This window comes from Eulemur rufifrons, chromosome 7, assembly GCF_041146395.1.
Source record: "Eulemur rufifrons isolate Redbay chromosome 7, OSU_ERuf_1, whole genome shotgun sequence".
Classification (NCBI taxonomy): domain Eukaryota; kingdom Metazoa; phylum Chordata; class Mammalia; order Primates; family Lemuridae; genus Eulemur; species Eulemur rufifrons.
In genome coordinates this window covers 221241457-221385635 of record NC_090989.1, presented here as the reverse complement: position 1 = coordinate 221385635, position 144179 = coordinate 221241457, and the positions used below count along the sequence as shown (strand labels likewise).

Here is a 144179-nt window from a genome sequence, read left to right as displayed (position 1 = left end):
AAGACCCACCTCCAAAAGCCTGGGAGTGCCCTGCCCCAGTGATAGGCAATGTGCTACGGACGCAATGTTCATCTACTATATGTAGCAGGAAAGACAGAGGCTTCCAAAAGTGGAGATTCTACAATAAGTGGCTCTTTAGCAAATGAGTTATTTTATAGCAGTAATTGGGGCTGCTTTTTTTTTCCAAATAAGGACGCTATGCTAAATATCAATAATTGTCCTTTGGGTTGGATTATTTAATCTGAAATCCTTTTTCCACTTTGAATTTACTTCCAAAAATGGATCCCATATTTTGAAACAGTGTGGTTAATAAATCTTCAAAAACATCCCAAGAAGAGCACTATAGTCATTTACTTAACTGGCATTTAGAGTGTAGTAATTAACGGTTTTAGAAATTCTCCTAGCCTCTTTAATTATCCAGTGAGGCCTAAATGTTTCATCACTCCTGCATGATTAACATGCCAGCACAGATGAAAAGGAAAGGCCTCTGTAGAACAGGTGCTGAATGCCTTCCTTGCAATAAACATCCCCAGCCACCACAAGTTTGGACATCTGGTAGAGATTTTGTAGTGATGAACATCTGGAATTTAATTTGCTACATGTAGTAGAAACTCCCTCCATTAAAAAAAAATCTCTACTTTATTCAAAGCAATTTGCAGTCTTATAATCCACTCACACCCCCCACCTAGCCCCTTGGGGGTGGGGGGGAAATTCCACAATGCCTATTGTGACAACCCTTGGAATTTCTTGGCTTTGCAAGACAGTAACTTAGTGCATTTCGAGCAAGGTTATTCTATTCCCTTCCTCCGTGTTTCGATCCATTGATAAGCCCTGGCTTTATAATTAAAATGACCTCGTATGATACTTTTTCAGCTTAATTAGTCAATGCTGTCATCTACTTCATGGCCTGTGGGTTCAATAGCCTGTATGAAGGCACAGTAAGAGATGGGGGAAGAGAGTAAGCAGGGAGTTTGTTTGTGTTTATTGAGTTCATTTGTGTTTATTGCCACAGTGTTCTTTTCCTGTGGAAATGGGGTTTTGTGACTGCTCTTTGCATAGTTCAGTAGATTGCTTGCTCCACTGCAAATGTCTGCTATCAAAAAACACCCTTACTGTCATTTGTGAGACCCAGCCACCATTTCCTGGAGATAAAGATGGCTTAGATTTCAGCACAATGTAAAAGACATTCCAGAGCATTTCTTGGATGGAAAGTCAGGATATTTAAAGAAACCCTGATAGACGGGCCTTAGATAAGGTGGCTCTATTTCTTGTATTTTTTTTTTTTTTTTTTTTGCCATCCTCAGATACAGGGTCAACCGGCCTCCAGAAAGCAAAAGGGGGCCACTAGACAATATCAACCCCTTCCAACTTGGGTTTCAGGGGCGGTAGAACTCCCTCTCCAAGAAAGCAGATTCTGGGTTGAAAGTCACATACTGAAAGAAAAAAGAAAAAAAAAAAAACCAGGTTGCCCACAAGGGTGAAAGGCTAGAAGCTGACATGCAGACCCTGGGCGTGCCTTGCGCAGGCCTTGCTAAACTTGGCCCATGGGCAGTTTCACAGGCAGCATGCAGCCAGTAAGTACTTCTCGGAATGATTTCCTCCTCCTTCGACACAGATCCTAAAAGGAAACGTTGACTCTGGCTCTTCCCTGAGTTACTCATATTCAGCATTTCCTACCATCACTAACGCACATCCCCTAAATGAAAACTGTCCTCAAGCAGTTATGACTGTTACAAAGATTTCATGTTCCTTCCTTTCATCTATTTCTCTTCGTAACAAATTTTCCCGTTGGATCTAATGTACTAGATGCAGCCTGCTAAAGCACTTACTATTTTACTGATAATTGAAACATGAATTTATTGCCTGTGAAAAACATGTTCAGCCCAGAAAAACACATCCTCGTAGATGGGACCTTTTGAAATGTAAAAGTTACGTATGGGAAACATACAATATGGGAACAGTTTAAGTGGGTTTCTCTAAGTGGTTACCAGATGATCTTTGGTAGGCTTTAGCCTCAAGACAAATGAAACCTAAAGTTGCCTGAGTCAAAGAGGATTTGTGGTGGTCAGCTTTGGCTATATTAGATTGGGAACATATGTTTTTTAAGCAAAGGAAGCTTGATACAGCAAAACCTTGTGACATGACAAAGGAAGGAAATTAATCTGAGTGGCTGTCCTTAACGTGCCATTTGCCATGATCAGAGTGTCTCTCATCCAACCCTGATCTCTGGTGTCCCTGTTTGTACCGGAGCCATTTCCTGCATGATAGTACGTTCCTGTTTGACACACCATGCCTGGGAAAAGGCAGTATCACTTACCCCCACCCAGGCAGGCACAAGCTGTAAGACGTCATCAGAACCCTCTCTGTTTCCGTTGCTGGGCGTTGGTCATTCTGCAGGGTTTGCATCTTTCTCTATTTACTTCCTGCCCAGTTAAGGGAAATCTATAGAAGTGTACAAAAATTTGGTTTCAAGATGAATTGACAAAGCTCAGAGAAATGAAGATGAGAAAGAGGAGAAAATATATTTCAAGGCCAAGATTTATAATCAAAATTCTGAAGCCTATAGAATTTATTTGTTTCTTTCAAAGTATGGTCCATGGACTAGCAGCATTGGAATCACGTGGGAGCTTATTACAAATGCAAAACCCCAGACCCTACCCAAGACCTAATGAATCAAAATCTGCATTTTAACAAGATATTGAAGCAATTCATGTTCATGCTAAAGCTTAAGATACACTAATCTAGTAAAAGCCTTTTATTTACAGATAAGGATACTGAGTCCCAAGTAAAAGGCTTGTGCCAAACCACAAAGCTACACATTTCAGGAACTAAGACTAGAACCTTAACATGAATGTTCCAGCTAGTTTTCTTTTTCTGTACAGGAATGAGAGACATACAGCTCAAATGCCTTAGGGACAATATTCCCTCAAACTTGTCATCATCTTCAACCCACAGGTTGCATGAGTTTCTCCTTATTCATCAGAGCCTCTTCACTCCTTTACAATCCTCCTCCTGCAAATTCCTGAAATCTCCTTCGACCCCTTTCTCCTTATGTCATGCACGTTGAGCAAAGACCCCACCATGAGTGAACTCAACCACTCACTTTCTCCATACCTGCACCCAAACAGCAGAGCAATCTTCAGAAAAATCACTCAAGCTCATAGGGTGCTATCAATTTACATTTATAATCAGCAACTTCAACTGAGCCCTCACCAGTGCCCACTAATCTTACTACATTTTTCTAGTAATAGCTTTTGCACCCTTTAATATCTTTTCCAATTTCCTCAAAATTCCCATCACCCATTCTCAAGTATGATTTGTCTCCAACTTCACTGAGATAATAAAATTTATTAGCTATTAAACCCCTCAACTTCCCACCATGGGTTCTAAATCTGCATACCCTCTTCCATCTGCTTGTACCCATCTTATTTTTCCCCTCTTCTTATAATAGATAAATCCTGCAACCTCCTAACAAGCTAGTTTGCAATGGGTCCTGTGAAATCACCCACTCTCCCCTTCTCAGGAAGGGTTCTTGCTCCATAGATCATCTCCTTTCTCGCCTGGATATGCCATATGCACACATCCTCACTTCTGAATCCATTTCATCAGCATTCAGTTATATTCTAGTGCTTCTCTTCTTAAACAAGAACAAAGTAAGCAAAACTTTGGAGAGAACCGCTTTAGTTTGAGTCTCTCTCAATTCTCTCCTTCACAGTAGCTTCTTGGACGATTCTGTTCTTTGCACATGTAGTCTTTATTTTTTCATCTTTCATTGATTATTTTTTTTTACTTTATTGATTTTATAAAAGTGGTACATGCTCCCTTTTTTTTAGTTTAAGCAGTAGAAAAACGATTAAAGAACTGTGGGGGAAAAGTTACCAGAACTCCCACAAGCCAGAAATAATCATCTCTTTTCTCTTTATAACATCTCTTTTCTATTATGTATACCAACAAAAAGATGGATAGGTGGGGGAGAAATGTAAAATGGGACATTAATACACATGCTGTGTTTTAAGACATAAAATTTACTTGTACTTGAATTTAACAGAAGAAGTTTAGAAAGTGAAATTAAAAGACTGACTCCTTAGAAAGTGAAATTAAGACTGATTCCTTACTTTGAACAATAAGAAAAACAGTCTTTTGTAATTGCTTTCACATTCTTAGTTTTATAGGTTATATTTCTATTTTAACTATGTCAAAATTTTTAATACTTATAATCTGTTCTGTAAGTATCATCCTTCAAGAGTTCAATCCTAGTTCTCTATTTAAATGTATCTAATCCTCAACACTGATCATTTTTACCATAGGTTTTCCATTCCTGAGTATATTCAACAAATATATTTGGAGCATCTAAACACTGGAGATGAGAGTGGAAAAATGGGTAAGATCTTTGCTCTCATGGAACTTAACACTCAAGAGAGGGAGAGAGAAATTAAATAGGACAGACCAAAAATCAATTCAATTTTCAGATTGTGTATGATAAGTACTGTGTACTGTATAAAAGGATGCAGGGTGAATAGGTAGGGAATAGGTTATTTTAGTTAAGAAAGACTTCTCTTAGGATGTGATACTTGAGCTGAGTCCTGAATGACTCAAAAGAGCCAGTCAAGAAAAGGGTTTGGAGGGAGAGGAAGGACATTCTACGTAGAAGGAACAGAAAATGCTTACAGCAGAAATAAGCCTGGCATATTTGAGTAACAGAAAGAAGGCCCATGTGGCTAAAGCTTGGTGGGAAAACAGGAGAGAAGAATGCACAGTTGGAGAGGGTAGACAGGAGTTACTTTGCACAGGGAATTTTAGGCCAAGACATGAAGTTGCAACTTTTTTCAAAATGCAATGCAATGCGGCCGGGCGCGGTGGCTCACGCCTGTAATCCTAGCACTCTGGGAGGCCGAGGCGGGTGGATCGCTCGAGGTCAGGAGTTCGAGACCAGCCTGAGCAAGAGTGAGACCCCGTCTCTACTAAAAATAGAAAGAAATTATCTGGCCAACTAAAATATATATATACAAAAAATTAGCCGGGCATGGTGGCGCATGCCTGTAGTCCCAGCTACTCGGGAGGCTGAGGCAGTAGGATCGCTTAAGCCCAGGAGTCTGAGGTTGCTGTGAGCTAGACTGATGCCACGGCACTCACTCTAGCCCGGGCAACAGAGCGAGACTCTGTCTCAAAAAAAAAAAAAAAATGCAATGCAATGCAAAGCCTTTAGAAGGTGTAAGCAAGAGGGGGAGGGAGGGTTATGAAGTAATCTATGTTTTTAGAAGACCAGTATGACTCCTGAATAGAGAATAAATTGAAAGAGGAGATGGAGTGAAAAAGTAGAAGCAGGAAGTCCAGTTGCAGGTTTATTGTAGTAATCCAGGCAAAAGATGATAATAGCTGGAACTAATGGGATAACAGCAAGGATATAGAAGAACAGCAAATTTAGGATACACATTATGAGTAGAGAGGATGGGACTTGCTAATAGATTGGCGGTGGAGGAATGAGAAAAATGGAACCAAGGACAAATTCTAGTGATTGTTTGGTTAGTTGTTCTGTTGGCTGGTTGCTTTAGTTTCATTTGATCAACTGGATTAAAATTGGTGCCACTTACAGAGGAGGGAAGCCTGGAGAAATTATAGGTTAGATTGGGAAAGATGTCCAGTAATGTCACATGTAAGACATCTATTAGAAATCCAGCAGACAGAGGTGTCTATGGCTAGCCAAGAGTTCAATGGAGGGAGAATTTAGAGTGGGGAACATACAGATGGAATTAACATCAAGGGAAAGACTGAAATCACCTAGAGTGTATAAATGGCCCTCAGTCCTCACTGTGCAATGAAAGCCCCCTAGAAACTTTAAGAAATACTTGTGCCCAGTTCCCAACCCCCAAATAAATCAGCATGTGTGAGGATGCGATGTGGCATCAGTGTAGACAGAGAAGTAGACCAAGGACTGAGCCTTTGAGTACACCAACATTTAGAGGCTGGAAAGAGGAGAGTGCGCTAAAGGAGACCGAGGAGTAGCCAGGGAGAAAGGAGGGAAACTGGGAGAGTGTGCTATCCTAGAAGCCAAGAAAAGAAAAGATTTCATGAAGGATGGAGAAGCCACTCTTCTGCTGAGACACTGAGAAAGATGAGAACCAGGTAAGGGCAGCATGGAAGAGGACGTTAAGCAAGTTACCATCTACTTTTTTTTTTTCTGCAAAAGAAACTTTTAATAAGACTTTATTTAATTGCACATTTTATTTCTTTTTTTTTTTATTTCATCTTATTACTATGGGGGATACAGAATTGCAGGTTACATACGTTGCCCATGTACCGCCTTTCCCCCCAAGTCAAAGCTCCAGGCATGTCCGTTCCCCAGACAGTGCGTGTTGCACCCATCATGTAGGTATATATCCCTCCCTTCCCCACCCCCCTCTTCCCGAGTCAGCACCTTCAAGCGTGACCATTCCCCAAATGGTACGCAATGCACTCATTATGTAGGCATACACCCATCCCCTCCCCCCACCCCCCACCTCAGTCTGATATCCGATTGGCGTCGTTTCCAGATGTGTATTTAGGTGATGATCAGGGAAACCAATTTTCTGGTGAGTACATGTGATGCTTGTTTTTCCATTCTTGGGATACTTCACTTAATATAATGGGCTCCAACTCTCTCCAGGAGAACCATAGAGATGTCGTATCTTCATCATTTCTTATAGCTGAGTAATATTCCATGGTATACATATACCACAGCTTACTAATCCAATCATGTATTGATGGGCATTTGGGTTGTTTCCACATCTTTGCTATTGTGAATTGTGCTGCTATAAACATTCGGGTACATGTGTCTTTGTTACAGAATGACCTTTTTTCCTTTGGGTATATGCCCAATAATGAGATTGCTGGATCAAATGGCAGGTCTACTTGAATCTGTTTAAGATACCTCCATAATGCTTTCCACAGGGGTTGCACTAGTTTGCAGTCCCACCAGCAGTGTATGAGTGTTCCTGTCTCTCCACATCCACGCCAACATGTGTTGTTTTGGGATTTTTTGATAAAGGCCATTCTCATTGGGGTTAAGTGATATCTCATTGTGGTTTTGATTTGCATTTCTCTGATGATTAGGAATGTTGAGCATTTTTTCATATGTTTGTTAGCCATTCTTATATCTTCTTTTGAGAAATTTCTATTCATGTCATTTGCCCACTTTTTGATAGGGTTGTTTGATTTTTTCTTGATTTTTTTCTTTGATTCTGATGTGTAGTATGCAAAAATTTTTTGCATACTGTAGGTGGACAAACCCACAGCCAACATCATTCTGAATGGGGAAAAATTGAAAGCACTCCCACTTAGAACTGGAACCAGACAGGGCTGCCCACTGTCCCCATTACTTTTCAACATAGTATTGGAAGTCCTTGCGAGAGCTATCAGGCAAGAGAGCAAAATCAAGGGAGTCCAAATAGGGAAGGAAGAGATCAAACTCTCACTTTTTGCTGATGATATGATGTTATATCTGGAAAACCCCCAGGATTCAACCATGAGACTCCTGGAATTGATTAACGAATATAGCAAAGTCTCAGGCTACAAAATTAATATACACAAATCAGAGGCATTTATATATGCCAATAACAGTCAATCGGAAAACCAAATTAAAGACTCAATACCCTTCAAAATAGCAACAAAGAAAATAAAATATCTAGGTATATACCTAACTAAAGAGGTAAAGGACCTCTATAAGTAAAACTATGAAACACTGAGAAAAGAAATAGCAGAACTTGCAAATAGATGGAAAAATATACCATGCTCGTGGATCGGAAGAATCAACATTGTTAAAATGTCTATACTACCCAAAGTGATTTACAGGTTCAATGCAATCCCTATTAAACTACCAATATCATTCTTCACAGACGTAGAGAAAATAATTATACACTTTGTATGGAATCAGAGAAGACCCCGTATAGCAAAAGCAATTTTAAGCAACAAAAACAAAATGGGAGGCATTAATTTGCCAGACCTCAAACTATGCTACAAGGCTGTGGTTCTTAAAACAGCCTGGTACTGGCACAAGTACAGGGACACAGACCAGTGGAACACAACAGAAAATCCAAATATAGAACCATCCTCATATAGTCACCTAATTTTTGACAAAGCAGGAAAGAATATACTCTGGGGACAAGAATCCCTATTCAATAAATGGTGCTGGGAGAATTGGTTAGCCACACGTAGAAGACTGAAACAGGACCCACAGCTTTCACCTCTCACAAAAATCAAATCACAGTGGATAGCAGACTTAAACCTTAGGCGTGATACAATTAGAATTCTAGAAGAAAATGTAGGAAAGACTCTTACAGACATTGGCCTAGGCAAAGAATTTATGAAGAAGACCCCTAAGGCAATCACAGCAGCAACAAAAATAAACGAATGGGACATGATTAAATTAAAAAGCTTCTGCACAGCCAAAGAAACAGTCACAAGAATAAACCATCTACTTTTGTTTTATCATCGCGTAAAGGGAAATCATCAGCCCAGAGAGGGTAGCAACAGAGGGATGCTAAAGGTCGGAGAAGAGAAAGGAAATTGTGTAAATGTTATTTTGAAGAATCAGAGAGTAAAGAGAACACAGAACAGACTAGTCGGTCCATTTGTACTATATTATTAATAGTTACCCCAACCCCATTCAGGTGCTCAAAGTAATCAGATAAGCTAGATTTAATCATGGTAGGGTTTTTCTTTGGGGTTTTGTTTTATTTTTTTGTACGTTTGTTTTGCCAAGTGAATATAATAAAGGGAGAAAGGAGGCAAGGGAGTTAACTCAAACTCCTAATTTCCCAGGGGTTGATTACAGTGACACATCACAGAATCAAAGCCTTCAACATGGGGTACCCCTTGCTCTAAACCAAGCACCAGCCATAACAGAAAGGCTATTATTGTTTCGGGGGAATATGCCAAAAACAAAATGAAATAAAATTAAAGATATTATTCAGATTTTCAAGGAGTGTGTTTTTAAGTAAATTTAAACTGGATAAAGAGAGAGTGGGGCTCAGAAGCTTAATGAATAATGAAAGGTGATAGACCCAGTAGACTGAGAATCCCAATAAAGAAGAAGGGTTGGTCGGGTGTGGACCTAAAACTGAGCCAGGGGGTCAATGGTGGTGAGACCCTTTGTTCCAACTATGTTCAACTCTTGCCTTTTCTCTCTGTGTCCGCTATGATTTTCTTTGGCATTTCCTCCATATGAAAAATTTGATTTTCAGCTATGTGTACTCTGTTCTCTGCCCTTTCTAATTTACATGTGTTTTGTGATAGCCTTGTTTTGTTTCCTAAGTTGTTCCCTGAGTTCTGAAATGTCCTTTTTCATTTTTTTGTGCTGTTATTTGGCATTCTCTCCCTAAATTCTTATTTCACAGATTCTTGTTCTTAATAAGGAATTCTGTCCATAATTCTTTTCTGACCCAAGGCACCCATGGAAATAGGGACTGAACTAGTCATCTGTTTTCTACTCTGTATTCCTGCTCTCCCCCTCCTTTGTTCCCTCCTTCCCATCGCTCTCTTCCTTCCTTTCCTTCCTCCATTCCTTCTAGTCTGCCTTGTGTTCCTCCTTCTCCTGTCCCTTGCTCATTCCCTCCCTCTGTCCCTTCCTCCCTTCCTCTTTCCCCTTATTTCCCTCTACCCTCTCCTTCCTTCCAGCCTCCTTTGCATACTTTCTTCTTCCCTCTCTCCACCCCTCCTTTCTTTTCTTTCTTCCTTCTTTCCTTCCTTATTCTCAATATATCTAGCACCATGGCTTTTTCTTTTTTCCCACAAGCTTGAGGTAGACAGCTCTATCCAGAACTTTTCTTTACTCTGGTAGAACAGTGAGTCAGGTTTCATTAACACCCTTTGTAGCTCATCTGAGACCATGTTGTTTTCACCTCTGGGGTGCAAATTAAAGAGTAAATGTGTTAGGTTCATCTTCCTAGGGTCTGTGGTGCAAGGGGACAGTAGAGCATTCTGCTGGGGCTCTGGGTAGCCTCAACTTGCAGACAGGAGCCCTTCTATTTCTTCAGAGATTCTTGTAACTGTATAAGAGAACATCACCTAGTTGTGGGTGTTAGCCCCTCAAAACTATTCCCATGGGGCAAGGGTGCCCAGAGACTTAAGATCAATGCCCAATTTCCTGGAAAGCCCTGGAAGTTGTGAAGCTCTGAAAGCCCTTCTTTTCTCTACTTGAGACCCTGTGATGCCAGTTAAGGTTTTCCTTCAATCTTTCCCTAGACTGCTTACTCACTTCCTCAGTCTGTTTCTCAACGAACTTGGGAATATTGATAAGAATTTTTGGATTTTGTAGATGCCCCATCTCTCCTTGCACTGTCTCTGGAAGGTGGGAGTGGGCCAGAAGCCATGCTAAACCCAGCCACCAAACAGTCTTCTAATTCTTTCTTCAGCTACCAGGTTTTCACAGTCAGTGCAACTGTAGCCATTCCCTCATTGGATTGTGACTGGCGAGCTATAGCTGGTTTTTATTATATTTGTTGTTGAGGGACAGAGATCGTGTGATCCTCTTTCACACTACTGTCTAGCTGAGGAGCACTAAACACGGAGTCTGTGCCCATGTGGCACTCACGATCTTGTGGAAGGAGACAGACTGGAAATGTACAAATAAACAGAAAAGTTTCAAAGAATTGCAACAAATAAAATGCAGGGAAAGTAACGCTTCAGTTTTGTTTTACTAATTTTATTTTTGTTACTCTATGGAACTACCATTTATAGGGATCTAGCCCTACAAAAAAGCACATTACGAGCAGTTTCTTTGGTTGGATGCATTGAAGCTTTAAATGAGGCTGCTCTTAAGTGGGTTGTGATGTATCATTTACTAGAAACTGTGTTTTATGGCGTAATCATGGAAGCAATAGCAGGCTAGACACACTAAACCAGTCTTGCAAACTGGCCCTCATAGGAGCCCTGATTTGTAGTGTTTACAAATTTTTGTGGTATACAAACTTACACCATGCTGATTTCAAGCTACTAGTGATTTAATAACCACCTTGAAAACCCCTGAATATTTAACAATGGGCTCTTGTGAGTCAATACAAGACAGCAAAAGCCATCTTTCAGCCTGTGACCATTAGGATTGCTGCTCCAGAACCCAAGGGCCAGTCCTCATTTTCAGAGTGGCCTTGAACTAGTTATTTAACCTCTCTTAGTCTCCATATTTTCATCTTTATAAAAGGATCAATAATATCTAATGATAGAAATTTGTGATGGTTTGATCAGATCATGTTTAGTTCATAAGATCCTCCAAATTCATCAAGAACATACATACTGTGGGAGTCTATTGTGAGCTCAGCTCTGAACGTGAGGTTTTAAGGAACCTCAAAATAAATGAAGACAAGTTCCTACACTCGAGGAGGGAAGACTGGTGCTATGGTTTCAATGTATGTATTCCTCCAAAATTTGTATGTTGGAACTTATACCCCAGGGTGATAGTATTAAGACGTAGGGATAGCCGGGCACAGTGACTCATGCCTGTAATCCTAGCACTCTGCAAGGCTGAGGTGGGAGGATTGTTTGGGCTCCAGAGTTCAAGACCAGCCTGAGCAAGAGGGAGACCCCCATCTCTACAAAAAATACAAAAATTAGCCGGGTATGTTGTTACACACCTGTAGTCCCAACTACTCAGGAGGCTGATGAAGAATTGCTTGACCCCGGGAGTTGGAGGTTGCAGTGAGCTATGACGACTCTACTGTACTCCAGCCCAGCCAACAAAACAAGACTCTGTCTCAAAAAAAAAAAAAAAAAAAAAAGAGGTGAGGCCATTGGGAAGTGATTAGGCCATGAGGGTTCTGCCTTCATGGATGGGATTAGTGACCTTATTAAAGGAGTTGGAGGAGTGAGTTTATCCCTTCCACCCTTCTTCCCTTCTGCTCCTTCTACCATGTGAGGACACGGTGTTCATTGCTTCTGCCAGGTGAGGAAGCAGCAAGAGATGCCATCTTGGAAGCAGAGAGCAGCCCTCACCAAACACCAGATTTGCTGGCGCCTTGATCTTGGACTTCTCAGCCTCCAGAACTTTTGTGAGAGTTTACAAATGACCTAGTCTAAGAATTTTGTTATAGCAATACAAACAGGCTAAGACAAATGAGGACCATAAGTATCAAAAATAAGAGAAATGAAAAGGAAAAGACAAAGAGATAGAAAGAAAATATGAAGAATTGGAAACCATATTAATGCTTAAGATTTAAGTCTCAGGTAAGGTACCACTTTTTCCAGAAAAGCTTTTTCTAGGTTTCTCCCCACCCCATCACTAACTGCCTTTATTTTTTGCTCTTAAACATAATTATAGCCCAACACCCATGACATTATATTGAAGCAGCATTTACCTGTCTTCTCCTGACCCCAACCCCTGACCTATAAAAACCACCAGGGCAGGGTCCAGCTTTTATGCATCTCCACAACTCTAGCACTTAGGATGGTTTCTGACACATTGTATCTGATCCATCAGTAAATATTTTTAAACAAAATTGAAATCAAGGGAAGAAAGATATTTAAATAAGAGGAAATGATTTGCCCTATGAAATTCTTCCAAGAAGCCAAGTCAAAATATTGTACTTAAAAACAAGACAGTCAATTGGCAATGTTCTTGGCAAGAGAACTTAGTAAATTAAGAGAGGCAGAAACCACACAACCGTGGAGGTAGATTGAGACAGTGGGGAAATCAAAAGTATATTTCTCTTTTGGGAAGTTTATCAGTGAAGAGTTGGGTTACCACATACAATAGCAGGTCAGAAAAGGATTTTCACCATAATAGCTCTTGAGATAGTATACCACTTTTGAGGCAATTCTTTCTGTTTTATTATAATAACTTTTTCACCTAAAACATACCAGACAAATACTCTACAAGAAGTGATATTTTGGTATTCTAGCTCCGGGCAAAATCACACTGAGCAATTTACTTGACACAACAGTTTCTTGTCAGAGAATATTATACAAAATAAGTTTGAATTGCACTCATGTTTGTATAAACCCAAATAATTTGCCTTGCATATGCCAAGTGCAAAGCTAAGGAGATGGCACCATCTAGGATTCCTCAGTCTTTTTTCACATGCATCAGTTCCACATTTCTAAGCACTCTCTTGTCTAGCCTTTATTTTGTGCTGAGGGTGTGTTTCTCTGCTATAACTTTACCTTAACTGCACTTTGAGTGAAAATACCACAAGCCCCAAAAAGGTTGAAAATTTGTTGAAGAAAATAATGCAAAGAGAAATACTCAGGTTAAGAAATTTTCATGATATCACATTTAATGCACAAATTATTGACCTCCAAAATGTTTTTTGCTACTTATAAAAATTTGTTTTTATCATTCAATATATATTTACTACCTATGAAAATTATTTGGGTATCATGGGTTCTGATAAAATTCATCATAATTTTTCCACTAAAATTAATGGAAATATTTTCTTGATTTAATGACTTTTCATTTAGCAATAGAATTTTCAGGAATGAATTAAAGTCATTAAGGGAGGGATGGGGTAGCGAAAATGAGAGGGTGATTGATAGTTAAGAGGGATTTCTCTTTTAAAAATGGAAGATAGTTTAGGACAATTGTATATGAAAATGAAATAACATAAAGAAAAGAATGAAGATAAAGAAGTCAGAGATCATTGATAAAGTGATTTTTCTGAGAAAGTAAAAGGAAAAAGGACCCAGAATACAGATGGATGGATTCACGCAGAATGAGGGCAGTTGTTCTCACAGAAACTGAGGGCAATGAAGGAAATAAAGACGGCAGATTCAGATCAGCGGGTCAGGAAGAAGAGAGTGTGATGTCTCCATCTACGTGTCAGATTGGCTAGGCTGTGTGCCCAGATATCTGGCAATCACCAATCTAAATACTGCTGTAAATATATTTTTTAGGTGTGATAACCATTTAAATCAGTAGACTCCGAGTAAAGCAGATTACCCTCCATATGTGGGTGGGCCTCACCCAGTCAGCTGAAGACCTTAAGAGAAAAGACTGAGGTCCTCTGAGGAGGAAAGGATCCTGCCTCCAGACTGCCTGCGGGCTCCAGGCTGCCACTTCTGCTCCTACTGCAATTTCCAGACTGCCACCCTGCCAAGCTCATTTTGGACTTGCCAGCCCCATAACTAATTGTGTGTCCATTCCTTAAAATAAATCAATAGAGAGAGAGAGAGAGAGAGAGAGAGAGAGAAGCATCGTATAATATGCATATACATTTTATTGGTTCTGTTTTTCTGGAGAAGAGGGAGGAGTTCAGGAAAGTTCAGGGAGAAATGCCTCCCAACCTCTGTTTCCCTGATGAAATCCTGGATGGCATCATCTGCTGAGAGTTTGGGGCATTGCTGAGGGTGCATTAGGAAACTGGTGAAGTTTTGTGTAGTTATCATCGGGGAGCAAGAGGTTGCTAACTGGAAGTGTGTAGAAAATTACTAGAGCAATGAGGAGACACTGCCGGCTCAATACTATAACAGCAGAAGACGACCTCTGTGGGGTCCATGTCCCTGGAGTTATATATGGTGGCATAGCATCTGTATGAATATACAAGACCTGATTTTTGGTAGCACGTTCTACTGTGTAGAATTGGTTAGTAAGAATTTTTATATATAAAAATATATAGGCCGGGCGCGGTGGCTCACGCCTGTAATCCTAGCACTCTGGGAGGCCGAGGCGGGTGGATCGCTCGAGGTCAGGAGTTCGAGACCAGCCTGAGCAAGAGCGAGACCCCGTCTCTACTAAAAATAGAAAGACATTATATGGACAACTAAAAATCTATATAGAAAAAATTAGCCGGGCATGGTGGCGCATGCCTGTAGTCCCAGCTACTCGGGAGGCTGAGGCAGTAGGATCGCTTAAGCCCAGGAGTTTGAGGTTGCTGTGAGCTAGACTGACGCCACGGCACTCACTCTAGCCCGGGCAACAGAGCGAGACTCTGTCTCAAAAAAAAAAAAAATATATATATATACATATATATATATACAAGAAAAGAATACATTTTTCACAAATTTATCTATGCTTTATAATCCAAATAAGAATGCCTGTAAAGACTTATCCTTTTAAAATTCAAGTATTCAAATATTCAGCGAGACCTCATCTCTACTAAAAATAGAAAGAAATTATATGGACAGCTAAAAATATATATAGAAAAAAAATTAGCCAGGCATGGTGGTGCATGCCTGTAGTCCCAGCTACTCAGGAGGCTGAGACAGGAGGATCACTTGAGCTCAGGAGTTTGAGGTTGCTGTGAGCTAGGCTGACGCCACGGCACTCACTCTAGCCTGGGCAACAGAGTGAGACTCTGTCTCAAAAAAAAAAAAAAAAAAAACAAATATTCAAATACCTACCTTTATAGTCAACAAATGTTATTTTTGCCATATTTTCATCAGAGTATTTGTTTTCAGAAGCATGACAAATAACACTGAAGCCTCAGTATTGCTCCCTCTGTCTCTCCTCAGAAACCACCAGCATCCTTGACCACCCTCCATGTTTTCATAATTTATCACCAAGGTATATTACGTATAAGCAATATTTATATAAACTTGACATTGTGATTTCTCGTGAAAGAATGTTATATGGAATATATAGGGTATTCTTTTGAATGATTTCATTGTTTATATAAATGTCATCTTACTGTACGTAGTCAATAGTTTGCTTTTTTCACTCTCCTTTTTGTGTTTGAGTTTTACCACGGTAATATATGTAACGAGAAAATTAAATTTTCTATCATAGTTTTTAAGTTAAAGTTAGAATCACTAATTTATTTTACTTGAAAAAAATCTTTTTGCAGGGAGGAAAATCTTAAATTTCATATTTCTAATTGAAACGAACAGTTTTTATGTACTGGTTGTATTAATTGAAGCATGAACAAAATGACTAACATAGTTATTTTCTTAAGTAAACACACACACACACACAATTCTCTATTACAAATACTTTAACAAATGTAGTTTCCTAAGACAAACATACATTGTCTCAAGTTTGTAAGTCAACAGTCTTGGGACAATAACTGTTAAATGAACTTTTGCATTTGATAGGAAAGCGTTTTGCTCTTTTGAGTAAACAGTCTTAGAAATAATTTCATGATAACAAAGACAAAAGAGGTATAGATAAATTTTAAAATCATGGTAACTGGAATGTAAATATTCTCTAACCTCCTGCACTATGTTTCTAATCTAAACAAAGAATAATGGCTAACCCAGTGTATGGAATTCTCAAAAGCACTATGCTAATAAATTCACGGAAGTTTCTTATTAAGTATAAGTAAAACATGTGGCATATATAATAATTTCAACCATATTTTAACGGAGGCTGATTCTAAGTATTTGGGATAAATAATGTTGTATAATATAGAACATTAAAGATTCTATAGTAGAATCTATATCCACATAGCACTGGTTCATTTTAATTCTTTGAAGTATTCCATTCTATGAAGATCCTGCATTTTTATCTACTTCCTGGTGATAAGATTAGTTTATTTTCAGTTTTTCATTAACTCAAGGAAAACCACAAGAACATTTGTGCACATGCTGTAACAGAAGCAATGGCCTGAAAATATGACAAAAAGATTTTCAGTCTCTTTAAAACTTCCCCCACTCTTTTTGGGAACTGCATCCTGGCCTGCACCCTTGGAGCAGGGAGAAGGTCTTTTGTTCTTTGTGTTACAGGAGATATCTCAGCCATCCCAGGGCAGTGCCAGCCCCTCTGGTGGGCCCAGGTGGGCTGAGATCACAGGCTTTGTCTTTGGCAGAAATGGGAGATTAGAATCATTAACATGATAGCCTAAACTTGAGAACTCACCCTTTAAAGGCTCTGTATTTCTGCTTATTATTAGGACAATGACTTTTTTGAAAAGAGAGTCTACCATTTTCCTCCTTTGCTGGCAAAGTAATAAACTTCTCTTTCTTTCCCCTCAATCCATTTGTTCTTTTGATGGGGCCTCGAGGACAAGAGCCCAGCTTTCAGTAACAACGCCTCTGCACATACAGGCAAGAGTCTCTCTAGGTTCCTTGTAAGTGCATCTGCTGAGGTCCCTGGGTGAAGAGAATATGCTTCTTTGACACAATACAAAGATCATATCTTTACTAGAGATTGTCAAAGTGTTCTTGAAGGAGTTGTGTCAGTGTATTCTCTCACCACTCCTGTGGGAGATTTCTGTCTTGTTTCTCCACATCCCAACTCACACTTGGAATTATCCAGCTTTTAAGTTTTGACTAAATCCATGTCTTAATTGTATTTCCCTGGTTAATAGTGAGACTAAACACTTTCATATGCTTTCTGGCCATGCTGGTTTTCTTTTTTGTGAACTACTTGATCACATCCTTCGCAAATTTTCTCAGGATTGTGTCTCTTCTTTAAAGGTTTGTAGGAATTCTTGATGTAGTCTGGATACAAATACTTTTTCACTTTTTATGTGTTGCAAAGACCATCTTCCAGTGTGTGGATTTAATTCTACCATCTTAATTCATGTTTACCATTCTCCTTCTTCTCCTTACTCTCTTATATTTCCTCTTTTCTTGCCTTCTGTTGTACTTAAAACGTGTTTATATATCTTCTTTTTTATCCTCTGGTGTTTTAAAACTATACATAGTTTCTGTTACTTTAATGGTCACCCTTTTTTGACCTACATAATTAGTTCTATTTTTCTAATAAAGTCTGGAGAAGTGGTTCTCAAAGCATAGACCCAGAGAAGCATTAACAGCATAACCTGGAAATTGTTAGAAATGCAGATCCTCGGGCCCCACCCCAGACCTAATGAATCAGAAACTCTGAGGGTGGGTTGCACAACCTGTATGTTCCAAGTGATTCTGAAGCGTGCCAGAGTTTGAGAAACACGGGTCTAGAGCTAACATCTCTATTCACTTCCTAAACCAAAGCCTTCTTTTCCTACCCAATGCAAAGACCTCCATCCCCACTCCACCTTCTTCCTTGGTATTCTTATCTAGAATTTTGAATTGTGTGTGTGTGTGTGTGTGTGTGTGTGTGTGTGATATCAATGGTTAATCAAATATAAAAAACATTTTAAGAACATTTGTTTTTCTTGGGTTTTTTTTTTTTTTTTTGTATCTTCATCCTTGGATATCTCTTAATAGTTCTTTCATCAAGGATCTAAGTGGTAAATTTTCCTAATGCATGTTTGAAACTGTCTTTATATTGTCCTTATATTTGAAACCTAGTTTATTTGGGTTTAGAATTCAAAGTTTGCTGCTATTTTCTATCAGCACCTTGAAAATATTACTCTGTTGTGATCTGGTATCTGTTGCAGATGAGAAGTCTGTTGTTCATCTAATAAGTGTTAGCAGGAATTCTTTCTCTCCTGTGGCTTTTAGAACTTCTCTTTTTATGCTTGTGGTTCTGCAATATTACCATCTGTGTCCACATGTGCATTTATTTCTTTTTATCCCTTTCATTATTCTTTGTGTTCTTTTAATTGTAAGGATTTGTGAATTTTGTTAACTAAAAAATCTTCAGTTGCTTTTTATTTTAATATTATTTCTCACTATCCATTTTTTCTTTCTTCTGAACTTCCTGTAGGATCTATGCTGAAGCCTCTTAATTTATCTTCCATGCTTCTATACTGTTCTTCCATATTTTTTCTTTTTCTCTCTGTGCCACATTCTTACTGAATTTCTAATACGATTGTTTGGAGCAATATTCTCTTCTTTAACTGTATTAGCCTAGAGTTAATCCAATGTATTATGTGTTTTATTTCACTGTCTAGATTTTTCATGTACAAGATATCTAGATCATTCTATTTCATACATATTCATTATTTCTTTTCTGCCTATTTTTGTTTGGTTGTTTTGTTCTTTTTATGAAAGTTTTTCCTTCATTGACCATTCTGAGGATCCTAAACTTATGTATTTAAAACCTTTTACATCTTATTCTATTATTTTAATTGTACCTAAAATGAATTTATCTCAAATTGTTGCACTGGGAACAGTGGCTTATGCCTATAATCCCAGCTTTCTGGGAGATTGAGGTGGGAGGATACCATGAGGCTGAGAGTTCAAGACCAGCCTAGGCAACATAGCAAGACTTCTTCTCCACAGAAAAATAAGAAAAATTAGCAGGATGTGGTGGCACATGCCTGTAGTCCTAGCTACTTGGGAGGCTGAGGCAAGAGGATCACTTGAGCACAGGAGTTGGAGATTACAGCGAGCTATGATAACATGACTGCACTCCAGCCTGAAAAACAGAGTGAGACCTTGTCCCCAAAAAGAGAAAAAAAAATTGTTGGCTGTCCCTCTTAGACTAGATTTCTTCACATGTTTTGCAGTGTGTACTTCAAGCTCATCTTAGGTAAACTCTCTCTCTCTTTTTTTTCCTTCCTTTTCAGCCAGTCTTCCATGTTTGAGGTTGTGTCTATCTAGACAACCACAGTTCCCAACTTCTAGTAGTGACTCACAACTACCTGTATCCCCCCAATACCCTGTGTGGTATTGCAGAATTGATGATCCACCACTGTGCAGTGCTTGCCTAAATTTTCTTTTTTTTTTTTATTTCAAAATATTAATTAAGGGGTACAAATGTTTCTGTTACATGGATACCTTGTATAATGCTTAAGTCAGGGCTCCTGGTGTGCCTGTCACCAGAATAGTGTTCATTATACCCAATCGGTAGGTTTTTAATCCCACACCTCCCTGCTACCCTGCACCTTTTTTGGTTTCTCGTGTCCTTTATGTCTTTTTGTACCTGTGTGTACCCATTGTTTAGCTCCCACTTATTAGTGAGAACATATGGTGTTTGGTTTTCCATTCCTGAGATACTTCACTTAGGATAATGTTCTTCAGTTCCATCCAGGTTGCTGCAAATGACATTATTTCGTTCCCTTTTATCACTGAATAGTTCTCTGTGGTATATACACATCACATTTTCTTTATACATTTATGAATTGATGGGCACTTAGGTTGATTACACATCTTTGCAATTTTGAATTGTGCTGCAATAAACATTTGAGTGCAGGTGTCTTTTTAATAAAATGACTTCTTTTCCTATGGGTAGATACCCAGCAGTGGGATTGCTGGATTGAATGGTAAGTCTACATTTATTTCTTTGAAGAATCTCCACACTGTTTTCCATAGAGATTGTACTAATTTGCAGTCCTACCAACAGTGTATAAGCATTCCTTTCTCTCTGCATCCACACCAGCATCTATTGTTGACTTTTTAATAATTTACATTTTGATAGGGGTAAGGTGGTATCTCACTGCAATTTTAATTTGCAGTTCCCTGATGATTAGTGATATTGACTATTTTTTCATATGTTTGTTGGCCATTTGACTATCTTCTTTCAAAAAACTTCTGTTCATGTCTTTTGTCCACTCTTTGATGGGGTGGTTTGTTTTTTTCTTGCAGATTTACATGAGTTCTTTGTAGATTTTGGATGTTAGTCCTTTGTTGGATGTATAGTTTGCAAATATTTTCTCCCATTCTGTAGGTTGTTTATTCACTCTGGTGATTATTTCTTTTGCTGTGCAGAACCTTTTAAATTTAATTAAGTATGATTTATTTATTTTTGTTGTTGCTGTATTTACCTTTGGGGGGTCTTATTCAGAAATTCTTTGCCTAGGCTGATATCTCAAAGAGTTTTCCTACATTTTCTTCTAAGATGTTTATGGTTTCATGCCTTACATTAAATGCATTTTGAATAAATTTCTTGTATACGGTGAGAGATGGGGTTGCTCTGCCTAGGACTTCCAGTACTATATTGAATAGAAGTGGTGACAGTGGGCACCCTTGTCTTGATCCAGTTCTTAGGGGAAATGTAATAGTTTCAAATTTTCCCCATTCAGTATGATGCTGGCTGTAGATTTGTCATACATGGCTTTTAGAATTTTAAGGAATGTTCCTTCTATGCCTAGTTTGTTGAGGGTTTTTACCATGAAAAGGTGCTGGATTTTATCAAGTGCTTTTTCTGCATCTATTGAGATGATAATATGGTCTTTGTTGCTTTTATTTTATTTTTTTTCTATTTATGTGGTGAATCATGTTCATTGATTTGCATTTGTTGAACTATCCTTGCATCCCTGGGTTGAAACCCGCTTGATTATCTTTTTGATGTACTACTGAATTCAGTTTGTTAGTATTAATATTTTGTTGAGGATTTTTGCATCTATGTTCATAAGGGATATTGGTATGTAGTTTTCTTTTTTTGTTGTGTTGTTTCCTGGCTTTAATATCAGGTGACACTGACTTCATAGAATGAGTTAGGGAGAATTCCCTCCTTCTTGATGTTATGGAATAATTTCTGTAGGATAGGTACCAGTTCTTCTTTGTAGGTCTGGTAGAATGGGGCTGTGAGTCCATCTGGTCTGGGACTTGTTGTTGTTGTTGGGGTATTTTTTATTACTGCTTTAATCTCACTGCTCATTACTTGTCTGTTCAGGATTTCTATTTCTTCCTGATTCAGGCTTGGGAGGTTGTGTGTTTCCAAGAATTTATCCATTTTCTCTAGGTTTTTGTTTGCATAAAATTTTTTGTAGTATTCACTAACATTTTGATTTCTGCAGTATCATCAGTTATAATATCTCCTTTTTCATTTTTGATTGAGGTTATTTGAGTCCTTTCAGTTCTATTTCTGGTTAATCTGGTTAATGGTTTATTGATTTTGTTTATCTTTTCAAAGAACCAACTTTTTGTTTTATTGATCCTTTGTGGGTTTTTTGTTTATTTGTTTGTTGTTTCCATTTCATTTAGTTCTGCTCTGAGCTTTGCTATTTCTTTTCTTCTGCTGGCTTTGAATTTGGTTTGTTCTTTTTCTAGTTTCTCAAGATGTGACATTAGGTTGTTAATTTGTGATCTTTCTGTCTTGTTGATGTAGGCATATATCTACAAACATTCCCCTTAACACTGCATTTTCTGTATCTCATAAATTTTGAAAGCTTGTGTCCCTTTGTCATTCAGTTCAAGGAATCTTTTGATTTCCATCTTAATTTCATCATTGACCCAAGGATCATTCAGTAGCAAGTTGTTTAATTTCCATTGCTTTGTGTAGAATTGGGTATTTCTCTTGGAATTGATTTCTAATTTTATTCCACCATGGTCTGAAAAAATACATGGTATGATTTTGATTTTTTTAACTTGCTGAGACTTGTTTTGTTGCCTAAGATATGATCAATCTTGGAGAATGGCCCACGTACTGATGATAAAAGTATATATTCAGTGGTTTTGTTTTTTTATTTGTTTGTTTTTCCAAATCCTTATTTTATTCTTTCTTTTTTTTTAATTTCATCTTATTATGGGGGATACAGAATTTCAGGTTACATACATTTCCCATGTACTGCCTGTCCCCCCAAGTCAAAGCTCCATCATGTAGGCATATACCCATCCCCTCCCCCCAGCCCCCACCTCAGTCTGATATCCGATTGGTATCGTTCCCAGATGATATTCAGTAGTTTTTGAATGTCTGTTAGGTCCATTTGCTCTAGAGTCCTGTTTAAGTCCAGTGTTTCTTTATTCATTTTCTGCTTCAATGATCTATCCAGTTTTGTCAGTGGAGTGTTGAATTCCCTGGAAATGAAGATGCTACTGTTTACGTCTTTGCTTAGATCTAGAAGAATTTGCTTTATGAAATTGGGAGCTCCTGTATTATGTGCATATATGTTTAGGATTGTTATGTCTTATTCTTGCCCCTTTACCATTATATAATGACCATGTTTGTCTTTTTTTTCCATTGTTGATTTAAAGTCTATTTTATCTGATATGAAAATGGCTACACCTGCTTGATTCTGGTTTCCATTGACATGGAATATTTTTTTCCATCCCTTAACCATGAGTCTGTGTGAGTCCTTGTGGTATAGATGTATTTCTTGGAGACAGCAAATACTTTGGTTGTGTTTTTTCATCCATTCAGCCAGTCTATGTATTTCAAGTGGGCATTCAGACTGTTCATATTGAGTGTTACTATTGATATGTGTGATACTGTTCTATTCATCATGTTGGATGATACCTTATTATTTTATTTTCCCCTTTGTGCTATTTTTTTAAAAGAGCTGTGAGCTATAACTTTTGGGTGTTTTTACACTGGTGTGTATCAATTGTGCTGTTGCATTTATAACACACTTTTGAGCATTTCCTGTTTAGATCTAGTAGTGACAAATTCCCTTAATGTTTGCTTGTCTAGAAAAATCTTTATTTCTTTGTCATTTGTGAAACTTAGTTTTTTAGGATAGAAAATTCTTGGCTTGCAATTGTTCTGTTTAAGAAGATTAAAAATGAGGCCCCAGTGCCTTCTGGCTTGTAAGGTCTCTGCTGAGAAGTCTGTTGTTCACCATATGGGTTTTCTTTTTTACGTTAGTTGTTGCTTTTGTCTTGCAGCTTGTAGAATTTTCTCCTTCATTTTGAACTTGGCCATGTTGATGACTATATGTCTTGGAGATGTCCTATTTGCTATGAATCTTCCCAGTGTTCAATGACAATCTTGTATCTGGATATCTGAATCTCTGGAGATACCAGGAAAGTTTTCCTCAATAATCCCCTCAAATAGCTCTACCTGCTCCCCCTGGAATTGGTTTTCCATGCTTTTTGCTTCTTCTTCTCCCTCTGGGAGATCTATAATTTGCATATTGGCTCCTTTCACACAGTCCCATATTTCTCCAAGTGATTGCTCATTCTTCTTTATTCTTTTTTCTGCATCTTTGACTGACTGGGTTAGTTTGAAAGCCTTGTCTTCAAGCTCCAATATTATTTATTCTTCTACGTCTAGCCTGTTGTTGAAAATCTCTGCTGTATTCTTTAATTCCCTAAATGACTCTTTCATTTCTTTAAGTTATGTTATATCCTTTCTTACGTTGTCTATCTCTTTAGCAATTTTTCATTTTTTTTATTCAAGTCCTGAACATTTTTTTGGATTCTTTGTATTGGTTTTCAACTTTCTCTTCACTGCTGTTCATCTTGTTTGCCATCCATATTCTGAATTACATTTCTGACATTTCGATAATTTCCTTTTGGTTGGGATACATTGCTGTGGATCTATTGTGATTCTTTGGAGTGTTAAATTAGCTTGTTTTTTCATGTTTCCAGAAGTTTTTTGCTGTTTTTTTTTTGTTTGTTTGTTTTTTAATTTGAAACCTCTTCTCTCAGCTCAGCACTGACAGATTTGCAGCTCGCTTGTCCTCCTTTTCTGGGAGCACTCCTACTTAGTGAGAAGGGGGAGAGGTCCCTAGATAACACTTTTGTGTCTCATTCCAGAGGATTGGCCTGGAAGGAAAGTGGCAGGTTCACTGAGAGCCCATAACACAGCAGCTCTTCTCCTTCATGGTTTCAGTCGCCTCTGGTTGTCATAGTCCAAGCTGATGCTGGGGGATATTTATCTGGATTGGTGGATTGGTCCCCAGACTGCTGTTGGAAGCTCAGGCAGGGGGCTACACAAGTCCCTATCCAGGGAGTCAGGTGGCATGACCTTGGCCAGCATCTGGGTCTGCAGTGGCATGAGCCTTGATGCAGCAGTACATGCGGCTGGGGGGCTTGTTCCACTGGTCAGCACATGGGCCATGGGACCTGGGCTGCTGGATGGCTGGGGCTCTCTCCTCACACAGGTCCTGCTGGAGCTGCTACTGTGGGACCTCTCAAGCTCCATTTGAGTTCCCTGGTGGGGAGACACTTGGCTCCCAGTCACAAGCATGTGAGTGTGTCTGCTCTCCCTGCTCCCTCCTTAGCCTGGCAAGAAGTGATGCTGGGGCACCTGCAGTAAAGCTAATCCCTGTGCAGACCCAGAGCTCCAGACATGGGAGCTCAGAGTGGCATCAGCTGTGGCAACTGGGGAACAGAGGCCAGCAGGTCCCTGTTGAGCCCGCTCTCCAGTGCAACTTCACTACACAGTCTCCAAACAGTTCCATGATCAGCATGGAGTCCTATGGTGGTGGAGGGGGGGGCCTCTCACAGCTCACGTTGCAGTGTCCACATGGGGAGCATGGGGCCCTGAGGCTCTCTCCTTTATCAATTCCCCATGCATAGGGCACTCCCCCAGGTATCTTCCAGTCTTGGCAAATGGAACTCCCTGTCCAAATCTCCTTCATTCTGAATGTCTCCCATCAGTTCTCTGATTATTTACAATGCAGTCTCCAAGAGGGTCCATCTGTAGGTGAGTATCTACTTGCAGTTTTCGATCCTCTCCTAGACAGCAGCATGTGCAGGCTGCTTCTAGTCCATCATCTTGGTGAAGAACTCCTGCCTAAGTTTTTGATTGTGAGCTTGTGCAGTTTCTTTCTTCCCTGGGTACAAAACTTCATAGAAGTGATAGCCCTAAGGAACTTTCCAGACTCTTCTTTTAACCAAAGGAACCTCACTCAATCCCCTAGTTTCAAGGAGCTCCTGCCTTTCAGACCAACAAGGCCCAGAATCAACCCCCAATCATAGCTTTGTGATGTGTTCCTGATAGATAGAAATGTTATTTTTTTATTGATACACCTAGTACTTTTATCTTCTCTTTTTATGCTGCTATGTTTGGACCAAAGGTGGCACCTCAAAGAATAAATTTATAATGTCTCCCCAATGCACAGGTCTGACAAGAAATCTGCTTTGTTTTTAGGGCTCAGAAAGGTATACAGAATGATGAAGACTTCCAGTTTCCAGTCTGACATGTAAGGAGCTTGGAAGACATCACTCCATTCTAACAACAAATAAAAAGCTGAACAAATCGAAAATCAACAACACTTCTTCTTAGATCCATCCTAGAATTGAGATCACAGGACAAACTGTTGCCTCGAAAATTGAAGAGACAGACAAGTAGTTACAGAGAATAACAACAACAAAGCAAAATGCCATGAGCAGAAACCTCTGCAGAAAAGGGTAGAAAAACCTAAACTGAGGTGCTGAATTCTTGGTGTGGATGAGTCTGAGAGTTAAAAGCTCAAAGGGGTCTATTCATGGGGGGACCTCACACTTTTGTGAGTTTTACTTCCAAGATCTCGACCAGATTCTCACAATGAAGACTGAAGAAAAATCCATGAGACTTCCTGCATGGGGAGGGAAAAGGGAGCCGTTTGGAAATATGCCAGAGCATTCTGTTCTTAACAATGTCTGCTCTCGAGAGAAACTATTTTGCCAGATTTGGAAGTTTCTATTGACATATCCTCAAACTCAGAAATTCTTTCATTAGCCATGCCCAGTCTAGTAATGAGCCCATCATAGGCATTCTTCATTTCTGTTACAATGCTCTCCATCTTTAGCATTTTTTTGATTCTTAGAATAACCATCTCTCTGCTTACGTTACCCATCTGTCTTTGCATGATTTCTACTTTTTTAATTAAAGCCCTTACAATATTAGAATATGTCAATGGAAACTTCCAAATCTGAAGAGTAAAGAAAAAAAAGACTGAACAAAAGGAAAAGAATATCCAAGAACTATGAGACAACTACAAAAGATGTAATATACATGTAATGAGAATACCAGAAGCAAAATGATGTATAGAATCAAGTTTGCATTGCATAACCAATTAATTCTCATCTTCTAAGTAGTTGTCTTGGAAGATAAGACAATTACCTTCACTGTAATTCTTTGTGAAGTTTCTTTATAAGCCACCAAGGAAAGTATCCTGGAAGTCACCCTTCCTATTCAGCAATGTAGAGCCCATATAGACTATCATTCTAAAGTGCTTTGAGTAAGGTCTAAACGAGTGGTTGGCAAATTCTTGGCACATATGCCATGGTTGATCTAGGTAATTAATTTCTGTATCCTTTTCCACTGTACCTGGCAGTATCTCATGACTTTTCTCAACACTATGCACTAGGTAGTCACTTTTAATTTTCTGGAGTTAGAGTACAAAATAAATCCTGTTTACCAACATTTCCTAAGGTGTTTTCTGTGGCAACTTCCTTCTATAAAACATGAGAAGGAAAAAAAAAAGAATAATAGGGTCAAATGAATTTGAAAACACTAATTCAAAATTATACAATTATTTTTAACTGTCAGACTTCATAATATACATTATAAATCTCTATTTTCTAAACTTCCTAAACTAGCTTATACAGCAAGCATTCCCTGGAATATACTTTAACAAATATTATTTTAGAAATATTCATGGATACCTTGCTTACAGGAAAGTAGAGAAGTTTGGCAGAGTGCACATAATGTTTTTAGGTTAATGCTATAGAACAGGGGTCTGCAAATTTTCTCCATCAAAGCCAGATGATAAATATTTTGGGCTTTGCAAGCCATAAATCCTCTCTCACAACTACTCATCTCTGTTGTTGTTGCACAAAAGTAGCCATCATAAATACTGGGTGTGGCTGTGTTCCAATAAAACTTTATTTACAAAAAGAGGCCTATGGGCTGTAGTTTGCCAACCCCTGCTATAAAGAGTAATGATAATGCTTTGCCCATAAAACACATTTTCATTCACCAAACACTAATGGAGTAGCTACAATGTATTTTTTGGTTCCATAAATATTATTGAATGCATGAATTCAGTAATACTCGTTTACCCTTGGGGGATACATTCCAAGGCCCCCAATGGATGCCTGAAACTGGAGATAGTATTGAGCCCTAAATATACTATGTGTTTTCCATCTGATAACCAAGAGGGCTACTAAATGACTAATGGGCAGGTAGCATATATAGCATGGACATACTGCACAAAGGGATGATTCACAGCTCCTGCAGGATGGAGGACGTCCTCTACAGGATGGAGTGGGTTGATGTGAGATTTCATCATGCTAAAATGACATGCAATTTAAAACTTATGAATTGTTTATTTCTGGAATTTTCCATTTAATATTTTTAAACCAAGGGTGATCACGGGTAGTTGAAACCACAGTGAAACCAAAGATAAAGGAGGACTACTGTAGATAAATCCATATGTGGGGGAAGCCACGGTGTTTAAGGCACAGACACTGTGCAAAGTCCTAGAACCTTTACAGTTTACATTTACTCATAGTTTTTCCCTTGATTTTTGTAAAATTGGTATATTTTGTATCACCATTCCACAGGGGAGGAAACGGAGACTCGAATTTGCTTTGGTGGCCGTGCCAGAGATGGCATCCAAGAATGGAGGATGCACAGGCACACTTCCAGTACGTCATTGCTAAGTCACTATTGCTCTGTGTATCAACGTGACATTGCCCCAATGTATGGTGCGAGTCCTACAAATATTAAACCACAATGAAAACATCAGGCAAAATTAACTAATTAGCTGTAGCTAATGCAATTCTGCAGTGCTTATGTGTTCCACGATGGGATAGATCCTTGAGTTGTTCCAAGAGACTGATTGCATCTTTTTCCACATCCAGCTCACTAGTCCTTTCACTGAACTTAAAACCTGGCCAGTAGCAAGGAAAGATAGAGACACCCTCTGGGTTTTCTTGTTTTTGGTTTTTTTTTTTTGTTTGTTTGTTTTTTTTCAGTGTTTTGTTTTGAAATCCTAATGGAAAAGCTTTATTTAGATCTGGCTAGCCTTTATCCTGTGAAACTTTCCAAACAAAAGCTTCACGCCTTGGGGTTTTTCCAGGTCCTGTTGATTCCTGTAAATCGAGTTGACCCCAGGCATGTTTGGGCTTTGTTCAAATCCCCACCAGCCTCCACTTGGTGCCTATTTCCCATGTCAGCTGTTTACACTACAGCATTCTGATATCTGCTACCCAGGGATAGGCTATGCTCTTTCCTAGGAGAAGAGAACCCCAAGAAGATGACAAGCATTTAGCGTAGGACAATCGCAGAAGCAGGGCAGAGAAAGCTATTTAGAATGAAAGGGAGATTGGTGCCTGTGTTTACTTTCTCAAGGTCTGTTCCATCATCCTTTCTAACTGTAACCTTTTTGAATAAGCACTAGGAGTTAGCCTCTTTCTGACAAAAGCCCCCCATAGCACAATACACCAAGCTGCTGATGTGAAACAATTAGCATTGTAGCCAGACATGAGGCTCTGATTCACAAAAAGGGCTGTGTTCCTTGGAATTCCTTGGGCTTGGCTGCCCTGCTGGCTACAGACCCAACCACCGGAATGTTTAATAGAGCAAATGTTGCTCTCTGCCTAAACCATTTGTTTCTCTTCCTAGAATTCCTATGGAAATTTTCCTATGAAACACATCTGAGAGCCAGTATGAACAAAGAGCCTCCTTTTAAACAATTGTCTTCCACTCCCTGACTCTTAGCCATCTCAGATGAAAGCAAAATAGTTCTGGGATTGCACTGACAAAAGTTGGGCCTCATAAGGGCTTAAAAGTGGGGGCCATTCTCCCCTTGGTTCAAATGTCTGATCTAAATGAAAGCAAATTGCTGGGCTTCCCCTTCGGCTGGCATTACTCAGTGAAGCCAGTTCTCCTGCAAAAGTAGTGCTACAACACCCCCCACCAGGGCTCGTCACCACTCATAAACGTGTGTAGATTAAACTCACCCCAGAGCTCTGAAGAATGAGAAGTCCAGACATTCGTTACTTCTACAAAACACACCAACCTTGACCCCACAAGGGACAAAAACAAAACAAAGCAAAATGAGATAAAAGAGATAGGTGTGACTGACAGAAGGCAGAAGGCAGAGACAAGGAGAGGGTTTGTTCTTGGGAACGTGTAACATCTAATAAAGAGCACCTGACTGGCATTTAAAACCATGTCTTCTAAGCATGATTTTTTACCTCATAAAAACTCCAGTTTGTGGCTTAACCTGGGTTTGTTTTTTCCTACCACATCAAAGAATGATACACTGAAGCATAGCTCATTTGCCACCTGTGACTTGCATGAACTAGTTGTTCAATCTGTGAACGCAGCATTCTGGAACGAGACATTTTCTGAGATCCTCTGGCATTACAGTTTTATGAATGACTTTGAACTTCAGAATCTCAGAAAGTGATATCTTTTCCCTTTCCTAAGAATTAAGGAAAAGAACTCATAGAAATTAAAGCAGACCCAGGTCCACCTATAAACAAAACATACCTACCATTGTCTGATGACGATACATACACCAGTTTGAGTTATTTGCAGGCAAAATACACAAGCCTTTATTTTTCCCCCTTCACAGAGCACTGGTGTCTTGGGCATTCCACACTTCCTTCAGGGCATAGCAAAGAATATAAGGAACGTTAAAACTCACATCAATACTAATACAGTATCTGTTAACAACACTAATTAGAAGTTAGGTAGCAAATAGTTTGGTTATAATTAAGGTGGAAGTTTATCTGTGAATCTCTGTTACTACATTTCTGTAAAATTTCATTTCCATATTTCAACAACAGCAAGACATTTTTTTTTCACATTTAACATCTCTGAAATTGGAATGCCAATTTTATGAGCCAGTGGGTTGCATTTTCAATGCCTATCATGGAGGCAGCATCGTGATAGAGTTGCCATTGCTGATGTATGCACTGCATTGGTCGTGGCTGTTCAAAGGAATGTCACCATCTCTGTTGGATTATGTATGACCCAGTTGCTATGGTTTGAATGTCCCTCCAAAACTCAAGTTGAAACTTAAGCCCCAATGTAGCAGTATTGACAGGTGGGGCCTTTAAGAGGTGACTGGACCCTGAGGGCCCTGCCCCCAGGAATGGATTAATCCAGGGGTGGGGAACCTGCAGTCTTAAGGTCACACGTGGCCTTCTGGGTCCTTAAGTGTGGCCTATTGACTGAATCGAAATTTTACGGAACAAATCCTTTTATTTTTATTAATACATTTTTGTTCATCTTTTATATTTTTATCTAATTTTTAAAAATGAAATTATTTAAAATACCAAAGAATAGTGAATACTGTTTGTTTTTCCATTCTTGAGATATAGAGGGAAGTAGAACTCAGTGGAAATCAACGGGGGGGGGGGGGGGGGACGGGGGGGGGCAGCAAAAACCTACCTAATGGGTACAATGAACAACTATGGGCACACCTATAGCCGGGACTTAAGCATTACAAAAGTGACCATGTAACCTAAAACATTTGAACCCCCTTAATATTTTAAAATAAAAAAAACAACAAAGAATAAAATAAGTTTCAAGGAAATAATCCTCCCAGATTAACTGGCACAATTAGAACATTAGTAACCCATAAGGGCTAAATTGTCGGCTGCTATGCTCGTGGTTTAGTTCTAACTTCCCCGGCCTGACTGGCACCACTACTGCACTAGGCTGATTGTCGAGAGTTTGTGGGGGTCAAGTACGCCAGTCTATTATCAGCTTTTGACAACAGTGCACTGTGTTTCTGTTTGAAGTGGCACAGCTCCACGGTATTTTTTAATTCTGTCTGCTTAACAGCTCATCATGTGAAAGAAGACCAAGAGAATGCTGAAGGAAGAAAACATTTTTTAATGAGGTTGGGAATTGCAATATTACCTTGTTTCTGCTAAAGATAAGATGATTTGCTTGCTTTGTGATACTGCAGTATCAACATTAAAGAAATTCAATGCTCATCAACATTATAACACTCATAAGGACCACAAATATTTTAAATTCGAGGGAGACGTACAAATGGTTGTATTGCAGAAATTAAGATACGAAAAGCAAAAGCAAAGACAATTCTTTTAAGCAACAATAAGACCTGGAAAATGCCACTGAAGCAACTTATAAAGTAGCTTATATACTTAGGAAAAAAGGGAAGCCATTCAGTGATGTAGAAATTGTGGAAGAATGTGTTGTCGAAGTTGTAGGATGTTTAGACCCCAACAACGTTTCAAAGTTCAAACAACTGCCTCTTTCAGATAGAACCATAGCTAAATGGCAGCGTGAATTAGCCTTCAACTTAACAGAACAGCTTCATGCACTACTTCAAAACGAAAATATATATTATTCAATCACTTTGAATGAATCAACTGATACTACTGACTCAGCACAGGGTTTATACTTCATTCAAGTCATTACAGAAGATTTTCTTTGCCACGAAGAGTTACTTTCTTTGAGCATTCTTGTGAATAGAACATGGGGAATAGATATCTTAAACAACTTTCAAGATAAATGTCATGAAGTTCCACTGAATTTTCTGAGTATATGTATAGACAGTGCACCTTCCATGTCAGGAAAACATGATGGGTTTATTGCACAGATAAAAAATAGTATTAACAGATCCAGATGCTGTCATTTATTTTCATTTTTTCTTATATCAGCAAAATCTCTGTGCTAAAGCTACTATTTTAAGTGACACTTTGCAATATGTTTTAAGTATTGTTAACTACATTCATGCAAATGCAACATGGCATCGTCAGTTTTGTAATGTGCTAAAAGTTAACTATGAGGTATTCAGTCTGGATTTGCTGTATCATTCAAAAGTGCTTTGGCTATTGTAGGAACAGTGGTTAGTCAAAATTTTCTCTCTGTGAGAACAGATCATTAAATTTTATGGAGAACAGAATCAGCAATGTGAATTATTGAAAGATTTCAATAGAAATGCAGCATTTCTGTGTGATATTATGTCAAATCAAAACGACTTGAATATTTCTTTGCAAGATAAAATTAAGTCTATGTATGATATGTGGCAAAACATCCAGGCATTTCAGAAAAGCTATCTTTTTTCAAAACACTTCTTCAAAAGGAAATTTCAGATGAACATTTTCCCCAGTTAGCAAAGGTCATTGATGAGCAGGATGATATATGTGAATTATCTGAAGAATGCACAACTGTTATAGACTTATTAATTGGAGAATACAATGAAAGATTCACTGACTTTGAGAATCATAACGTCGCATTCAAATTAGCATTCCAGCCTCACCTAGTTGATATCACCAAGGCACCTAAAGAACTACAGATGAAATTGATTGAGCTCTCCGTAGATGGCATTTTAAAGTCATTGTTTGATGCTAAAAAAGATCCAACTGAAACATGGGAAAATGCAGTAGAATAGCCACACCTTCAGCAACATGCCTGAAAAATGCTTTCTTGCTTTTCAATCACTTATTTCTGCAAATCTACATTCTCCTACCTAACCCAAATCAAGATGCCCTTAAGGTCACAAATGACTGATACCCATCTAGAGGACCAACTGAAACTGCAGACCTCCATGCTGCAACCAAATATTCAAATGCTTTCCAACAAAAAGCAGACATAACAAAGTCATTAAAAGTTTAGTTAACTATAAAATTAAAAAATGATTTTCATTTTCTGAAATTATTAAGTACATAGTAGTTAAATTTCTACAAAATAATGTACATTTTTACGTATATCCATTTGAACTTTCTTGAATGCAGCCTTATTTGATTACAGGTAAATTAATGTGGCCTTTCAACATGAAAAGTTTCCCTAACCCTGGATTAATCCATTCATGGGTTCATGGATTAATGGATTTCATGGGAGTAGAACTGGTGGCTTTATAAGAAGAGGAAGAGAGACCTGAGATAGCATGTTAGCACACTCGGCACCCCGACCATGCGATACCCTGCACCAACACAAGACTCTTCAGACAGCCCCCACCAGATGTAGCCCATCCACCTTGGACTTCTCAGCCTTCATAGCTGAAAGAAATAAATTCCTTTTCTTTATAAGTTACCCAGTTTCAGGCATTCTGTTAGAAGCAAAAGAAAACAGATTAGTACACTGGTACTACAGAGTTGAATTTAACTGCTATTTAAATGTTTTCAAAAATATTTCAGTATGATTTGACATTTACATAAAAAGCTTTGAGAATGTAGAAAGGTGCAGAACAAAGCAGAGGAGTATAAATTTGATATGCGTGAAACAGTCTATTGTGTATGTAGAAAGACACAGAACCTGAGCAGAAAATACTTATTGTATGAGGGGAAGAATGACTATGATTCCATATTTTCTTATAAAAAAAGAGCCTCTACTTTATAGGAACTAAGAAATAAGATGTTCACAAGTAGATGATGTCATACTTTGTTACTGAGGTGTGTGCACAATGATTGCCCACGATAAGCCAAGGAATGCAACTGAAGGTGGGACAAATTTCCAAACCACTTGCAATAGCTGAGAGACATTTCAAAGCAGTAAGAGGCTGCTGTGACCAACTCATATGGAGTTGGCTTTTTTTTTTTCCTTCTCTTTCTTAGTAGTACATAAAATAATGGTGAGTCTTGAAATTGATGGAATCTTAAGGTTGATGAACTATATCTTCTTCATCATGATTAACTGAATATCAAGTAGACCTTGAAAAGAATTTGAAGCAGGCTCACGCCTATAATACAAGCTCTCTAGGGGGCCAAGTTGGGAAGATCACTTGAGCTCAGGAGTTCAAGACCAGCCTGAGCAAGAGTGAGACCTGGTCTTTACAAAAAATAGAAAAATTAGCCAGGCATGGTGGCACACGCCTGTAGTCCCAGCTACTCAGGAGGCTGAGGCAAGAGGATTGCTTGAGTCCAGGAGTTCAAGGTTGCAGTGAGCTGTGATGACACCACTGCATTCTACCCAGGGCAACAGAGTGAGACCCTGTCTCAAAAAAATAAAAAAATAAAAAAGAGTTTGAAGCAATATGTGGTGTTATACTCAAGACTCATACACAGAAACTCACTCTCTTCATGACTTCTAGTCCTTCAAACCTTCCAGGTCAGAAAGACCACCTACTGCTCCTCCCAGCTAACTTCACATCCATCCCTGCTCAGCCTAGGCTCCCAAAGTTAGTCATTTCACCGTGTTCTTACCAATACTTTAAAAACCAGTTCTTTTGCCATGACTTCCTGTCTTGGTAAATGGCTTCTGCATGTACCTAGTTACTCAAACTCAAAAAGAAAACTTTCTGGTTCATATTAGATGCTCAATAAATGCCTGTTTTTTTTTTTAAATCATATTCTTCCTCCCTGATTCCCAAGTTTCCTCCTCTGCATCTACCCACCCTCAGTTTTTCCACAGAGCTCAAATATTCAGCTCTCTCCAGCATCAATTACATTCCCAAAGTTCCCTGTTTTCAAAATCTTTGCTTCCACCCTGACTTCCTCTCTGGCAATTTGGTAACAACTTCTAGAAGATATAATTTATATACTGCTTCTGTTCTCAACCGTTTACTCAAGCTGCCTTTTCTGTGAATAAATCACAGAGGGGAAAATCCATACTAAAATCCGAGTACCTCTCTTTAGTCCTAATTCTGCTGAATGTCTCAGCAACATTCAATACCAGTTAAAACTTCCTCCTTCCTGAAATTCTCTCCTTTCTGTCTTCTGAAATATCATATTCTCTTGGCTTTCTTCTAATAGGTCTGAAAATTTTCTTAATTGGCCTTTCTGGAATCTTTGCCTCTATTCAGTCCTTTAAAGTAAAGTGTTCCACTCCGTATTCATTTCTGTATTATTTCATCCCAAATCTATAATTCCAACTCTAGCCCGGGCTTCAAACAACATTTTGAATAGTCTCCTAGAAATCCCCATCTAGACAACTTACAAAGACCTCAGTCTACTATATTGCAAACTAAAATAAACTCCTCTCTATTCTGACTGTCCTTCCACTCTGATACTTAGTTAGGAGCACAATTATCTACATTCCAATACAAGTGAGAAATCTCAGCATCATCTTCCACTCTTCCCTCTTCTTCAACTCCAACAGTAACCATCACCCAGTCCTATCACATCTAACCTTATAGAGTCTCTTAATCTGAATCCTTCTTATTCTTTTTTATTTTCATCCATTTCTACAAATGTTTAATGAACCCATTCTCTTGGGGATGGTTCTCTAAGGGGCCAATTGTACCCCTTCCCTCCTTCTAAATTTAAAACTGAAAGGTATACCCATTCTTTGGATATATAGAAATAAGAGAATGTCACTTAGGTCTGCAACCCAAATGAGGCTCCCTACCACTATACACACAAATACACACAGGCCTGTGCACATGCACACCCACACTCATACACACACAGCCCACCTCTGTCAATGATAAATCGGAAAGTGTCTCAAAGTTTCTGGCCAGACATGGTGCACATCACTTTCACTTATTAGCACTGGTTAAAGTCAGTCATGTGTAACAGGTACAATGCACATTATCTGGGTGATGGACACACTTATAACTTTGACTCAAACTGTACGGAAGTAATTTATGTAACCAAAATGTTTGTACCCCCGTAATATTCTGAAATTTAAAAAAAGTCACGTGGCCATACTTAATCTCAAAGGCAGACAGAGAAGTACAATCCAAATATAGGCGTAGATGTGTGAAGAACAGGAGATATTCAGTGGATAGCTTGAATAACTACCACCATCATTCTAGTGTTTCAATGTCTCTAGTGGGTATACCTTGCTCACAGATTAAAGCATACACTTCTCAGCGTAGCATTCCGGGCTCTATATGGTGATCCCAGTGTCTATTTTCAGCTTAATTTTTCCTTCTTTGTGGTCACCAATGCTCCGGCTACACTAAATTTGACTGCTTAAAATTCTCTGCCCTGCCGTTCCCTCTCTAGCCTCCAGGTGTTTGTTCACACTCTTCCCTCCACTAGAAACAACCTTTGCCCTTACTCATTTTCCATCTTTTTTCTTAAAAGTCATTTCCTCCCTGAAGCCTTTTTCTTAGGCAGGATTAATCCCTCCATCCGTGATCACATTTTGTTTTTACGCGACTCCTTCCTTCGCTAATTTATTTTCTCAAGAAGCAAACCCTGTGCCAGGAACTGTGCTGCAGTAAAGAAAAGGGCATAGCTGCAGTCCTTGGAGGTTTATTGCCTAGTGGGGGAGAAAGAAACATAACAGGCAATTATAGTACAGAAGTTCATATGCCACTGGGAGAGAAGTGCGGGGTGCTATTGGAGCCCAGCAGCCAAGAAGAGATGTGGGGAGGAGAAAGATCCAGGCGGAGAAAAGCATGTATGAAGGTGCAGAGGAGAGAACTTGTAATGAGTTTAGGGAACTGAAAATACGTACTTAAATGCAGGGGAAATATGTGGCATATGCTAGAAAGCAAATTGAAGACTGAACCACATATCTTGAATTGGAGAACAAGATGATCCTACTTCCTACTTCCATGATTCATCAGAATAACTGGTTCCTTAATTTGGCCTCCTTGATCTATCAGTTTCTGAGAGGGGTATTCCTCTTAGTCTTGGAAGGCTGCCTCCTATTACTGTGTTGTCCTTTTTTCCCTATGTATTTTGTTGCTTAATATTCTATTAGCATTCTACTAATATTAGTATTTTTTAACATTGTCATATTAACTTCTTTGATTATAAATATTCCATTTTGTCTGCTTTTATTTTTAATCATTCCATCATTTTAAGGTATGCTTATAAACAGCACATAATTATATTTTACTTTCTAATCCAAACAGAAATTATGAGAGTCAATATTAGAAAAATGGGTTTAACCTGTATCTACTTTTTGTAATTAATGATATATTTGCACTGATTTCGACCATCTTACTTTATATTTTATTTTTGGCTATTCTTTCTTATTGTTTCTCTTGTTTTCTTTTTGCTGTCTTTCATTAAATAAATCAATTTCTTAAACTTCTTTCTTTTCACTTCCCACTTTAGAAGTTATGCATTTTGTGTTTAATTTTAGCATACATTCTTACATTTATAATATGCTGACAAAGTAAAAGTTAATCAGTATTTCTTTTCTCTGCTGAAAAAGACAAGGACCTTAGCACACAGTAATTTCCTCCAAACTTCCTCTGCCTCATGACTTCCAAGTTATTGTGGAGTATTTTATTTCCAGCTTCATTTGAAATGCAAAACACAAAGACAGTTATCCTTGTCATTTTATAGGAATTACGTTTTTGAATTTTGTTCTGTATTTTACTGCTTCCTTTGTTTGTCATTGCTTCTTCTTTCTTTTTTTATTTTTATTTTTATTTATTTATTTATTTATTTTTTTTTTGAGACAGAGTCTCACTCTGTTGCCCGGGCTAGAGTGAGTGCCATGGCGTCAGTCTAGCTCACAGCAACCTCAAACTCCTGGGCTTAAGCGATCCTACTGCCTCAGCCTCCCGAGTAGCTGGGACTACAGGCATGCGCCACCATGCCCGGCTAATTTTTTGTATATATATATTTTAGTTGTCCATATAATTTCTTTCTATTTTTAGTAGAGACGGGGTCTCACTCTTGCTCAGGCTGGTCTCGAACTCCTGACCTTGAGCGATCCACCCGCCTCGGCCTCCCAGAGTGCTAGGATTACAGGCGTGAGCCACCGCGCCCGGCCTGTCATTGCTTCTTGTACTTTATACCTTCACTCTGCAATCATTTTTCTTCTTAATGAAGTGTAGTCTCCATGGCTGTTTAGCATACCATCCTCAGACTTGGGTATCTGGGGTCCCTGACTTGTAACCCAGGACTTTAGGCAGAGGGTCCCTCTGGCTCTCCATCCACAATGCCCATTGCCAAGAGCCAAGAAATCCACACATCCACCATCCCCAAGAGCCAAGAAGACATGCCCACCTGGGCATGCACCTCTTGTCCTCTTCTGGACCATGTTCCAAAGATCCAGGGCCCTGGGACTTCCTGCCCAAATGACAAATCTACACTGCAGTCTTTCAATGTAGATTTCTGGTCCACATGGAACTTGATTTCCTGCCCACTGATACTAGTTCCTTTCTAGTTTGCAACATGTACACATTTTCTTTTATTCATTTTGAGATCAGTTGTGTGTGTGAATATAAAAATATGGTATCTAAGAATACTTTATGTTTTGATCAGAAGTGTTGGTAGGAAGAGAGGGAAGTAGATTTTGTATGTGCAAAATTGACTGCCTTAATCTTAATTTTACATGTATATTAAAATTTAAGTGAAATAAAATTAATGAATTACATTAATTTTAAATTTTAAATTAAATTAGAATTATTTAATTATAAATTAAATAAATCCTCTAACTGTGGCTTAATCACACTGTGGACTAGGTATGATTAGCTCTATGATCTGGGTCAAATTACTTTATTTTTTTGTGCTCCAATTTCTTCTTTTAAAAAGGCACTTGGCGTGGGTTGCACATAGCGACTTCCTTCCAAAGGATATAGCACGGAAAAGTGGAGAGAGGGCAAGAGAGCAACTTTACAGTTGAGAAACCTCACAAATACTATCTCAAATAGGTGATCAAGTTTAACAACAAAAGTGACAAGTCATGTTACTAACATGTGCATTTGATACAATGTGATGAGAATGGTACTTTTTGCAATCTTCCTCACCAGAACCCAGTCTAAACATGAGAAAAGTATCAGACAGACTCCAAGAAGGAACGTTCTATGAGATACCTAACCAGTCTCTTCAACATTGTCAACGTCATCAAAAACACAGGAAAGTCTGAGAAACTGCTGCCACTTAGAAGAGCCTGAGAACACATGACTTATAAATTCAACATGATATTCCAGATAAGATCATAGAACAAATAAAGGACGTTTCTTTAAAAACAGAAAATCTGAATAATATATAAAGTTTAATTATTATATCAGCATTAGTTCATTAATTATTACAAGTGAACCATACTAATGTAAGATGCTAATAATACAAACTAGGTATGGGGTATTTGGGAACTCTCGGTAGTATCTTCACAATTTTTCTATGAATATAAAACTATTCTAAATAAAAGTCCATTAAAAGTTTTGTTTAAAGGAAGCAATTGGAGGAGATAATTTCTAGAAGCATTTTTAGTCTTAATGTTCTGAGATTTAAATATAATGAATCTATAAGTATAGTAAGTATAGAAACAAAATCTCTTCTTAGAAATAGGAAATTGGATCATGCAACCTCAACAGTGTGTATCCATAAATTTTGTGTCATCATTTCATATATATTAATAGTATTCATTTATGACTTGTCTACACAGCATTATATTTTCTAAATGTATTCATATTGATACAGACATAATTCATTCATTGTAGCTGGATTATAATAGTATAATGTATGAGTATACTATGATGTATTTATGCAGTCCTGCAATGATAGACATTCATGTTGTTTCCAATTGTTCACCAATATAAACATAGCAATGAATATCGTTGAACATGTTTACTGTACACATAAGAATTTCAAAGATGTATGTATAATTATTGTAGCACATATACAAAGCTTTTAGATACTGCCAATTTCACCAACTTGCTTTCCACCCAACAATGTTTCCCACAGTTTCATTTTTCCTACATATTCACTAACCCTTTGAATGATATCTCATTTTTTAAATGCATTTCCCTTGACTGCTAACAAAGCTGAACATCTTTTCATATGTGTATTTGCCATTCAGATTTCCTATCCTGTAAATTGAATATGATTATCATTTGCCCATTTTTCCCTTAGTTTACTTTTATTTTCCTTAATGATTTACAGAACTTCTTTATATATTCTTGATACTAATCCTTTATTGGTTATACTTGTTACAAATATCTTATCCAAGTTTGTGGTGTGATTCTTGGCTTTGCCTATTGTATCTTTTATCATACAAAAGTATTCAACTGTGCTATGGTCTAAATGTTTGTGTTGCCCCAAAATTCACAGGGTGAAATCTAATCATCAATGTGATGGTGTTAGGAGGCAAGACCTTTGGGAGTTGAGGATGCAGCAAGAAGTCTCCATCTCTGAATCAGGAAACAGGCCCTCACCTGACAACAAATCTACAGCACCTTGGACTTCCCAGTCTCCAGAACTATGAGAAATAAAATTTTGTTTACAAGCTACCCAGTCAATGGTAATTTTTTATAACAGCCTATACATACTAAGACAAAAATTGGTACCAAGAAGTGAGGGTGTTGCTGTAACAAATAACCTAAAATTGGGGAAATGGTTTTGGAACTGAGTAATGGGTAGAGGCTGGAAGGGTTTTGAGGTGCATGCTAGAACAAAAATCTACATTGCCATGAATGGACCATAACAGGTAATTCTGATGGTGGCTCAGAAAACAAGGAGAGCTGTAGAGAAAGCCTGAAACTTCTTAGAGAATACCTATAGACAGAATGTTGGTAGAAATATGGATAGTAAAGGCTATTCAGATGAGGTATCAGATGGAAATGAGGAACATGTTATTGGAAACTGGAGGAAAGGTGACCCTTGTCATGAAGTGGCAAAGAACTGGGCTGAATTGTGTTTATGGCCTAGTGTTTTTGTGGAAGGTAGAATTTGTGAATGATGAAATGGTATATTTGGCAGAAGAAATTTCTAAGCAAATTGTTAAAGATGCAGCTTGAATTGTCTTGCATGCTTACAGCAAAATGTGAGAAGAGAGAAGTGATTTAAAGACCAAATTTTTAATCAATAGGAAAGGAAAACTTAAAAATTCTCAGCCTGTGCATATTATAAAAACTGAGAAAGTATGTTTGAGAGACAACACCAAGGGTGTGGCCAAGTGACCCTTTGATAAGGAAATTGGTATAGATTGGCCAGGTACTATTCATCAAAACTACAGAAGGAATGACCCTGAAGGCACTTTGGGGATCAAAGCTGGCACTCCCATCACAGGCCCAAAGTGCAAGGGCCTGGACGACATAGCAGTTTCAAAGGAGGAGTCACCGGTACCCAGGGGCCCTTGGTACTCTCTGCCTGGCACTGCTGCAAGGTTCTGTTTCCTGTACTCTGTCACCACACTCCCTGGCTACTCCAGGTGTGGCTCTGGTGGCCCTGGTTCAATGTGCACAGCACCCAGCAGAGCTGTAAGGGTGTGGCTCCCTCTACCTAAATTTCAAAAGATGCCCTGGAGAACCTGCAGCCCAGGCAGAAAACAGCCATGGAGCAAGGTCACTACAGAGAGCCTGCACAATGCCTAGTAGGGCCGTGGGGGCGTGGCCACACCAGGACCAACAGTTAGGGCCACTGGCATGCAATCCCAGCTGGGGAGAGCTGCAGGCTCAAGACGTAGGCACAGAGCCACCATGTAGGTAGGGCCACCAGAGTAATGCCATGGGGGTGGGGCTGCTCAAAGCCATGAGAACAGGGCCACCACCCAGTGGGTCTAGAAAGTAGAAAGTCCACCACACTGGGCCCGGAAAGCAGAGCTTTGAGTCAAAGAAGATTATTCTCAAGCCTTAAGGTTTTGCTCAGGATCCATTACCCCTTTCTTCTTTCCTATTTCTCCCCGTTAGAATGGGAATGTCTATCCTATTCCTGTCCCACCATTGTATTTTGGAAGCACATAACATGTTTGCTATCACAGGCTCCCAGCTGGAGTGTCTTTTGTCCTAGAATGAGTCATAATTTCAGCCTCACCCATATCTGATTGAGACTTTGGATTTAACTCTAAAGTTCATGCTGGAACACGTTAAGACTTTGGAGGCTATTGAAATGAAATGAATGTATTTTTTAAGTGAGGACGTGAATTTTGGTGGGCCAGGGGAGGCATGATATGGTCTGGATGTTTGTGTCCCCCAAAATTCATATATTGAAACCCAATGTGATGGTGTTAGGAGGTGGGGCCTTTGGCAGGTGATTAGGTTATGACGGTGGAGTCCTCATGAGTGGGATTAGTGCCCTTATAAAAGAGGTCCCAGAGAGCTGCTTTGTCCCTTCCATAATGTGAAGACACAGTGAGAAGGACCCATCTATGAACCAGAAAACAGGACCCCATCAGACACTGAATCTTCTAGAGCCTTTATTTTAGGGTTCCCAATCTCTCTTTTTTTTTTAATGGAATCCTTGTTGCTAGGACTTCCCAATCTCTAAAACTGTGAGAAACAAATTTCTATTGTTTATAAACTACCCAATCTATTGTATTTTGTTATGACAGCCAGAATGGACTAAGACAAATTGTAATCTAGTAGAATTTTTCTATTTTCTTTATGATTTGTGTTTTTTAATGTATTGGTGATAACCTCTATTTCAATGTCAAAATGATATTTTCCTATATTTTTTCCTGATAGTTTTATAGTTCTACTTTTGACACTTAAATATTTAATTAATATAAATTTTATTCTTCTTAATGATGTGGAGGTAGGGATCTAGTCATATTTTTTTTCCACGTGGAAAACCAATTATTCTCAAATTATTTATTGAATAGTTTATCCTTCACTCACTGATTTGTAATGCCATCTTTGTTACAAGTCTATTTCCGGGTTTTGTGATTCATTCTACAGATTAGGTTGCTTATTTAAATGCAGATTTATGGGTTTCAACCTGAGATTTTAATGTAATCCATCTAGAATGGAGTCCATGAAACTGCAATTTCAACAGTAAACCCACGAAACTGATAGAAATGGCCCATAAACCTCACTTTAAGAAACACAGTCCTGGGCTTTGGTAAACAAGAGAGAATGCCAGAGTCCACAAGATAATAGTCTTTAACACAGGGATTCCTCCCCTTTATAACCTGTTCTCTTTCCATGTGGTATCTGAGACTTTCACACCTGCTATTCAACAGCCCATTTTACCCCAGTTAGACTGGCAGAAGTCTAACCAAAGAGGCTAAACCCTCACTCCCTTTAAACTTAGAAACCCACACTAAGCAGATGGGTATATCTAAGTAGCCAACTTCCCCCTGGTAATTAATAGTAGACTTTACCCTTGAAGCAGGACTCTTTCTACCACACACACCAGTGTAACATTATTTTTGTAGCCCTCAACAAGATAGTATTAGTACGACAAATAAACTCTCACACACATACACACACAAAATAACAAGGAGGGTAGAATTTGTTTAGAAAAGTATTCTCTCACTAAAGCAAACTCAGAAATTCAATGATTAGATAGACTCCACTGGCTCTGACGTGCTAATTTAAGGGTAGAAATAGTTAATAGCAAAAGTAAAAGAAAACAAGGGTAAAGCCATTCTTCTTTCTCCTCATTACTTCCCATGTCATTATTCTGTAAGTCTCTAATTGGCTACCTTTAGGCTTCTTATTAATCATTTGTCTTCTGTAAGCAGATAAAGTTAAAGACCAAACAAAATTAAGAGCTTCTTGTGTTATTTCAATCAACTAAGTAGCCATAATATAGGTGCTGAATTGATAATTTAGAAGTTGACTATCCAAAATATCCAACAATTATACTTGCTAATGGACTTTAAATCCAATTATTTTAGATAATATTACAGTAAAAAAAAACTGAAATCAATAAATTAACTCATTTCAAGGAATTTGAAACAAAAGTCAGAAAATATAGACCATCAATATGACAAAATCACCCCTTCCCCCACCAAAATAATTTTGTGCTTGTAATTGACCTTCTTCCTGTGACTAAACCTGCACAGGAAGCCCCTAATCCTTATGATTCCTAATCTTGTTTATGTATCATCTATCCACTTGGGTCCTTGCTTAACCCTGCTGGCATGTGTTTTCAATATAGGGCTACAACAAAGAAAAGCTGTAATTACCAAATCTCTTTCTTTCAGCTATTGAAATAGGTGATTTACAGAAAAGCAAGACACTACAAACAAAGAATTTTCCAGCGCTTACAGAGCACAGGTTCCAGGAAGATATGCTGGATAAATATGCTTTCTTGTGGCCAAGACCCTGGGCCTGGAATCTTAATGGATTATGTTTCAGAGCCAGGTATTGTTACTCATTCAGTCTCTGTGTTTTGTGAACACTGTTTAAGTGAGATGAAAATCACAGTATTATCCATAACCTTCCTGAAGATGATCAGAAGAGATTCCATTCAAATATCAGTACTCATATCCTGTAGATGGTATTGACTCCATTATCCAGGGACTGGTTCTCCAGCATGTGAATTTTCCAGATTTGTAACTTCCTCTACACCTAAATGACATCAGCCATATAGGTCAGTGTGCTGGAGGGCAAAAGTGCTTTAAAAACCAACCAGATCTGATAAATAAACAGAAATTCCAGGTACACATTACTTTGAGCACTACAGGTACCATGGGCAGACCTTAAAGTGGTGTTGCTGCCCAAGAGTAAATTTGCTTTAGACATAAGGACTGACCAATTTTGAATTAGTTTAGCAAGAGCTAAGGATCCTGAGGGTTGGACAGAGAACATGCGAGCAGAGGTGGTGAGTTACAAAAGAGATCTGGAATGTGGTCTTCCCAGTATGACAAGGGCCCCAACAGTGGATCTGAGGGGCGGGTGGCGGGGGTAGGTGTCACTAGGAAGAAACGGGACAGAGAAACACGGGAAGCCTTGTTGCCAAAGGCGCTCATTTTCTAAGTCCTTTAACTCAGCTTCAGCTTGTTATATAAACCTTAGCTTTGAAACATTTCACTCCATGTTAGCATTTTTTTCCTACTTGATAGGAAGGAAGAGAGACAACGTGGGTGGTTAAAAAACTGAGAGATAGTTAGAAATGAGCTGTTTCTATTCCCTGTTAGTTTATGGTTAAAAGGGATTGGAAGAGACACACTATCCGCTGAACTGAAGTTTCCCCTTACAAGAATGAAGAGCAGAAAACTACACAGAACAGCTGCAGAACAGGGTGCAGCCACATGTTTTCATTCCGGAGGGTTTTTTTCACGTTTCGTAGCTCTAGTCCACACACAGCTGGTTTGCTGCGTTACAGTGCTGGTGCAATGAGGGCATAAATGCAAACCTCCTGTGGATGCTCCAACCAATTCACAAAGCAACTATTGCCCGGCCTGAGGTCCTGTTTTCCAGATACAAAAAAACTGAGTACCAGAGTTGTGTTAAAACTAAGGCAGGGGATTTGCATAGGGTATTCTTAATGGTTACCAAACCTGGAATTATCTCAGAATCTTATTTGAAAATATATAGATTCCCTAATCCTTAGCCCTCAAAAAACTCCTAAATTTGAATTCACATGCCTGGAAACATAGGGTTTTTTTTGTTTTTTTAAATAAACCATCAGGTGTTTCTGATAACCAGCTGTGTTTGGGAGTCATGGCTGTTCTCATTTAATGCCGCCTATAATTTCACAAAAGTATTAACAGTCCCATTTTATAGATGAGAAAGCTGAGGATCAAAAGGAGTAGGAAGCTGCTCAAGCAAGCCCACTAGTACAGAGCCTAAGCTGGCATCAAACCTAGGTGGGTCACCAAAACATCTACTGTACCTACAACAAATGACTGTGTCGGGTGCTTCTCCCAGACTCCAATCCACTAACTGCTCCGTAAGAACTGTGTTCCTTAGAAAGCTGACAACAAGCATATTTTTGAAGGAGGCAACAAGTTTTGTCGTGACCCTTCCCGTCAGAACTCTCTTCTCCTCCCACCCATATTGGGAGTCAGTGAGGCTCTGGCTCCTTGCCTCCTGAAACTTGCAAATCCTTCATTCTCCCACGTTAGAAACCTACCTTCCCTCAGAAACCGGGTGTTAGTGATCAATGTGGGCTGGTGGAAGAACGTGAACCTCCTTTGCTCAACTTCTCTAGCAAGGCTCAATTTCATTATCCCCCAAGTCCACTCAACCACCTCCAACTCTCTATGAAGTTCATGTATTAAAAGGCTTTTGCTTACAAAGCAAACTACTTGTATGAAATAATTCATTCTACCTTTTAAAAAATATGCATCTACAATTACCAGAGCTTGAATGAATGTGAAATAACTACAGTGGATATAGTTTCATCAAAAAGCAAAGAAACCTACGTTTTTGTTAGACTGTGCAGCCTGTGGCCAAATGCAATTTTTTCCTTAAAGTCCTTAAAATAATACCAATAAAGAACTTGTAGAAAACAAAGGATGGCTGGGATTTCAGAGTAGGAATGATTGTAGCCAAAAGAATGACTGTAACAGTGAGAATTTTAAATATAATACAGAGAGAACTTAATCATGGGCTCAAACCTCTGTGCCAGTAACAGCCACACCTTCTGCTGTGTATTAAATCTGCCTTCCATTAGTTTTTTAAAGTTCTGGGGAAGACAACGTAGCTGGAATCATCAGGGTAAAAAAAAAAACAAAAAAAAAACCACACAACACTTTGAATTTGTTCAGATGTGTTCTCTATTGAAGGGAGAGGGAGAGAAAGGGCTCGCTGCATGTTATGGGGTTTTCAAACTTTAGCGTTCATAAGAAACACCTGGAGAGCTTGTTCTACAATTATATTCCCAGCTCCAACTCCCAGAGATGCCAATTCTCTGGTCTGAGCTGGAGCTTGGGATTATGCATTTTCACCAAGCACCTTAGGTGATTCTGATGCAGATTTTTTTCCTTAACTTGCTATTTTAAAAATTCTCAAAATGCAAAGAAGTTCCAAGAACAGGACAATGAACACTTGTATTTCCATCACCGCCATCAAGGGTTGGTAAACTTTTTCAGTCAAGGGCCTAACAGTAAATAGTTTCGGCTTTGCAGGCCTTGTGGTCCCAGTGGTAGCTACCCAACTGCCACTGCAGCACGCGGACACCCACAGTTAATGCATGTGAGCAGGTGAGCTTCGCTGTGTTCCAACGAGATTTTTTTTTATGGACACTGAAATTTAAATTTCATAGACTTTTCACCTCATAAAATTATTCTTCTTTTAGCTTTTTCCAACATGTTAGATTAAAAAACATAAAAACCATTGTTAGCTCCAAATTGTAGGCAGAGAGCCTACAGGTCATAGGTTGTTAACCTAGATTAATCAGTTGTGACCATGAAGCCAAAGCTTTTGTGAGGATGAACTTTAAACTTACCGCTTTTCACATGTTGACTCATCATTTTGTGCATCTTAGAAAAATTACAAAAACACATCTACGGGCCGGGCGCGGTGGCTCACGCCTGTAATCCTAGCACTCTGGGAGGCCGAGGTGGGTGGATTGCTCGAGGTCAGGAGTTCGAGACCAGCCTGAGCAAGAGCGAGACCCCCCGTCTCTACTAAAAATAGAAAGAAATTATATGGCCAACTAAAAATATATAGAGGAAAAAATTAGCCGGGCATGGTGGTGCATGTCTGTAGTCCCAGCCACTCGGGAGGCAGTAGGATCGCTTAAGCCCAGGAGTTTGAGGTTGCTGTGAGCTAGGCTGACGCCACGGCACTCACTCTAGCCCGGGCGACAGAGTGAGACTCTGTCTCAAAAAAAAAAAAAAAAAAAAACACATCTACGAAGATGTTTTCTGACCTACCCTTTGTTGTATTTTCAGATAAAACATTTTCATGGCTCACCATGGCTGGTATTTTTGGATGCCTATGGGGCACAGTTGCTCATTTAGAAATCACAGTTCAGCCAGTCATTCTCTAATTATACTACATGAAAAGCGTGTGTGCCCTCATCCCCATCACCAGGACCTAATTAAACATCCTTTTATCAGCTTCTCCTACTGAGGATAAATAAGGGTAAAAAAACCCTCTCTCTTCCAAATGACTCAAGTAGTGCAGCAAGAATTGAACAGCATCTTGTCATTTGTGAGCGGGGAAGCAGGAATGGCTTCGCTTACATTTTTTTTTTTCTCCCTGACCTTTTGTTGAAAATTAGCTCCAACCCAGAGTGGCTGTTCACATTTCCAGAAGATTGGGTTAGAACCAAGAAAGACTAACAACAGTAATAATACAAATCTGTTACCCTATTAAAGGTCTTCACCTCCAGGGGAATTTCTCAAGTTATTAAACATTGTTTAATAAGTACCTGAAAGCCAAACAAGAATTCTGGAGGTCAATGCCAACTCTGCATCACAAAAATCAACAAACATTGTCATGATGGAATCTATGTACTGTACTCACCTACTAGGAGCAGCAGGAAAAAAAAAAAAAATTTGAATTAACTAAGTGCATTCCTTCCTATTGAAATGCCTTTCCACTGGACTCATCCAAACATTATCTCATCTCTGAAGGAATGAAAACCTACAGTCCTTATCTGAAGCGTTCACCCTCTATCCATCTCCTCATTGCCCCCCCTTCCTCAAAACGAAAGGAGCCCACTTAATGGCAGGAGGATGCGTTCTCTCCTGTTGAAATTAGACAACAGGAGTCGTAAATCCCCCCTTCCCAACCTCCCAGTCTAAACATCAGCTTAGTGGCTGCTTTGCAGTCACAGTCCATGAGACAGTGTGTCTGCCTTTCATCTTCCCGCAAGCACTCTCTTCCAGCTTCTGGACATAACATATGGCATGCTGACTCAGGTGCGGACGCGGGGGTCCCGCAGCAAAGACCTAAACCCCAGTCTGCCGACATAGGAGAGCTCTCTGGGTTTCTCATCAGCTGACTGATTTGTGGACGGCCACGTTTCTGGAGCTCAACCAATCGCCTCACCTGATGGAAAATGCTTATGAACTTATAAATCACCTTTGAATATATTTTCTTGGTAGAAACAGAACAGATTGCTAGCTCCCAATTGCCTGAACTATGTATACCGGCTTATGGGACCAGTTGAATGATTTGAGAGGATTAAAGACTAAGAACTTTAAAAAGTTCTACTAAAAAGAGACAGTATTGACACGCTTTGTTTAGAGCTGGGAGTTCTGTGAGTAATCTAGGGATCTCAAATAAAAATAAATGCAATTTTGTTTTAGTCACAAAAAATTATAGACTGAAGTTGAACAGTAGGCCTATTATACTAGCACAGTGGTTCTGAAACCTGGCGGCATGTTAGAATCACCCAGGGAGCTTTAAAAAAAATTCCAATGCCCAGGCTGCACCCCACACCAATTAAATTGGAATCTGGGGGGAAGGGGGTGGAGTCCAGGCCTCCATATTTTTTAAAGCTCCCAGGTGATTCCAATGTGCAGCCAAGGTTGAGAACCTCTGCATTAGAGAATATGGTCCCTACCCTTTTGAAGCTTAGTCTTACAAAATTTACTTGGTGGACAGTTTCTCTTCCTCATTTCTGCCAATAACTTCTTTACAGCTGGAACCTGCAATTTAAAAATTTATACATAGAGCTATAAATTCACGTACACACATATATAAAATCCATGCACACATATTTTTATTTATTTAACTTAGGCCCTGATTATTAGTATATAAAACAGAAAAACCAAGCGCCTTGGTAACTTACATATCCTCTCCAAATCTTTAAAGAATCAAACTCTAAAAAACACACATAAAAGATATTTAAGTCATAAAACACACACACAAACAAACTTTAATCACCTTCAGGAACCATGATCCAATAATATATTTCATAGGTCAGATCTCATTCGTCAATATACAAAAAAAAAACAAAAAAAACCCAAACTTTGATTAAGACACGTGCCCTGAGCAAGAGCACTTACAGTTAGAAAGGTTTATCGGTAGCACTTTGAGGTAGCATATTTGTAAAGTAAAAGTCACAGAGCTGCTCTGCAGTTTCTCCCAGATGCAAAGGTACAGGCCATCATCAGCCTTTGCCCTTAGCAGAGCAAAGTGGATTTATACTCACTGCCAATGCCAGCCCAAACACACCCTACCACCTCCCCCAGGCTATCCCTCCACTATACTTCATGCACTGTGGGTTTAGAAAAACGTAAAGATAGTTTGATGTTTCTTTCCTCTTGGTGTGGCAGCATTCCAGGATATGGAGGCCAATCTCCTTTTGCCACCTGCGATTCTCACCGGCAGGAGACACACGTGCCCAGAGGAGAGGGAAATTGGGCATCATGGCACCCTTTTCAATTAGCTTTAACAATTTAATTAAGAGTGATTCACTCCTTTAAGGCTACAAAGAGGTTCATGTTTGAACCTCAATGATTCTGGCCCTTAGAAGGCTCTCCTTTCTTCCTTCTCTGGGTACAATCCTTTTGGAGTATCATTAAGCTTTCTGGGATTTTCCTGGCAGGATGGTGAACAGAAGAGCTTAAAAAATATCCACACACACAAAAACAATAACAAAAACCCAGGGGCAAGAGCAACACCAAGAACAGACTTCCTTTGTGCAAGTTAAAACAACACAAGTTTACAGTTCAGGAAAATGGCCTGCTTCTTTTTTTTAAAAAAAAAAAAGTCAATTTTCAGCTCAGCTCTGCATTTGAAACACAAATATACAGTCAAAACAGGCTAAGGATTAAAGCTGCAAAAATGGTCCCAACAGCCCCAGACCTTTGGTGCAGGTCAATTTTTTGCCCAATGATCACGGATTAAAGGAATTTCTAATCCCTATGAGCACTTTTGTCCCAGTATACTTCCTGTCTGTAAGTTGAACCCTTAGAAGTCATCAATATACAAATGAATAAAAATAGCACATGTCCAGGCAAAAAAGGGCATGAGCTGGGCCTGAGTTGCCACTTAAAACTCTTGTCATTCAGCATCATAAAAAATCCTCAAAGGCTGCCCAGAAACAGGGCCCCAGGCGTTGCTGAGCATGCCAGCCACCAAGTCAACTGCTGCACAACACAACTGCGCGTGAGACTTCAAGTATCCAAGGTGCTACAATAGCTGGTTCTCTAAAGGCTTCAGGCTGACTGTCAGAAACCCCCACCCCACCAGGTCGCATTGTACAAACAGTAAAACACCGCTTGTGGTCATTACAAAACACTGGGGTGGAGGGGGAGGAATTTGGAGGCCAGCCTTACAAATACAAATAATTTCTCTAACATTTTGTACAACTAGAAGGTGCATGAGCTGGTATTCAAGCAATGACTTTATACTCTTTCTTTTCTCCCCTTTCTGTATCAAACAGGAAAATGGTTCCATTGGGTTAACAGTGTCATCTTAAAATGCCATAAATTAAATAAGTTAGTTCACATTTTTTTTTCTTCCCAGCACTTAAGTTACAGTTAGTCTCTAATGTGCTTTTGAAGCTAGCTTTAACAGTTCCAAGTCTCTTCTGCGAACGGTGCCTGCTCTGGGACAACCATATTCGTCCAGCTGCAAAGGTAGGAATTGTTCAAGCACCCCAAGGCCCTGTCCAGCAGGACTGGTAAATAGCTTAGTCCATGACAGCTTCAAGGTTCCGCTGAATCCCACAAATATGGTACTCCCTGAAAAAATAATGCAGAGGTGAGCAAAACAAAGGCAGCTATTTAAAAAACCCTACACTTCCTTACCTCAGCAAATGAACTCTTACCCACCCACCTCTTGCCCCAAATAACAAACCACATCCCAACACACTTCCTCTAACACTGTCTCCTTATTTAGAAATTGTCTTAATGATACCCGCTCCAGAAACACAAGGCCATGAAAATGGTCTGGTAGCCAAATTCCACCAGAAAAAGTCATATGTTGTTGGCCCCCTAAGAACCTCATAGAATAATAATATAAATACAAACCTTTGTTATAAAGATGAGCTGGTTTGGCTAATCCCAGAGGTACTAAAGAATCTGAAATGTTCAACTGTTTTATTTCTCCTCTTGTGCTCAACAGAACAATTGACCTGTACATTAAAGTTAGAAAATCAGTGCCAATTTCAATCATTCAGTACATTTTTACTGAGTACCTTTCTGAACAGAATACAGAATAGAAACACTAGAGAAAAGCAGAACTCAGAAAAAAGCCCAGATGCTTTTTCATCTCTGCTATTACAAGGTCCCACTCTTCTGCCCCACATGGAACTTCTCATGTTGTTATTACAAGGGAAACCAAAAGTAGGGAAACCAAGTCATTTGGGTAAGTTCACCTAGTGGACAGCTTGGGACACTGCTCTTTTGGGGAACAATCTATTATAACATTGGAAGACAGTTTAACATTGGACGATATAATATTGGAAGATAGTTTTATTTTGTTTCAGATGCTCTATTTATGTTCTATTTATTAAATGAATGGATAAACACAACTCTAAGACAAAATAAAATCTGTTCTCCATGGTTTGGTTTAAATTGCCATCTTTACCACACAGTCCATGAACACACATACTCAGATCTGTTTGTGGATTCTCTATTCTCTTCTTCTGATCCCTCTCCTCTGCCAATACTAGGCTGCCTTAATTATTATGACTTTGTGGTTTATTTTAATATCTGATAAAACAAGCCTCTTGTGTTATTGTGATTTGTTTAAAAATGTTTTACTACTCTCTAACATTTGTTCTTCCAGATAAACTTCAGTGTCCACTGTCAAGTACAACAGAAAAGCAACCTATTGGTTCTGTTAATGGAAATGCGTTAAATTTACAGTTTAGGAAGAGTGACATCTTTACAATATCAATTTTTCCATCCAGAAACAGAGAGAATCTCTCCTTTTATTCCACTCTTGTTGCATATCCTTTAGTAATGTATTTGTTTTATTAATGTGGGTCTTGACATTTCTTATAGTTAAGAGGCTTAAGTTTTATATCGGTATGGGTTCTTTGTCCTGGTCTTTCGAAAGCAGTGGTGACTTAATTCAGAATCAGTGCAGAGGACTGATGACAGCCACCCTGCAGACCGGACCTTCTTCAACAGGTCACAAGTAGCCATGAGATCACTTACAGCTCACCCGCCCCAACCCACCCAGCCCCTCCATACACACATGTGCTCAGTCTCCCTAGAAGTCACTGCCAGTTGCCCCATAACTTCTTAACACTTTATTAAAACACCACACACACAGTTGAATTTTTACAAACTAAACATATTTGTGTAACCAGCATTCAGATCACAAAACAGCATTATCAGTATCTCAAAAGCCTTTGCGTCCCCTTTCTAGAAACTACCTCATGACTTTTTAATGTATTGGTTTTAACTCTTAAATCTCTAAGGTACTTTGCAGGACTACGACGTTGTCCTAAATACTTGTGGTGAGATTTATGTCCCGGATGGTTTTAGGGGAAGTGAGTAAGTGCATATGTTTTCAACATTAAGGAAAAAATCTTTAAATCCTTAAAGAATATGGAAGCCCCACAAGTGTTCTATCTTAAACCAGAAGATAGGACTAGACATACATATTAAATATTACACCCAAATAATCTAATGATTTCCTGGGACTTATGAGGATCTGGTTCTGTAATCTACAAAGAGCATAAGTGATCAGAAAATGATTCTAAAGCTAGACAGGCTTTTAATTTCTGGGAAGCTTATGTTCTTCCCTAATGGCTTCACTAAATGAAAGCCTGTGTATAAATCAACATCTGGGGCAAAGCCAAGGGGCAGAAAGGACCCTGAATTCATCTCCTTGCCTCCAGGCAGGGTCTGGCCAGCCCAGAAAAAGGAAGGTTTCTCTCCTGTGCACCTTTCTTCAGAGACCAACAAAGAAAAGCAATCAGACTAGCATGCTTAAAAGAGAGACCAGACACTCAACCACTTAAAAATCAATTTATTCTTTTCTAGCCATTTCCAAATGACCCAGGTGATGACTTGGGTCATCATTGTACCCAGTCATGGTATAATGCTGTCCGAGAGTCCACCAGTGGGACAGTTGGCTGCAAAGGTAAACTGCCTGGAAAATTATTTCAAAACGGAAAATAAGCCTCTGAGCAAGTTGGGTGCAAAGTAGATTAATTTAATACTAAAAAGTGGGATAGAAATTTTCCAAACAATGAGATTTTCTCCTTCTAGGAACCCTCCCTATCATTTGCAAAATCTTCGAATATCCAAGTTCTGCCATTGATAAAGCAATAGCTTGTCAATGACAAGCACCTTAGGCCACACGGGCATCAATCTGAGGTAGGAAAGGAATGAAATACCTGTCACAGAGCCCTGAGTGCCCACAGAGTAAAAGATCTGGTAAACAAAATATAAACCAAAGCTCAGAGTTAACCAAATGTTATCTGTTTGGCGCACTCCACGTCCTTAAGGTGGCTTGTTCCCATTACAGAACATGTTTGACCTACCTTGGAGGGATGCCTGTTTTTAAATACTCTTCCAAGCGACTGACATCAACAAGAGGGAAAAACTTTTTTTCTGTCAACCGGAATGGAACGCTGCATGCATCAACAACGAGCAGGAGAGCACCTGCACTTCGGAAGGCAAAGTCGGTGCCGTTGACCTGAGAATACAAAAATGACTTCTGCTGTCATCACCATTTCAAGAACATTTCCGGGATGACTCATCTTTCCGGCTCCTTGTCTCTATTTTCTGAACCCATAATTCATTTTATATTTCCAGGATTCAAACTGCGTATTTCACTCACTCTTTCCCCACCAATGTTTGAAATTGTGCCTGTGTTCTATAGACTCTGCCTTAACTGATCTTTGCTGCCTGGAGAAGATGCTCTGAGCAAGGCATGGTGGCCCCCACCCAGCAAAGCTGGCCGACTCGCTCTGCAGAACTCAAGGCCTTCATTCTTACACATACTCTCTCATCGGGGTCAAAGCTTTGGAAGTCAGTGATCAAGTGGTAGCCTCTGTACTGCAGCTCAGATAGCTCACTTATTGTCACCTTAGTTCAGGGGGAAAAAAAAATATATATATATATATACATATATATATGTATGTATTTCATGCCTTGACTCACAGAAATTCCTCATTAGAGTTTAGGTTTAGAATATCATAGAAGTCCAGTTGCTTTATCTCCTTCACTATAAATATAGCTCTCCCCTGAAATCAAAATGGCAAAGTGGTCATTTCACTGGGATTTAAGTACAAGGTCCTACTATATTTGGTCTCACAATTATTGTGAGCTGAATTTCCATAGTCATCCTCTTTAAAAAATGAATAGTTTGTGACCTTTTCAAGAAAAAGGAATTCCAGACATTTCCAAATATCATGAATTCCTCAGCCAAAAGGGAAAAAAACAAAGAGTAGAACTAAACACTAATTAAACCCATAGGCACTGTTTCTGTTTATAAGGTATAGAATTATAAACTATGCTAAAGGCTAACAAAGAATAAATGTTCTCACCACTGCACCTGTCCTTGCTTGGGGAAATTAAGATATTTAAATTTTACTTCTAATCACTACTGATCTCACTGGAATTCAAAATTGCCTTTTAGCTATGTTTAAATTGTGCTAATCCAGTGAATCATTCTGGAAGTGCTTGAGGTAAGCTTTATATGCAGAAAGACTAGATGGTATTCTTTTGATTTTTTAAAGTCTCAATACTTAAGAATTGAGATCCATTTAAGAAAAAATTATGTGACAATCCTCAACACACTCAAACTGTCCCCAGGAAAAGTACCCCCCAAAATTGTGGCTTAAAAGAAACAGAAAACTTTCCATAAAAAGTAGAGCAAAGCCTGGTACGGTGGCATGGACCTGTAGTCCCAGCTACCTGGGAGGATCACTTGGGCCCAGGAGCTCAAGGACAGCTTGGGCAACATAGCAAGACCCCATCTCAAAAAAACAAAAACAAAAACCACAAAAATACCCACTAAAGCAATGCCAGGTCCTAGGAAAGAATTTTCAGATAACACATGTGAAAAATATTAGAGCTATGTATGACAAAACACAGTACTCTATGATTTTCTAGAGTCCCAGGGACACGATGTGCAGCAGTGGAGTCAAGCAATGTCTTCAGACCCTGGGGAGTAGCCTGCTTGAAATTTTGTTTTTTTTTTTTTTTTGGCAAAACAATCTATGCATCAATCTATCTATCTACCCATCTATTACCTGGTGATCTATCTATCTATCTAGTATCTGGTGAGCTACCAGAGCAGCAAGATCCAGTACCCACCTGCTTCTCCCATGCAACCCCCTCCAAACACCAGCCTAGCAGGGTGAGATCAGGTTCCTCATGTAGCCGACTACATTCACATGCTGAGCTAACAAATTTCATGCCAATAAAATTACATCATAAGCTTATTACGAAATGCAGGACTGCTGACAGAGGGGAATAGGTATAAATACAGACTTCAGGAATCTTTGAGCAACATTTAAGTAGAGATAGTCTTAACTCAAGGGTAAAACATTCTGGAGCTGGGTGGTGGTGATGGTTACAAAACCACACGAATGTACTTCATACCACTGAACTGCTCACTTAAGAATGGTTAAAATGGCAAATTTTATGTTGTATTTTACTACAATAAAAAAACTGATAAAGTAAAATTTAATTTTGTCCACATATATTTGGATTTAAGATTTATGTTGCCCACCACTCAAAAAAACTAAGTTCTAACGAGACCACGTGAGACTAGGCACGGGCCCTGGCTGGGTCCTAGTCAGAAGGCTAGACACCTGTCACTCAAAGAGCTCTTCATATGATGGCACCCAGATCAACTGGATTTTGGACAGGCCATGTATGATGAGACTTGTTCCCAGTGGCTAACTTGGCTCTAAATTCCAGTGTTGACACCAAGACTCACATCTATTCTTTCATTAACCCAGTAAAAGACAACTAACACTTTGCATCTTCACTTTCCTCATCTGAAACATTGGGGCAAACTTAAAATAAAAGGCAGAGATTTTAAAATCGTTATTTCCCATATCTCAAACAAATTACGGTTTTCTATGTCTCGATTGCCTATGGCAACTATTTTTAAACCAAAGACGCCTTTCCTCTTATAGAAATGAAATCTGAGTCACTTGTAATGCTCTTACTGAATAAAAGTACTGTGAACAAATTTTAATATCAGCTTCAAAGTAATCAGTAAACACAATGTACTCAGAAAAAAAAAACTTTAATAAAAACATTTATTTGAAAACACAAATGTTTGGGAAGTATTTATAGCTCTATTGTATTGCTTGTCACCAATAATCAAAATGTGATTACAAACCAGTGATTATTGCCAGAGACCTACTATGGTCTGAAGGTTTGTGTCCCCCCCCAAATGCATATGTTGAAATCCTAATCCCCAAGGTGACAGTATTAGGAGGTGGGGTCCTTGGGAGGTGATTAGGACATGAGCGTGAAGCCCTCATGAACAGGATTAGAACCCTATAAAAGAGACCTCTCGACCCTTCCGCCATGAGAGGATGCAGCAAGAAGGCGCCATCCACCCAGGGGGCGGGCCCTCACCAGCCACTGCACCTGCTGGAATCTGGGCCTTGTACTGTCCGGTCTCCAGAACTGTGAGAAATAAATTTCTGTTGTTTATAAGCTACCTAATTTATAGTGTTTTGTTATAGCAGCCAGAACAGACTAAGACCAAATGGTACTTACAGAAATAACAGACGGGTCTCCACGCTGAGTTTCTGCTTTACTGGGTGACTGGAATTGCACAGGGAGGTAGCTTTTATGAGGATCACTAGTAAACACCACCTAGACAGGGAAGAAGTTCCATATTTATGTCAACTGTAGTTTCCCCCAAAGGTTCCCTCAATATAAACTCAATTATAATCAAAGCCGGTGACTGTATTTCTTTTTCTGAACTTTTTGTACATATCTCATGACCTAGAATTCCATCTTGATATGCTTAACACAGTAGATACGTGTTCCTCATTTGCTGGAACAATCCCAGTTTCAAATAAGTGTAATCTTGTTAATCGAATCAATTCAATAAATGACTAAATAGGCTGGGCATGGTGGCTCATGTCTATAATCCTAGCATTTTGGGAGGCCAGTGTGGGAGGATTGCTTGAGGCCAGGAGTTTTCAGATCTGCTTGAGCAAGAGCAAGACCTTTTCTCTACAAAAAATACAAAAAATTAGCTGGGCGTGGTGGTACACACCTATAGTCCCAGCTATTTGGGAGGCTGAGGCGGGAGGATCGCTTGAGCCCAGGAGTTTGAGCTTGCAGTGAGCTATGATGATGCCACTGCACTCTAGCTGGGTGGAGGGAGACCTTTTCTTAAAAATAAATAAGTAAACAGATAGACAGATAAATGTGCTTTCCATTTAAATCTTTGTAAAACTTTCATGCAAAAACAGGCACAAATCTTTTTAAGAGTCCTTTTCAGAGCATTTATCCCACAATGGAGCTCAGTCACTCTAGAACTGAGAAAAGAAGTGTAGATAACAAAGACTACCCTGTTTAGAAACTTTTAGTGGCTTTGTACATGCCCAGGTCTCAACTCCTCTCCGTGACCCTCAAAGCGTTGCATGAATGGAGCCACGCCTTGCACACAGGCCCCGTGTCTCTCTATTCCATTACACTCTGCAAGGCCATCTCCTCGCTTGCCCACAAGCACTGCACCTTCTTTGCTGCCACTCTGCCTTTGCCCATGCTGTTCCCTCCCCAAGAATGCCCTTCCCTTTTCCCTCTATTCCTCCAAATTACTTCTGGTCTCTAAAACTTACCTCCTCCTCCCTCCCTCCAGGCTCTCTTCTCATTCAAACATGTTTTAACTCTCACACAATTTAGCACTTAAAAGTACACTGTCCTTATAACTCAATGATAGCAACTTCACTGCAAGAACAAATCATCATAATGATACTAAGCAGCATTCAGAAGCTGGACGTTTCTTTGGTATCTCAAGTTTGGGGTCAAAAATTCATGGAATTTTCTTACTAACTCCTCATAGACGTGTGTTTGGTTTTGAAATTCAAAATATAAATTCCCCCTTGAATTTCCAAGGCATCCAGCATAAATTGATGTTATCATGCGGGAAAGTAGCTTTGTTATAAATTTGAACTAGTTTGCTTCTTGTGGGCATTACATTCTAGCATGGGCCAAAATTCAGGAGACACCATGGAGTGTTTCTAAATCGGCAAAACAGATGTGTCAAAGAAAAGTGCTCCTATTGCAAAGAAACTCTTTGACTTTTTCTCCCAGGCCACACAACCCACTTTTCTTCCTTGTTTACCTGCCGGGTCCCACAGCCTTTACAGAGGCCAGTGAGCATGGACGGCATCCGCTTGACGGCTGCGGGCTTTCTGTAATACTGAGGGTACGCTTTGGCCATGCAGTTACTGATGTCTTTTGAGTCTGTTGCTGCCTGGATCTTGACTCTTTCGCATCCCTGAGATGAACAGTAACTGTGGCCATCCCTGTGGCTTTTGGCTTTGAGATACAAAAACAATAGCCTGCACAAAACAGAAACCAATCCATTAGTTAGACTTACTGTCCAAAACTTATAAAATCCCTCAAATCAACTCATGGCCAAAAGGGATATTTGTCCAATAAAGTAAATTTTCCTTAACAGAAAAACAAATTGCAAAACTAATAAAGTTATTTCTGTTTTCTTTCTATCCTTCAAGGGTCCTAAGTCAAACACAATACCACTTTAGAAAATATTTTGATACCCTGATGCAGTCATTCTGGAAGATACCAAATTTGATTTCTGGTTTGAATTAGTTCAATGGGTATTTTGGGAGGATGGAATTTGGTCTGAGTCAAAAATTCCTTGGAAAACTTTATACTTGTGTTGAATTTAGGATTCGGTAAATTGATGTGGTTCATCTTGTTTTTGTCGTTCATAAACCTTTTTGGTTTAAGGCACAAAACTGGAATAATAAAAACAGCAACTCTGACTTGTTTGGCTAAGGCCAAGCCATAGTCTCAAATCAATTCCTGTGATGTTTACCAAGAGCAGATGGGTCTGGGGTCCTTCTGTCTCTATTTAGGCCAAAATCAGGCAAAATGAACAGTTCCACCCATTTCTGAATAATCCTCCTACTGCTAAGATGAAAAGTCTAACTTTTAGGCAGCACTTCAATGTCTGTCAGAAAACCCAGTCTTTCTAAAGCGAAGGAAGTCAAGATTCTAAAGGACTTGATCAAATGTGATCGATTACCAGAGATGAAGAATTCACATTTTATGATGAGGTCAGTGAACAATGCAAAGTTGCAATTATGGGGTAAAAATCAGCCATTGTCACAACATCCAATAATTTTAACACATATACATAAGAAATGACAGGGACTTAATTAGGCATGGGCCTTTTGATATGTAATTAAAATCATCAAAATGAATAGAATTAAAAAGAATTAGAACCTCAGAGGCTGAGGGATTCTTGAAATACCCAGACCAGAAAATATTCCCTAATCTTTTTTACACATTTAATCATTAATCTGTGGCCACCAGACTGTCTTTATAAATTTGGCTATTCTGTGTATTTTTGTGGAAAGTCATCTGGGAATGTGGAAGTTCTGACATCTACAGAATAAGAGTCCAGGTAGGTTAAGTCTAATTAGAAATTGAAAATCAAAGACAATTAGGATAAAAAAACTTTTAGGCTGATCACACTGGCCGCTGGGGACCTGCAGAGCAAGTGAGTTGCATCTGAGTCAAAGGATACAGGCACTCAAGGACTGCGTCCCAGCTTCCTTCCCCCAGCCAATCTCACCACCCTTCTCCCCACTTTGAATTTTCTGCCTTTCTACAAAAGTGCCATGCCACATTCTTCCCTGTCTCCATGCATTTGTGCACACCACCCTTTCTACCTGGGACAGCTCACCCATCTCTTTTTCCATCTCCTCCTAATTGTTCCTCAAGAGTTAGCTCCAGGGTCACCCTCTCAGGATGTCACTGGTTACTCTCAGCTGAACTTCTGAGTTACCCCAAAAGGCACATTGAACATCCCACTACAGGACTTAAAGCATTTAAACCTTTTGCTCTCTGATTACTTGCTCTGCATGTCCGCATCCTTCAATGGACTGTGAATTTGCAGGAGAAATGTGTCTTCTTCACATTGGTATCTTTACAGTGCCTAGACAATGGCATATAGCGGGAAGGATGCACAAGGAGGGAGGCTGATGGAACATGCTACTTGCTGGAAGAGTACAGGAGAGGAAGCCTACCATAGCCCACAGGCTGACAGATGTAACGGGATAAAAGCAGACAAAGCCAACAGGACCCCCGGAGAACAGGATTACATAAAAAATGCAAAGATGCAGCCTAGAGAAAGTCGAAAGCAAACATGCCACAGTTACACAGGGATTTTTTTTTTTTTTAAACTCAAGGTCAACTTGAAAGATAGCCTTAAGTCAGTAGGAAGAGAAAAATGAGCTTTTCACTGAAATATGAACTATATAGCACATGTAAATAATCGTCTATGGAGCTGTTATAGAAAAAAGTTATTTTAATTTTCAATTGGGCCTACCGGTTCTTCATGGACAAGGACAATTTCTCTCTATAATTGCCTTAATAGGTATATGGCAAACATCTTCACCCGCTTCCCACTGCCAACTATAATTATCAGTCATTTCAGTTTCCCTCTCAACCTCTAACAGCAATATGCAAGGAATTACCCACATCGGCTGCTTTCCTAAACAGCCACTATGCTGAAGACTAGCAATTTTACCATTAAAGAAAAGTAGCAATAATTCTCATTCCCTGGTTCCACTGAATTACCCTGTGCCGGAGTCAAAATAGAATTTCCTCTCAGACTGCTTCCTCTGCAGTTCTTCCAGTGAATGCACAGGCTCATACTCGTCGATTTTGGATAATGAACCATTATGCCGCTGCAAAAATCCAAAGGTAACCTGAAAACTTGTGTTGGATGGATAGCAGAGGCCAACCCGAATCCAGTCATTCCTTTAAAGGAGAGACAATAAAAAAATTAATTCACACTTGAGCCACTCTCTTTTGAGTATTATAGCATATGGAAATTTTAGCCACGTTTTTTTTTCCTCCTTAAATTTCTGCTATCTGTTGCGCCACTAACAGTGGAAGTCCTGAACCCCAGCATACTAACCAATCATCCACCTTTAGCTGTTATGTTTTTACCATTTCTATTTTAAGGAGTTCTTATATCAAGTATTTCACACCAATGTATTTACAATACTATGGCCCACAAAAAATTCTTGATTTCAACCATTTCAGGGAATACGAATAAAAGTTGGATAAAACATTAACATTCTAAATTGTTAACAAATTAAGTGACATGATTGAGTATGGACATCCTAAGATAGAAACACTATTAATAATAGCCTGACAGTGGAAGTGTCACTGGTACACTTCTAAAGAAAACACTCTAAAGAATTTTTTGTTCATAAATATATTTATCTCTCATAATTATATTAGGATAAATTCCCAGTAGCAACATTGCTGGATATAAAGTTATATGACTTTTTAAAGCTTTTGAGGCATATCTTTAAATTGCCATAGTATTTTTACTTAATGTCCTTAAATATAAAATAAATTCTTTTTAAAAACCATTAAAAATATTTTCCCCTTTCTAGCATTTTCTCTTTTTTTGACCTTTTTTTATTGTGGTAAAATATACATACCATAAAATTTACCATTTTACCCATTTTTAGCTAACTAGTTCAGTGGTATTAAGTACATTCTCAAGGTCGTGCAACCATCATCACTATCCATTTCTAGAACTTTTCATCATTCTAAAAAATTTTTAAACAATATATAACGGGGCCTTAAAATTGTTCACACAGGTTTTACTCAGTAATCCTACTAAAGAATAATTAGAAATTCAGAAAAAAGATATAAAAGAAAACATAGTCTATGAGGTATTGTTTATAATAACAACAAAAAAAGGCAAGAGAAAAACAGCTTAAATGTTCATGGAAGAAGTGGGTAATTAAAAAAATTATGATACATCCAAATGCTCAGAAAACACTGAAGGGAAAGAGAGGAGAATACTAGAAATGTTTATAATGCCTCACTCTAATTAGGAAGATTACAGATTATTTCAATTTTCTTTATGTTTTTCTGTATTTTCCCTGTTTTGTTTAATGATGAAGTACAGCTTTTATAACTTTTAAAGTGTTATTTTCAGACATGGCACTTTGACAAAATCTATGACCTCCCTATAATTACATTAAATTCAGGGGAAAAAATTGTCCATCTCTTCATCTTGCCTCTGCCCATTATGTAATTTTTATACACTTTTAGCTAGTTAAACAAGTATGACTGAATTTCAAGTCCATGTGGATTTTTGAAATTTCTAGGCTCAGCCTTTTTCACTTTCAATGTTTTTACTTGCTCAGTACTTGATGAAAAGTTATGCAGGGCACTTTTACAGAACCCTGCGTATCATTTCATTGTAATATCTCATCTCAAACGCATAACCCTGCCCAGTGTAACTTTGAGTACTGATCACCCTCGGACATTTCTTCTTCTCAACCTGACAATCATTTGTTTCTTTAACTGACTTGTCTGCAACTCACTGATATCAGACTGGGCTTTCAGAAACCTCCCCCTGGACACAATGTGGACTGAAGACGTGGAGGCTGCTGCCGGGATCCAGGAAAGAGCTGAAGATGTGCTTGGGCTCAGCCACCAGCCGCGGGATGGGAGGAACCAGGGAGGTTTGAACGACATTAAGGAGCTAGAACCAACAGAGCTCAGCTACTGATACGACAGAGAGATGGGAAAGGGCAACGTTAGTAGTGAGTACTGGGCTTTTTGTCTTGGTTGACCGTGCAGTGGGGGCACAGAGAACAGCAGCAAGTGGTAGAGGAAAACAGTAGTGGTTCAGCTGAGAACACGTGCCGGAGCCTAACTATCTCAGAACAAGGGCATCTGCCACCATGTCCACCCACCCTTGGAAGTGACCCGCTGAGAGCTGCATTCCCATATGGTCTAGTCCTTCTCTGTCCATTTCAACTGGGTGTTTACGCGTCAGAGCTTTATGACCAGTCAGGTACACAAGCCATTTCAATCTTTCAGTTTCATGGAGTCTCATCCCTCCTTTCTAGTTCCACCTTCTGTCACCTCCCCTGATGCACCCTATGTCCCCATCACACTGAATCCATCATTTCCCCGAGGAGAATGGGCCCTTTCCCAGCTCTGTGCTTTTGTAACAAGACTGATCACTTCATCGGTATCACTTCCTCACCGCAGCCTGGTCCAACTCCCTTAGAATCAGTTGCTCTATCCTTTGTTCCTAAAAAATAGCTTTGGTTTATCTATTCACTTGAGTTTTTTCCCCTCCCTGTCTACTGTGAGATCCAAGAGAGCAAATACTTTTCTCATTCATCTTTATACCAACTGACGTACAGGGAACACTTGAATAAATTAATGCAAAAACAGAGCCTTGGATTCAAAGTGATATTATTAGGACAAACAGCTAAAAAATGAATAAGAGAGACAGAACAGTGCTTTCAGGCAGGGGTGGCAGATAGGTGGCCTTTATGCCTTAACTTTTCCACCTCTTGCCCATAGCAGATATTACTAATCAATCACACCACAATCTTAATTTTCCAGGGACCCAAGTGCCCAGTTGGAACACCATATAAAACCCCTTCCCATCCCAGCTATAGGGGATTAAAGCATTCAGCAGACTGTATTAAAACCTATTGTTGGCCGGGCGCGGTGGCTCACGCCTGTAATCCTAGCACTCTGGGAGGCCGAGGTGGGCGGATTGTTTGAGCTCAGGAGTTCGAGACCAGCCTGAGCAAGAGCGAGACCCCATCTCTACTAAAAATAGAAAGAAATTATATGGACAGCTAAAAATATATATAGAAAAAATTAGCCGGGCATGGTGGTGCATGCCTGTAGTCCCAGCTACTCGGGAGGCTGAGACAGGAGGATCCTTTGAGCTCAGGAGTCTGAGGTTGCTGTGAGCTAGGCTGACGCCACGGCACTCACTCTAGCCTGGGCAACAGAGTGAGACTCTGTCTCAAAAAAAAAAAAAAAACCTATTGTTGAATGGCTTTCTGTACACAATAACTTGACCATAGAGAAAAAGAAATGCTTTTGAAATGACAAGATTCCATTTGTACAATCACTTAATTCTATCCACACAAAATATACAGCTCCCCACAAGAGAAGCAAAGTAAAGGAAACTGACGTTCTTTACTTGCTACCGGGGAAACATAAGTGATTCTTTTTCTCCACCAAATGACTATTTGCTCAACCGTTGGAAATGACAGTAACAAATACATACTTGTTGAAGTTGACGAGGTATAGAAAAGTGGTGCGCGGCGCCGGCCCGTTCCAGTGGATGGTGTAGCCCTTCTCCAGCATGACCACGGGCTGGTACTGCGGAAAGGCAGCCTTCTGGTTAATTCCCCGCAGCACCATAGGGTGGGAAGGGTACTCATCTCGAGTGATGGTCATAAAAAGATTCTGGGTGCTCGTCTGTACATAGACCTTAAAAAAATAAAATTAAATTAAAGAATTTAAGGGAAGCAAATGAAAAGTTGAAATCGCTAAACAGACGTTTCCAGCACCAAGTCCAGCATCTCTACTTTGAAAAGAGAGATTCTGTGATCTGTGCCAGATTAAATGAGCAGCGGCCAACTGTATCCTGAGCCACGCTCACAGCGCGGCCTGCTTAAACCAGAAATGGTAAAAACAGATCACACGTCCTGCTAGCCAAGAGCTTCATCATCTCTTCCAGCACCACAGGCCAGCTTATTCATCAGAATATAAAACTTCTGGGGCTTACACAGCTTGTCAAAGTAATCTCTCAATCTGAAGAACGCACAGACAAAAAAATTAGTAAACTAATATCCTCTGGTCAAATCTAAGAGATTTTCCTCCAAACCAACAGATGGAAAATTTATATATCTTAGAGCTTTGGCTTTCAATTTTCCATGACCTACATCAGCCCAAGAAGTCATTTTTTATCCATTAAAAATAAAAAAAAAAAAGTTATAAAGCGCTCGGCAGCAACTGGAAAAACACATTAAACTGGGACAAATTGAAAGCCCTAAATTTATTCCAGTGGCATCTGAGCCACTTTCCATGCCAAAACAAAACCATCTCCAAATGCATCCTCCAAAGGACAAACCTCAGAACAATTTCTTAAAACAAATCAGTATCTGTAATCAAATTCTCCAGGAGTATTAAAACATTTGCAGGATATTGGCATTTAATCTACAATACTTCGGTATTTTTCTCTGTCATTTCTACAATCTTGTCCATATTGCTTCCTCAATTTTATGTCCTTTGGCCCAGAAAGTCGTCTTAATTCTCATTCATGTTTAACTCCTTCGATTTAATACTCTTCTCTACTGATACTACTTAAAGATTTAAAATAAACAGGAAACATGTTTTTAAGACCACTGATTATCTTCACTTAAATATATATTTAATCATACATATACACATACACACACATATATAAAAGGACATAAATACACCGTATATCCGTCCCCACCTTCTTCCCAAGGACAATTTAAGGTGCCACATGTGACCCTAATTCTCCCTACGTTACTGTCTTTCTCCCTGAGTACCTTCATCCCTCAGGTCAGCAAAGTACAGATATTCCACTAAAAAATATTTACAAATAGTTAAATAATGATTATTCTATCTTGAGATCCAGTTGCTTCCATTTTTTGTCTACAACTATATACCACATGATTTCTAAGTAACCACAAACGGCTGCAGATCTGGGCTTCTGGTCCAAATTTCAGATTCTCAGGACAGAACTTCTGACCTGTGGTCCTACCACCCCCAGAGCCTCCTGGGAAGTATTAAATGACTGATTTCTCTCTTTATCTCTAAATAAAAACAGAATTACTACTCTAATTTGTAAGGTAGACGGATGAGATTCATATTCTCAAATACCTTAGAAATCCAAAGAGTTGAATACTTCACTGAGTGAATGTTGAATAAAAATATGTAACATTGACAGTAATAACTGTAATGTATGAAAAACTAAGACCATGTATTTTATAGATATATTTGTAATCATTTTAAAAATATAAAGTTTTCATTAGTGAGCACCTACCACTTTCAGACAGACAGACAGACACGCACACACACAAATACACATGGCTAGTAAGAAATTTAACCAAAACTGTAGCTACAAAAAGACTAAAAGCTTTTTATTTTTGTTTTAATTCTAGAATTTCTATAGATTGCTAAAAATTGATGGGTAAACTTAATTGGGGGAAGGCGATTCTTATTAAGAATAAAACAAATAGAAAAAAGAAATCACATTTTAAAACATGTTCTTTTCTTCTTTGTTCTTTATTCTTCTCCATCCTTTCCTTGTCCCTTAGGCAAGTATTACATTTCATTTCATTTCATTTTATTTTATTTTATTTTATTTTTTGTTCATGGGAATGAGAAATCCCACAACAAAGAAGCTAATACCCCCATTAAACAAACCAGAAACTCTCTCCAGTCTTTATCCCTCTTAAGTCTTTTGTCTAATCTATAGATAAGAATCTGAACTTTATTTGAAAAAGTTTTTAAATTTCATAGTAATGTTCTTTAATAGTCATAATTCAACGTCAGAAAGAAGAACAATGAAGAATTCTGATCTAAGAAGCTCCACCTATACAAAGCTAAGGTGGTAGAAAGAAGAACACATGCTACCCATAAGGGCATCTAGCAGCAAATCACCAACAGGGGCTTCTTTCTTGCCTTTGGGGCTATCAGAACCCAGTGCTATTTGGAAAATCCCTTCCTTTTCCTCTAATTCTCCTCTCCATGCTCTTATCATCCCTTTCCTGTACTCTTTTATCTCCCTTGACAGTCTATTATTAAATCCTACCCTTTAATTGTCTAAAACATGGGGAACAAACCCACTCTCTTCAAAATTCTGGGGAACTGGTACCTCCTCCATTCTGCAATCTCTCCCACCCATCCAAATATCACTATTAAAATTACCTTTGCATTTTAGAGCCCTGCTTCTCAAATAATACTAATAGCAACAGACACTGTGCTACGTGGCAGGCCATATGCTAAATGCTTTCCATATATTCATGCATTCTATCCTCACAACAGCCTCATAGAAGAGCAACTACTATTATCCTCATTGTGCACAGGGACAGAGTAGTTAATTAACTTGCCCAACACATATTTTAGGAAATAACAGAGCCAGGATTCAAACCCAGGCAATCTGGCTCCAGGACCTATGCTCTTAACCATATATACTACCTTGAAAATTAGTTCATCCTCTTATACTGGGCATCAAGTTAATAAATACACATTAGCTTAATGTTGTCAAAGAGGTGTACTTCCCAAACATTATCTCCTTCATATTTTCATGGACATTATTTCATGCTATAATTAGAAGAATGTCCTTGGATTCTTTCCTTGTCCACTGATTCCTAATTCCCAGCTCTGTCCTTGGGAACATCTTACTTTCCATGTGACCTACTGATATTCTGTCTTCAAAGTCAGATTCCCTAATTAAGTAGAGATGATGACCCTGAAAGGAAAGGATAAAACTCCCTCTTAGGGGACGCAGTGGTAGCACGGCAAGAAAACCTGAGTCAGTGGGTTCTGGTCCCAGCAACATCCCAACCAAGGGTAAATCATCTCACCTCCCTGGGACTCACTTTTTAACTTGTTAAATTGTTTGGGGTAGGGAAGCTTTAAGTACAATTCTATGAGTCCATGAATTTTCTTTTTCTTTTTAACGAAATAATCATGCTTTGGGAAGCATCGGTCACACTGAAACAATGAGGAGCACTCCTCCCCAAAGCAGTGCTGTCAGGCACTGGTAGGGACTCAGGCACAAGATGCTTTCTGGGCCTACCTGGGCATAGGACCCACTGCAGACCACGGCATTCCACTTGGTCACGTTTACACAGCTTGGATGGCGGATCAGGTAGTTGTCCATTCTTCCCACATAGGTGTCCTTGTATCCTGTCACAGAGCCATCAACGTCATGGAATATGGAGTTCTTATCACCATCCAGCTCGCAATCTTCAAACCAGGGGCCAGGCTTTCCAAAGAAGACATTCAGAGAGACCTGACCCAGTGAGAAACAAGGACATCACAAAATCAGGACTCTGACCATCTTAGCGTCCCCTGCAATGACTCCACTGCAGATCCTCACAACCGCTTCAAGGTGAGAGCAGCTCTAAGCTACAGTCCATAGTTATTAACTATGGCACCCAGTCAATCAGAGTTGTCTACTCAATTAATGACATGGAAAGGGAAAAAATTCCCAAACCCTTATGGAGTCTAATAGGCAAATGCTAAACTTCATCTTAATTTTTATTCTTTTTTCACTTAAAAACAATTACCTGCCCCCCCAGACAAAACGAATATGTGGTAAGAGAAACCAGAGGAGCGGGCAGGGCACGGTGGCTCATGCCTGTAATCCTAGAACTCTGGGAGGCCGAGGCAGGTGGATTATTTGAGCTCAGGAGTTTGAGACTAGCATGAGCAAGAGCGAGACCCCGTCTCTACTAAAAATAGAAAGAAATTATCTGGACAACTAAAAATATATAGAGAAAAAATTAGCCAGGCATGGTGGAGCATGCCTGTAGTCCCAGCTACTCGGGAGGCTGAGGCAGGAGGATGGCTTGAGCCCAGGAGTTTGAGGTTGCTATGAGCTAAGCTGACGCCACGGCACTCTAGCCCGGGCAACAGAGTGAGACTCTGTCTCAAAAAAAAAAAGAGAAACCAGAAGAGTTGTGGGAAGAGGACTATGCAGCCCTATACATTTGCCAAAAATTATAAACTGCACACATAAGATCTGTGCATCTCTGTATGTAAATTATACCTCAGTTAAATAAAAATTGTAAGTTTAGCTTCAGAGCTAGTTAATCATTTTATTTCATTCCAAATGCTTTTGTTACTTGTTCATATGATTCCCCCCACCACAAGTCAAAACTGAATGACAATTTAAGGATTGGCTTAGTATGGCTAGGTTATTGTTGAACTCACTAGAATCTGCTGAAAAGTATATATTACTAATAACTCTTTCCTCAACATAGACCAAGCCTAGCTCAATTTTCATGTCAGGTAAAGTTAAAGTCTTTACCAAACACATAATGCACAACTGCAAAGTTGGCTGCAGGTGAAATGTTTTACAGTCTTTAGCTACTTCTTATTAGCGGGAAATTACTAACACTGTTTAAGCCACACAGATGCATCTCTAAAATGCTTTTCTGCACTTATCACCCAGGGATGTTTTAAAATCAACAGAACATCTAAATGATAAGCAACCCGATGGAAAACAGTGATGTGTGGGACAAGTGGCTACAGGTTCTTAGTTCTATGCTTTTTCTCTTTTGCTTCCTATGGTTAAATCTGAGAAAAGTGTAGAGTATATTTTCACCTTTTTAGGTAGAATAAATTTTGCAAGCTCTTCTCTTTATAAACTTTCCAGAGCACCCCACCTTAGAAAACTCCAGGCTGGATGAACTGCTGGACTTAAACAGCATGGATTTTCTTATGCTGTTATAACTTTAGGACTTTTGCAAGAACTGTTTTACAGTATTAGGCCATGTCAGTGGTCACTAAACTCTACGCAGGGAGGACTATGAGAAGGTCCATTTGGGCAGTAAGTGACCAGCCAGCCTCCACACTGCACAGGTGGTCCAAGACCCCCACTATTGATTGAGGCGGGAGCCATCTACTAGTCTGGTCCTACCCCTGCTCTGGAGCCACATGGCCTGAAAGAGAACCAGCCAACCAAGCTGACATCCCAATTTGCATCTGTGCCTCTCTGTTCCATGCCTTGGCTGTTCTACAAAACCAGATACAGACTTCAGTACATCTATCTCAAGCTCTATTTTTAACTAGGCAACCGTAAACTTCATGGACATGAATGAGACAACTATGAGCTATTTTCTAGGTGTGGCTGCCTGGGGGAACAGGGAGCTAGATAGTCTGAGACTAATCCCTCTTGTGCCATTGCCATCCTGAAACTGGAAAGATGATGAAAGCCTGAGGGCATGTAATCAGACCGTCCTGTGCATTTCGGGTAAAGGGGATACTTGTGAAACTGCCAAGACTATTTCTGTCGGCTACTGTATTGTAAACAGTAATTTCTAAGTCTTCTTTGCAATCTTCTTAAAAACCTTCTAACAGTTTATACCAGAAATAACTCAATTTGCATCACACTGCCCCCAAATTCCTCTTTGTTGCCAACCTTTTATCATCTAGTTCCCCATAAGAACAGCTCCAAGACAAGTAAAATACCAGGCAGGACCCAAATCTCTTAGCAGAGATGGGCTACCCCACCAGCATATTATACTGAACTTCCCAAAATCATATGTCCTCTTGTTCCTGTGAAACTGTACAACTCCCGTGTTATCACTTGAAGTCATTTTCCCTTTCAAGACATGACATGAATGTCAGAAATACCCCAGGTCACACGGGACTTCTGTTCTGATCTTGAACTCAACAGGACAGAGTGCATGGAACTAGGAGTTCCTTCTGTCTATATTTCTCTTTCTAGTCAAAAAGAGCCACTATTTTTCAGAATGAGCCATCTTCCTTCTCTCACTATAGTCACTACATAGGAGCTGTAAGAACATACTTACCTGTGGACCAAACTTTATGAGGGAGATGTTGTTCCTGGGAGTTATCTGCCAGGAATTCTTCATGAGGAAGCCAATTGCACTGCTGTACCTGTCCGGAGTCGGCACATATTTTTTGAAAGTGCTCCTGGTGAGATGAATGGGCCCATCATAAATCTGAAAGCCTCTAATTGGAAACGTCCTGTTGAAAGACAAGATTTTGTTTAATGCACATGGGCCTGTCCCCTTAATAGCACTTTACTTACTTCTTTTATAAATACTGCCGAATAGCTCAATAGCACAGAGCAAAATTCTAGGATACAGGATTCTAAGATCCGCAATTGAATAAAACATATACTGTAGTGGGAAAGACAAACAGAAAAGCAAAGGCTAATTTCAGATAATAAGTGCTATGGAGACAATAAAACACAGTAATGTAATAGTTTGGGTGGGGAGAGAGATGCTATTTTGGATAGAATGAGGCCTCTCTGTAGAGGTGATTCTGTTTTCCTTGAATCAACTCAGTTCAGATCTTTTAAGTGGTAACTCATATGCTTTAGTTTTAGTTCTAAAACCCCTAGCCATGAGAACAAAAGATAAATCTGTGATTAAGCAGAGAAAACCTCCTCTCAAGCCACTAAACAATAGTAAAAAGGTAAAGCTAAATACTTAAAAGTACGAAAGCCTAAGTCCTCAAGGCTTACTATGTCAAAGGGTCAGCTAGATTGAGAATATTCATTTTCCTTTCTGTTCGAACACAAACTCCTTAGCCTACTAAGTCATTAACCATAATGAATGTACAAAACCTATAATATTCTCAATTCCTTAGGTTTCTCTCCTATTAAATTCTTTCATGGCATTGCAGGGGATTTCTATAGCAACTAATTAGTTTACAATTTGACAGTACTTTATAGTAAAAGCATATATGCTAGCGAGAAAAACAAACTGCTTAAAAATCTATGCATCATGACATATTTCTAAGCATATATCTCAAAATGGTTCTGCCCCATAGAAAAGGTTGTAAAGATATAATAAAAGAAAAAGTGGTTCCATTCATCAATGAGAAATTTTGCCTTTGGACAACCCTCCTTAACAAAGCAATAAGCATTTTGAAATAAAACTGGAGGTCAACACAAAATAAAAAGAGTGGAATTGATTTGGCCATCATCATACTGAGCCCATACTCCAACCAATACAGCTTTTTTTTTTAAAACCCACATATCAGGAGAGGCAACTACATCTTGATTGTGAAGAACACAGCACTGCTGCCAAACTAACTGGGTTTGACCCCACCTTTCCTATCTTTAGGAAAATACTCATTTGTAAAACAGGTTGATGACAGCACCTACTTCATTGGGCTTTGGAGGATTACGTGAATAGAAAGTATTTAGCACAGGGACTAATACATCATAAGCATTTTTTAATTTTAATTTTTAATTATTATGGGTACATAATAGTTACACATCTTTATAGTATATGTGTGATATTTTGATAAGGGCATACAATGTGAATGAATCAAATCAGGGTATCGAGGTATGTTAATTATTCAAAAAAAAAATCCATGAAGTTCTTTTCCCAGTGGCTTCCCTGATCTAACAAGAGGAATTCTATAAAGAGTATAGAATATAATGGTGCTAAATATTCCATGATGATAAGCACAGAGGGAGAGAAGCCAGGCATAGATAATCGTTAGCCAAAAACTAGGAAAGCTCTGTCCCCAGCCCTCACTCTCCACATTCCCCCTTAGAAACCCAACAGTCTGTTTGCCCCATTCCCCTGCCTAACCCCAGCCCGATGCCCAGAGATAGCATTTCCATAAGGGAGTTAATTCTTGATGAATTTTGGCCTAGGCTCAGAGGTGAGGCCTTTAGAACACTATTTGGTTTTCCTCTACCTGATTTCCTCACAAGCAAAACGAGGACAACTCCAAAATGTGTCTCAGAACTGAGGTATGGATTAATTAGTTAATAGTCCCCCAGAAACTTTGAAGAAGTGCTCAGTACTATTTTAATGACTCTGTGATTACTACGACAGAAAACATGCCAACAGCCTACCCCTGTCCCCCTCCAGCACCTAAAAACACTGTTGATTATACAGCCGAGGTTAGGTTGCGAGTCAACTTTGCCATCAATCAACTCTCATTTCCTAGGGCTCTTTTCAGGAGGTAATTTCCTTTTTCCAGTGGTTATTTCTGAAAACCAACATCACAAGTTGAGGAAAGACTGACCTAATGTCATAGTTTATGGTTTGGCAACTTTCTATAGCTCAAGAAAGAACCAACAAAAATTCACCAGCTTATATAAGGTCTTGTATAAGAAATGAGAAACAAAATAGGTTTCTTTGTTATAAAACTGGTAATGAAATCGATGAAATATTTAATAATTAATGTTCCAAAATTCCAGGAGGAAAATACACACAATAATAGTAACAGTGGTAATAGTGGCAGTAATAAAACAGGAAAAGAGTCACAGTAGGAACCAGTCCATCCAAGATTATCACATAAATTTCCTTGAGGGTTAGCTCTTCCTTTATTGCTTGAGTTTAACACCCTACTTTTAAAGTAATGCTTACCTGTTCCTAGGTAATGTCCGAGGCTTCTGGTCTATTCCTCCGGTGCCTACATACTTGTTCTGACCACCCTGAAAGCCATAATTCCTGCTCTCCCCAACAAAGAGAGATTCCGATACCTCCTGGCTGGACCCTTCATCACTTGGGAAGCTTCCATCACTGTTAAAATAAGAACAATCATTAGCCACACTTCTCTAGAAAATTTAAACTTATTCCCAAATGAAGGCAAGCTATAACATACAAGCTAAAAATTTTAAAAGCAGCCCATAGCTCTTTCGAATACATATTATCAAGTCTTCAGAAATTGCTTTTAAACTGTGAAAATACTTCATGTAAATTAATAAATGGTTTGCAAATTATATATAGACAAATGAAGTGTAATTTTGCAATACCAACTTATTGCTGCAGTCTCAAACAGTATTGAAAACAAACTTGCTCTGAATACAACTAAATTACCAGCACACTTAACAATGACAACTGGAATGACTATTATTTAGAGAAAAATATGTAACACAAAAAGTTTAGTTTTTGAAGACCATTGCCAAGTTAGAGCAGCTCGTAAGAAAGAAAAGATTAGTTTTTAATTTTCTTCCTACTTTTACTCCCTTCTTTTTCCCCTACTTCTTAAGAACTTTAGTCTAAATCTCAAGTCTTTTCTTCTAAGCAAAATTTATGACGGGCACCCTTCTGTGGAATACTAGCCAAATTAACCTACTACTTGGGTATAAATTCAATTCATCAAGAAAAATGTATTTTTGGCCCTCTAGTGGTATCAGGAAGAGGATGCTAATTTTTTTTTAAATGCTAAGAAATGATAAAACATTCTTGTGAGTTATCCCCCCACCAAAAAAAAAAAGAAAAGAAAAGAAAAGAAAGTCAAGGGTTATTTTAAAATCACACAGCTTTAAAATAATCAAATAAGTATTTTTAAGCAATTACAAACCTTGCAAAGGTCAGTCCTATTCCATTATCTGCAAATCTGAAAGAGAAAAGAGAATGTGGGAAGATTTTAGTTTACCATATCATGTAAGAAGTAATTCTCTCAATATTTAATTATCGTGAAATCCAAGGGTCTCAAGATTCACTCTCTCCAAGGCCACACAAAAGTTGCACTTCACAATAACTGAGAGCACAGAATCCACAGTGAGGGTTCCTGGTTCAAATCTTGGCTTTGCCAATTCTTAGCTGTGTCACTTTGGGCAAGTTACTCAACCCCTCTCTCCCTCAAGTTTTCCCATCTATAAGTTGAAATAATAATACAACCTTCTTCCTAGGATTCTTGAGAGTATTAAACATACTAAAAAATTTCAAGGGTCCAAAACCAGTGCCTGGCAAATAGTAAGCAGCATATAAGTGTTAGCTAGAATTATTATTTTTATAATTATTTTTTAAAGAACAATTAGATTGTGCTATTCTTTTCACAACCTTTCAACAAGACACCCAAGCCATTTCTACAGATTCAATATATCAGTCTTTCTGGATGATAAAAGTCAGAGATGATGGTGAAATGCCAAGAAGCTAATGTCAGTGCCAGGGGGAAAAAACACATTTTTCTAAACTACTAAAATATTGAACACCAAATCTTAACTCAACATGCATCAGACCTCTTCTAAAATTATACAAATGGAAAAAAAAAAGTGAGACGCTTACTGCCTCAAATCATGTTAAGATGTAAGTCAACAGACTCATTAAGGTGGAATTATACAGCTTTTGTTTTGAGTGGCAATGGAAGAAAACTTTAAGTAGTTTCCAAGAGGAAGGAAAAAAATCCAGGTAGTTTGGAAATCTTTATTTAGCTCTCTGACATAGACCATGCTTGTTATATAAAGTTAAATTCCCAGTTTCTGCTCAATCTCATCAAAAACTCTCATGTCACCAGACAGGTTCAGTTCCAATAAAAGCACCCAAATGAGACGATTCCAAACATTTGCAGTCTGTTACCTCTAGCATACTTCTTCAGAGCATGTCCTGTCTGTTAGTAATAATAATACGATTCCAGAAACCACCACTGAACTTTCATTCTACTGGCTTTTTAAAAAAATATCCCTAAAAATAAATACAGCAGTGTCAATATATAATGAACACCCACGCTGAATTCTGAACAATGATGTCTCCTCCTCTGACCCAAGCTCCATGATCATTATTTTTAAAAGCAATGAGCCTGTCAATTACAGCAGCAACACGTGGCTTTTCAGGGTCTGCATCCTGATGAGGCCGAAATCTGGAGTTTAAATAAAAAAAGAACAAATTTTTTTTAAGTAATGAAAAGGCAATGGAAATTTGCCATTTATAATTATAAGCTTAAGTGTCAAGAAGTAGGATTTAAATTTGACCAAAACAAATAAAAAAAAAATCTTAAGATATAACTTAGTTATATTTCAAATATTTTTTTAAATTACATTTATTTACACATAAGTTTCCAGAGAACTGCTGTCATATCTTATTTATTTTTTTAAATCAATGTATAGAATGGACACTGTATAACATTATAAGCATGAAAATCATTTCCAAACAAAAAAAACTCAGATCAGACAATCTAGCATGACTTCAGAAATTCTTAAGCTACATATTACTAATAAACTTATTCAATAAATTAATCATGTATTTCAAAATACATATATGTGAACTCAAGTACAATTTGAGTTGTGTGCTGGTTAAATGTTTTAGACATAGACAAAACTCAGTTCAATATCTTAAAATTGCCTACATTTAAAATAGATTGTATTTAATTGACCCATTTATTATAAAGATTGAACTTTACCTTTTCTTTCTCTTCTCTCTAAAATACTTTTAAGGACCTTAATGAAAAGGTCAAGAAAACTGGTATCAAAAACTATCCACTATAACAACTCAAATAACCCCATAAGGCCACCTATCAAAAAAAAGAAAAGATTGTGTCTATCTCAATCTTACAAACCTGGGGAAGAAAAGACAAAAACTACACAGCATTTCTACTACCACAGTTGTAGGCACACAGTAGGTGCTCACTAAATGTATATGATGGAAGAAGCAGCTATGGACAGAAAACAGCAAGTGCAAATGTCCTTAGGCAGGAGTGAGCTTAGCATGGTCAGCAACAATAAACAAGTTGGCTGGAAAGTAAGGAGCGAGGGAGATGGGATAGAGAGGTGGGCAAGTACCAGGTAAGGATGTGGGTCTTCATTGGAAATGTGACGGACCGTCGACGGAAGCACAGAATCAAGAAGTGATGTGATCAAATCTCTTTTTTTTTTTCCTTTTAACAAATCACTGGCTGCTCCCTGGAGAATAGATTCTAGAGAATGGACTATAAGGAGACCAATCTAGAGGTTCTTTATTTATTTCAGACAGATGGTGGAGGTGTAGACTGGCGCAGTAGCAGTGGAGATAAAGGGTGTCATATCCATCCTTAGATTATATGACCCAAGTCACCTTACTATAACTAGCTCTGACCTAAGGTTAAAAAGTCTGACTCTCAACCAGTATCTATCCTTCTGGCATTGTAGTTACTGCCAAGTAGCTTTGCAGTCCTTTCATAACATCAAGCAGATGGAAGAGTTCTGGAAAGGAGACGACACAATGCTCTAAAAGAAAGCCAAAAAAAAAAAAAAGGTACTACGAAGCAACCTCTAATTCTCTGCAATAGCCCTCTCAACTGTTCTGAACTTCCTGTCCACGTAAATCAATCATTGACCACTTGCTTTGATACCCTTTATTTTCATTTTCTTTCCCACTTGGTATATATATAGAAAATACACTTAATTTTCTCAGTTTTTTATCATCGTCAATGAGCTTTCTGCACACTTCCCAACCTTCCCCTTAATCGTTCTTCTTTTTAAACGTACTAATTGGTTCTAATGTTTTTTCACTTCTCTAGATGAAATTTTCCAATTTCAAACCAAGGGCTTTCTTGTTAAAATTTCCCATCTTTGGATTCCTGTAATTTCACATCTTGAAGAAACAAGGAAAGACTCATCTGATTAATTGTTGAGTCAACTTCCTCTTTGAAGAACAGACTAAATATCTTCTGGATCCCCTGAGCCTGATGTTAAATTCATGGGCTGGTTTATTACTCATTTATATCAGTTCTATCACTTATGTTAGTTTTATCATTTTTACTAATGTCTGAATTGGATGAATACATGTGGGCATATTTTACACACTAGTTTACACAAAATCAAATGTATAAACAAGCTGCCAAATGTCTTGTTACTTTTCTTCTGTAATCAGTTCTTTTCAATAACAACTTACAAATGGAGTCTAGTTCCTTATCAATGTATGTATTTATAAACTGTTAGAGAAATAAATAATGGAGAAGGGAGGAAATATTACCATTTTCTTTTTTTCCTCTTCCCTCTCCCCCACCCCAGATTATCATTTTCATCACATCACATACACATGTCTGGTAAAGAACTTCTTAAGCCATTATGGGTAAACTGTTTTATTGTCAAGTCTACTTAAAATATCAATGGACTCAAATATATTTACTCCTTCATTCTTATATACATATATATACACATACACACACATGCCCATGGTTATAATTATATACACATATATACATACATAAATAATTTTTCAAGTCAGAGAAGAGAGCAGGTTGTTTATGTTTAAGGACTTTTCTGGCAATACTATGCAAAGTACACATTACTAGTTGTACCAGTTATAATAAGCTCTTTAAAACTACAAAAGCAGCCGTGACATTTTAACGTATATTTCTTTACCTTGCCAGCTAATATTCTCTTCTTGGTTCATAATTTGTTGTCATCTATATATTCCTTTTTCTTCTTCTTATCTCCTCTATTTTTCCATTTCATATGCTGGTCAGCTATTAGGTACCCAGTACCTTGTATTTTATTTAAATAATGTCCACAGTTTCTGGGTTTTCAAATGCTCTCTGATCATTGCTTTAAATATTTCAGGCTCAGCTTGACCTTTGAGGAATCCTGATGAGTAATTTTACCCACTGCACTTTTCCCAGATTTCTCCTGACCTCAAGCCTTATTAATGTGTCTCAAGGATCCTGCCTTGCACTTAAGTCAGAGTCACCAACCTACAGTGTGGTCCCTATTTTATTCCCCTTATGAACCACTGGGTCTGGTATTCTTTTCTTAAGTATTTATCGACAAAGCCTGTTAAATCTAGCACCTTAACAGCTCCATATACTGGACAGTCAACTTCAAGTATAGAAAAATAATATGTACAGTTTCTACTGAATGTGACTTTAAGTTGCCTTCTTTTCCAGAAAATGTTATTTTCATTTGAGACATTTTATTTATTTTGGCTCACATACAGCATGTAGGAGAGCTTTGCTGAAATGCTGATCCAATCCCAACCACATTTTATGGTTATGAAACAGTAGCCTAGAGCCTGGCTATGAACTGAATCTGAGGCTACGAACAACTGAACCAGAACCGGCTTGATCATCACATTGGGATCTTTCCCTTTGAAATAGATTCAAAGCAATGTTCCATTTTGACCACTAAGAATAAATTTTATAGGGTTTGGTTTTCAGAGATTAGACTAAACATCTTAGTTCAACTTGTTTTTCAATGAATCATACTCCATGCCAAATTTGGAACCTTTTTCAACATATCTCTCTACTTTGTCTTTCCCTTTCTACAACTCTAACATCAATTTATAGCTGTAAAAAAAAGAGAAAAGCATCAACTTCTTTGGTATTTCAAAGAGAAAAAGCACAGCCGTAGTACAGGGAACTACAGAACAAATGTTTTTCCCAAGACCCTTCTACAAACTTTTAAAACTTCATTTTAAATGTGTTATTAGAGAAAAGAACACAATGTGCTTGAGTCAGAGAGTTTTGATTTGGCAAGATATGGCTTGAGTGTGATTGTAAAGAACCAGCTCTACCTTGCACTGTTATCCAAACAGAGGTATTCCCTTGGATCAGAAGCACTAGAGTTGGTTGTTTTGACGCCTTTGTCAATGAATAAGCCAGCCTGAAAAATACAACAATGGACTCGAATGAATACGAATCCCAAGTTACAATTACACATATAATGATTCATAAAAATAAGTTTCAGCTTATCACTTTTACCAAAAAGGGGAGGGAAGGAATAAACAGCATTGGTATTGTGAAAAACAGCTCCTTTCCTGGGTTTCTTTTTTGTCATTTTATTCAGTTATTCAGCAAACACTTATTTAGTGCCTACATTGTGGTAGGCACCAAGCATTACGTATCAATTAACAAGAAAAATACGATCCTTGCTGTTACTGGAACAAAACACTAGCGGGAAGACACGGAATTAAATTTAAAAATTATAGTCCTATTTGATAAGCACACGATAAAGGAAGTAGATGATGCTTTGGCAGAAAAGAAGGACACCTGCAGAAGGTCTTTTCCCAGGAGAACATAAGAAGATTTAGGGAATGTCTCCCGAAAGAAGTGACCTCCTAAAGCTGCACCTGGAAGGAAGGAGGGGAGTCACACAAGCAGAAGAATGGGTGGGGCACAGGGCAGGGGGTGGGTGGAAGCAGCTGATGAGCCAGAGAAAAGTGCTCAAGGGACTAGTTTGTACAAAAGTCTGGAGATGAGGGAAAGTGTGGAACGTCTGAGAAAAAAAAAACCCTGGGTGGACTAACAAGCACATATGGCGGGAGGAAAGGTAAGGAAGAAGGCCGAAGGCTAAAGAGGAGCCAATGTCAGATTATACAGAGATCATGTGCTCTAAGGATACCAGAAATTTAACAATGGCATCATAACCAACCGCATTTTAAGAAGAAAAACACTGTTAGCTACAAGATGGGTAATGGATTGAAAGGGAGCAGAAAGCAACAAAAAAACGAGAGAGAGAGAGAGAGAGAGAGAGAGATAAGAAATAAGATAGGAGACGATTTCAGTAATCTGGAAGAGAAAGATGACCTAGACTAGTAGTAACAGAAGAAAATAGAGTGAGAATTTTTTACCAGGTAGAACTGATATCATTTAGTAATTGATAAAATAGTTCAGGGGGGAGGAAAAGAGCAATAAAAACTTACATTTTTGGTTTGGGCAACTAGGTGACTAGTGGTTTAATTTGCTAAACAGACATACAAGAATAGATCTGGGCCTAAAAATAAGGATTTTGGTTTTGAACATGTTTTATGTATATGTCCCCGAGACATTCAAGGGGTAGTCAGTACAAAGCATGATACATGTGACCAACCTGGACTAGATGCAGATTCAGGAGTTGAAGCCATGGGGGCCAGGGAGTGTGAGAGTGTGTGTGTGTGTGTGTGTGTGTGTCTGTATTTATGAGTGATCCCAAGACAGCAGGTTTCTTTTTGAAAACTCCCAGGGTTCAATTTCCTTTGGCTAAAAAGTACTATCCTGGACAGTTATCCCCAAATTCAATAAATTAAAACCTAATTATCTACTTATATTATTTAGATTTAATGTTCTTACATAGAGTTGATTACTACATATCATCATGGTATATGACATCAAAAAATTAGAATGAGATGCTTTTTATACACTTACAATTAAGAAAATTGGAGAATTTATACTTTGAAATGCTACTTTCGATAATTAGTAGCCTTAATCTACTATTCAGCTCATAAAAATCATAGCTCTGTATAGAGTTTTTCCTCAAGTTTGCATCAAATGATTCTAATCTCTTCCAATTATAACACATTCAGGTTTTTAAAGGATCTTCTGAGTATCACAAATGGGAAGTATTGATTGAACTTTGGTGTGGGTCACCTCAGGATAAAGGATCTGGGCATTATACGCATAAAATAAAAATATTACAGTGTCTTGTGAGCACAAATGAACCAAATGTATTTCTCAACAGGAGTGGAGGGTAAATGCCCAATATCACGGAAACTGGAGCTCCCAAATGGCCTTTCAGTTACCTGATCTGGATCACCTTAAATTAGTCAAATATTTTTAAGCAGTATCTTATTATTTACATAATTAGTATTAAATGCCTAGTAGGACACTCAACCAGCCACTGTGAATGAAGAGTAGAGAAGAATTATACCTATTAACCCCAGAAGCATACTATCTAATGTGTGCATCCCTAGAAACATGTAATGATGTTAAAGATTGGAAAGAAGGTGAGAGAGAGGGAGGGAAGGAAAGAGAGAGAGGATGAGGACACATGGATCAAGTCCATTATCAAGTCCCTTATGTAATTATTCAGATTACACGTGCATGTGTGTGTTGTGCATACCTGTGTATGACTAAATGGAATGCTATATCATATACACATCCTGAACACCGAAGGGTTAGGTGTCTGCTTTTTTAAGTCACAAATTACTTTCTCTGATGATGAGTTCTACCAAAATCTGACATTTCTCACCTATAATCTGCTATGGTTTGAGGGTGTGCCCCACATGGAAATGTAATTCCCAGTGCAAAAGTATTGGGAGGTAGGACCTAATGGGAGGTCTGTAGGTCCTGAGGGCTCATCCTCACAAATGGATTAATGCTGATTATAAAAGGGCTTGGGGCTACGAGCTTGATCTCTCGCCCTCTCTCACTCTCTCTTTGCCCTACTTCCACGGGAGGACACAGTGAGAAGGCCACATCGCCAGATGTGGCCCCTCAATCTTGGAGTTCCAAGACTCCCGAACTGTGAGTCAAATAAATTTCTGTTCATTATAAATTACCCAGTCTGTGGCACTGTGGTATAGCAGCACAAAATGTACTAAAATATAAGTGAAGTTCATCCTTTACAAAGTATATCATATGTACTGATTGTTAAAACTGAGGAACCTACCTTAAAATTTGAATGGACCCTGTTGTTATAAAATATACCCAATGGAGTGAGTTCTGGTTTCGCTAACAACTGCAATCCACTAGATTCCCCAGTAGGTTCCTTGTGGAATAAATACCATATTCCAGCATCCTATAAATGAAAGGGCAAGATCATTAAAAGCCTTATTTTATACAGCCACTCTAAGAGACAGCCTCATAAACTGCTTCACAAGAAAGTTTAACCTTTTTCACACAAATTTTTCATTGTTTCGGGTTCAGAAATGGCTATAAAAAATGTATACATAGTTCATGATGGGTAGCTTAAAAAAAAAAATGTGCACAAATCTAGCACCCTGAAGGCAGTTACATCATTTTTTTTTTAAAGAAAATTTAATTTTGCTTGCAGGCTTAGACAAAAGGTAGAAATAATTGGCTAACCCCAAAATTTACATTCAAAACAACTTTCCCATCATTATCTACTTTAAAAAGTTATGCAGCATTAAAACCAAATAAGCTTTCTATGTGCCCAGGACAGCACGGCCATTAAGCAATATGGTTTTCTTCTGTTTACCTCCTAACCTGATCAATAGATGAGTCATTCCTATTAAACAACTGTCCGCCAACATGCAGGGCTCACTGACTTCTTTCAAACAACTCCAATGCCCTTCCTGTCCCGAGGCAAATTTTTGCCAAAGGAAAAAAAAAAAAAAAGAAAAAAGCCACCACATGTATGAATCGGGATGCTGTCTCCGTCTGGACCCTGTCTGTTCAATTTCAGTATTACTGACCAAAACAGGAACGGAACAGTTTAAAATTTTTTGACACTCAAAATGAGACATGAAAATAGAAATAAATGTTCGTAATTCTCATGGCAATTTTTTTAGTTTACAGTTGAATTAAAAATCATCCCAATCTGAAGGACAACTTCACATTATGGAACTTGGGATTAAACAGGTTGTTAAAACTTAAACAGTGTAAAAGGAGATGTACAGTAAGACTATTCTCAAACATTCCTAGTCTAATGGGAACTACAGAGATAACTAAAATATAATATATGTAATAAGTACTATATCAGTTGAGACAAAGCATTGGGAGCATAGAGGAGAGATATGAATTATGGAAACCTTATATAGCTACACACCAAAATGAATGCAATATTTAATATTTTTCCATGATAAAAGTTGACAAAGGGGTCTTAATAAAAACAAACTACTCTTCAAAATGTTTGCCCCTTCAACTCTTTTGGGCACAAAACAGACAGCTCAATGGAATAAGACTTGGAGTGTCAGCAAGAAGACTCGATACCATAACCTGCAAGCTGAGGGCAGAGCGGGCCCTCCTGGGATGCAGCGGAGTTTGGAGATGTGGGGCTTGGGGAGGGTGCCAATAAGAGGGTAGCAGTTGCTTCCTGTTAAACACTGTGGTGTCCAAACAGGTAAAAGGACCTTTGTAAAAGGCAGTGGAAAGGTACAATGAAAAAAAAACGGTTTAATTTACTTTGGGAGGAAAAACCCTGCCAAAATTCACTTTACTGGAACAGTTCTTCTAGGGAGAAAAGAAATAGCTCACAGAATGAAAACAAAGAAGAACATGCATGAAATGCTTTCTTCTTTTCTCACGTGAGCCGCAGTGAGGGTATCTGGTAACCTCATCTTACATTTTTCAGACTCTGCAATTGCTTTAATCTTCAACCCTTGACTTTTAAAAAGAGCTGAAAGGAATCTTTGCCCTGCCTGTTGACTTATAACGTAACATAGATCAGACAGTGACAATAGGTAAGGCTGCAGAGCAACCTCTTGGTCATCTTGACTCAAAAACTCACTTTCCAATTAGACACTCTCAGCACAAACCCCACACAGGCTCAACACGTATTTTGTGGAAAAGGAATAAATGAAAACCTGAAATGATCAAATGCCCAGGTCTCTGCCCTGTCAAATAAGATCTTCAACTGACAGGGACCTCCAGGTTATGTTTTATGTTTTTAAGGAAAATAACACATGTGAGTTCAACCATCACCCAATGATGCCTAGATTCTTGTTATCTCAAAGAAATACTCTCTTCAATTAATCTTTTACTTCATCCTAGGGAAACAATGCTAGGAATTTCTTTCCTTTTTAAAATTCTAAATGCCACATTGTACAAATATGAATGTTATTTCTGTAGTTTTCAGCACAGTTACAATCTTAATAGTATAATGTCTTGAAAGATTCTTTTTTAATTATAAATTAGTTTTAAGTCACAATTATAAATGTCAATTTCTCCAAGCTTCTCTAGGAGACATTTCTACCATCCAAAAAGAGTTCATTTATCTCTCAAAAATTATTCTTGTGTGTGTCTTAAATAATTCACAGCACATATGTGAGTTCAGCTGCTTTTCCAAGGAGATGAAATTCCCAAGTGTATATAAATCTTTGCATTTAACGAAAGGATGTGCCCCTTGACCAAAGTGACAACTGTCACAGTATTCTACAAAATGATCCATTCCCATAGAGAAAAGCTAAGGCTTTCTTTGTTCATCAACACTAGAAACAAATGATCGGTTATTCGGCCACATGTGACTTAAATATGAGAAGCCAGAAAGACTGTACATAATACACCAAAAATGCGCTCTGGAGATGACAGAACTGAACAGATTAGTCCACCTCTTTTCCTCCCTTTGGCACCTGTCTTATTATACTCATAGACACTAACTGGCACAAAGGATTCAAAGAAATAGAATAACAATCTTAACCATATCCTGCTGTCAACTAAGCAGGCAGTAGCAGCAAACAATGTCATGCTTGGGTTACACTGGCACACATGACATTACATCCATAGAAACCCAGAGGATTTATAAACAAGAATAATACAAAAGATCTGAAAACACTTTAATACTATTTACCTGTGAGCCTGCAGCTGCATTATTAATCAGATTATTATCGGGATGAGCAATCCAGAAAGTTGAAACAGCCCTGCAAGGCATTTTTGAAAGTGATTTAAACAGTCTTCATGAAAAATCCTGCCCACTAAAAACTTCCCCCAGAATATCTTCCCCAAAAGTTAAAGGCCTTGACCATCCACACATGAGTCTTTCTCTCTGCCAATTACTCACATACAGTCAGTGGCGGGCACAGGGATGTAATTTCCAAACACTTTGTCACGGATGCTGATACACATAGAGTTGTTCCTATCAGTGGGGAGGAGAGTGCCCGGCTTGGTGAGGAGTCCCAGATTGTGGAACAAAGTATTTCTCTGTTCAACACCATCTTCCAAAAAGAAACAATGCCCTAGTGTGTCAAATCCAATGGTGTCTTTTATCTGCAGAAATACAAGTGTATAATGTCATTGGTAACAAGATTGATCGTGATTTAAGTAACAAGTGCTATTCACTGTAGCATGTTCAGTACCAAGGCAAAAAGAAGTTTTAATCTTAGCAGCAGCGGCAAAATTAAATGCCAGGCTTTATTTATCTCTAAAGAGGATAATTTGCTTAGATCCCACAGGGACTAAATAAAATGAAATTTAAAAAGAGGAGAATCTGGATGTTAAAAAAGTAGGCCTCCTTCAGACAGAACAATCACAGAATTCTCAGTAAGAACAGGACAGAGTAAAGCGTGTGGCTAAATAGTTTACTTATATTAGAGTGACAAGTCATGAGAATTAAGGAGCGTTAACTGTTTCGTTAGCATGCTCGACACAACGTAAGGCCACTTACTAGCAAGCCATTTGTCCCATGCACAGTGATGCACCTTGAGAAGCTGTGATGGATAGACAGGCCGTCCACAAATGTTGCGTGTCTGTACCCTCCTTTGGAATCCACGTCTCCGCAGAGATGAAAATGAAGAGGATACCGCCCCAGCTGCTGCTGGCCCATGTGCCTCAATTCCACATAAGAAAGATGAACTGAAGTAAAATTTTTCGTTATCTACGAGACAAGGAACCAAAATCAAATCGATACTTTTCAGAATAGGAAAGTGGCAAAAAATATTGTTTAAATAGACAACATCTGAAGGAGAATATATATCAAAACATGTATTTTCTTTTGCAACCTATTTTCCTGAATTGCCAGTTAATAATTTAGCAAATACTTCTTTACATAAGCAAATGCTTTAAAGAGCCATTGAAAATAGCCTTTAATTAGGAATAAAGACAAATATAATCAGGAAAACTACAAAAATGATCTCTGCGTAAGTGTTTTGATTTGTTCGAATATTTTAGGGCCAGGCATGGTGGCTCACACCTGTAATCCCATCACTTTAGGAGGCCAAGGCAGGAAGACCGTTTGAGGCCAGGAGTTCAAGACCAGCCTGGGCAACACAGCAGAACCCATCTCTACATAAAATGAAAAAAATCAGCCAGGCCCCTCTAGTCCCAGCTACTCGAGAGGCTGAGGCAGGAGGGTCACTTGAGCCCAGGAATTTGAATAAAAATAAAAATAAAAAATAAAATACATAAAAATTTTTTAAAATTAAATTAAAACATATGTAACCTTTCTTTCCAGAAATACTAGGCAATTCAAAATAAATAAAATAAACATACATAACCAAAATGCAGCCTAGAAGTCCAATAGATTAGTATATAGACTACAGCTTACCATACATAGGTGCTCAATATTTTTACAAAATAAAAATCAACAAACATTATTACAGAAACATATTTTGTATGTGCATGCTACTATTGTTTATCCTTTAGTAATATCATGTTTTTAAAAAAAATCAATTGATTCTTTAAGAAATTACATGCATGGATACCAAGATCCTTTATTTTTGTCTCTGTGTAATTCGTTCTTCCCAATATTTTGATTTAATTTTTTTTTTTTTTTTTTTTTAAGAGAGAGCCTCACTCTGTTGCCCCGGCTAGAGTGCCATGGCATCATCCTAGCTCACAGCAACCTCAAACTCCTACTGCCTCAGCCTCCCAAGTAGCTGGGACTATAGGCATGCGCCACCATGCCGGGCTAATGATTTAACTTTTCATGGAACAATTCTGGACTGATTTAACTACAGTTCCAGGTCAACTAAATGAAGGTATAACTTTCTCTTTTAATTATCTAAAACCTGCTCATTGTCATTTGAGAGAAGTGAAATATGATTTCTTTTTAACATCTATATATATCTCATTCTAAAATTTGAAAGTTTTTTTAAACATGCATTTAGCAACCAGGATTTCAAATAAATCATCAAATCCTTTTGCCTACCGTAACATGTCCCCCAAAGGTATCATAATCAAAAAATTGGCACTGATTTTCTGCGTAACAGGAATCTTCCATTTCTCCTTGGATCACAACATTCCGGGTGAGAACTCCAACCTCAGCTCTCATGTCTACACCATCTATGATCTCACCCATGTGCAGGAACTGAGGGGTTTCTGGTTGATGTGGGCAAGGAAAAAAAGAATTTTAGAACAAAGAAAACATAAAATTTACTTTGAAAAGACATTCTGTAGTCTCTAACCCCAACATATCATCAATAACTTACTATCTGCTTCTATTCTCTAAATCTCAGAACCACAGAATCCCAGGATGCAGGGATTTTAAAGATTATGTAGTCCATCCCCCCACCCAATGCCTGAACCCTCACTACGAACACTTCTGCCAGTCTTGAACTGGTGCATTGCCAGACAGCTTGCTCCTCCCTGAAGTAGCTCAATCCTCCCTTGAACAGCAGTAACAACCTGCCATCTGCCTAATGATCCATAATCTTTCTCTCTGGTTCCTGCCCATATGCTCTTGGCCCATTCCCCTGAGGGCATTCGAAGAACTAAATGCATAGTGAGTCCATAAAACAAATAGTTTTGTAGATGTTAACATCAGGGTGTCAAGTGTCCATGCTTCTACTTGAAAGCTAAAGTAATCTGCATTTGGACATTAACAATACAGAAATTACCATCCTTTCTTTCCCATTTTTTACTTTAACATTACTAAGCATTCTTGTAAATTCCCTCCTTTACTGGAAGCTTAGAAGCACTTTAATAATGAGCTTTTCTCTGATGCTTATATAAACTCAGGAAGGAAAAATACACATAAATCATGGGAGGTGAGTTCATGAAGACTCATCATGTAGACTTGTTGACAAGAGTGGGAATTTCCAAAAAGATGAATGCCAGGCCAGATTGGTATCGTAGTTATGGGGGTTTTTTGGTTGTTGTTTTTGTTTTGCTTATGCCCTGTGTTATCAACAAGGAAAAGTACAACACTGAATAAAGCACGGAGAAAGAGTGCCAAGTGAGCCAATCACTTTTTTTTTAAAGCAGAAAATTTTTCCTTCAACTTGCAAAACTCTAACTTATCTACTACTCTAAATGACTGAAAAACTGAATAAGCACTTATTGAACAGTTACTGGAAACTCTTTTGTTTTATACTATAAATGTATAATCTTGAGTACAGAAGCAAAGAAAACAATATGATGAGTGAAATGCATAATGAATTCCGTAAGTGAAGCAATGTGCACAGGGGCTTTGCCTAGTGTCAGGCTCAAAATAAGTATCTGGTAAATGTCAGGCATTCTTCCTATACACAACCTACAATGAGAATCTTTTTGTGTGTTCTCCTTTAAAAACATATTATTCAAGATTATGATGGGACATACAGTCTTATGAAAATAACTATTTAGTTTCATTTTAAATATTAATGAAATTTACTTTTTGCCAAGTAAGTAGACAGGCACTCAAAAACCATGGGATTTTTTTTTTTTTTTTAAGAAAGACTTCTTGGCTCTTGGTACATTGAGTAATTACTAATTATAATATACAATTAACAAAAAAATCAAGAAAGACTTCTATTAAAAAATAGATCTAGTTAATAGCTGGGTTTAATATTATCTGATAGTAGAAAAATAAGGAAAAAACTGGAAAAGACTTTGGAAAATCAAGCCATCTAGTCCACATTTTTTTTTTTTAACAAAGAAACTGAAGCAAAGAAACACGGACGTGGCCTGCCACGTATCATTAACAGCAAAATATTGCTCAATAACTCTGGAACCTCGTGTTCAATGCAGTCCACTGCTACAACTTTCAGTATTAATGATGATGGTGGTGGTGGTAACTGGGAAGAAAAAAGATTCCAGGAATCAAATCCCAAGAAAAGAATGTGTTTCCCAAGAAGTACTCTGAGCAGTCTGATACCTTTGACTTTGACCTGAAAATGGCTGCACTCGGGACATGGAAGAAGAGTGAACTCCTCTGCTTGGTACATAGAATAGTCGGTGCTTGCGACCACAATCTGGTCTCCGGGTTTCCAGCTACTAACATCATCCAGCAAATGAAGCTTCACTCCATCCACAACCTCTACCCGGAAACCTGAAAGAGAAACACCTAAACCAAAAAAAAAACCAAAAAAAAGTGATGCATTAACAGTAATTTTTCCTTCTAAATTCAACACTGTCACTGATTCACAAATCAAAAGATAAGGTAACCACAATCCAGCAAACTTTTACTAATGCTACCTGTGTGTCAGCCACTCTGCAGATACAAATGATAAAAATATGAAAATATACATCCCTGCCCTCAAAGGGAAGAATGCCCCATACATCTCTAGCCTAGCCATGATGGGACACACGATGTCACTTTAGGAAACTGTTCTTTTATAATTTTGAAGGTGGCTCTCAATCCCCAGATCTCTTGCTGTATTTCAACTCAGTGCTAAAACTGTATTACTGCCCCCAAACCATCTTAATTTGTAACAAGAACATATTCTCAGGTAGAAGTTGCCAAGCACAGAACAGGTCTGTAATAAATATCAATGCTTCCATTTGAACCAAGCACAGAACAAGAGACAGGATATTAGTGCACAGTCAATCTTAATATTAAGAATAACAGTTTATCTCAGAAAATCCCTCATTTCTGTGCCTTTGCTCACGCTTTATTCTTTACCTAGAATGTCCCTCCTTTCTTCTTTACCAACAAAGATACCTTTTTATAAAGTTCAGGTGAATCTTCAAAGACATCCCAAATTTCCTTGCTGGAAGCAACCTCTCTCTCTCTCTCTGGTGTTCTCATGGTATTCTCTCTGGTGTTGTTCACACCTTCCTAAAGGGAGACTAGCTCACCTCCTTAGAAGCTGCAGCAGGGAAGGCAGCACACTGCATCCATTTATGTATTCACTACTCTGTTTGTAGTACAGTTCCATGGGTATCTGCTGACTAGGAGAGTATGGCCAGCATGCTCTGCTGTGTCACCTAAGGTCACATGACAGTGCCCCTGCCCAACTCAGCTCCTTTCCTGGGATGATGTAAATTATGCAATCTAAGAACTACTAATTACTGATTTTTCCTAATATCTCCTTTGAAACTCAAAGTTGGTTCCCAATTAGGCAGACAAGCACTGAACAGAAAGCTGATCCAACTTCTCCATAACTTATATTTCTTTTACTAATACATGCAACGCAGTGTAGAAATATTTCCTGCTTCTCTAACATCCATGATACAATGTCACAAGCCAAAAGCTGATTTAATGGAAACATGTACAGAAGAGATGGAAGCTACTTCATAACATTGATGCGGGAGGAAAAACACCACATTTCAAAGATAACTGTTTAATAAATATCTGTACTTCTTAATCATCCTTCTAATTAATGGCATGCTACTCTGGGGCCACTTCAAGATGCTGGCTCTATAGGATGATGATATGAGTGAAAGAACACATTTACTTAGGAGAATCAAAAGGAGAGAAATTCAGGCAAGGAATAGTAGAGATATTCTTACAGTCTTGAGCCCGCTATCCAGATAAAACCTAACATGGGCAAGTCTTGGATTCTGTTCTTTTAGACTCTGATCTACCCTGCTTTACTATCTCTACAAAGCACAAAAATAAGTACCTAAAAAATTTTCAAGTATTTTTACATGTTTCTTCTATCCAGATACTACAGCCCATAATGAGATTTTATCCAAATACTATTAATTATCAACAATAACAATAGCTAACAGTCCTTGGGGCTTCACATGCATAACCTTTCATCAAAACAACTGTGAGAGATACCAACTTTATATTCATTAGAGATGAAGAAACCACAGGTCTCCGAGTTAAACAGCTAAAAATTGGTAGAGCCCAGAACTGAATGCCAGTCTAATTCCAGAGACCAGTTTCTTAACCTTTAAATATACTGCCTTCCTAACAAGCAAAACAAGTAGGTTAAGAACAAAGATAATACAAAATTCATGGCGGCAACGGCAATCACTAACCAAAATTTCAGATTTTTACCAAAAATGAAAAATACTTCCCCAAAAAAGGGCAGCTAAGAAATATTCATTTTTTTCCATATAAAATTTCAGTAATGCTTTTTTTAAAAGATGACTACTAGATAAATGTTTTGACTTGAAAGATCATTAGAATTTGTTTCTTTCTGTTTAAAAAAAAAACGCCAGAAGATTAGAAGGGAAAGATTTGTACTATTAAATAATTCCTCTCCTTTTTTGGTTTTAAAAGAAAATCTTTTCACTTGCTCTGGCCTGTGAGTCCCTGCCCCTCGAGGAGGCCAGGCTGTGGGGCCTGGGGGAGGGTAGTGAAAAAGAAAAGAAAAAAGAAAATCCTGCCTAAGATTATCTCCGATTAGCACTACCGAATTGGAAGCATGAAAGGAAGTAAGTTCATTCTCCCTGCTTCCTGGAGAGAAGTTCCACCTCTTCCAGAAAGTAAGAGTCCCTGAGAACAGGGGACACAAACAACATCCTATGATAGATGGCTAGAATGTACCCTCTTCCAGAAAAGAGTAGTTGTCAGTAATGTGGAAATGAAGACAACATTTCCTACAAAGGAAATATTGACTCGAGGTCTGTCAGCAATTATCCTCTATCTACAATCTTACTGAAGGCATTACCACTAATCTCCACTTACAGGACCAAATTCCGGATAAGAAATGCTTCTCACCCGCCTATGCGTTTTGGCAGAGGCAGGAAAGCAGCAGTCATCTTGGAGGCAGAAAGCTGGGGCTAGATTCCAGCTTCCTCATCCCTAATAGATACCACCTCCTCAGCACGAACCCAGAAGGTTGCTTTCCAGACTAGAATGATCTATCCTAGTTTGGAGACCACCCCCAATTCAACTTTGGTCTAAAAGACTAAGCACAGTAGGGAAACTATAAGTTTCAGCTTCAACTAGTGGAGAAATCTAACCAGATAGACTGTCATCTGAACACAATACTACTTTTTTAAAATCTGTCACAATACTTACCAGTGTCTTACAAGAATATAAACTGTGCTTGCCTACCTTCAATCCACTCACTATAAGCTGTCACAGAGAACTTCTGCCCATCCACGGTATAAAATTCTCTTTGGGCAAGAGCCTTCCCGCCACTACTGTGATTTTCATAATTTCTCACAGATTCATTGCAAGAAGTGCTTCCACCGTCAATGACACCAACTAAAGCCCAAGCTTGCCTAGAAAGAGAAAGAGCATGTGCTTTTGATTATTTGTCATGGTATTGACCCAAATCCCTGACGCAGATGTTATGACAGGGTGCTGTTTGATTCTCATATTTCATTTTTACCAATCCCTAAGCCTTCTTCCACAAGGTCGCCATTCCAAACCTTGACTGAAGCAAGCAATGTCACGGAAGGAAATACACCTGGTTTTTAAATACTTGTTTGTCTAGCTCTGTAACAGGTGAAACACTGAAGACTGTGACTTCAATTAATCACTGACTTCCTTCCTCCATACACACCCATCTTACTCATTCTGGCCACAAATCCATTTATTTGCTATCTTTTAAAAGAACTTATCACCTGCTTTCTTTTAAACTATCTTCTCTACAATGTTCTCAAAAATCTAGCTGCATAACAGAATTAACCTGGGAAGCTTGAGAAATATATCGATGCTCAGACACCATCCCAAATGAAAGCAATTGTCATAGCTAAAGGTTGGGCCCAGTGTTTGCACGGTTTTAAAGTTCCCAGGTGATTTGAATGTACACCTGGCCTTGAGAACCACTGAGTTTGAGCAGTGGCTCCCAACCTTTAGCAAACATCAGAATCACCTGGAAATGAGATTGCTGGGCCCCACCCTCTGAGTGTCTGAGGTAGGACTAGAGAATTTGCATTTCTAACAGGTTCCCACTTGATGCTAATGCTGCTGGTCAGGGCACCGTACTTTGAGAACTCCTAAATTAGAGATTAGAGTAGTAATTATCAACCTTCAATCTCCTGGGGGGGTCCTATCCTTCTCCCTGATGTAGTGATCTAAGCTGGGCCCCAGGCCAGGATTTTTTAAAGTCTCCAGGTGTGCAAGCAAGGTTGTGAACCACTGAGTTAGAGGTTTCTTAACATTCTTATAGCAAAGCTGTAGAATCACTATCCAATACATTTTAAACTTTACATACTATATGTCTATTTGTTGAAAGCAATGAATTTGAAAATGCCATTCCTTCTGATACTAAATATCTGAGAGACTTGCTCAAACTTGTGGCCAAAAGCAATCAAAGAAAAAGGACGATTTTTTAAAAAGCCAGAAAATTGGCCTTAAGACTCCTGGTGCAAAACATGAAAAGAAAAATGTCAACTTCCTACTCTAGAAAAAAATGCCAAATGTAATCTGTGCCAGACAGATGGCTGGATAGTCACAGATAAAAATTAACTAAAGCAAGCCTACACCCTGATAAATTCCACAGCTGCCCGTGTGCATTAGCTACTCTTTGGATGACAATGCTTTGTAGCTCTATTTATATCCCTGGATACAGCAGAAAGAATCAAATAAAGAATGTCTCAATTTATTATCTCCTATTTGAGAGGGAAGGAGAGGAAGAATATCAGAGGCTTCCTTTATTTACCAGAACTGCCTCAGCAATTAGAAAACAATGTTCTCTTTTATCGCCATTATCTCCAAAACACTCCTACTTCCCTCCTCCACTTGAGGAAAATTTCAGCACTAGAACATTATCTTCAAAGGGCTATGTGTTTATGTACATTGGAGATAATGCGCATGCAATGGAATGGTTGGCAGAGGATCACAACTCTCCTTCCTCTGTCAACTAGGGGCAATATTTAAAGGGAATTTAGAAACTGGTAGGGAGTGAAACCAAAGAAAGTCAAAATATTCACAGCCAATGAACACACAAATCTAGAAACAACAAATGCATGAAGAAAAAGAAATTGTACTCCCTGGCGTTACTGGATAATGAAACAAAGCAGGTCTCTAACTTTAAAAAGACCATGCTTCTACTCCTGGGTCTATAAATTATAGAAATATATGCACACGTACATCAAGAGATGGGTAAACGCACATTTTAGAGAAGCATTTTTTTTTTTTTACAATAGGTCCTAACTAGAAAGCCACTCAGATATCCACCAGTAAATAAATTGTAGCATAGTGATCCAATAGAAAATAAACAGCATTGAAAATGAACCAATACTACATGCAATGTGAATAACATTTAATAATATAGCATTGCACAAAGAAGCCAGAAACAAAGTATGATATATTGTCTGCTTCCATTTATATGAAGTTCAAAAACAGGCAAACCTAAACTTTAGTAGATCCCACAAATTCAGGAGCCTGATTACCTTTGGTGGGGAAGGAATGATTAGGGCATAGGGGGGTTAGGAAGGGGCTTCTGGGCTGCTGGCAAAGTCCTACTTCTTGACCTGGGTGGTATTTACACAGGTATCATGTTGTGACAGACCATTAACATTCTTGTTTTCAACACTTTCTTGTGTTTGTACTAATTAAAAAAAAAAAAAAAAGCCCTCTGAGGTTTTGCACATGGTTTTTCCCTCTGTCTAGAAAGCCTTCCTTCTCCACTGTCTACACAGCACACCCCTAAACTTCCTTCACACGTCTTGCTTTATAGGAAAGCCTGCACCAGTTCCAGAGGCCAATTAATATAGGAATTCTTTCTACTTAGGCTCTCATTACATCCTGTAACTGCAGCAAGTGTTTCATTGTATGATCATGTATTTAGGTCTCTGTTTATCCACTAGATTAAGTGAAAGCTCTAAGACAGCGTCCTTTCCCCTAACCATCTATGGATATCGAGCATTTAGCATCTCCTGAATATTCCTCAGGTGAATAAAAAGCATTTCTAAAGTGTTACAGACCCTTTTTCTTCACTAGTTTTTGTCTTCTTAACCTTCTCTAGAATTGTAAATAACATTCCATTCCAACAACCTACCATCAAAGGAAATAAATAATAACTAGATCAATTATTTCAGCATGTGGGTTTTGAGGTCTTCTTTCTTTTTTCACTGCAGATATTCCCCAACTTTTCTAAGAACACTCAGCAGAATTAAAACTTCTGTTTTTTTGAATTAAATGTTGAACCAGCTACTTCTCCCTGACTCCAAACTGCATTAGGAAATCATGGTTAATTAGAATATGGCACAAGAACCATAAATAGTAGAAACGAATTCTACCATCCAGATGAATTTCCCAGCTCTCTAACTTTTTCCTTCCTCGCATATGCCAGGGCTCCACAGACCTGCGCCAATCAATTAAGCAGATTCCAATTAGCATGCAAAGGAGTCCAAAAACAGAGAGGAAAAGAAAACTCTGCATGCTCTACCCCCTTGGGCTTTTAAGATAGATTTTATACCTTAGCATGAAATTGTGCCCTAACCTTTCAACTCATAAATTGCTGCAATTAGCCTGAGTTTCATATTATGTTCAGAAAGTAGTGAAAGGAGGAAGTAACCTCAGAGGCAAATTGCCCTTCAACTGCCCGATTGTTTTTTAGTACCACATTTCTGTTCTGAACTCTTCACAAGCCTGACACTGCAGTTCGCAAAGGCCTTCTTAAACCAAAGCCAAGCAAAGAGCTTTTGTACCCCATGTTCTGTCCCCCAGTTCCACGTTTCAGAGCTGCCTTTGCTCCAGGCGGTGGCAGCCATTCTGACACCTGAGTTCAGGCTGCGGTGTGTTGTGGTTCCTTTCCCCACCCTCACTCTGCTCTCATCCAGACACACACTCGAACACAGAGCCGGGAAGAAAAGAACAAAGTTTGCCTACCTGTAGCCCAGTCCTTGGATCAGTTTACTTCCCAACCGGTCCTGGATCATCTCGATCGTTCCCTGCAAGAGGCTTTTGGCTGCTGAATCTCCGACAGCGATGGCAACAATCCGACCTGGGTCCTGTGATCTCAGAAACTCCTGAAGCCGCCGACTCTCATTGTGGTATTCGTGGGTATCAAACCTGTCACTTTCCAAAATTTTGGCCGTGTCTTGGTCAATGACCCTCACATTGAGGCCCCTGGAAAAGTTCTTTTCAAAGGTGTAGGACCCAAAGGGCAAGCCTGAGGAATGCAGGGTCCTCGCCAGCAACGTCCACGATGTCGTCCGTGCCCCGTGTAACTCCAGTGTCCCGCCAGCTTCCACACCGATAAACTTTTTGCCAAATGTTGGCATACTTTCACCTTCATCTGACTTGCCATACAAGGCAATCGTCGCTTTGGATTTATAGCGGCATTTTTCTGCTCCAATATGAAGCGCCCCACCATCCTGGATAAGGATGTAACGAGTCCTTAAAGTAATATTTCTGGATCCATCTTTATCGTCCCCAAATACAAGCAGTCCTGCAGGGAACAACAGTACTGTAAGCCAACATCTAAAACATCTTTCTGATATATAAAGAAATAGATTTTACCTTAAGGGAGGAAGAATTCACTTCCACAATTAAATTGGAAATAAGAATTTACTAAGAGTCTGCTTAGAAAATTAAACTGGGTTTCAAAACATAGTAAAGGGAAAAATGAAGTGTTTGTATCTTAACACACTAAAAATGCCCATGAGTATGAATTTTAATGCGTTCACTTTAGAGGTAAATGATTTCTAGAAAAATAATGAAGAGTCTACAGATCTGAATCTCACTTTTATATATACAACTCAAGTTACCGCTCTCTTTACTCTCCATTACTTGTAACAAGGATTTAGCTCCGAGAGATCACTTCTCTGGAACTACTTGTCTATAAATCAAGGTTCTTGATTTGAGTGATGTCTAAGATCCTTATAGCTCTTGAGTTCTATGGTTCTACCTTAGGAATTTTTCACAACTCCATGGCTAGAGTGATACCACATCCTAAAGGCTACTGTGTGTAAGAATAGTTTTCTACCTAAGGAACATTAAATCTACCCCACATTATAGAGCAACTTTGCAGTTCCCATAGGCAGAGACTATTAACAACCTCCATCCTGAATGATTATAGAATTCACTGTGACATCTGAGGTCAGACGGAACATATCTCCCTCCTTGATAACAACTTGTTTTGCAGAATCTTGTCCTGGATCCCAGTTCCTGAGACGGGGATTTTGATCTGGGCAATTCTCTACAAAAAAGAAAAACACAACATGGGTATCCCATCCAACCCAACAAAATGCAAGAATACCATCAGCCAAATCCAAGCACTACCATGCAGATCTGTAAGAAATGTACCAAAATATTTTGATTTCTTGCCATTAAGCTAGAAATCCCACTTCCTCTCACCAAGCAGAGAATGTCATATCTTTTAATTTTTCAACGCATTAAAAAAAAAAGTGTCACCACAAAACTAAGTTGCTAGCATCTGCTTCAGGTGAAACTTCACAAGGTAAAAATCGAGTTCACCTGAATCAACTACTCTGGAAATAAACCAACAGTAAGAGAAAAAAATTTTTAAATTGTCCTGGTACTCACACTAGAAAACTGTTTTAGGAAAGAAAATATGTTCACACATACTAGTAAATCAAAAATGGAAATTTGATAAATAATATGTCTACTTGGTCTTTCTAAGTTCCTTCCTATGCATAGTGAATCACAAAGTAGGTGATAATAGCACCTCTGTGCAGGGCAGATGCTGAGAAATATTATTGTCTTCAGCCATGTACACCTTCCTGATGAAACCGCAGGAGGCAAGTGACCGAAGACATGACTTCTCATTTTCAGAGATGAGGAAATTACAGGTTAGAGAAGCCAAAAATCACTTCGCAAACCGAGTGATATGGAAGTTCCCCCTTTCGGCAATGAGTTTTGGTTTTGTTTTTGTTTTTTTTTTAACTTTACTAGAATTAGAACTTGCCTTAGGTGATAATGAAAACATAAAAGTATTCTGCACTGCCACAGCTATTCAATGTATGAAACCTTTAGTATCTGCCATAATTTGGAAGTGGAGGGGAAAAATAAAAATCACACCTTCCATTTTGATCAGCTAAGATCAAGTCTTTGTTGAGCATCAGTTTATTCACTCTGTACCATATACTATAATATTTATAAAGCATAGAATGAATGCACATTTCCTAAGAGTTTATAATTGAGCTAGGGAGGAAAAGCTACCAAGTACGAAACAATAAATTGCTGAACAATGTGGTAGTAATTCAGGTACAAACAACCTCAGGCAAAGGAGAAATGGGAAGGAATAACTGAGGTGGCTTCATGGAATAGGTGACACCAGACCTGGACCCCAAATTATGGAGAGTATTTACATAGGAGGAGCATGAAGGAGAGAAAACACCAGCAATGCAAGTATCCAATGCTATCCAAGTCTGTTTGGTTGCTTAGTTAGAGAAGCAAGGTGTCTGTCACCTACATTCAAGCAAAGGTAGGAATAGACAAGATATGCTTGGGAACCACATGAAAAAATTCTTTTTGTTAAGGTGGACGGTACATAATATGAGAAAAAGCAGAAACTGGATGCAGAACAAAGACATCATTTTATGTAGAAAAAAATTCTGACTCATCATTGTGAACTTGCATAACACTAATGCAAACATCTTCCTGTTTCTAAACTCTTATATTGCCCTAGGCGTATGCTTTCTCTTTGAGGTGACAGTAACAGCAGTTAAAATTAGTCTGGCTGGTTAAGTCCTTGACAATTATTTCATGGAATTAAATTTTCTCACAGCATTTTCATAATCGTTGATATTTAATTCTTCTGATAAATTAAAGATCATAACTATTATACTAAAAACAATCTTTAAACTTTCCTGGCCATCAAAGAAACAAGAAATCTCTTAGATTGGTTCTGACTTAATACTGAGGATTTCTTGAACTTTTTTCCCACCTCCCTCATCCCAAAAAACATCTAGCTGGAATTCTCCATAGTGTTATAACAAAGACTGTACCCAGCTACAGAGAAAGAAATCCAATCTTTTGAGATCTGGAGCCTACTTCAATAGTTATATAATTCCTCTTAATTGTTTATAATTATTCCCCAGGACAGCATGCTTCATTAGAACCTTCACCAAAAATTCCAGTCTGTTTGCTCCCAGTAAAATACACTTAATGAGAAAATGTGTGGTCTGTACAAAGCACTGAAAAACAGCTCAGCCAGCCACAACTTCCCAGTTACCCACTTGTAGAGCAGTGAGTGCATTATCAAAGTTATGTAATAGCAACAACCGCAGTGAGGCTGACCCTGAAATATTTCAGCATACCAGATCTTTCCACTGATGATCTGCACTTATACTGCCAAAATGTAAAACTAAAGAATGTTGATTCAAGGAACCACATCAGCAATTCAATGGAATACAAAAACACCAATGAAAGCCACAGATCTGCAGCTCTGATTTCCCACTAGTCTAGCATTCCTTTACTGTAGATTAGTTGGGAAGTATGAATCAGCAGCAATAAACTTGATTACTCCGCTGGGAAAAGGAAAGAGGAAGTCAATACTGCATACAATAAAAATCAATGTTATAAGTTTATAATGTGGTCTGTTAGCTTGGTCAATAAAGATATTGATATGAAGATCTCTCTTACTTCAGGTCTATTCTCTTAAAAGTATTAAAACTACTTCCCCAGGACCTTAAAATCTATAAAATCCCTAAAGCACCCATAAAAACTAAATAAAATAATATCTGTAAGTCTTATAAATGGTAATATGCTTCTTAATTGTTATATTCATCTAAGGAGGTGTCCAAATGTCATTTGAGAGAGAAATGAAATACAATTGCTTTTTAATATCTATATATACCTCATTCTAAAACTTGAAAGTTTTTTTAAACATGTATTTAGCAACCAAGATTTCAAACAAATCATCAAATCCTTTTGCCTACGATAGGCATTTCCAAAAGATGCTCCAAGAATTCCTTAAGCACTGGGACAAAGTGGCAAAATGGATAGAAACAGGCATCATTTAATTTTATAATTTCCAATGCAGTCCTTGAACAGTTGCTCTCGTTCATAAGTTACACATCATATTACCTGTGTATTAGTTAGCTAGAGCCACCTTAAGATAATGAAAGTTTTTAAAAAATTATTCTACTATTTCCTCTTCTCCTAGAATATGTTCTATGTGTGCACACAGACACACTTACCATCTGGAGCATATTTTGAAGATATTCCTAAAATGACTGCAAGTGCAACAAAAAATGAGAAACTAGTAATAGCAAAGCAAATGAAAGTGTTTTTGTGTCTCTTCTGCTTTCGGCTTTCTCTCTGGGTTTGCTGTTCTTCAGGTGAGAAGGCAAAGGTTGCCCGGGCTTCTTGTTGGATGGAGGTAAATTTGGCTGAAGCTTGGCTCTTTGGAGGAGGAGGGGGACGCAGTGGGACAACCTTCCCTGGAACGTAACCAGATGAGCGATGGCTGTTTCCATTCTGAGGTTGGAGGAAAGCAGGGGAGTGTCCCCTGGAATCAGTGGCATACATGATACACTGTCACTGTGAAAAGAAAAAAAATTAAAGTTGAGAATATGTGAATTGTAAATGGCTTTTTAAGTACTTTTTTTTAATGCAGTAAATCTATAACATAAAACTTACTATTTTAACTCTTGTAAGGATACAGTTCAGTGGCATTAAATATTTTCACAAAATTGTGCAACCATCACCACTACCAATTTACAAAACTTTTTCACTATCCCAAACAGAAACTCTATAACCATTAAGTAATTCCCCATTTTCCCCCAGCCCCTGGTAACCACCAGAATGACTTTCTGGAAATATCAAGTCAACTTACATCCCTGATACAATAAACTAAGTCAACAATCACCCTCACTAACTGTGTTTGAATGCCACTGCTTCTCAACCCTGGATACAAATTATAATCACCTACTAACACAAATGCCCAGTGCCTAACAATTAAGTTAGGATTGCTGCGCCTGGGATCCAACTATCTGTATCTTTTAAATGCTTCCCAAGAGATTCTAACGAGGATCTAGGTTGAGAGCCACTGTTCTATACCAACTGCTCTCAATTCTCAGTATGTGTAAGAATCATCAGGGAAGCTTATTAAAAATGTAGATTCCCAGGCTCTTTGCCCCTGTAATTCTGGCTCGGTTGGTGCAAGGAGGACCCTGAAGTTTACATTTTTTAAAAAATATATATTGTTGACCCTGAAGCAGGTGATCACACTTTGAATATAATGATATTATTCTAAGCTCTTCAAATGGAAGTTAAAAGTCTATGTGTCATATGAGGACCACAGGGTAGCCCTAAAAAGTTCCAACAGATAGGCATTCATGTTTGGGTGTTTAATTCCCCTACTAGATTCATCTCGTGGTTAAGCAATTAAGTAATTCTATCTGTGTTATCACTTAACCATAGACTCTGAATTCCTGTAGTGAGAAAGTCTTACATCTATCTTACCTCTTTAAATCCTCAAATTTTGTTTAAAAAACAGCAGACATTCAAATATTATGGATAAGATGATAAAAAAGATAGCCATCGCACTTAGTGCCAGGCACTGTTACAACCACCTTACGTGTATTAACTCATTTAACATATTTAATAAAACAAATCTAAGAGTAAGTGGCATGACCCCAATTTTAAACACTAGAAAAACTAGAAAGGTTAATTAACTTCCCCAAAGGTCACACAGTTAACAAAGAGGAGAACCAGAACTTAAACTCAGGTATTTTGACTCTAAAGTTCAGGCTTTTAATATACACTGCTGTGTCTTTTCAAACAATTGAGAGGCAACAACTTCAAAGGGTATAACTAGAACTGTGCTGAGTCTGAAAGGGCAAATTAATCTCAGGAATTCTTCATGCAGAAGTTTGCTAGAATATACATGATTCCTTTTTATCTAACAGAAGTGGACACATAAAAAAGGGAAGTCCTTTTTCATTTTTTATGTTCTTTATAGAGAGCACTTACAAGGTTTTGAGTGAAAGAATAAGTTTTGAATGAAACTTTGTTAATTTGCCAAGAGAAAGGAAGGAAGGAAGAAAGGAGGGGGAGAGGGGAGGGGGAGGGAAGGAAGGAAAGAAGGAAGGAAGGAAGGAAGGAAGGAAGGAAGGAAGGGGGAAGGAAAATAGCTATACCATATAATGTTCTTATTGCAATGACTGTGGATAAGTAAAACGTGCTCAATGGCTTCAGAAACATGGTGTTTAACCTCTTCCATCACATCCCTTCCTTAACAACTAGAGCATCTCAGGGTCACCTGACTTCATTCAATACCCTTACAATTAATCCCCTTCATCTTCTGCCAAACGATATGATCCTAGTCACAAGGGTACCTCTAAATTGCTCTAAACTATCAGCAAGCCCATTGAACACAAAATGGTCATTAGAGAAGCCACAAATAAGCATTCCCAGGACCCAAACGACCTGGAAATTAATGGGAACAGAAAGGAAATCTAATCAGGAATTGATGCTGATTTTACACGGAGCAAAGAAAGTTCTCAGAGTCAGTGTGTCTGTCAAAACCACTTGGTTTGTGAGGTTTGATTTCTAAACAAAAGTAATTATTTAGATGAAGCTTAAGCTTCATAACAAAGGAAAAACAACACCATTCAAGGTGCTATTGAGGGAATTGCTGCATGTGCCTAGCAGCAGACCAAAATAATGGTGACATCCCGCTGGAACAAATGAAAGAGTATAACAAAGACCCTTTTATGATCCTGTATTAACAAAGAAAGGCCTAAAGTAGATATTCTGGAGTGCTGGCTCACCAGGGTGGGTGGGGAATCAGACCCTAATCTGCTCTGAAAGGGAGTGGGAACCTTTTGTTTCAGAGCTGCAATCATCTGATACTTGATTGTTTCAGGGTGAGAAAGGTTGTCATTACTTAACAGGCTGAGGGGGAGGGGGATGTTGGTGGGAGATAATGGGTCTCCAGATGTACCAACAATAAAACAAAAGCCACCAGAGGCTAAATGAAGTCACCAGCCCACTGGGAATAATTTGTGTCTTCACAGTCACAAAATGGTATCCTCACATGAAAATTCAGATGGTAGCCACCACAAACTAAAGTGGTCAATAAATCAAAAATAATCACAGCTGTGTTTTTTTCTATAACTATTCGGCAAAACATATATATGTATGTGTGTGCGTGTGTACACATTCAATCCATTAGCTCTATTTTATTGAAAAACATATAAATGCATAAGCAACAAATATCATTCTTTTCCTGAGCAATGCATTGTTGCAAACATATCTTAGAATAAAATAACACACAAAAGAATCATATTTTAAGCAGATTTCCCCCTCAATTTATTAAGATTTTTAAAAATATAAGATACAAATATATTGCTTTAGGGTTTCATTTTACTTTAGAAATAATATTATATATCAATTACTTAAAAAAATATAATGATTGCTAGTTATAGATCTAAACTACTCATGGGGGAAAAAATGTCATTGCAATCACTCAGTAAGCATTTGTGAGATCTTGCTGTCATTAGAGGACTGTGGTAGGAACTCTGGGGGGAAAGGGGATAGGAACTATAAACAAAAGATTTAGTGTCCCCAAGAAATGCAATTCATAAATTCAACTTTAAATCACTTGTTTGGAAGGCAGAGAGAAATTGGCCAAGGAAATACTATTAAAATGGTGGTCAGGTTCCCAGGCTATCTCAATAATGGCTGTTTAATCCATAAGGTTGTTAGAACTTGAAGCATTTGTTTGAGTTTGGAGTCCTGAGAACAAAGGAGGGACCTACCAGAGGAAAGACAATCAAAGAGTTTCCTCTGGCATTCAAAGCTTCAAGGCAAGCATTAGGTAACATCTTGATAATTTTACTACACACCACTATTTCACTTTAATACACTGTTTGTATTACCTGTCATTTTGTAAGGGTTGTATTTCTGGTGAAAAGCACATACTATGTAGAAGGTGCACATCTGTGTTTTATGACACATTTTAAGGACTACTACAGCCTTCGATAGCCCCTAAAATAAAACAGGTAATCCAAAATGGGGTGTATTCTAAGTCATTACTCCACAAAGTTTTTAAAACCTAATTTCTGGTATTTAGATGTTCCTTGAGAGAATTATTTTGTATTTATTTACTGTAGATAAAAAGTGGTAGCCCAAAAGGCTTGGTTATAAACCAAGCAAGTAAGCAAGCAATTAAAAATCTGCACAGGCAATTTAGGCAGATATTTAAAGTAGATAATTTTAAAAATTAGTAAGACTATGAAAACATCATATCAATTCAAAAGATACAAATGCTGGGAAAAAAAGCATCAAGCAAGTACCTAGTGCATTTGTATAGTTCTCAGTTGCTCCCATAAAAGATACCTCAAAACTCACTGTTCTTTTAGATAAAATTATTTTCTTGGAAAAAAAGAGCATATTACCTCAAACAGTAGCTCAAGGCTGGAGGGACTTATACAGTTGGTAAGAGCATTCAAGTAATTTATTTGGTAATAAATTATAGTAGTTAATAAATTATAGTAAGTAATCATAAAAAGCAATTATTTTGAAATTTCAATAACATTAAAGGAAATCATGCTTTTCTTTTTTTAACTATAAAGAGACATGATTTTAAGAAAATTGAACTATTCTCATTTAAAGTTTCAAACACTGCCCTATGTCATCAATGAAGCCTTCTCAAGATTCTATAAGTTTCCATTCTGTTTTTCCCTGTACTTTGTTTAACACTCTTACAGGATCATCTTGTTTTTTGCCTTAGGTTTCATTTAGTTAACTTATGTACTTGTCCATCTCTAGCAGTAGACTATAAGCCTCTCAAGACCGAAGGTGACAAACCTACTCATCTTGGTGTTCTCAGAAAACCTTATAAACAGTAGGTACTCAATAAGTCATTGTTGAACTTAGATCACAAATTCCTGCAGTGGAATTCAGCATAAATGCTAGGTCATATATATAGCTATTTGGAAGAAAACAAACAGATGGTTAAAAAAAGTAATTCCACTTTCATTCAGAGATCTGTTTGATTTTGTGTAAGCATAATTTCAAAGAATCTGTAAAACTACAGATTCCTTTCACACACACACACACACACACACACTCTTAACACACACAGAGATTGAGATTTCCCATTTACTTTTTCTTTGACATCCTTGATGCTGTGGGAAATTTGACTAATATCGGTTTTTCCGATTTGGGAGAAATCAGGAACATTAACTACTTAAGCAAAAAAAAAAAATCAATGCATTAATTTTTACAAAATGCAATCCTAGTATGAAATTGAATGAATGACTAAAAGGTATTACTAATAACTGCAGATAGGCATTCTAAAGATAAAAAGCAGCACACTACCTAGAAAAACTCAACCTTTCACAATATTTTGTAATAGTTTTAACCACACACTATGAAATGCTGTAGGCATATAGGAAAAAAGGAAAATGTTCCACTCCACTTTATATTATTATGTTGACAGCCCATAAATGCTGCAATCAAAAAGAAAGTCTTCTCAATACAGAGATATGAGAAACTAATAAGAGCTCTTTAAAAGGGCTGCTTTTAATGTTCATTCTACTGCTGAGATGCTAATATTCAAGACAAAGTCACTACTACACAATGCTTATCACTTACAGGGTGGCTGAGGTCACTTGTACCATAGGCCATATCATTAGTCCCCAAAATCATCCAGCCCTTGCAACTCAATGCAGGGGAGGATCCCACAGCTAAGTGTCAAGACATGCATATTGGCCCCATCATGTTGAACACTTAATGAAAATGTAATACTTCTGACTCATTTAACACATTACTGTCATGTGCGTTGTATTTAACTCATGCTAGTGTTGAGCCCAGGGCTTCATAAAGCATATGTAACTCACACGTCTCTTCACCTTGGGAGCCACATGGTGTGCAAGCAACTCATGCTGCCATGTTGTAGCGTACATGTTTCAGCAGTCCCCAACCTTTTTGGCACCAGGGACCGTTGCATGGAAGACAATTTTTCCACGGGGCGGGGCGGAGGGGGGGAAGTCTCCTAACAGGTCACTGGAGGTTGGGAGTATTACAGTGATGGGTGGCTCCCTGGGCAAAACCCTGCATTTGGTTCGTGAAAATCTTACTTGTTGATGTTCTTTTTACAATTAATATCAACAATTTAATTCTAAAAATGTGGATTTAAATGAACAGAAGTAAATAAATTTTGTTTTTCTACTTAGGTTTATCTTTAAATTACACTTAAGCCTGACAAGTCAAAAAAAACACTTTACCCTTATGAACTATTTTTCAAGTTTTCACATTACTTTTTACATCACTAATTTTTAAGTTTTATATTACTTTTTATTTAAAAAAACACAAAGAATAAAAAACAAATTTTTCATTAAATTAGAAAGGATCATTTTGTTTTCAAAGTTTTTATTCTATTTTTATATTAAAACACCGTGGCCCCAAGGAAAAAAATTTTTTTTCTAGTGTGGCAGTCAATGTGTTAAACGCTTTCAAATCCTGTCTATACTTTTTATGAGAACGTATTTTTGAATGGAAAATTCAGGCTTGTAGGAACAGCCAAGAAGCTGGCATGATCTATTCAAGTTTGTTCTTTTTTGATTGAGGATATAATTTCTGAAACAATATCCAACCTAAGACTCAATTCCACAAATTATAATCTTTGCTTTCCAAGAGGTTCAGTACAACTGGCCAAAATTTGGCTAAGAAAATTTTTCCTTCTATTAAGCTCTTGGAAGAGCTTCATAATATATTGACTGGTATGCCCAAAAAGTGAAAACATGCAACAAAAAGTAAAACATGTCAGGAAAGGGAGGTGTGCAAGAATTATCATGAAAACAAATCATAGATTTCACTATAATTATTAGTACTTCTGACCTAACAAAATCTTTAACCAGTTCCTAACTGCCTTGAATTTTCAATTATTGGTTCCATATTCCCAACATCTTACTTTTAAAAGAAAGATAGAACAAAGAATAACAAAGATGATTTTCAGATTTTTGTCTTGTTTTGTTTGAGGAGGGTGGTTTAGTTTTGTTTTAGAGTCAGGTTAGGCCTGTTGAGAAACAGTGAGCTTGATCATACAAAACTGTTCAGTAAAAAATAAACTTAGCAAAGTTGACTTTTTAGGCTAATTTCCCAAATTGTCCAGTAAACATTTAAACGTGATCAATATTCTCATGAAGATTATATACGTAAATACATATTATAAAGATTTTCAAAAACAAAGTTTCAGTGGGGAGAAAACTTTTTATATATAGTTCACAGGAATATAATGTATTCTATATTCTATTACCAGAGCACAGGATAAAGTACATTTTTATAAAACAACCACTGCAAGGAATTCAGTATAAACGCTAGGTCTATACATTTATATATTTAGGAGAAAATAGACAGATGGTTTAAAAAATCAAATCCACTTTCATTCAGAGATCTGCTTGATTGTGTTATCGGCATACTCCCAAAGAACTGAACACCTTGCAATCTCTAACCAGGATAGCACCTTTACACTGTTGCACAAAGCACATTCTCCACGAATTACTTTGTACTTATCATAGCCCTTTTGTGTTTTTCCTTTAACTCTCAAAATCAGTATGAGTCACAGTCACCTGCAATTGTCTGGCATGTTCCCAAGAAATAAGACATTTTGCATAGTTAGTTTACTTACATGGACCTTTTTCCTTTTATTAAACTGATAGCACTCAAGCCAATGTTCAGAAGTAGGAGGCAAATGTACCAATTCTTAATTACAAACCTTCCCCTAGAAGTGAAAGGATAAGGGACTGAGAAACTTTATTATATTTCCCTAACTGCTTTCTCCACTTGATCAATCTAGACACATATGATAAATGATATTCCCAAAAGTTGAGCTACTACTGTAATAAACATCTGTATACACCAGTCTTCTGACTTGATACCATGTATTATTCAGATTATCTCCTTCCTCAAAAGACAAAACTCCCCCCTAAAACATACTAATGCTATTAAAATATAATACAGAGAAATTATAAGGACAATTTCAAACATACAGTCCTAAAAAGACTAAATTTACTAAAAAAAAAAAAAAAAATTACCACTAAGCATTTGAACTGGAATAAGTATTATTTAAAGTTGAGGCCGGGCGTGGTGGCTCACGCCTGTAATCCTAGCACTCTGGGAGGCCGAGGCGGGTGGATCGCTCGAGGTCAGGAGTTTGAGACCAGCCTGAGCAAGAGCGAGACCCCATCTCTACTAAAAATAGAAAGAAATTAGCTGGACAACTAAAAACATATATAGAAAAAATTAGCCGGGCATGGTGGCGCATGCCTGTAGTCCCAGCTACTCGGGAGGCTGAGGCAGTAGGATCGCTTAAGCCCAGGAGTTTGAGGTTGCTGTGAGCTAGACTGATGACACGGCACTCACTCTAGCCCGGGCAACAGAGCGAGACTCTGACTCAAAAAAAAAAAAAATAAAGTTGAAAGACATTTGTTTTTCCTGCTTAGAAATTCACTTTTCTGTTAAGTTATACACTTTTTGATAGAAAACTACTAAAATATTATCATCAGGATAATAGAAAATCCCTTGAAAACAAAAATTAACTAAAAATACTAAGAGTTTGTTTACTCTGAAAATAGCAAAACAATAAGTTCTTATGGTCTATATTTAAGGAATTTAGATTAGCAAATTAGCTACAATTTCACTGAAGTGGATATCTCTTTGGCAAGTTATACTGGAATCTCCTATTAAAATATGCATCCCTCAAAACAAAGAGCTTCTTATTTATAATGTCTAATGCCAAATACTTTTGTATTGACAATTAAGTAAGCACTTTGCAATTTTAAATAAGTGACTTTTAATTCATTCTTATACTTCTGTCATATATGCAAGGTAAAGGAGGCAGATGTCTGATTTTTCTGACACCAAATATACTAATTAATCACATCTTTTTCCAACAATGTTAAGCATGTCCAAGAGAAGCAGTGCTTGACCCTATGGCCAATGTGGCTGATATGATCAAAAGGCAAAAACACATTATTATGGCCAACAAAAGAGAAGCATAAAAGGAAAAAATACAGATCTATTACAGACCAAGGCAGGAGAAAGGGTAACAATGAAGAATGTTTTACACCTCTTGACCAATCAAAAATAAAAGTAAAAGAAACGAGCCAAGTACATAGGCCTCTGGGTGGAAGTAAAGAACTAAGAAACTGCAGGAAGATTGTTCTTCAACCTGGAAAATTAGAGAGAAGGGAAGAGAGTCATTTTACCTACCAGTCCTCTGCTCTTCATTTTTGTTCCTTTTTTCCTATTATTATTTCTCAGATTTCTTTCTTTCCTTGATTCTTTCTGTTGAAAAGCTGTTCTCTTTTCTCCCCTCCCTCCCAATGTTCCGGAGACCCTCTCCCTTTGCCCTTGTTCTCAGCTGGCTGGGAAGACACAAGAGAGGCTTCCAACCTGCTGGCAGTGATGGATGGCTGTGCAAAGGCACACAATGGCCGGTGCAGGCATGTCACCAGCCTTGCAGCCGACCTTCCAAAGAAAGAACCCAGGCGAAGTCTGACCTGAGGGAGGCTGATTTAATTAAGGTTACAGCAAAGAGTGGAACTGCCTGTGGGCTGCATTCTCTGCAAAGGGACAGTGACAAAACTTTAAAATACTTGTCAAGAAGAAGGAGCCAAGAAACGTATGTTGGTACAATATTCAAAGGCTAGGGGGAAAAAGAAAAGGCAACAGAGATGTGTTTGATAAACAAGCACAGACACATCAAAAGTTCATGATCCAGTCATACACCAACATCAAAATGCAATGACAATAGAAAACATATAATGAGTATGTTTTGACATGCCTTTCATGTCAAACTAAGAAATATTCTAGGTGAATAATGAGATACCGAGACTGAAATGATCCAGGGTTACTCAATCCAGCATCAAAGCAAAGTTTCCACCAATGGTAGCACCTGGACCAGAACCCAAGTGTAATATTTCTTTTAACTATAATACATAGCCTATTTTTAATATAACTTTAACCATTGAGAACAAAGCCTTGCCAAACAGGGAACAATTTTAATTTTGAGTATCTCTTCTGAGACAAGGACTCTGCTAGACAATGAAGACCTAGTAGCGTAAAAAAATAAACATGGTTCCCATCTTCGAGAAGCTCAAAGCCCAGCATTTGGTGGGTGGGAGGGGTAGGAAAATGACACAAGTAAACAAACTGCATGTTGGAGCGAAGAAACTGGGCTGGTGGGTCTGAAGAGGGGATTGCTTGAATTTATTAGATCTCAATGAATGGAATAGAGTTTAAATTTTCTAAAACCTAGCAAATTTACTTACCCAAATGTGCACCAAGAGACCACTACTGATAACTTCCTTACTTTGGGTATATAAACTAGAATCTACCACTGAACGCTGCCACTAAAGGCATACACACTTGTCCAACAATAACCAGTATAGTATTGCAGGTAGGTTACAACAGACTGAAGCAGTATTTCATGTGGTTTGGAAGTCTGGTAGGCAAAGTGTCACCTGCAGATGAATTCAAGGCCAAAATACAAAACAGTCATAGTCCCTCTCCTACAATGGAATGTGAAACCTAGGCCAAATATTCATCAAGCATGGGTTCCAGGGAGTCAAAAAGGAGGACCTCCAATGAACAAGCAATTACTCAACACTAGCATGGTGGCTGGACTTCGCATAGCCAAATAGGGATAGTAGTCCCAGCTATTTGGGAGGCCTTGAGGCAGGAGGATCACTTGAGGCCAGGAGTTCCAGGCAAGGCCTGGGAATAACCAACGCACTCCAGCCTTGGCAACATAGTGAGACTGTCTCTAAAAAATACACACATACACATACATACATACACACACACACGGCTACCAGCACCAGGACAGGGACTTTGTGACAAGCTCAAGTGCCACAAGTACAAAGAGAAAGAAATGCTTGAAGGTTAAAGCCAAGCCCAGACAACATCATAACCAGACTGGTAGGAAGTTATCTATTAGCTGACCCCGTATGGGAAAGGGTAGCCCTATGGTAAGGACAAACAGTGCCTAAATCACCACAGGCACTTGGGAAAGCAGCAATTGTCATTAGCCAAAAGATGTCATTATGCTGAAAAGACTATTCTTCCCTCCTTTGGCCTTTTGAGCCCTCCCTTCAAACACATCGTATTTCCGTCACATCACCAACTTCTTAGCGTAGCACTTTATGTTTGGACAAGCCATAGGGTGGCTGGGGAATGGCTATCAAAAAGCACCTCCTGAGCAATTAAAGCCATGTCTTTTTCATTAATGAAGTATAGTATTTTTTAAAGCCTCATATAAAGTTAATTTTACAGTGGTGGCACTGGTAGCATAAAAAAACAATGAGTTTTTTTTAACCACAATCTTTTAAAAATCCAATAATTCATTTTTCTCATTCCTTCTGAAACAGGAATCAGGCATTTGTCCTTGTGTTAAACTAAATCTTTCCAGTCCCTAAAATGTTAATTAACTTTCCAACTTCACTGTATGTGAAAAAACTATTCATTCTTCAGGGAAGTGAGTCACCATATTAGCAGAAACCATTATGACAATGGAGGGCTTGCAGTCTCCAAAGTGCATGCCAATAATTCAGTAAGAACCCCTAGATAGATAACAATTGCACTGTGGAGACAATAATCAGACCTGGCCAGGACATCAAGTTTGTGGTGGATATTCTATGTTTTAAGATACTTACATGAAACTCAGAGTCAATGAGGCCAATTGTTTTCTTACCAGCTCAATATGGATTGCCTTAAATGTCAACTCTTTCAGGCAACACTGTACCAATTCTACTTCTATCCAGTGGTAAAGCCATTTTTTTAATATATTAAAGCTAAGAAAGCCACAATCTCTCACAGGCAATCTTTTCATAATATAAAATTATTATCAGATACTGCTGAACTTTTACGTATTTCTCCAAATATGATGGACTCCCCAATACAACAAATGTAAAAGATTTTTATCACTGATCACCATATAACAAAAATAAATGTCTGGTTACAAATCAGGTTACAAGGTTAATCTAATAATAACAATTTCAAAGCAGATTTGCCTGACAGATCAAAGGACTGATTTGTTGGGAGACAGTGAATCTGTGTTTTAAGACATACTCAGCTTCTGAGTCTGTTTCACTTCTTTAAAAAGATATTTTAATAAAGACCCTATGCTTCATTTATCTTTTATTGCTCACAGCAACCAGCACAGTGCCTTGCACATCCTAGGAATGCAATAAAATATTTGCCGAACATAGTTCCTGACAACCGACATTAAAGGCTTCCCAAAGCGAGTACTGAGAAAACAAAAGAACCTACATATTTCTCATGTTTTTATCCTATGATTCACAACACAAATCTATTTGCAACACAAATTTGAATAGTGTTTCCAGGAACTTGCCTCTTTTAAAAAATGCACAATTCTACAGTACTTGAAATTTGCATCCTGGTTATAGAAAATGCAAGTAAAGCTAACATTATTTTTACACTTAGTTCCTTATTGGACAGAAATTCATTACAAGTAACATCACCCCACTCTCATGTATAAGTACTAGGAAATGAAAAAGAAGATACGGTGTCTGCCTCAAACTTAAGTGTAATGAGTTTTGAAGCCCACATGCAAATTACTTGACCATTAAAATAACCAGATTGTTAACAAAGCCAAATAGGAATATATCAGAATATATCAGAATATATTGGAGAGGAAAAAAGCACTGACTGGAGATGGAGACAAAAAAGTTCTTGTCCCTACTTGGTCGTTAATGTACTATATGACCCTACCTGATTATTTAGCCTCTCTGGGCCCCAACTTCCTTGTTTTACTATTATTTTTAAGGTCCCTTCAAACTGCAGGCTAAGATTCAACATATGTAGCACTGTCTAGAAAACTGATTTATATTCAGATCCCCTCCCCCGCAAAATAGGCACATTTAACTTGATAGTTTTAAATATCTGAGTTTGGATTTTTATCAAAGGCAATTTATTAAAATGTCACATGAGCTTAAGTCCACTTCAAGTGGAGAACTAAAGGGTATTGCTTACAGATTCAAGTTTCACCTAGACAGCAGCTGCTGCTATTGAGAATAGATTTTCTTTAACATTCTAGTTGAAAATTACACCTCTTTACAAATGCTGAAAACTAGTAAGGGTGATTTTCATGGTCTCAAGAATGCAGATGCATAGCTTTTCTTTTTTTCCTTTTCCATATTCATCATGTTGGGAGAAAGGAATGTAGAAGGGCCAGTTTGGCTTGGGAGGCAGAGTATAGATGCTACAGTACAAACCCAGACAAGCCCCTCTCAATTGATGTACTGTACTAGACAGCCCATTCTTCTAATTAATGCTCACGACTCAACTGAAATGAAAAGATTTCTTGTGGCTGGGATGGGAAGAAGCCTGGACAAGTGAGGAATACCATCTGACAATAGCTAGCCTAAAGTCTAAAGACTCATTCTCAAGATGGGATTCAGATCATTCTGGAAAAAGCCAATAAAAGGAAAATCTGTGGCTGAAACCAGTTTGATTAAGCTGTGGTTTATATCTAACTACTTATAGCTTTTTAAAAAACACACATTTTGAAAGTACCTTTTGATACACACACTACTTACTTGTATAGTACATTATATAGACGGCAAATTTAATCAAATTTAATCCTCAAAACATTCCAGAAAGCATTTTAAACTCGTTTTACAGATGAAGAAACAATGTGACAAGGATTAGGGATTTGCCCAAAAGCAAATGTTTAGCAATTGTCAGAGCCTTGTCTTAAACCCCAGTCTGACTTCAAATCTTCCACTCTTTGTATTTTAAAATGGTATCTCTGACCAGTTTTCAGTCCCTACTATTTTGTCTGATTTAATAAATTTTATTTCTCACAAAATTGCCCGGCCCCCCCCAATCTGTTCCTCCTCTGGCTTCTTAAAGCATCCTATGCATAATTCCCCCAAACACTAAACACACTTATTGGACTTTCTAATTGTTAATTTCCTGTGTCCCTGGTTAAACTCATTTCTTCAATAGCAGAAACTGTCTTACTCTTTATAGATGAAAACCACCACACAGTATCTTCACTCCCTGTGGTCTCCCCAGCTGCACTCACTCATTCCATCCAACTCCCTCTTCCTACCAACATGAACCCTCCACAAAGCAGGGTGTTCCGAGGGTCTAGAACACAGTAAGTGATTAATAAGTGCTAGTTGAATGGATAGTGTGGGTGGGTGGATGATACAATACTCAACTATTTTACAGCACTTTACAATGCACACATTTACATACTTTGTTCTATGCCAGTCTAAAACTGAATTTGACAGTGATTATTAAGTTTTCTCTTTCTGAAATGTGGTTTATCTTTCTCAATTTCAGAAGCTTGCCCAGAGGCATGTAGCTAGTTAGTACCCTCCCTTTCAACCTCAGATAGAAATGGCTCTTTCTGTCTTGTTTTCACTTCATTTTGTAGGTTGCTGTTTGAGTACAAACTAGATTAGGTCTATTAGAACATGACTGAGGTGTTGTCCCATTCTGATTTTCTGCTGTGAATCTGACACTTCTGAAAATTCACAGATGGCAGGCTAGATCAAGGAAGGAGACTACTCAATTAACCATGACACATAATATCCAGACAAGCACCATGTAAGAATTAGATTCTACTTCCCTGTCCGCTCAAGGGACAGTCCTAGGCTTACTCATTCACAAGATGACAAAATACAACAGGTGATGTCCCAGAATTCACTTCTGACCTAAGTTTTCTGAGCCTTTAAGGACACAATCATCAGATGAAAACAGCATCAGGTGGACTGAACTTATTAAAGCCAGTCAACACGCCTCCGGCTCCACTCACCCACACTGATCCTCCAGTGCAGGTACACAGAAAGCTGGGGGGAGTCATTTCAAGGTAAAGAACAAAGCACCCTAAAGTGCTCCCAATATTTACTAAGCAAAGGACATGCCTATTGCACGTTCTTCTGCTTTGCTCAGAGAACAAACTGAGGCAATTCCAACACGTTGGGAGGCTAAGGCAGGAGGATCGCTTGAGGCCAGGAGTTCAAGACCAGCCTGAGCAACACAGAGAGACCCCCATCTCTACAAAAAATAAAAATAATTTTTTTAAAGAAATGCAAATGAATAAGAACCCTCTGATTAGGTAACCAAAGATACACAACCAGAGTATGATACCCAGACCAATTCTGAAAAGAGCAAGCTTCCTTCTAGAGTCAAATAAACATTAATAACTCCAATTCTAGAGAACCATAAGACTATTTTAAGTGTGTTTGTCTTTAACACAGTGGCATTTCCAACAGATGTGTCTGGCTGCCCTGTCAGGCCTCCTTCAGCTCAGGTGAAGCCTCTTCCTCTCTCCCCCTTTGTCTAAACTGTCACTTTTTACTAAGAAGGGCTCACAGGAGGACATCTGCGCACCCCTGATATGTGTAACTGCGCATCATGTTGTCACACTGAACAAGGGCAGTGAGCGGCTCATGTGGGTAATGAAAGTTCTTAGAATTATTAGGCACTCTATCCTTAACCCCAGCTGCTGATGAAAGGAGACATATATCAAAGTCTGTTTTCCTAACCTTATGAGGAGAATTTAAGTGAGCTGTTTCCGCTCCAGGGGGAGGTCTGGTGACACACATCAACCCTCAGCAACAAGCATCCAGGGAAGTCAGGACCTTGGTTTTATTGCTAAGGGTGTAGTAACCAGCATTAACTGCAGCACTTTGGGTCTTCACAGAGTGGGCACCCCCTCCTTGGCCAGGACCTCGGAACTCCGCAGAGAAAAGGTGGGAGTGGGGTCCAGTACTGAGGCTATCCCCCAGCTTTAAAGAAAGCTGCACGTGATTTTAAGACCTCGCCTCACCTTAACTAACAGAAAGAGGGGTGGGGGGCGGAGGGCTCACCAACTCGCAGGGAGAGTCAGCAGACAAAGATTACCCCAAATGCGTAAGCGCGCGCTGAAGCCGAGACAGCAATGCACATTCCATCAACCTTTCACTGTAGCCGGCTTCCTGTGGGGTGTATTCCCCCACCGCAGCCCTCTCCAGAAAGTTTTAAGGCTGTTCACTTCGTCTTTGAAAGGTCCATTGTTCCCTTCCCCGTAAACGTAAAGAAAAGAGAGGGGGAGAGAAAGAAATCAAGACACGGTTCCCAAGGACCCTTTCTTATGGAGAGGACTGACTCCGGAAGAGTCTGGTTACTCCTAATCCAGAAGAGACCGGGAAAGGAGGCGCACCGGGGAAGGGCGGGAGGTCGTTTTCCATTTCAGCAGAAATGCCCAACGCTGGAGCGCGCCAGGCCGTCGGGAGCAGGGAAGGTGTGGGGGACCCGGGTCCGAGCCCTCGCTGTGGCCCCCGGGACAGCAAAGGAGGTGGGCGGGGGGCGAGTGGCTCTGTCGCTTCTTACCTTCCCCTCCCCCGCTTAGCGTCAGTTAACTCAGGTGCCTACACTGCGATCCAAAGAGACGGAGCGGGGCTCCTGGTGTCCTCGGGTCCAGATCTCCTCTCCATGGCCAGGGAGGCCCTGGAACCCGCCGCCGCCGCCGCCGCCGCCGCTGCTGCTTGTTCGCAAGTGGCAGCCGCAGCCTCTGCCTGGAGGTGAAATGCTCTCCTCCGGGGAGTGACGCGCACTTCCCTCCGCCTCTGCCTCCTCCTCCAGCCGCGAGCCTCCGGGGCAGGGACCTCGGCTCCCTCTCTCCCGGAGCAGCCGCTCTCCTTTCTCCGCTCCTTCCCCCCCAGGAGGAAGAGGAGGAGAATCGCGGCCGGGGCGGCGCGGGCCCAAGCGTTCCCGCGACAATAAGGGAGGAGGCGGGGGCGCAGGGCAGAGCTGGGTCCCAGGAGTCGCGCTTGTCCCTGGTCGGCGGGCGCCGCGGCTCGATACGGTCGCGCTCAGCCTCCGCCGGCCAGACAAGCGGCCCGGCTCTGCTGGGCCGAGGACTGCGGATTGGGTGGGCGGGAGGACGACAGCGAGGGAGGAGGAGAGAGAGGAGGAGCCTGCGGCCAGAGGAGGCGGTGGCCTGGCCCGGCTCCTCCCACCGCGCCGGCTAGCGGCGAGCTGTGGACGCGGAGGTCCAGGGCCACTCGCTGCAAGCGCGCAGGAAAGCCGCCCGCGCTCACGGCCGGCGGGGCAAGGTCCCCAGCCAGTGCCCCGGGCTGCGACTGCAGGCTCCTGCCCGTGCCAGGCGCGCACCTGGCCCGGCAGTACCCGAGCCCCGGCCGCCGTCGCCCCCAGCCAAGCCTGGTACTGAGCCACTGTCACGCCCTGGCTGAACCTAACACTACGCCCCCATCGTGCCCCAGCCGAGCGTGACCCGGTGCCCCTGTCACTCCACGGCTGAGCGTGACCCTGCGCCCCCAACACGCCACGGCTGAGCCAGACTCTGAGCTCCACCATCTCCAAAGGAACTTCCACACTCCCGCAAATTTTCTGAGCGTCTGGTCACCGCACCACGGCCGCCCCCACCTGGCCAGCCACGGGCACTGGGTTCTGAGCTCTGCGAAGAACCAGCCCGCTCTCGGACTCGGGACAGCTCCTCTCGTAGCCTGGAGCAGCCCCATCACCCGGCTATCAGGCCAGAATATGTACACCTACGTCTCCCCACGCCCCCTACCCGCGCCACTCTGGAGTGGCTGGCGCTGGCCGGGGTGGCGCCGAAAGCCACTCCCCGGCCCACGCCAGCGCCTAAGTACCTCTCTATGGACACTCGCACTGGGGCTGGAGTAGCCGGGCCGCCACCACCCCTCCCCCTCGCTGGAGCTGCTCCCACAGAGGAAAAGCCGCGGCTCCCGCTGAGGGCGCGGCCCGGGCTGGATCAGTCAGACCCACGAGGTCCCGAGCTAGTGACAACTGCAGGACTGCCAAACGCGGGTCGTTGTCATCTTCTGTTTAATTCGGAATTGGAAGTTTTCCCGCTAGGGAACGCTCAGTAAGTACTCTACAGGTAAGATTGGTTAGTTTTCAGGGTTACCCTTTTTCCTTGCCCCGCCACCCTCTTAATAAAAACTCAGTCGTGTAACCATGACTGAGGCCGGGCTGGGGGAGTCCCCTATCTCGAGTGTTTTCTTTCAGGACTTTGTAGAAGGAATGAGCGTTTCCAAACACTTCTTATCGTTCTGAATGACGATAAGAATCCCCTGAGGCACTTTGAAAATATTGGCTTCCCAGACAGCACCCAATCTAGAGGTGAATCAGAGGTGTCTGGAATATGTAAGTTTGGGAAACAGTGCTGGCAGGCACCCTCAAATTAATTAAAGCCTTGGAAAGATGCCTCCCAAACAGCAGCATGGTTTAGTATTGAGATCTTGCAGAAACCTTACCCAGCTGTCTTTGGGAGCCACTGTCTCTTCCAGGAGAGGGAGGGAGGAAAGGTTTTTAAAACAAGGCAGATGGTTTTGCGTGACAAACTGGAAGGGTCAGAGGCTATTTTAGTGGTCCAAAGGTGAAATGTTTAAGACCATGCCTTATGTAGACAGGATAGGAACTGTGTCACCCTGTAGTAGGCTGATGTCAGATTCTAATCCTTGGAACCAGTAAATACTTCCTTAAAAAACAGGGTCTTTTTGCAGATGTGGTTAAATTTAAGGGTCTTGAGGTGGCGAGATTACTCTGGGTTATGGAGTGGACCCTAACTGCAATCACAGGGAGATTTAACACTCAGAGTTAAGGGGAAGACAATGTGACCGTACAGGCAGAGATTGAAGTGATGCTGCCACAAGTCGAGGAATGCCAACTGCCACCAACCCCTAGGAACTGGAAGAGGCAAGAAAGGACTCTTTCCTAGAACCTCTGGAGGGGAGTGGGGATCTGCTCTGACACCTTGCTTGTGGCCCAGTGAAACTGAGTGCAGTCTTCTGGCTTCCAGAAGTGTGAAAGAATGACTTTTGTTGTTTTAGGCCTCCAAGTATACAATATCTAATTAAATCCTCTCAATAATTATTATTTGAATTTTAGAGACGGGACACTCTTAGTCTGCCTAAGGCCACACAGCAAGAACCTGTCGAAAGCAAGTCTGCCAACCACTCAAATGTTAAAAACAGCAATTAAAAATTTGTATGAACTATTTTAGTACAATTTTTGGTACTTCCACAGTCTGTATTTATTGCCAAAACCAAGGGAAGTGGCTGTTGATAGTGGGGGACGCTGGCGGGAGGGGTATAAGGGAAAGTCTATTAACAAAAAAAGGAGGATTGACTCTTTGTATGGCCTCTCCGAGAATTTTATAAACTTTTGTTTTTTAATATTTATCTGGAACATGAAAAACCGAAGGAAACTCATGTGGAAGGAAGTTATGAAGGAGACCAACAAAGTGAGAGGACAAAGAACTTCTGTGATCAATGGAATTGAGGTCACCGATCGGGTTCCCAGGGGAGCAGGCTCTGAGACAGAGTGGCAGGATGTTCACTCAGGACTGCCCACGGGCTCAACACTTGTGTCGTCGGGGCAGGAAGCAGGATGGGCAGCGGGAGAAGCTGAGCTGCAGTGGGCACCCAACGGCCTCCACTGGCCCCACTGGGGGCTCTGGAGCATGGTCCTTTGGAATTATTGGGCCTAAATGACTGAACCTTTAGATACCCTCCTGAATCAGTCCTTGGGTGTGGTCCATCCTGGGCCGTGGCATGACCTTGGGCAACTCGACTCTGTATCAGCCTCCTGCCTGTGGACAGCACTCAGAGCTGGGCAGCAAGTCCTCACTTGCAGGCAGATCTGGGCCATGTGTCTCCATGTCACCCGCTTACATGGTATGTGACATCCTCGCCATTGTGCTGTTTTTTTCCAAATGAGGAGACAAAGCCCCAGGGTGAATGGGTTGCTTACCTTACACATTTTTTCCTGTTGGTGACAGTTCATTCACACAAGATAGCACACTGGCTAGGACTTGAGACCCTTCAGTCAGATTGCCTGTGTTAGAAACAGGCTCGATAGTGTAGCTCACTGGTATAAGATGCTCAGCCTCTCTGTGTCTCACGTTTTTTTTTTTTGTTTTTTGTTTTTTCATTTTAAAGTAGGAATAATAGCCAGGCACAGTGGCTCATGCCTGTAATCTCAGCACTTTGGGAGGCTGAGGTGGGAGGATTGCATGAGGTCAGGAGTGTGAGACCAGCCTGGGCAACACAGCAAGACTCTGTCTCTAAAATAATAATAATTAAAAAAAAAATAGCTGGGCATAGTGGTGCCCGCCGGTAGTCCCAGCTACTAGGGAGGCGGAGGCAGAAGGATCACTTGAGCCCAGGAGTTTAAGGTTAGAGTGAGCTATGATGAGGCACTGCACTCCAGCCTGGGCAACACAGTGAGACCCTGTCTCAAAAAAATTAATAAATAAAATGGGAATAATAATAGTACCTAGACCGTGGAGTCCTTCTGAGAATAAAATATGGCAATGCTGTAAGGGGCTTAGCTTAGCTGCATTTCTCGTAAGTGCTCAGTAAATTGTGTTATTGGTGCCTCTGGTCATCTCTTCTTTAGCCCTCCATGACTGGCTAAATTGAACTTTTATAGCAGGTTACATTCACAGGGAGTTTTAGGTGGGAATAGGAAACTGAGTGCTCTTGGGATTTAGGTCGTAGGTGAAGGTCATAAGGTAAATATAGTATGTATCCCCTAAAGGAAGCCGAAACTTTCTTTGTAACAGTGAGAAACAGCATCCACACTCCAACATGCCTTGTTCTTTCAAGCCTCTCTGCCTCTGTATGTGCCACCGCCATCTCTCCAAAATGCCAGTGCTCTCCTTTCTACCCTGATGGCAGTCTACCCTTCACCACACTTGCCATTTTATCTCCTGAGGACTATAGCAAATGTCACCCTCTCTGTGGAGTCCCCTCAGCTCCAAGGGCTCTGTACACACACACCTGCTGCAACCCCGGCCACACTGCACTGCAATTTGTGAACAGTCTTCCCCGCAGCCTCTGCTGTCCTCCCACTCCCACTGCCCACTCCCCACAGCCAGTAGACCAGGCACTTGAAGATTTCCAGGTTCAAGATGGAACCTTATTCGTTTTTAAATCCTCAGGGTTTGGCACAGTGTCTGCTGAGTGGACAACAAAGGAGTTGGCAGAAGCCTCTGGGAGAGGGGAAAAGGACCAAACACCACAATATGGAAAGACCTTGTGCGCCTCTGTGTTCAGCACTTCCAGCCTCTGCTGGCCTTGCATTTTCCAGCTCCAAACGCTTTCAGGACAGAAGAGTTTGACTATCACCCACTCTTCGCCTTTCTGTTTTCCCCCAGGCTGTTAGAAATTAATTCCTTCAAACACTGTTTCATTCATTGAGGGTCGGAACAGATCATTTTTGAATCATGGTTTTCTGTCCATACTTGTTCCTCCTACACCTGGTGTATGGGTGTGGAAAGGATCCTCCAGGTGACTAATGCCTGGCTAGGAAGGTGTTGATGTGCTGTTTGCCATCCTCGCCTGAATTCAAAGTCCTAGAAGAATTTTCACCCTCTTGGCCCCGTGTAATAACATTACAGAATGTTAGCGTGACCTTTGCTGTGGCCCAGCTGCGTGTCTACAAAACCATCTTTTCTTTCTTGGTTTCCTTCCATCTAACCAACCTCATTCTCACACTTCATTAGCTCACCATGAAGGCTGCATATTTCCTGTCAAACTCTCTGGACACTTGCTTTAAATTATGATGTAAGCAAGTCTGATACAGTATAGCTAAAACTCTGACACAATCTTTTCAGAGAAAGAAAAAACATTATTTTAAACCTCTAAATTCTATTCAATCCAGTAGGAATTAAACCTCTTTTATTTTTTTTCCTCTCATTCAAAAACATGACTTTCAGCCAGGCACAGTGGCTCACACCTGTAAACCCAGCACTTTGGGAGGTTGAGGTGGGAGGATTGCTTGAGGTCAGGAGTTCAAGACCAGCCTGGGCAACACAGCGAGACCCAGTCTCTGCAATAAATAGGAAAAATTAGCAGGATGTGGTGGCGTGCGCCTGCAGTCCTCGCTATTCCAGAGGCTGCGCAGAGGATCTCTTAAGCCCAGGAGTTTGTGGTTGCAGTGAGCTGTGATGGTGCCACTGCACTCCAGTCTGGGTGACAGAGTGAGACCTTGTCTCAAAAACAAAAACCAACAATACCAACAAAACCCACAACTTTCTACTCTGAAAAAAAGGGCTATCCCATCCTGATTCCCATCTAACATCTTCAAAATTTCCACAGAACCCTTTTAAGTTATATACCTTGGTATTTTTGTTTATGTAAGGGGTTCTGCTATCTTTATCTAAGTGGTTTTCTCTTGCTGCTGGCACCCACAACAAAGAACTAGAGGAAGCATTTTCCCAGTTCTCATTTCACAGTTGAGGACACTGTCCCTGAGAAGGGAAATGAGTTGCCTGAGGCCACTCAGCTAGAATGAAATTGCTTCTGTAACTTATTTTGGATTGAGATTTTCTTAAAGCCAAGATACATACTGTCTTGCCACTATCATCTTACAAATTTACTGTATGCGGATTATATAATCTATATAAACCAAAGTGGATGTGTATCAAAAGATTGTAAATAATGAATTTGTGTAATAATTGAGAAAGCAGTTTATGTATATAGATTTTAATTTGAAATAATATCAATATCCCAAAATCATGCATTATCTCCAGGGTTTTATCCCTTCCTTCCTGTTCCTCCCTTCTAAGCAACCAGCAAAGAAGTATAAACACACTCTACCTAGAAAGATTAAGAATCCTGTGAACTTTTCAAAGGGGCATAATTAGAAAGGAAAAGCAAGATTAGGAGTACCTTACTTGCATAAATGCATAGCTGTCAAAATTTCTCCAAAGTATATTATATAAAAACACTCTAAATTTGGCATGCTTATTATCAAAAGCTTACTAAAGTGCAAAAAATAAATAAATCCCTGCAAAGCCTCCAGGCCATCTGGGCAACAAAAGAGCTCTCCAGGAAACTTGAGCTTACCATTGATTTGAAAATCCACAGTTAACAACTTGTCAGAAGTTATCATCAGTCCAGCTCAATTCCACAAATCTCTATTTTAACATTTCTACACTTCTCTCTAAAGAAATGAACATGAGGGCCAGGCAAGGTGGCTCATGCCTATAATCATAGCACTCTGGGAGGATGAGGCAGGAGGATAACCTGAGCAAAAGCAGGACCCTGTCTTTAATAAAAATAGAAAAATTATTGGGGCTTGGTGGATGCCTGTATTCCCTGCTACGTGGGAGACTGAGGCAAGAGGATTGCTCCAGCCAGTAGTTTAAGGTTGCAGTGAGCTATGATGATGCCACTGCACTGTAGCCTGGGAGACAGCAAGACCTTGTCTTCAAAAAAACAAAAAACAAAAATAAAAAAAAAGAAATGAATATGAGACTATTTTGAAAGATAAGATTACTGGATTACTATGTGTGGTAATATGTTGATTAATTTGATTATGGTAATCATTATACAATGTATATGTACATCAAGTCATCATGTTGCACTCCTTGAATATATACAACTTATTTGTCAGTTACACCTCAATAAAGATGTAAAAAAGATTATTTGAAATACTATTAACAAACTAACAAAAATCATATTTTCTGTTTCTAAGAATACAATGAGAAAATGCCATTCATGACAAAAGTAGAAAAATCTGATTTCATATAGTCCACCTGGATATAAGAATTTTCCACATGGTTAAACTGAGGCATTGTTTTCAGAAAACCACTATTAAAATATACAAGGTGCTTTAAAAGGGAGGAAGGAATTTCAACCTTCTCCATGGTCATGTTAACACAGGGTCTTTTGTAGATGAGCTAAACGCAGCTTAGAAAACTCAGAGCTCAGTTGTTTATTCAATAAATATTTGTTATTGGCCTACTTGCCAAACACTGCTAGACTCCTGAGGGTGAATAAGACAACAAAGCCCTTACACTTTAGTTGGGGTTCCTCCCCCTAAAAAAAAAGGAAATTGACAAGTAAACCCATCAGCAAATGATAATATAGAGTATGATAAACTTTCTAAAGGAAATAAAATTGTGAATATTGAGTGGGATAGAAGTTACATTTGATGGCCTTGTATAAACCACACTTCCCAGTATTCTCATTGTTGTGAGCTCCCTCCCACACTGACGCTGGACTTGGCCACGTGACTGACTTTGGCCAATGCAACAATGGAAGAGAGATGGAAGCAGAGACTTCAAAAGCACTCACCCTAGGAGTTGGGGGCAGGGGAGGGGGAGGGTTGTTTAAGATAATGTGATCAGGAACACATTGCTAAGGAATTGATAGTTAAGCTAAGGTCTAAAGAATATTAACCCTGAGAACAGAAATTTGAGGAGAAAGATAAGTTATAATGGTGAAAAAGGAAAGATCAGAGCAGGTTAAGGCTTAAGGACCTTGTTCAATCAGGCTTGAAACAATGTGGAGCCAGGAGAGGCCAATGGAAAATTTTTTGCATAATTTCTGCTTGGATTGCCCTTAATCAGATGTCACAATAAATCAAAAGAAGTCATAAGGTCCAATAAAATTTGTGAACATACTCTTCACGTAGAAATGTAGAGTAATTGCTTAGTTGAAAATCAGCAACAACTTTAAGGCCAGGCAGCTTTCATTTTTGTGTCCTTGGAAGCCCTGGGTCGTCGTGTAAAAACCCAGCTAACCTGCGGGGAAGACCACATGGAGAGAGTGTTGCTCCTTTACTTCTTCACTATTCTGAGAGGCCCTGTGTGGAGAAAGGGGACCAGAGACAGAGAGAGAAGACCCAGTTATCTCAATATTACAGCTGAGTCTAGCCCCACCTGGCCCACCAAGTAAATGCAGCCATTTGAGTGACCACTGGCAAGAACAGCAGAGGATGTGCCCAGTTGAGCCCAGGGCAGATTTCAGAATAGTGAACAAATAAAATAGTTGTTACTTTGAACCACTAAGTTTGGGGGGAAGGGTTGTTAGGTAGCAATAAAAAACCTCAACCAGTCTTCTTAAATGGAGGCGGTTTTGTCCCTCAGAGGATATTTGGCAATGTCTGGAAGCAATTTTGATTTTCACACTCAGGAGGAAGGGTGCTACTGGTATTTAGTGCGCAGAGGCCAGGCATACTGCTAAACATCCTGCAACGCACAGGATGAAAAAATGCCTGGCCCAAAATGTTAATAGTGCTAATGTTTAGAGACTCTGACCTAGCAAAGGATATAAGCATTTATGATTTTGATAGGTAATTGTCAAACAATTTCCCACAGAGGCTATGCCAGTGTGTGTTTGCCTAAGAACAACATTTGAGAATACTTCTTTTCCTCCCTCACCAGCAGTATATATCACCAGGTATATAGACATATATAATATAAATAACTATAGACATACATGTAGACATATACCTATTTTTGCCATAGGAAAAAGTGATATCATAACTTCAACATGTATTAATATTTCTCCGAAAATAATTTAGGGTGAGTACCTTTTCACATATATAAGAGCCATTTGTAGTACCTTTTCTGTGACCTATCTCTTCATATCCTTTGCTCATTTTTCTACATGGCTGTAGTTCTTTTTATCATTGATTTGTAAAAGCCCTATACATATTAAGGAAATTATCCGTTTGTTTATGATTTGAGTTGAAACTATGCCTTCCCTATTTAGCAGATAAATTTAGAGTGATAAATAGCTAGAAACAAAACTATACCAAGAAAACCACACTTAAGTGAAAAAGAAGTTTGTAAGCTGCCACTTGAACCAGTGAAAGAAACTAACAAATGATGCATTGAGAAAAATATACTAATATTCTGGGGTCACCGACCACCAGTGATGGCCAAGTACCACAGAGACTGTGGTTCCTAACAGGGAAAAAATAATTTCACAAGGTTACAACACACTGTATGCAAAGTCTACCATGGCACCCAGTATATTTTTGGCACTACATTTCCTTTCCTCCTCCCCCCAATCATAAAATATAAGGAGCCACATATGATAGTTGGAATTGACCAAAGATTAAATGGCTTACTTCTTGAGCTAGGGAGTTCTCTATCCCTGGAGGTGTTTAAGAAAAGGCTAGACAGCCACATGTAAACAGCGACACTTACATAATGCGTACTGTGAGCCAGGCATTGTGTGTGTTTTATAGATAGATATTCATTCTACTGATCCATACAACAACCTATGAGGTAGGTGTTAATATTATCCACATTTTACAGGTGAGAGAACTAAGACAGAGCAGCTAAGTAAATGGTATAAGGTAATACAGCTAGTAGGTACCAGAAATTTGAACCCACGAAGTCTTGCTCTTAACCACTTCTGCAACTGCATATAAGTAGTAGAGTGAAGGACATTTGACTATTGCTGGGTGGGAGCCCATGTCAATGACTTTGATGTTCCTTCCAGCACAGAGATCCCATGGGCCCATCATCTCGGTAAGGTGCGAATAGCTAAAGGGATTCAACCATGACAGACTGAGGAACAAGTTTCAAATAGGAAGTAAGAGATGCCCACAGCTGGTGTGGCTAAAGGAGCAGAATCTTCCACGCCCGGATAGCACGTCACTCAGAGGTCAGGCTGCTCAGGCAGAGAGAAACGCTGGCAGGGCAGCCAACCAGAGATGTTTCCTAAAGCCAGGCCTAGGTGTCACCAGTGTGACAGGGCGACCAGTCATCCCTCCATGCTTTTGTACTTTCATTTACACATTTCATTTCATGGCAGGAAATAACAGTCAGCAGCACCGTGGCTCACAGCGCGCACTGCAGAGGCGCTGACGCATGGAGGGAGGAAAGGGTGGAGGTGGGTGAGCAGGTGTTTGTGCCATCACATTACACACCGTCCTGCCGCTCTGCCCGCACAGGCTCTTCCTTGCCACCCCCACCCCCTTCACCCCACCCCCACCCCACCACCACATCTGGCAGCTGCTTACAGGTTGTTTGGGGGAGGGGGATAGGCGACCCACATTACATATTTATAGCTTTGGTTTTTAAAGTTACTACCATCAATTTAGGTTCGGGGTTTGGATTTTGAGGGGAGAAGGGGAGCAAGACGATTAATTCTAGTTAAAACTAGTAAAGTCATTCTGCTGGAAAACATTATAAAAATAATGCTGACTTACATATGCATGTTGGTGAACAGAAAGCTTTCACAAACTGTCTTGTTGGATCTCCATAACACACCCATGGAATAGACAGGACGAGGATTATCATCCCCATTACATAGATGAGAAAAGTGAGGTTCTAGGGGATGGTAAACACTATTCAAAACAGTATTTCATTTGTTTCTAAGAAATAAAAATCTTAGGTTTTTCAATTATTTTTGTATAATTAGCACATATTGAATATAAAGACTCAGCCTTATTTAAACTCCCTATTGACACCCTCCCCACCTGCCCACCACCACCCGTTCTCGATTATTTGCTGGTCACAAGAGGGAAAAGGTTAAAGGCCAGAACAAGGAAGGGGACTGTTCTAGATTAACAAGAGACTTAAGATACACAATAATCAAGTACAATGTGTGGCCTTTGACTTGATCCTGATTTGAATAGGTCAATGAAAGACTCATTTGGGATCAAATGGGAAAATTTGAATATGGACAAGGAATTAGATGACATTAAAAATTGGTAATCTTGTTGGGTATGATAATGATGTCATAATTATAAAGGAAACATTTTCTTATTTTTATAGCTTCCCACTGACATACTAGGGATGAAATGTCAAGATATCTTTACTTTAAAATACGCTAACAAAAATAGCAAATAAGCTATATACGGCAATATACTGACAATTGTTAACTCTAGGTTATATATATGGGTGTTCATTTTAGTTTTCTATGGGTTTAATTTTTCATAATAAAAAAGTTAAACTATTTGAAACAGTCACTAATTCTTTCTTTTTCACTTGAACATCTTTGTGTGTGTGTTTGTATTTTTATCTCTTCCTCAACTCCCTTTCGGTATGCAGAAAATTTGGTGTACATGAGACATAAATTGAGGACAAGGTCTCATCTCGCATTTGACTAAAATTTTACAGCTGTGTCTTTGATCTCATCCCCTCTACACCACTTGGAAAAAATGCTCTAAAAGGGTCTTTTTTTCCTTTTTGCTTTTCATTTTTAAATCATTTCAAATTTACAGGAGTTGCAAGAAGAGTAGGAGAGTGAACTCCTGTGTACCGTTTGCCACATTGGCTTATCTTTATCTATCTCTTTCTAATATAAATTTTTTTTAATTTTTTCAATAGTCTTAAACTAGAGATAGATACCTCTTTCTCTCTATCTTCACAGTTATATGTATTTCCTCTGAACCATTTGAAAATAACTGGCCGATGTCATTCCCTTAAAGGCCTAAATAACTTTGAAGTGTATCTCCTGGAAAAAACGGGGACTTCTTTTTTTTTCTTACATAACCATAGCATAATTGTCAAATTCAGCAAATTTAGCACACAGTCCAAATTTCAAACTTCATCAATTGGCTCAACAATGTCCTTCGAATTTTCTCCCCATCCAGACCCAACCGAGGATCATGTATTGCATTGTCATGTCTCTTCAGTAGCTCTATTTTTACATTTTTAAACATTTTTTTTAAAGAGATGAGATCTTGCTATGTTGCCCAAGCTGGAGTGCAGTGGCTATTCTCAGGTACAAGCATAGCACAGTACAACCTTGAGTTCCTGGGCTCGAGTGATCCTCCTGCCTCAGCCTCCTATGTAGCGGAGACTACAGAGGCACATCACTGTGCCTGGCTTCTTCAGTCCCTCTTAATCCAGAATTGTTCCTCAGCCTTTCTCTGCCTTTCATGACATGAACATTGAAGAGTACAGGCCAGTTGTTTTGTATAATGTCCCTTAATTTAGGCAGGAAACTTAATAAGTCTATAACTCCAAGGTTTTTGTTAATTTGACTTTTCATTTCTCCAAGAATAGCTAGAATTATTTTTATAGGAAAAGAGAAAAATTGAACTATTAAATTTTGAAAGTATATATAAAAAGTGTTATTCTCCAGAACAGCATTTAGACAGACTCCACTAATGAGTGGAATTAGTTAAATAAATGTACATGACAATATCAGGTTCAAACTAAGCAAAAACATAACTGACAGCTAGAATAATTTCATATTAAGGCCAGGGGTGGTAGCTCATGCTTGTAATCCTAGCACTTTGGGAGGCTGAGCCAAGAGCTTTAGGCCAGGAGTTTGAGACCAGCCTGGGCAACATAGCAAGATCCTATCTCTACAAAAAGTAAAAAAAATTACCTGAATGTGCTGGCACACACCTGTAGTCCCAGCTGCTCAGGAGGCTGAGGCAAGATGTTCACCAGAGCCCAGGAGTTGGAGGTTGCAGTGAGCTATGATCACACTGCACTCTAGCCTGGGTGATAGAGTGAGACCCAGTCTCAAAAAAAAAAAAAAAAAAAAATTACCAAGAGAATGTCTAGCAATTTCTAAAATTTAGGTTCCTTTTCTTTTCATTTATTTTCAATTTTTAAAATAGCATAAATATTTACTTATCTAAGATGTGCAAGGTATATTTATATAAAACAAGGAAATCAAATTGTAACTTAAAGTATCTTCCAGAATTTGATTCTCAGCTAGAAGGAACCTTAGAGATCATCTAATTCTACTCTTTGTTTTACAGAAAATGAGACCAAGGCCCAGACTATATACTACAAAAATATTCAGACAAGTGCACATGGATGTTTCATACAAGGATGTTCACCCAGCATTGTTTACAATAATAAGGGAAAGGAAATGATCTCAATGTCCCTCCACAGAGGTTGTTTATAAAAATTTTGTCTGTACAATAGATTCTCTGTAGCCATTAAATGATGATGCAAATGTCTGCTTACTGAAAAGATACCCATCATATATGAAGTGGAAAAGCAAGTTCTAAAATAGTGTGTATAATATAATCTCATCTTTGTACAAGTAAATGTGTATGTCTGTGTATGGGTATGGACGACGTCTGGAGACAAATATGCCAAAATATCACTAGTGATGGCATCTAGGCAAGACTAGAATTGATTTTAGCTAATTTTTTTATCTTATTAAAGTGTGAATTTTTATATGAATTGTTCCTTCATTAAACAGGAAAAATAAAATCATTTTCATTTCAGGAAGAAGCAAAAATCTTTTCATTTTCACTGCACCGATGAATGTTAACCACTGTCGAAAGTGTATTTGGACAGTGTTTGAAATTGTTACTGGAGGCATTATTCTTAATGCCCCAGATCAGAATTGCATTAAAGATAACCAGGAAGAAAACTATCTCAACAGTGGTTTTGACAGTGGAATTATACCACTGGAATTCAAATCTGAAAATAAACTAGAATATGTCTTACTCATTTGAGAAAAATTTGCTATGAGGAGCTTTTTTGTATGAACGTATGTATGTGGGTGTGGATGGATGGATGGAGAGGTGGATGAATGAATGGATGGGTGAATGGATGGGTAGATGTACTTAACTATGTATGAATGTGGTCACATATTGATCTCTCAAGCATTGGAGATGACCAGGAGGAGAGATGGGCTGTTAGATTGATCCTAGGTTTCCATTGTTTATTATTCACAGCGAACTTTCATAGTATCTATATTTCTTCATGTTTTTACACCCTCTTAGGGGAAAGAAGGGAGAACTTCAGGGCTCTGCTACTCTTTGAACCTTTTTCTAATCAATAATCTTATATCATAAAATGTTCTCACCCAATTTTGTGGCTTCAAAGAGTAGATAGAGGCATGGTGAATGGTGACAGATTACAACTATTTGAGCAGTTCTTCATCTCTATAGAAGGTGCTGGGCCTCTTTGAAATCTGAAAAAGGCTAGGGCCCATTCCTCCTGAAAAAAATGGGCATCCTATTGTGGCACAATTTCAGAAGATTCAGGAGACCCCAGAACCTCATCCTTTCCCTTGAGGTTCACCAACTCCATAGTAAGAACTCCTGAAGCTAATTTATAGCAAGAAATGACTGGAGCTGGTAATGACAGACAGAATTGACCACAGAAGCTTGGAGGTCAAACCCATGTATTTCTATTTGACATACAGGATCCTGGCTACCTTGAATATGGCTGATGTAACTAGGCACTTGAAATTAGGAAGAGGAGACTGGAAGTTAATATATTTTTCTGGTTAATACTTTGAGTTAAAACAACGCTTTTCAGAATAAATAATTCACCATAGTTCCAAGTGGTGAGTTAAGGACAAGAGTCCATGATTCCTTACAAAGAAAAGAAAGAAAACTGAGGATGTATTCATTTATTCAACAAACCTATATTGAAATCCCACTATATACCAGGCCTTGTTCCAGGAGCTGAAGACAAAACAAAGAACAAAATAGACAAAGTGCCTGCCATGTGGAGCTCACTTTATTGTTGAGGTGGGGGAGGAAGACAATAAACAAATAAAGAAATAATTGTGTGGTATAATGTCACATTGTAATAAGTTCCCAAAAGAGAAACACAGCAGAGTGAAGAGAAAGAGAGCAATGGGGAGGCTGGGTGAGAGGGGGCAGTTAGGGAAGGCCTCACCAAGACAGACTTTTGAACAGATGCCAGAATGGAGGGAAGGAGTGAGCCCTGAAGGCATCTGGGGACAGAGTTTTCCAGGCAAAAAGAACAGGAAATGCAAAGGCCCTGGAAAGGGATTGTGTCCCCTGTATTTGAGAAACAGCCAGGAGGCTGCTGTGGTTGGAGGGAGGTGAATAAGGGAGTGGGGGAAGTCCCGGAGGTATCCTCGGGTCAAACTGTGCAAAGACTTGAGGGTCATGAGAAGGACCTTAAATTATCTTCCATGCATTGGGGGAAGCCACTGGAAGGGCTTCCGCAAGGCAGTATCATGACCTGACTTACAGTTTATAAAGGCTCACTCCAGCTGCAATGTGGAGAGGGTCGTCAGAGCGTGAGAATGAAGACAGAAAAGATAAGAGAGAATGCTCATTCTCCATGTCCACATGGTAACCAGTGATTTTTGGTGGCCCTAGGAAGAGAACAGAGATACAAAGATTATCAGGATCAAACTGCATTCTTTAGACCAGTTCTTTCTAATCAATATGGTATCAACACCCAGCTGGTAGGTCCTAGAGACCAATCAGCATCAACTCTTATATTTTTATGCAAAGAATTGGTTGTCTTTTCCTCAATCTTCCCAATGCAGGGTAGGGAGAGTAGCTAGGATATAGCTGACAAAGCCCTGGGCTTGGATTCAGAAGACCTGGTTCAAGCCCTGGGTCTGACACCAAGAACCTAGATAGATTGGGTCACCTCTCTAGACCTCAGAGTCTTCATCTGTAAGATTGTAAGATGATAAATAATAGATTCTCCACACAGAAGTTATGAGAAGTAAAATTCAAAAATGTATTTGAAAGAGCTTTGTGAAATGCAAAGAGCTATGCAAAAAAAAAGGAATTAGTACTGAAGCCTGACAGCTCCAGTTAAATTCGACCTGGCAATCACTTAAAGAAGGAAGATGGAAAAAAAAAAAAAAAAAAAGGAAGAAATGTTTCTCCTATGACTCTCTTGCATTTAGCCCTGGAGATGGTTGTGTGAAGGGCAGGCTAGGATTTTGCAAAGGAGAAAAGAGAAAATGAAAGAGAGGGAGAAAATGGGAAGCTGAATCCTGCAGGGGAGTGGGCAAGAAGCGCGTGAAGAAAGGTGATTCCGCGGTGCAGACAGAGGTGCCCTGCCCAGATCCCCCTTTAGGCTTGCTGTAGGCAGACAGCCTTCAGCTCTCAGCTCTGTCAGGGTCTGTCTCAGCTGCAGAGCCACCTCATCCACGGTCCTAACCCTCATTGGGCAGCTTGCATCTCGTGACAAACACAAGATGGATATAAAGGCCCAGCCATTTTGGCCCAGTGATGGACTAGTGTGACAGGCACATTCACTCTGACATTGCTACTCAAACTCTGTTTCGGTACCTGCTTCTGGAGAACCTGGACTATATGAGGAGGGGTCTGAGAGAGCAGGGTTTGAGACAGGGTTTTGGAGCTGGTCATTCACTGCCCACAGTGGCCATGAGGATTTCATCACTGAAGCATAGACAATCCCCGTCATAAACTCTCACTGGTGGTGAATTGAGAAGGTGGGCCTGTGAAAGGGAATGCTCTAGCAGGTGTGATCTGGCATTTGAGACATAAGGAGGAAATAACAGCTACAAGGATAGGTATCGGATGGCTATTGCTAAGCATCATTGATACACTATAGAAAGCTAATGAATAGCCAAGGGTAACTAACAGGCAATGGAAAGCCAGCTGCACACATATTTCTCATCTCCTGCAGCTGGAGGGTGGAGAAAATCAAGGCCCAAGCCCAGGCCTTAATAGAATGGCTGAACTTCAAAAAGATAATTAAGGCCGGGCGCGGTGGCTCACGCCTGTAATCCTAGCACTCTGGGAGGCCGAGGCGGGTGGATTGCTCGAGGTCAGGAGTTCGAGACCAGCTTGAGCAACAGCAAGACCCCGTCTCTACTAAAAATAGAAAGAAATTATCTGGCCAACTAAAAATATATATACAAAAAATTAGCCGGGCATGGTGGTGCATGCCTGTAGTCCCAGCTACTCGGGAGGCTGAGGCAGCAGGATCGCTTAAGCCCAGGAGTTTGAGGTTGCTGTGAGCTAGGCTGATGCCACAGCACTCACTCTAGCCCGGGCAACAGAGTGAGACTCTGTCTCAAAAAAAAAAAAAAAAAAAAAGATAATTAAAAGTCTAACCAAGGAAGGTCTGTTATGCTAAGGTTGGGGAGCTGCTAGAGGAACTAGGGACTATGATGCGTGGAATGGGACATCTGGGCAGACTGCCCCAGTGGTTTTGATTCCTCAGATTTCTCTGAACCTTTAGAGGCTGCAGAGGGGCCCATACATCCTTATTAAGAGCTAGTACTGGCCAGGCGCAGTGGCTCACACCTGTAATCCTAGCACTCTGGGAGGCCGAGGCGGGTGGATCGTTTGAGCTCAGGAGTTCCAGACCAGCCTGAGCAAGAGTGAGACCCCCCCCCCCCGCCCTGTCTCTACTAAAAATAGAAAGAAATTAGCTGGACAACTAAAAATATACGTAAAAAATTATCTGGGCATGGTGGTGCATGCCTGTAGTCCCAGCTACTCGGGAGGCTGAGGCGGAAGGATCGCTTAAGCCCAGGAGTTTGAGGTTGCTGTGAGCTAGGCTGATGCCATAGCACTCTAGCCTGGGCAACACAGTGAGACTCTGTCCCAAAGGGAAAAAAAAAAAAGAGCTAGTACTCTCTTGGCCACCACCCTCAGAAGACAATGGAGAGGACTTTCTTCTTCAAAGCAATCTGTGTCACCCTCAGGACCTGCCCCCACCTCCCTTCCCATGTACTGAGCCCAGTGCTAAGGTTAAGTCATAGGAAACCTGTGACATAATGGGGACATGATGGATCAACAAGGGAAGAAACGCACTATATCCCTGAAGAACTGTGAGTCCTGGCCAGCATGTACCACCCGGAGCCAGGAAGTAAACATGCAACTGAGTTAGGACGGTGCTGATCAAGGGTCCCAGAACATAATATTGGACAGAGAAGAGTGCTTTGGCCTGGGATCCTTCTCCTAAGATACAAATACCAGCAAGGACCATAAGAAATGATACAAACTCGCTACTAGGATGGCTCCTAGAAGCTGAAAAAACAATGATCCTTGCTGAGCAAAGCTGAAATGCCAGAATTACACTGGCAAATGAAGAGATTAAAAGGCTCAAGGACTTGGATGTGTTGAAGTAAACACATAGTGTGTAAGACTGAGGACCCAGCAGATGATCATGGTCCACAGGAAGGCCTGGGGCATGCCATTCACGAAGGCCAAAAGAAGCACATTGGTGGGGGGGGGGGGGTGCCAGTGCCACTGAAATGTTCAGTGGTGACTCTCCTCTGCAGGACAGGAATAACAGTAAGAGAAGCTGTTATGGAACTTTGCGCACTGATAGTAACAGGGATTATAGGGCCCAGAATAGAGGTCCATTGGTGGCATTTAACTTCAAGAAGCCAGGGGGGTTCTTAATCATTGAAATCACTGACAAGGTCGGAGTAGCACCCAAGGGGGACTGACCTGAATCAGAATCTTGGAGATGATTAATATAAAACAACATCCCTAGGGACAAATTAGATGTGCAGCAACAAAAGGACAAAATCAAAGATGAATGACCTGGAGGCTGAGAGCCATCATAATAAGAAGTTGCAATCCCTTGCCCAATATTCTAACCCAGATCTGATTGAAGATGTGGGTTAGAATATTGGGCAAGGGCTTGCAAGTCACTAGGACAAACATCACAGCAAGGATTTATAATGGTCCTCCCAGTCCCTTCCTAAGGGGACCAATGGCCATTTACTCATATAACTGGGTGCCAGCTAAAGGGAGATAACCAGACATTTTGAGAACTATTAGACACAAGGTCTGAGTTGACATTGAAACCCAGAGACCTGAAGCATCATCATGGTCCCCCTGTTAGAATGGGGGAACATGGGGGCCAGATAATAAATAAAGTTCTGGCCAGGGTTCAACTTATAGTGGAGTCACTGAATCTGCGAACACACCTGGTGGTCATTCCACAGTCATCGAATGTGTAACTGGGATTGACATACTTTCTAATGGGCACAACCTTCATATTGGGTCCTTAGTGTAATGAAAGACTAGACTAAGACTACCTAGACTATCACAGGAGGGAAAGCCCAGGGAAGCCTCTGAAACTACCAACCTAGTATTAGGTTGATGCAAAAGTAATTGCGATTTTGGATCGTGAATTTTAAATCATTATAACTAGGTTCAAACATACCTTTATCAATCAAAATAGAAACCATCACAATCAACACGTTTGTGCCAACGAGAAATAAGTTTGTTTATTCCTGTAGCATAAAAATGTGCGTTTTGGGATTCATTGAACTCTTGGAAAGCATTTTCTGCATCCTGCTGGTTGTGGAAGTGTTTTCCCTGCAAAAAGTTGTCGAGATGCTTGAAGACGTGGTAGTCGGTTGGCGAGAGGTCAGGTTAATATGGAGGATGAGGCAAAACTTGGTAGCTCAATTCTTTCAACTTTTGAAGTGTTGGTTGTGGGACATGCAGTTGGGCGTTGTTGTGGAGAAGAATTGAGCCCTTTCTGGTGACCAATGCTGGCTTCAGGAGTTGCAGTTTTCGGTGCATCTCATTGACTTGCTGAGCAAACCTTAGGTGTAATGGTTTCACTGGGATTCAGAAAACTGTAGTGGATCAGACTGGCAGCAGACCACCAACAGTGACCATGATCTCTTTTTGGTGCACATTTGGCTTTGGGAAGTGCTTTGGAGCTTCTTCTGGGTCCAGCCACTGACCTGGTCATCGCCGGTTGTCATATAAAGTCCACTTTTTGTTGCACATCACAATCTGATAGAGAAATGGTTCGTTGTTTTTGTTGCGTACAAGAAGAGAAGACGACACCTCAAAACAACGATTTTTTTGATTTTTGGTCAGCTCCTGAGGCACCCACTTATCCAGGTTTTTCACCTTTCCAATTTGCTTCAAATGCTGAAGGACTGAACATAGAATGGACGACGTGGAGTTCTTCAGCAACTTCTCATGTAGTTGTAATAGGATCATCTTCAATTATTGCTCTCATTTGGTCATTGTCCTCTTTCGATGGCCGGCCACTGCACTCCTTATCTTTGAGGCTCTCGTCTCCTTTGCACAACTTCTTGAACCACCACTGCATTGTACATTTGTTAGCAGTTCCTGGGCCAAATGTGTTGTTAATGTTGGCAAGCTGTCTCCACTGCCTTATGACCCATTTTGAACTTGAATAAGAAAATTGCTCAAATTTGCTTTTTGTCTAACATCATTTTGATAGTCTAAAATAAATATAAAATAAACAGCAACTAATAAGTCATTAGCAAAAAAAATAAAGTGACAAATGTGCCTTAAAATGATGTATAACATAACCACATTTATTTAAGAATATATTCCAATAGCAAACAGCAAATTTCAACAATGCTAAAACTGCAATTACTTTTGTACCAACCTAATAAATCAATAACAGTATTTCATCTTAGGATGTAAAAGGATTTAGGAATGGTGTCCCCATCATATCTCTATTAATTTGCCAATCTGGCACCTGCACAATGGATCTGTGAGAATTACTGCAGACCAGCAAAAACTTAACCAAGTAGTAGATTAATCACAGCTGCCAGGCCAGATCTGATATTTTTGATAGAGGAGATTAATATGGCCTCAGGCACATAGCATGCAGTCATTGATTTTGCAAGTGCCTTCTTTTCTACCTCAATCAGGAAAGAAGGACCAGAAACAGTTGGAATTTGCATGTAATAGATAATAATACATATTTGCAGATTTCCCCTATGGCTATATCAACTTGCAACCCCCTGCCATAATATAGTCCAAAGAGATCCGGACCATCTGGTCATCCCACGGACCATCACATCGATCCATTACATTGGTGACATTGTGTTGACTGGACTAGAAGAGCAAGAAGTGTCTGGCACACTGGGAGCCTTGGAAAGATATATGTGTTCCAGAGGGCAAGAGAAAAACCCTATGAATATGCAGGACTTGCTATATCTATAAAATTTCAAGGGGCCCAGTAGTGAGGAGTATGCTGGGATAACCCTCCAAAGTAAAAGATCAGTTATTGCATCTTGCATCTCTTACCTGGAAGAAGGAAGCACAATGCCTGCTGGGCCTCTTTGGGTTCTGAAAGCAACACCTTCTACACCTAGAGGCATGGCTTTGGCCCATATACTAGACGTGACAAAAGGCTGCCAGCTTTGAGTGAGGCCAGAAGAGGAAAAAGTTCTGCATTGAGCCCAAGCTGCGGTGCAAACAGCCCTGCCACCATGTGGTCTGTCAGAGCCTATGGTGCCAGAGATATACACATGGAGGTTATAGCAAGCCACAGTGGAGAATTCCAGCACAGACTGTCCTCTCAGAGTATGCTCTGAGCTGGTCCTGGAGCTGTGCCTTCAGCGGGCTGTTCCAACACTCTCTCAGGGAGGCAGCTTCCAGCACATCATGCGCTAGGATCATGGTCACGGGCCCACTCCCACACTTCCTTTGCTGTAAAGTGAGTCCCTGGTCTGATACAAAGTTACATGGGATTCCATGCCAGTGAACTAAACACTGTAAGTTCTAAGAGAGTGGTTCTGCCTGAAGCCCTGAATTCAGGAAAAGACAAACCCATACCCCAAATACGTGTCTAATCCTGAGAACGAACCACTGACCCTCCCAGGGTGAACGCGGCCCACTGTAGGCAACTTCTTCCCTAGTCTCTGTTGCCGGCAGTTGGACATTCAGCAAGTGGAAACCCACAATGCTGTTCCCTGTGTCACCTCCATCCCCGCTACCACGGCCACTTGATTCATGCGAACATCACGTCAACACTGGGGTGGCCAGTGACAGGGACTGGCTGTCAGTCAACTGGCCAGGTCATTTTGACTACTTAGTTTTCAGTGCCTCTTCTGTGTGTGCTCCCTGGTGGATGTTACTATTCGATGCATTTTGTGCTCATTCCTGTATCTCTATCTGCATGCCTCTTCCCCAGAACTCTAGTCTTTTTCCTTCCACGTCCCTGACCAATGAGCCAGGCCATTTGTCATTGCTCATGAGTTTGTATATATTCTAACCTCAAGCTACTTTTCTTTCTACACAAGGTTGATAGCCAAGTACACCACTCAAAGTTCTACCCATTGGGAGGATTTTCCCTGCCACTATCTCTCAAGGCCACCTCTGAGTAGACTATAGGGAAACTACCATCCATTTCCAGCTTGTACTCCCATACAGGGCAGACCCATCTGCAAAGCAAGCTCAGACGTTTTTCCCTCCTTGGGTTGGCCACGTAGAATCCCCCATATAGCCGTGGGCGTGTGCTGGGGGAAGGGCACAAGTGCCACAGTGGTAGGTGCCTTGGGATCTGGGCTACTGCTCATGCAGCTGACTTGTGCAGTCTGGTCCTGCTTTTGCTTGATCCTGGAATGTAGCACCTTCATTTTATGAGGAACTGGTGTTGGGTTTCCCTATCTTGTGACTTAGGTAATCTGCCCCAGTTCAGGATGAGAAGTTTCACTGCTAGTCACTTGGTGACCACTGACAAGCTTTCTGTCTCTTCCAGAGCCCTGTAGCATGGCAGGAGTAGTGATTCTCCACTGGAGATGGCATAGCTTTGCTCCCAATTCCCAAGGCCCTCAATTGTGATTCTCTCACTAGGGCTTGTATGAAATCCATATAGCATCCTATGACAGATACCTCCAACACTGGTGAATCAGCAGGATCATGTGACCCAAGTGACAGGGTGTGGACCTGCTGCAGAGCCTTTCCCTGCACAAAGCCTCATGGAAGCCTGGCAGTCTGTCATGTCACCAAGTACATGAGCCAGAGCAGTAATCAAGATATGCATATGGCTTCCAGTTTTCATCTATTTTTGGTAAACATAATGATGAAAGTGGTTGAAAGCTGAATGACCCAGCAGAAGCACATCAATTTCCATGTAGTGTCCTAGGCTGGGTGAGTAAAAACTAGAGAATACAACCCTCAAAACCACCCAGGACCACTTTTTCCTGAAGCATGCAAAAATCAAACTTTCCAGCTGATTAGCCAGGCTTGAGAGTTCTACCACGACGAGAGGAAAGTACATCCTGTTGTCCTCATGTCTTGATCTCACATGGGCTCAGATATTAACACATTGACTTTCTTTAAACACAGGAAGTGGGTAAGACAAATTTTCTCAAAGACTCAGAATGGTACTGTGCTCTTCCCCTCTCCCCATGCACAGAAGACATCTGAGAATACATCCAGCTGATAGGCATAAAGTTTTCATCAACTCAAACCAGCAGAAGGGTCCACACAATAATACAGTATTCTAATTGTTCTAGTGTCAATAAAAGTTCTGCACTTACTTGTGGTTATTTTAAGGGAATCCACTTAAAATAATGTTCAGAAAAGTTCGGGCTTGGCCAATGCTATTTTTCTATCTCATGTCCTTACACATATGACTCAAATTTACCAAGTTATCACAAGATAAATAATATTTCTACTTATTATTTATTAGTGTTTATTATTATTTGTTACTATAATATAATCACACTTAATATTAATACTTACAAAAATCTAGTAAAGGAGGCTGTGTTAGTGATCCATAGGACCAAACCCAGATTCAGTGATTCATTAGGACTCACAGGACACAGGTGTAGTCTTACTCATGGCTGTGATTCATTACAATCAATACAGAGAAAAATCAGCAAAGGGAAAAGATGCCTGGGTGAAGTCCATTAGTAACCAGGCACAAGCTTCCAAGAGTCCTCTCTTAGTAGAATCCCACAGGACATGCTTAATTCCTCCAGCAAAGAGTTGTGACAGCACATATGAATTATTGTCTGCCAAGGAAGACTATTAGGGCTTCAGTAAGCCTGGGATATTTACTGGGGCTGGTTACATAGGCATTCTCTGGCTGGCACATATTAAATTCTGGACTCCCAGAAAGAAAGCAGGTGTTCGGTATAAACCATATTGTTTGTTCAAACAGTTTAGACACAGTGAATGAGTCACCTTATCAGAGACTGGCAGGAACCTGCCTGAAATCCAAATTCCCAAGTGCTAGCCAAGGGACAACCTTGCAAGCAAAACTTCCAAAGGATAATGATCCCAGGACTACTGTTTCTTTCTATGGTCTTTCCTTTAATTGTTTCTTGCACACAGGCATTATTATCCTTTTAAAAATATTCCATATATTGTATAATTTATATTTTTAGATTCTATCATATCTATATTATATATATTTTTAAATATATATATTATTTTTATATTTATATATTCTCTTTTTTTAATAGATGTAAAGCTGAAGCAAAAATAGGATAAATGTCTTGCTCATGACCATAAAAGTCCTGTATGGCAAAGTCAGGGTTTGCACCGAAGTATGTCTGCCTCCAAAGTCCACACAGCAGTCCACCACTGTGTTGTGATGTCTCATACAATTTTCTACAAATAAATTCTTTCACTGATAATTACAGCTGCCACACATCTACGGATCGAAGAAAAGAATCAAGTTTTAATTTCAATAGTTCTCATGTCTAAAAGATTTATGAAGGAAAAGTAAGGAAGTTCAACTATGTAGTTTTGCTTGTCAGTTTCTTTGTGTGATTGTTTGTTTTGATTTTGACCTGTGGTGTGAAATAAGTCCTAAGAACAGACACCCATAAGAAAGTTCCCAAACTGAGTCTCCTGTATTATCTTTCAGAAAACTTTTCTTTGCTTCTTTTCAGCAGAGGAAACAACAGAAGGGTCCTCTATCAAAGCCTCTGCATAAGATGTAACCCTTCTTCTTTCTAGTTCTTCATAGGAAGAAATGGGAAGATACTTCCTCCGAATCCCAGCCCACCAAGTGTCTACAGGACAAACAGCTATTTCTACTTCAGTAGCTTCACATGGGAAAAATCCCTGACATGGCTGTCGGGTCAAAATAAATGAAGAAATAACATAGACATATTTGTGAGCCTTTTAGATGTAAAAACAAGGCCACCTGTGACAACTGTCTACTGACCCCTTCACTGTATTCAAGCACGAACACAAAAAGATAAACATGTTGTCTAAAAAGAAATAAATAAGTCATTCTACTCTTACCCACTTGTGGGGTGCAAAGGAACTACTGTGTAACACACCCTAAACTGTGTTGTTTGTCCTGGCAAGTTCCTTGCATTTGATTTACACAGCAGAAAAGGATCCTCTCATGGGACATTATTCATGTAATACTAATAAAATTAAGGCCAGTTTATGATTCTTCTGTCTCAGCTGTTTTCTTTTTTATTTTAATTTTTCAATTTTTAAATGACAATAATTATATATATTTATGGAGTACAATATGGTATTTTGATATGTATGTGCAATGTGGAATGATTGAATCAAGCTAATTAACATGTCCATCGCTTTACTTTTCATTTCAGGCTCCCTTGCTTTTTATCAAACCTTAGTAACTTTGTATAAATGAAACCAGGTTTAGGCTTAAGCAATAAAGTCAGTGTTATATTTCAACCACCTCTTGGCCCATACACCCTTCCCTTTGTCTCCCCAAACAATGCTTTCATGATCAACAGGACTCTGAGCTTCGGTGAAAATTTCAGCCCCATAAGTTACAATGGAAGCGAGCTCAGACAAGCTACCTAAACTTTCAGACTCTCAGTTTTCCCATCTGTAAAATGGAAGTGATAATAACATTAATACTTATCTCATGAAGTGGCTGAAAGAATTAAATGTTACAATGCATGTAAAGCTCTTAGCACACTGCCTGGGATACAATAAAAGCTAGTAAATTTTATTTATTTTTCATTATCATCATAAGAGCTATTCAGTGATAAATGGCAATCCATTTTGAAAATTCTATGCAATCTGTTAGAATAGAAATTCTTTTTCCTCTTTTCTTACCGATAGCATTTATATAATGTGGGCATTGTTCTTATCTATAGGAACTGGCATTGGGAAAGCCATGCAAAAATGCAAGACAGGACCTTTGTTGCCAATGTTGAGAATACTGGGGTCCATCTGGGACAGAACCAGAGCTGAATGTCACAAGATGCCAGGAAGCAGGAAGACTGGGCACCGGCTGAGACCCTGGAGATAACTTTGGAAATAGGATGGAGGCTGCCTTTGCTGGCACTTTATTGTAATCCTTCCTGATAAACTTTTGCTTATTTGGCAAGTGGGTTGCTGCGGTAATGGAATGATAGGAAGAAATTTTTCAACAGACACTTCTAAGATATTTAAACTTTACTAAAGTTTATTCCTTTGAGGTAAAACACATACCTACCTGCCACCACTTGGGCCAAGTGATATGGTTTGGTGAGGATTGGGAACTGCTGGCAGCAATACAAGTTTGCTTATTTAAGGATCTAAAACATTATACTCTAAATCTGTAAAACGAGCTTGAGATTTGGAGTCACAAAAATTTAAGCTCAAAGCTTGCCTCCACCGCTTAATAGTTCTGTGTTCTTGGATATGCTAGTTTACTTCTAGAATCTTATAAAACTGGACAATGGTGTCTCCTCTCACCATGTTAGGACTGTTATGAGAACCAAATGGATTAACAAACATGGAAATGTTTTAGGAACTGTCACACATCATCCTTAAGATATTTCAGCACTACCTAAATGAGTGCCTTGGAGTGAGGCTCCACGCTATCTTCTCAGAGAAGTTGCTTCTTGTGTCCCAGAATGACTTTAATGATCTGAATTAGATGACACTTTCCAACAATCCATCAATCTAATGGGCACCCCAAATAAAAACTTTGGAAAAGCACTACATCCTACCTAATTTCTTTTAAACTTGTTCATTTTCTCTCAAATTTCTCAGTAGGAAATACTATACTTAAAGCAGAATTAAAGCCAGGAACAGTGGCATGAACCTGTAGTCCCAGCTACTTGGGAATTAAAGGGAGGAGGATTGCTTGAGCCCAGGAGTTCAAGGCCAGCCTGGGCAATATAGCAAGATCCCCTTTTCTTTAAAAAAGACAAAAACAAACTTTAAACTGTAGAATTAAAAGTTCAGATCTTACCTAAACATAAAGAACCAAGCTGTCAAATTTGGTGACAGTGAGAAAATATGATCTATTGGAATATGGTAAGCTGCTGAGGCTTATCTCTGTAAAAGTTATTGTCACAAGTATGGGTAAGGTTGCTAAGTATTTTTCAAGCTGATTTTTTAACCTAACAAAAGGTTTGATAGGTTGGATCTCAGTTTCCTTGCAGTTGGTATTCTGAGTTATTTCTAGCCAAAGGTTGATTGTACATAGTTCTGATTTTGATTTTTGTAGGTATTTTGTATGTATTTAATACAGTGTGGTTGTCAGTTTCATAAATGAGCTATTGCCCCATCCTCTTGATGAGATTTTTTAAAATGAGGAAATTA

At 39.4% G+C, this 144179-nt stretch overlaps 1 protein-coding gene across 3 annotated transcripts; it reads right to left on the bottom strand.

Moving 5' to 3' along the window:
- Window positions 1–49432: 49432 nt before the first annotated feature.
- Window positions 49433–116981, bottom strand: CEMIP2 (cell migration inducing hyaluronidase 2). 3 transcript variants are annotated; one of them, XM_069476402.1, is made up of 24 exons: window positions 116817–116981; window positions 100655–100997; window positions 97549–97689; window positions 96378–96939; window positions 92649–92818; window positions 89571–89759; window positions 87645–87814; window positions 86163–86372; window positions 85560–85765; window positions 85350–85419; window positions 82491–82619; window positions 79639–79727; window positions 75878–76009; window positions 74732–74767; window positions 73792–73947; window positions 71245–71422; window positions 68502–68717; window positions 64950–65155; window positions 61454–61636; window positions 58965–59184; window positions 57383–57481; window positions 54178–54332; window positions 51707–51810; window positions 49433–51418 (listed from the first exon to the last, which is right to left on the bottom strand). In XM_069476402.1, exons 2-24 carry the CDS (start codon window positions 100983–100985, stop codon window positions 51222–51224), a joined length of 4149 nt encoding a protein of 1382 aa, XP_069332503.1. In that variant the 5' UTR covers window positions 100986–100997; window positions 116817–116981; the 3' UTR covers window positions 49433–51221. The 3 variants fall into 3 exon arrangements, with proteins under 3 accessions (XP_069332503.1, XP_069332506.1, XP_069332505.1); XM_069476405.1 differs by having other exon boundaries at window positions 86197–86372; XM_069476404.1 differs by lacking the exon at window positions 89571–89759.
- Between the last annotated feature and the right edge of the window lie 27198 nt (window positions 116982–144179).

What these genes read in the sequence shown, in the direction of transcription:
- CEMIP2 (XM_069476402.1), bottom strand. Translation starts at nt 100,985, where the DNA reads ATGTATGCCACTGATTCCAGGGGACACTCCCCTGCTTTCCTCCAACCT. An exon ending in ATCATTGTTCAGAATTCAGC is followed by an intron (nt 74,768 to 75,877) that starts GTGGGTGTTCAT and finishes TTTCTCTTTCAG; the next exon opens with ATTTGCAGATAATGGAATAG. An exon ending in AAAACAGGCATCCCTCCAAG is followed by an intron (nt 51,811 to 54,177) that starts GTAGGTCAAACA and finishes TTTAATGTACAG; the next exon opens with GTCAATTGTTCTGTTGAGCA.